At 41.4% G+C, this 120,883-nt stretch overlaps 2 protein-coding genes across 5 annotated transcripts; both read left to right on the top strand.

Moving 5' to 3' along the window:
- Nucleotides 1-10,167: 10,167 nt before the first annotated feature.
- Nucleotides 10,168-45,659, top strand: ak2 (adenylate kinase 2). Of its 3 annotated transcripts, none has more exons than XR_004558061.1 (7): nt 10,168-10,384; nt 13,081-13,206; nt 17,386-17,496; nt 20,687-20,781; nt 30,441-30,513; nt 35,419-35,724; nt 45,382-45,659. XR_004558061.1 is itself a non-coding variant. In XM_034160626.1 (7 exons), the coding sequence occupies exons 1-7, from the start codon at nt 10,286-10,288 to the stop codon at nt 45,387-45,389; spliced, it is 732 nt and encodes a 243-aa protein (XP_034016517.1). In that variant the 5' UTR covers nt 10,168-10,285; the 3' UTR covers nt 45,390-45,659. The 3 variants fall into 3 exon arrangements, 2 of the variants coding, with proteins under 2 accessions (XP_034016517.1, XP_034016516.1); XM_034160626.1 differs by having other exon boundaries at nt 35,419-35,638; XM_034160625.1 differs by lacking the exon at nt 45,382-45,659 and having other exon boundaries at nt 35,419-36,138.
- Nucleotides 45,660-58,787: 13,128 nt separating this feature from the next.
- Nucleotides 58,788-97,191, top strand: rnf19b (ring finger protein 19B). Of its 2 annotated transcripts, none has more exons than XM_034160575.1 (10): nt 58,788-58,974; nt 70,194-71,328; nt 79,805-80,004; nt 83,179-83,323; nt 86,094-86,256; nt 88,423-88,537; nt 89,623-89,763; nt 89,852-90,041; nt 92,080-92,214; nt 94,276-97,191. In XM_034160575.1, exons 2-10 carry the CDS (start codon nt 70,670-70,672, stop codon nt 94,721-94,723), a joined length of 2,196 nt encoding a protein of 731 aa, XP_034016466.1. In that variant the 5' UTR covers nt 58,788-58,974; nt 70,194-70,669; the 3' UTR covers nt 94,724-97,191. The 2 variants fall into 2 exon arrangements, with proteins under 2 accessions (XP_034016466.1, XP_034016465.1); XM_034160574.1 differs by having other exon boundaries at nt 58,788-58,978.
- Nucleotides 97,192-120,883: the final 23,692 nt, after the last annotated feature.

Here is a 120,883-nt window from a genome sequence, read left to right as displayed (position 1 = left end):
GTGCCTGAAGCCCACACTTCAGGCAGGGCGCCCACTGGTGGTGGGCCAGCAGTACCTCCTCTTCTGGCGGCCCACACAACATCAATTTTATTTATATAGCGCCAAATCACAACAGTTGCCCCAAGGCGCTTTATATTGTAAGGCAAAGCCATACAATAATTATGGAAAAACCCCAACGGTCAAAACGACCCCCTGTGAGCAAGCACTTGGCGACAGTGGGAAGGAAAAACTCCCTTTTAACAGGAAGAAACCTCCAGCAGAACCAGGCTCAGGGAGGGGCAGTCTTCTGCTGGGACTGGTTGGGGCTGAGGGAGAGAACCAGGAAAAAGACATGTTGTGGAGGGGAGCAGAGATCGATCACTAATGATTAAATGCAGAGTGGTGCAAAAAGAGAAACTCTCAGTGCATCATGGGAACCCCCCAGCAGTCTAAGTCTATAGCAGCATAACTAAGGGATGGTTCAGGGTCACTTGATCCAGCCCTAACTATAAGCTTTAGCAAAAAGGAAAGTTTTAAGCCTAATCTTAAAAGTAGAGTGGATGTCTGTCTCCCTGATCCGAATTGGGAGCTGGTTCCACAGGAGAGGAGCCTGAAAGCTGAAGGCTCTGCCTCCCATTCTACTCTTACAAACCCTAGGAACTACAAGTAAGCCTGCAGTCTGAAAGCGAAGCGCTCTATTGGGGTGATATGGTACTATGAGGTCCCTAAGATAAGATGGGACCTGATTCTTCAAAACCTTATAAGTAAGAAGAAGAATTTTAAATTCTATTCTAGAATTAACAGGAAGCCAATGAAGAGAGGCCAATATGGGTGAGATATGCTCTCTCCTTCTAGTCCCTGTCAGTACTCTAGCTGCAGCATTTTGAATTAACTGAAGGCTTTTCAGGGAACTTTTAGGACAACCTGATAATAATGAATTACAATAGTCCAGCCTAGAGGAAATAAATGCATGAATTAGTTTTTCAGCATCACTCTGAGACAAGACCTTTCTAATTTTAGAGATATTGCGCAAATGTAAAAAAGCAGTCCTACATATTTGTTTAATATGCACATTGAATGACATATCCTGATCAAAAATGACTCCAAGATTTCTCACAGTATTACTAGAGGTCAGGGTAATGCCATCCAGAGTAAGGATCTGGATAGACACCATGTTTCTAAGATTTGTGGGGCCAAGTACAATAACTTCAGTTTTATCTGAGTTTAAAAGCAGGAAAGTAGAGGTCATCCATGTCTTTATGTCTGTAAGACAATCCTGCAGTTTAGCTAATTGGTGTGTGTCCTCTGGCTTCATGGATCGATAAAGCTGGGTATCATCTGCGTAACAATGAAAATTTAAGCAATGCTGTCTAATAATACTGCCTAAGGGAAGCATGTATAAAGTGAATAAAATTGGTCCTAGCACAGAACCTTGTGGAACTCCATAATTAACCTTAGTCTGTGAAGAAGATTCCCCATTTACATGAACAAATTGTAATCTATTAGATAAATATGATTCAAACCACCACAGCGCAGTGCCTTTAATACCTATGGCATGCTCTAATCTCTGTAATAAAATTTTATGGTCAACAGTATCAAAAGCAGCACTGAGGTCTAACAGAACAAGCACAGATATGAGTCCACTGTCTGAGGCCATAAGAAGATCATTTATAACCTTCACTAATGCTGTTTCTGTACTATGATGAATTCTAAACCCTGACTGAAACTCTTCAAATAGACCATTCCTCTGCAGATGATCAGTTAGCTGTTTTACAACTACCCTTTCAAGAATTTTTGAGAGAAAAGGAAGGTTGGAGATTGGCCTATAATTAGCTAAGATAGCTGGGTCAAGTGATGGCTTTTTAAGTAATGGTTTAATTACTGCCACCTTAAAAGCCTGTGGTACATAGCCAACTAATAAAGATAGATTGATCATATTTAAGATCGAAGCATTAATTAATGGTAGGGCTTCCTTGAGCAGCCTGGTAGGAATGGGGTCTAATAGACATGTTGATGGTTTGGAGGAAGTAACTAATGAAAATAACTCAGACAGAACAATTGGAGAGAAAGAGTCTAACCAAATACCGGCATCACTGAAAGCAGCCAAAGAGAACGATATGTCTTTGGGATAGTTATGAGTAATTTTTTCTCTAATAGTTAAAATTTTATTAGCAAAGAAAGTCATGAAGTCATTACTAGTTAAAGTTAAAGGAATACTCGGCTCAATAGAGCTCTGACTCTTTGTCAGCCTGGCTACAGTGCTGAAAAGAAACCTGGGGTTGTTCTTATTTTCTTCAATTAGTGATGAGTAGTAAGATGTCCTAGCTTTATGGAGGGCTTTTTTATAGAGCAACAGACTCTTTTTCCAGGCTAAGTGAAGATCTTCTAAATTAGTGAGACACCATTTCCTCTCCAACTTACGGGTTATCTGCTTTAAGCTGCGAGTTTGTGAGTTATACCACGGAGTCAGGCACTTCTGATTTAAGGCACTCTTTTTCAGAGGAGCTACAGCATCCAAAATTGTCCTCAATGAGGATATAAAACTATTGACGAGATAATCTATCTCACTCACAGAGTTTAGGTAGCTACTCTGCCCTGTGTTGGTATATGGCATTGGAGAACATAAAGAAGGAATCATATCCTTAAACCTAGTTACAGCGCTTTCTGAAAGACTTCTACTGTAATGAAACTTATTCCCCACTGCTGGGTAGTCCATCAGAGTAAATGTAAATGTTATTAAGAAAGGATCAGACAGAAGGGGGTTTTCAGGGAATACTGTTAAGTCTTTAATTTCCATACCATAAGTCAGAACAAGATCTAAGGTATGATTAAAGTGGTGGGTGGACTCATTTACATTTTGAGCAAAGCCAATCGAGTCTAACAATAGATTAAATGCAGTGTTGAGGCTGTCATTCTCAGCATCTGTGTGGATGTTAAAATCACCCACTATAATTATCTTATCTGAGCTAAGCACTAAGTCAGACAAAAGGTCCGAAAATTCACAGAGAAACTCACAGTAATGACCAGGTGGACGATAGATAACAACAAATAAAACTGGTTTTTGGGACTTCCAATTTGGATGGACAAGACTAAAAGTCAAGCTTTCAAATGAATTAAAGCTCTGTCTGGGTTTTTGATTAATTAATAAGCTAGAGTGGAAGATTGCTGCTAATCCTCTGCCTCAGCCCATGGTACGAGCGTTCTGGCAATTAGTGTGACTGGGGGGTGTTGACTCATTTAAACTAACAAATTCATCCTGCTGTAACCAGGTTTCTGTAAGGCAGAATAAATCAATATGTTGATCAATTATTATATAATTTACTAACAGGGACTTAGAAGAGAGAGAGCTAATGTTTAATAGACCACATTTAACTGTTTTAGTCTGTGGTGCAGTTGAAGGTGCTATATTATTTTTTTCTTTTTGAATTTTTATGCTTAAATAGATTTTTACTGGTTATTGGTGGTCTGGGAGCAGGCACCGTCTCTACGGGGATGGGGTAATGAGGGGATGGCAGGGGGAGAGAAGCTGCAGAGAGGTGTGTAAGACTACAACTCTGCTTCCTGGTCCCAACCCTGGATAGTCACGGTTTGGAGGATTTAAGAAAATTGGTCAGATTTCTAGAAATGAGAGCTGCTCCATCCAAAGTGGGATGGATGCCGTCTCTCCTAACAAGACCAGGTTTTCCCCAGAAGCTTTGCCAATTATCTATGAAGCCCACCTCATTTTTTGGACACTACTCAGACAGCCAGCAATTCAAGGAGAACATGCGGCTAAACATGTCACTCCCGGTCCGACTGGGGAGGGGCCCAGAGAAAACTACAGAGTCGGACATTGTTTTTGCAAAGTTACACACCGATTCAATGTTAATTTTAGTGACCTCCGATTGGCGTAACCGGGTGTCATTACTGCCGACTTGAATTACAATCTTACCAAATTTACGCTTAGCCTTAGCCAGCAGTTTCAAATTTCCTTCAATGTCGCCGGCTCTGGCCCCCCAAAGACAATTGACTATGGTTGCTGGTGTCGCTAACTTCACATTTCTCAAAACAGAGTCGCCAATAACCAGAGTTTGTTCCTCGGCAGGTGTGTCGCCGAGTGGGGAAAAACGGTTAGAGATGTGAACGGGTTGGCGGTGTACACGGGGCTTCTGTTTAGGACTACGCTTCCTCCTCACAGTCACCCAGTCGGCCTGCTTTCCCGGCTGCTCGGGATCTGCCGGAGGGGAACTAACGGCGGCTAAGCTACCTTGGTCTGCACCGACTACAGGGGCCTGGCTAGCTGTAGGATTTTCCAAGGTGCGGAGCCGAGTCTCCAATTCGCCCAGCCTGGCCTCCAAAGCTACGAATAAGCTACACTTATTACAAGTACCATTACTGCTAAAGGAGGCCGAGGAATAACTAAACATTTCACACCCAGAGCAGAAAAGTGCGGGAGAGACAGGAGAAGCCGCCATGCTAAACCGGCTAAGAGCTAGTAGCTGCGCTAAGCTAGCGGATTCCTAAAAACACACAAAGTGAATAATGTGTAAATAATTTAGAGGTGATTCAGCAGAGGGAGTGCTTTAGTTAAGGCACGTGAAGATTACACTGTGAAACAAATCGTTATCTAGTTAACTAGATCAATCTAACTGCACAGATTAAACAGCTAACAGATACAGCAAAACACCGCTGTGCTCCGGAACAGGAAGTGATACAATACCGCAGTGAGAGCCAACCACCAGTAGTGACACTGTGAAGCCACTTCTGCAGTTATTTATACCTGACTGGAAGTTTTGATGCACAGTTAATTATTACTTCCGCATTAGAAACCCGGAAACGTGAAAATCCCCTGAAGAGAGAGACATAAGATCATTTCATAATTTACATATCTACATGATTTACCTGCATTATTCCTTCTACATGATTCATGTGTGATTATTCTTTAACTATTTTGATGATTATATAGATCAGACCTACTGTATTATGCTATTTATTATTAGCAAAAGTAAATGAGTTGTTATTAAATGGAGTTGACGATAATTGCATGGTTCTTGTTTTTTATTTTTGTTGTAATATGATGTGATAAATATCTTATTACATGTCTGTTTTTGTATCATGCCCTATATCATGCCCCGATATATCTGGATCAGCCCGATTATGAAAGACGACATGTTTATCACATATTACAACAAAAAATAAAGAACAAGAACCATCAAATTATTGTCAACCCCATTTGTCAATTTCCACCAGAGAAAGAACAGGGAGCCCTCTCTTCTCTTTCTTGGTTCCACTCAGCCATTCAGTGAACAAGTTCACATCACTCTCCATTGTCCTGGTGGTGTCTTGTTCTTATGTCTCTCTATTAAGTCATCAGTGTCCTCTTCTTGGTGGCTCACAACTTCAATATGAGACTCAAGATGTAGAATTCTCCCTGCTGGGGAGGCTAAAACTCTCTCACCTTGATCAGACATCTTGGTTGAATGAAATGATCTGGATCCTGCACTTGTCACCAGGGTAACACAAAATGGGGGTGTGTCATTGGTGGGGCTGAGAAATGGGGGCTCCTGATTGGATGAAAAGTGGGCCGATACAAAGCCTGGTATTTTCAATGTATTTTTTTGTATCACCCTGTTTTCAGATTTGTATCTCCTTGATTGTACTGCCACAGTTTCCAGGGCAGTAAATTGATATGACAAGTGTATGATTTATCAGCTCTATTTTTTTTGTATCGCATGAGGGCTGGTTTATGAGTATAGGACAGATTTTTTGTTGTAATAAGAGTGAAGCACCGTGCAGCAGTCTAAAGCTTGCTCTTAAGACGAAGCTAGGTAGCTAGCTAGGTAGACGAAGGCACAAACCGGAAATGGCACAAAACAATCCGAAAATGGCACAAAAAAAAAATCACAATCCGAAAATGGCACAAAAAATCTGCCCATAGAGGAAACCCACAAACTAGACAACATTGTCATAAAAAGCAAATAACAGCTCAGCTTTGAAGCTTGAACCAGTGAAGCAGTGCTCTGACCTGCTGCTTTGTTGGTTCTCTTCTTCATTGATTTCTAGAAGTGGCAAGTCCACTTCTTAACCCCTCTCAAAGCCATTTAAAGATTTCAATCATGAGTCACTTTTGTGTGGATTAAAGTTACTAACTAGGACTCTTGTCTTATTGCACACAAGAAAGAGAATCATCCTCTGTTCCATTTGACCAGCTCCAAATGCTGTGCTGCTCTCTGCCGAGTTAAGACAGAGTCCGGTCTGAATTAATAACTTCCAAATGAATCGCTAGTGATGTTAAGCTCGAGTCAGTCTGCTCGACACAACATCGAGCTTTTTGAACCAGAAGTGTCAGTGAGCAGCGTTTCGAGCACGCCCCATGACCACTGCGAGTGAGGCCTCGTTACGTCACACCATGTGTCGAGCTTTGCGGAAAATTTGAATAATCTGGGTGTGTCAATACGACCCGCCAAGTATTTAAATGAGATCAATCAATCAATCAATCAATTTTTTTATATAGCGCCAAATCACAACAAACAGTTGCTCCAAGGCGCTTTATATTGTAAGGCAAGGCCATACAATAATTATGTAAAACCCCAACGGTCAAAACGACCCCCTGTGAGCAAGCACTTGGCTACAGTGGGAAGGAAAAACTCCCTTTTTGTTGTATGGCTGGGGGGCCTGGCTGCCTTTTTGTTTCTGTCTTTTGTTTTTCCTTCCAGGTGGCTTGCATTTGGGACTGAGTGGCTGTGTTGCTGAGGTTATCAGGACCTCACCCTGATCACCTGCTGCTCGTCAGGACTCACAGCTGAGGTGCATCTATATGGATTGGAACATGGTGGCATTTAAGACTGGAGTATACAGTGTGTATTTGCCAGAGACTCGACCTTGTGACCAGACGGGTGAGATCGTTGTCTCGGGAGCCATCTCATCATCAGTGGATGCAGAGAACGTCCAGGGTTTGATGTACGGTCTGTGAAAGAGGAGGGGGTGAGGTCTCACGCTCGTCAGCACACTTCCTGAGGTACGTTAGATTTTGTGACTAACATTTATACAGTCAGTAAATGTGGTGTCCCTCACACCTTTATTATATTGAGCTGTACGTTAGTCATGTATCGGCTTCCACTGCAGTGGAGTTTTGTGAACTGGATGTTCCATGCCTGCAGGTTGGGAAGCTGATTAGTAATCAAGCCAGGAAGTGTTTGCTGTTTGTACACCTTTAAGTGTTCTCTCTGTGTGTAGAGTGTGGACTCACATAATGGTTCCTTCTTTCACAGACTCGGTTTGTTGCGGCCACCTGGGGGGTGTCGGCGGGGTCCTTGGGTCCGAACAGCTTCTGGCTCCGGACCGTTAGCGCTGCTGGGAGCGCACCACGCCAGACCGCACTTTCTTTTGTTATTTTTTGTATCACTGTTATGTATTAAATTCAGTTAGCCTTTGTACCGTGCTCTGCTTATTTCATACTGGGTCCTTCAAACGCTGGTCGGTTCTCCGAGCTGCGTCCGACACATAACACTTTTAACAGGAAGAAACCTCCAGCAGAACCAGGCTCAGGGATATCTGAATCGCAGCTCAAACCGTGGGTTTTTGAGAGGAGGAAATTGCTAGCAACACTGTTATTGCCAATTACCACGTGAATCGGAGCCAAGGAAAGCATTAGTTTATATTTAGGTCTAATTTAGAGTTAATTTAGTATAGTTAGCTACATACACATAGGATCTAACATAGACACACACACACACCACACACAACAGGCATCCATTCATATACAACATTTATTCACACAGTACATCAACACAGGTTATAGGTTAGACTATATATTATAGGTAGATCAGAGACTGAGCTGAGTGACTGAAGAACTGTGATTTTGTTGAAGTGAAAGGTGTGAGAAAGGTGAGTGTGTGTGTGTGTTAGAGAGTGAGTAGTGGTGAGGAAGGGACATGGAGGAGCCAGTTCCAAAAAGAGCATGATCCATTGCTTGGGAGCACTTTGATCTAATAAGCCCCAAAAAGGTCAAGTGCTTCATTTGTGCTCAAGAGTTGAGGTACAGTAACATACGTCTTCAATGCTGCGACACCTGAGGTCCAAACATCCCGAGACATCAGTGGCTGCTGCTCCTGTTGCTCCTGGAGCAGGAATCAGGCCATGTAAGCTATATTTTATTCGTTATCTAAGATTAAAACATACTCATAAACAAAAATAGCTCAGCATGTCATACTGTATTTCCATTAAAGGCAGACAAGCTGATCTGGATGAGGCACTGGTGGACTATGTTGTGGAAGATGCACAACCGTTCAAAATAGTGGAGAGCAAAGCCGGCAGGGCTTTACTACAAAGGTTTGACCCAACATATGCCCACCTCCAGAGGAGAAGACCGGCTCAAATACTGGGCGACACGAGTCGCAGTCTATCCCAATTTACAGAGAATGGCAAAGAAATATTTGTCGATGCCAGCAACATCAGTGCCTTGTGAGCGGGTTTTCTCCAAAGCTGGAGAGATAGTGAGGCAGAAGAGGAGCCGATTAAAGTCCAGCACCGTTGAAATTATTCTTTTTTTGAATAAAAATTGTTGAAAGTTGCACAATCACCGTCTCATATCCCCTCTATTCTAATTTACAAATTACAGCAACATAAGCACCAGTTGCAGAAGCACATGCCTTTTTCACTTTTCCCGTCACATTTTATCCAAATATAGTTTGAGGAATGATAACACAAATCTACATATAGTCTAAAGGCTTTCATAACCATTTTGTGTGCATCTAAGACACAATAATACATATGACATTTTTTATTATTATTATTTTTCAAGAACAAACCACATCAGTCATGAATTAATGCAAACATTTGTCAGGACACTCGCTCAAGGTAATTCTCAAAGCAATCCAGCAGATGTCACCCAGATGTCAAACTGTATCAAACGCGTCGAAGCAGTGTGTCGATTTTCAGCCAGTTGTGTTGCAGCGGCTCATTGGTTCATGAGGCTTCGAAATTGCCATCACTATGAATCGCTGTTTGAAATCAAATGACACCTCTTTCCAAACCTAATACAAACAATAAACTGCAATCGATCAAAACGTTTTTTTCCTCCCAAAATGAGAAGTTCCATTCTTTATGAATGACACTGACGCTGACGTGCAGCACAGCCGGCAGCTCAGAGGTATGGAGTGACATTTATGCCATTAATGTCTGAAAGGAAATGCTTTTGACAAAAACTACAGATTTTATTTGTATTTATGTCCAGAGATCAAGGATCCAATGACCAATTTCATATTTATTTAAGCCTACTTTTAGTACACAGAACATTCACAAGAGGTATTGATAAAGGAATCCATAAGGAATCGGATCAATAAGCGGAATCGATTGATAAAATTTTTATCAATACCCATCCCTATTTGTGAGTATTCCTCACGTTGTGATTAGTTTATTAGTATTTTAAAGCAGAAAATATTTGAAAAACATAAATTTCACAGTACTAAAATCCTAAATTGGTATTTTTTTTTCACAAAGAAAGGCCAGAAAAGCTGTGTGACACTCGCAGCTGTGATTCTCAATTATTTCCAATTATGCCAAAAAATGTATGTGGGACTGATCTCTAATTCAAAAGACAAATATGCCTGCTACAATTTAAGTTTTTTAATTTACATTTCATCGCTACGATAAAAAGAAAAATAAAAAAAAATCCTAAGCACTGTGATAAACTATTGAATTTCTTCAATAATTTGTCTTTTATTTCGAAGTTTCAACTATAATTTAAATCTCAGGAACGTGGAGAGTATAGCATAGAGCGTGAAAGGCTAAAACGTCTTTCTTTGCATTATTGCAATATCGTCGTAAAAAATAGAATCGTAACAGTTGTGAAGTAGCCTATCATTACTTTGAGGTTGTGTATTATTCAATTTTAAATTATTGTTTGATGATATATACAGATAGTGAAGAGCTTCGCTCATTAATGTCAGCGACATCGAACATGTTAATTATATAACTACATGAGACTGTATATAGTTTGAACACAGACTGTATATAGTGAGTGTAAATTAAACTGTACACAAACTGTATATCAGACTGACTGTATGTTTGAAGTGTGTTTCGAAATTCACGGTTCCGGCGAATTTCAGGAACGGACGCATAATGAGTTGCACAGGTTTTATCCAATAAACGCAGAGAAAAGTTGAGTGACCTGTCTTTTGGCCAATCGAATGAGAGCATTTCTTGGCTGGGGAGAAACGTTGTCAAAAAGGAGGCGATGGCGCTTCCTTTCCGTTTGACTGCCTCCCTACAGGACGACGCGTAGAAACTTTCTCAAAGTTTTCCTTCTGCAGTTTCCTTCTTCAACATGGCTCCGAGTGTTCAGCTGAAGGAGACGCTGAAAGACGTCCAGGAGGGAGTCCGAGCCGTTCTGCTTGGACCCCCCGGGGCCGGAAAGGGGACTCAGGTACGAGCTAATGTGGCTAGCTGCTGTCACGTACTGAGGTTACCCTCGTACCAGATTTGTATATTCGATTTCTGCGCGTGCGCGAAAAACGAGGATTTTTTTTTTTTCTGTACCGAGTTTACGCTGTCTGTGTGACGACCTAAATAGGGTTTAATGTGACTAAATTCTGATCTTATCTCCGCGAAAAACGCGGAGTTTGTTCTGTATTGAGTTTACCCTTTCTGTTAGAGGTGGGCGGATCGATCCTGATATCGATAATATCGATACCAACGCTGGTATTGATATTGAATGATCCTCGTGTAAAAAGATCGACACTCGAGCTTTTTTCTCTCCCGCATGCACTGACTGCTGCACATGCAGAATCATCAAAGTCTACTCTGTAAGAGCCGCGCACCTTTGTATTGTGGTTTGTCAGCCCTCTAGCTCAGGAGGTCTTGTTTTAAGTTGTGTTGAATGGTATTTTTTTAAACAAAAATGTTGATTGTAATAAAGTATTTTGTTGTCACGTACAATGTTTGGTGAAATTCTATTCTAGGTCTTTTTGATCCTTTGGATCTATGAAGCTTAAATATGAAAACGTATCGGTATCAGTATTGATATCGGCGAAACTGGGCCTGTATTTACTTGGTATCGGATCAATACCAAAATTACCGATATCGCCCACCTCTACTTTCTGTGTTTTCTGTGTTATTTCTCTAAATTAAAAACAAAGTTGCCATTTTTGCGCATGCACAGTTAGCATATGCAAATCGTGGCTAATAGATGGAATCGTGCTGCGGGGCCCACATGGTAGGCAAAAAACGCTTCTGCAGCCACTGACTGTGCATTCGGTGATCCATCACACAGTGACAGATTAGTGCTGTCCATAAAAATCCCATCACATCCAGATGGATGACAATCTGTTTGAAGGATTTTCACTTATCAACCATTTAGTCTCAAAGATCGGATGTTGTTTAGCTCAGAATTGTTACCAGTACAGATGGGAGAGATGGGATCATATGAGTTCACCCTGTGTTTGAACTCATCACATTAAATTCACTCTCCCTCTGTATTTTTTTTCTTTTGGTTTCCTCTGTGTAGCCCCACATTTAGGTGATAAGCTGTGACTGAAGTTATTATGAGGGCTGCAAACTAACAATGATCTGATTTTCTGTTCATTCTTTTGAAATCAAACACAGTTCAACATGCGCAAAGGAGCGATTTTGTAGACAAATGGACAAACACAAAGTGTAAAGTTGGGCTCACTGGTGTCAAAATGACTGTAAGCCATGGAAGAAATAAAAACAGCGAGAAGAAATGCAGAGGCGACTGCCCAGGAACCCGTGGTTGGGTTCAAGCTGGTCTGGTGGCTTTCAAGTTGTTAAAATGTATGAATACACACACACACACACACATATCGGTATTTACTCTCAGATTTTTATGGATGGGCTGATTTTGTGTTTGTGGATCTTGTGGTTTTTATTTTATTTTTGGGAAGTTATGTGATCCACACAGGTGTATGTAATCTCCGTGTGGATGTATATAATTAAAGCAGCCACCTCCTTGTGGCTTTTTTTTTTTTTTTGTCACAGAGAAACCTTTGGCTCATTGTTTTTCCTCCCATCATTTTTTTCAGCCATGGACGCACACACAGAACTGCTGCATTTAATGACTCTGTAACACAGGTGAACTGCAGCCTGACGCACGATGCGCAAACAGCTGGACTGTGCAAGAGTGTCTTTTTTGGACCATGTTTAAAAAGTTCCTCAACTTGAGAGCATGTCCTCCTGCTGCACTCAGCCCACAGAGACAAGACCAGACAGCAGAAAGAACACAAACAAACAGCAACGTCTGCAGCAACAGGCTGATAACAGCATTCCCTTCACGTGACCACTGATAAAATAATTGTACGCCTCCAAAAACTTGAAATCCTTCAGTATTTTCCTATGCACATGTGACGCTGTGCATATGGTAGTCAATAGGCCTCACTCCGACAGTCAAAGGAATCAGGATTCTCTGGCCACTCAGGCCAGTGCTCGGGTCATTGCTGACTGGTCAGAGTGTCTGCCTCCCATCCTGGAGATCGTGAGTTCACGTCCTGAGGGGAGGGAGTGGGAGAAGTCAAGCACAATGCAGAGCAAGTCACTACATTGATGCTGTGACCCAGTTGGGAGTGAGGTTCAGAGGGGTGGATGTGACAGGCCAGCAGGAGTCACTCTGTATATGGTAGTCAATAGGCCTCACTCCTCCAACAATCAAGGGAGTATCTGGCCACTCAGGCCCTAGCCTAGGTTTTAGCCAACTGGTCAGAGCATCCTCCTCCCATACCAGAGATCGCGAGTTTGTGTTCCAAGGGGAGCGAGTGGGAGTACTCAAACACAACACATGCTTATTTACGGTCTGCTCCTTTCTCTGCAAGGCAGTGTCTCTACATCTGGAGTTGGTCCCTGGGCGCTGGACTGTGGCTGCCCACTGCTCCTAGTGGTTGGATTGTGTCTGACTGTAATTAGGATGGGTTAAATGCAGAGGACAAATTTTGTTGTATGTATATATGTACAATGACAATAAAGGCTCTGTTCTATTCTCTTCTATTCACAAGCTGCTAAACACACTTAAAACAGTTTTTTGTTTTTTTTGCTAAGTGCAAGCTCACAGCAGTTTGTAACATTGACAATAGATAGTAATCAGTGATGTATGTTGTTTCGGCTCCCCTGCAGGCTCCTCGGTTGGCAGAGAAGTACTGCGTTTGCCACCTAGCAACTGGAGACATGCTGAGGGCTATGGTGGCTTCAGGCTCTGATCTCGGCAAGAGGCTTAAGAAGACCATGGATGCTGGAAAGCTGGTGAGATTTACAGCAGTGGTGTCCAAAGTATTCCAGAAAGGTCTGTGGAGACAAAAAAGACTTTTGACTGTCTCAAGCTGTTTGGGGAAATATAGTTAAGAAATTGACAGGTTGTCAAAATTACAGGCTTTTAATTTGAGGCCTCGAAGACAGACGCAAAGTTAAAGTCAATACAGCAGGATTTTGAATAAGTATGTGCCCAGAGCAGTTCTGAAGGTGCTCTTTTGTACACCGGGTGGGGCGGGGGCACAGCAAGCAGACATGGGAAGGTAATGGTCTAGTGGTTAAAGCATTAGGCTTGAAACCAGGGGATCCTCGGTTCAAATCCCAGCCTGAACGGAAAATCACTAAGGCCCCTTGGGCAAGGTCCTTAATCTCCGAGTTTCTCCCGTTGCGTAGTGAGGATCTTGTATGGCAGCACCCTCACGATGTGAGGGTGAGCTTTACAACTAATGTGAGGTATTATTTGTAAAGCACTTTGAGCTTCTGATGCAGATGGAAAAACCCTATATAAATGCAGTACATTTACCATTAATATATCAGAATAGCCTTTATTTGCCAAGTATCAACAAGAACACAAGGAATTTGACAGTGGTTTGAGCTGCACTCTCTCTTTATGGCATGGATTTACATGAATAGATTTCAGCTTTTCTCATGAAAACTCTCGCTGAACAATGAATGTTATCACAGTTTCTGCTAGGGAGGAAAAATGGAAGACACCAGGCAGAGATGGTGTGTTTTCCCAGCTGCAAGGTTACATGGAGGCATTTTTAATAGTTAGTTTAGATTTAGGCAGTCTATCCGTAAGGCAAAAATGAATAATTTTACATGACAGGGCGAAGAGGGTGCAGGTTTTCTTTGCAGCCACTGACTCCAGCAGGTGATTTCACTGAACTCATCCCATCTGCTCAAAGTGATGTTAATCAGTGAAATCACCTGCTGGAGTTAGTGGCTGCAAAGAAAACCTGCGCTTTCTTAGCCCTTTCTAGAATACTTTGGACAACACTGATTTACAGTGATGCGAGTGTTCTTGGAATTCCTGGAAGTGCTTTTCTGTTTATGGCAAAAAATTTTCCCTTTTTGTTTTCCGGAGGGGTCAGTGTCAGATTTCAGGAATGTATTTGCCAGAACAATGTATTGTTTGCAAAATCGATTGGAAACCTCTCTGAGGAGACACTAGATTGGATATCAAGATTTGCATTTTCACATCTTCATCCCAAACATCTGAGACTGAAAAATAAATGTCATGCACAATTCCATTTATCTAGTCCCGAAGTTCACAACATTCTAAAACATATGTGTTGTATTAAAACTGGACTTGAGTCCAATCTGACCTGTTATTGGCGTCTTTTTCCGATACCAATGTAATTGACGGATCAGAATTTTTCGATACAACTTGGGGGTTTTCCGATATAGGAAAACTGTTAAATGTCTGTGAACCATAAGTGCTGCCTTTGCTGCTCTGTTTGCTGCGGGGGGGGGGGGGTGTTTCTGAATGGAGGCGTGTCTCTCACTGAGATGAGTGAGTGCTGTATGTGAGATGCTTCCGTTTGGGGGGGTCCTTTCTTAGCAGCTGACTAACAGGCGCAAGCACTGAGAAGTTATGTTGCTGACATGTCCCCTGAGCACCGCAAACCCAAGACGGCAACGTTAAATATTTGCAAAGCCGTTGAAATGAGAGGCAGACGGTCTGTCGTGACCCGAATCAAACATTTGGGAAAGCGCCACATTAAATAACGCAAGGATTTTTTTAACCAGAGCAGAATGACAAAATCAACCAGGATGAGACTATTTACCCAGACTAACTTGAAATATGAGTAAATTAAGTATGTTTATTTATTTATTTGTTTTTGTTTTCGAGTTTTGTAAATGAGGAAATGCTCTCTCTGACTGTCCCGAAAACACTTCATGTTTTCACAGTGGGTGTCCCATCTAGTGTTCAAGAGATGAAACTTCAGCCACTGACCCAACAATAAATAGGCCTAAATTTATTTAATTCTTTCTCCAAAACATCAAATTTAGGTTTGCATCTTAGATGTCCCTTCTGGCAAATCGTAGCTGAACTTTCAGGTCTTCTTTTTAAGAAAATCCTTCTCTGTATCACTTCATCATGAAGCTGTTTAACTGGTGATAAAAAATATCCTCATATCAAGTCAACAGTAATGAGAATAATAATATTAAAGCAGAGCTCTGGTATTGGAATAATATCGTATTGGCAGATATCCAAAATCATATATCAGGATCGAATTGGAAGTGCAAAAATGAGGATCAGAAGTGCAAAAAAGAATGTATTGTAATATTGCACGTGTGTTCGTGTTGTTGTACATGAATGTACAAGTTATTATTGGACAAGAATATCTAGTGCTATTACACATGGGCGAAAGAAATATTGTTACTATAAGTGATTTGAGTGATCGGACTGGTCGACTGGGAACGTTACTGGTTGTATGTGAGGTTTTAACAACATGCTGAGCAACGGCAGTGAATCAATTATTCCCAAACGCTATTTTAGATCACATCATGTGACCCTCAGTTCTAGGGGTCCTTAAGGTGGATGAGGCAGGCACTGGTCCATGGGTGCAAGTGCAAGCAACTGAAAATTTTTTGACTGAACATTTTCTGTGAGTGGATGGCTGAGTGCCAAGGGCGTGAGGTTGCCTAGGGGGGTCTGGAGACATGCTCCCCAGGAAATTTTAAATAAATGGTGCAATTTGGTGCATTCTGAGAGCACTTTGCTCAGTTTTTCTTGGTTTAAATCACACTGGTGTTTGACTAGAACAAAATATGGTTCAAGTCTTGATTTCATTAAAATGTATTTACTATCTTGTATATATTGTCTGTATTAAGTTTCCACAAATGGACTGTCTGTATTAACTGACTTTAATTCTGATTTTGTTGTTTGCATTCTAAATTTATCAAATTCTAATTGCGTCTTATAAAATCAATAATTACACCCTTTCTGCTTTTAGTAAAGAATACACTTAAAGACATGAACTACTGCCAATGAAAAGTCTTCTAAGTAATTTAAAACTGATGCAATAGTTAAAAATTACATTAAAACAAGATCCCCCAATCTGGATTCGGCTCACCTCCAAAATTTAATGGAGTCTTCGATGCGTGGTGAAAATTTTGTCAAGTTCCCTGCAGTAGTTTTGAAATCACACATACAGAAGTATTCACACCCTTTGCTCAATGCTTTCTTGATGCACCTTTGGCAGCAATTACAGCCTCAAGGCTTCTTGAATATGATGCCACAAGCTTGGTGCACCTATCATTGTGCAGTTTTGTCCATTCCCGTTTGCAGCACCTCTCAAGCTCCATCAGGTTGGATGAGGAGCGTCGGTGCACAACCATTTTCAAATCTCTCCAGAGATGTTCAGTCGTATTCAGGTCTGGGCTCTGGCTGGGCCACTCAAGGACATTCACAGACTTGTCCTGAAGCCACTCCTTTGATATCTTGGCTGTGTGTTTAAGCCCCGGTGTCGCTGACCGAATGGTCCCCCATAAAAATCAGTCCTTCCTACCTTTACTGCACTGCGCATGCGTCATTTCGGAGTGTCAGCGTCGTCGTTTCTAAGCGTCAGCTGCAATCCGCCGATTACCACCTTGTTTCTGCTTAAAACTGCGCTCCAGTCATCATCTATCTCGCGACAGATATTTGAAGCTTTTGTACAACAATTATTTCCACATAAATTCAGCATTATTTCCATAATAAAAGATGGTGGACAAAATCTGAGTGCAGCAGCAGCACGGCTGCGCTGTTGCGCGGTATTGCGCATAACATCGCGGAACATTGTTCTTGACTGTGCGTAATGGTTCCTGATAATTCGCCACGAACACGTGCCATTAATCGTAACACGTGGTAACAGGTTGCAGCAGTTTCTGAGGAGACCTGACACCTCTGCCTCGAATCATCACATTCGTGATCAGTGGCCAAGAATGTATACTTCACGGCATTCATGGCTTGTTGTCATTCATGGCTTGTTGTCGTTATGTGTAAATGCAGCATAAAGCTTTATTGATGTTTAGAAATTGAGTGTGTAAGGACCAAGCTACAGCCTGGAAATATGTAACCTCTAGTTATGGTTGCATGATTAACTGGGACTGTTATCATGTCGGAAATAGCATAGGGCAGTGTGACTGCATACATGAGATAATTTTGTGTTCTTTTGCTTTCAGGTTAGTGATGAGATGGTCGTAGAACTAATAGAAAAAAACTTGGACACACCCTCCTGCAAGAACGGCTTCCTGTTGGATGGATTTCCCCGCACTGTGAAACAGGCAGAGATGGTTTGTTTAAATCATTTGCTTCCTGCTGCTTATGTGAAACATAACTAGTGTGAGGATGCAAAGAGTGCAGTAATGACTTGAATGCACATTGTTATACAACCCCTGGCAAAAATTATGGGATCACCGGCCGCGGAGGATGTTCACTCAGTTGTTTAATTTTGTAGAGAAAAAGCAGCTCACAGACATGACACAAAACTAAAGTCGTTTCAAATGGCAACTTTCTGGCTTTAAGAAACACTATAGGAAATCAGGAAAAAAAATTGTGGCAGTCATTAACGGTTACTTTTTTAGACCAAGCGGAGGGAAAAAATATGGAATCATGCAATTCTGAGGAAAAAATTATAGAATCATGAAAAACAAAACAACGCTCCAACACATCACTAGTATTTTGTTGCACCACCTCTGGCTTTTATAACAGCTTGCAGTTTCTGAGGCATGGACTTAATGAGTGACAAACAGTACTCTTCATCAATCTGGCTCAAACTTTCTCTGATTGCTGTTGCCAGATCAGCTTTGCAGGTTGGAGCCTTGTCATGGACCATTTTCTTCAACTTCCACCAAAGATTTTCAATTGGATTAAGATCCGGACTGTTTGCAGGCCATGACATTTGACCCTATGTGTCTTTTTGCAAGGAATGTTTTCACAGTTTTCGCTCTATGGCAAGATGCATTATCATCTTGAGAAATTATTTCATCATCCCCAAACACCCTTTCAATTGATGGGATAAGAAAAGTGTCCAAAATATCAACGTAAACTTGTGCAGTTATTGATGTATTGACAGCCATCTCACCAGTGCCTTTACCTGACATGCAGCCCCATATCATCAATGACTGTGGAAATTTACATGTTCTCTTCAGGCAGTCATCTTTATAAATCTCATTGGAACGGCACCAAACAAACATTCCAGCATCATCACCTTGCCCAATACCGATTCGAGATTCATCACTGAATATGACTTTCATCCAGTCATCCACAGTCCACGATTGCTTTTCCTTAGCCCATTGTAACCTTGTTTTTCTGTTTAGGTGTTAATGAAGGCTTTTGTTTAGCTTTTCTGTATGTAAATCCCATTTCCTTTAGGCGGTTTCTTACAGTTTGGTCACAGACATTGACTCCAGTTTGCTCCCATTCGTTCCTCATTTGTTTTGTTGTGCATTTTCGATTTTTGAGACATATTGCTTTAAGTTTTCTGTCTTGACGCTTTGATGCCTTCCTTGGTCTATCATTATGTTTGCCTTTAACAACCTTCCCATGTTGTTTGTATTTGGTTGAGAGTTTAGACACAGCTGACTGTGAACAACCAACATCTTTTACAACATTGCGTGATGATTTACCCTCTTTTAAGAGTTTGATCATCCTCTCCTTTGTTTCAATTGACATCTCTCGTGTTGGAGCCATGATTCATGTCAGTCCACTTGGTGCAACAGTTCTCCAAGGTGTGATCACTCCTTTTTAGATGCAGACTAACGAGCAGATCTGATTTGATGCAGGTGTTAGTTTTGGGGATGAAAATTTACAGGGTGATTCTATAATTTCTTTTCCTCAGAATTGAGTGAGTCCATATTTTTTTCCCTCTGCTTGGTCTAAAAAAGTAACCATTACTGACTGCCACAATTTTTTTTCTTGATTTCTTATAGTGTTTCTTAAAGCCAGAAAGTTGCCATTTGAAATGACTTTAGTTTTGTGTCATGTCTGTGATCTGCTTTTTTTCTACAAAATTAAACAACTGAATGAACATCCTCTGAGGCCGGTGATTCCATAATTATTGCTAGGGGTTGTAGCTGAAGTTGAGCATCAATGTAAGTTAAATTTCTAAGTGCAGTATTGCCCCTTTCACACATGGAGGTGGGTACAGAAGTCATCCAGGTTGCCATCTGAACACATCTGACATTCAGACTTGAGTTTTTGTTATGCCGAGTTTCTGTATCTGTTCACACACATTAAGTCTGTGAAATCCCGTCAGTGTTTCTCTACACTATGCATCTTCTGTAGCGTGATGCTGATTAACAAATAGAGGTACAAGAAGGAATTCCTCCACAGGCCCCGAGGACCATTGGGTCTCTGATTTGATGGCAGTATGTCAGCGGGTCTGCATACTGTGTTGTCATGCAACAAGAAGAAAAACTGTATAAATGGCATTACTTTCTGTGATGTTGCTCAGTGTCAAATGCGACAGGAATACATCTTTTTCTCACTTAGTCCATATTATTAAGAAGCAACATATGTGCTTGTGCACGTACAGACCATTCTCTGACTATAGCCTTGAGATATTAAATGCATTATTAGATCTGGAAGCATTTTTCCTGTTGAGGTTTGTAACTTGATGATTGTTTCATATAATGTGGGGTGAAAAAAACACTCAAATTTGATTTGAACCGTAATTTCTGGACTATAGAGTGCAACTGAATATCAGCCGCAGCCACCAATTTTAAAAAGAAAAAAGAAATTGTACATAAATAGGCTGTACTTGTCCAGTTTGTGAGTCTCCACATTATAACACGAGATATTTACACAGAAAGATTTTTTTTTTTTACTTTTAATTAAATATGTACCGTAAATGCTTTGTTTCCCTGAAGTGTTATACATAAATATTGACTCTGCTCCAGATGGAGAACTGAGTAATTTTAACTTTTTCTTGAGATTTCATTGCATGCAGCCAGGATCGGATAGAGTGTGTGGTAAATGAGACGTTAATGAGGCCCTGTGACTTTTTTTGACTTGCGCCAAGACAGAGAACCGTTGGGGAAGGGTGGGGGGGGGAAGGCGCCGCTCCGCTAACTGATCTGACTGTGCAGCTCTGGCGCAAAGTGCTGGAGAGAGACCCTTCTTCACTAAAACGAACGGGTAAGACCTTATATTTACACTGTGTGAGAATTTTTACCACATGAGGAGCGCAGCTTTCAGGAAATCAATTGACAGCATCATTTGACATATTTTGACTTATGGAAAAAGCCTGTAAAAATCCATAAATTAGCTGCTTCATTGTAAAAGCCACAGTGTTCAAAGCATGTGGGGGGAAAAGTAGTGGCTTATAGTCTGGAAATTACAGTAATGAAACAGGAGTGTTTTTTTTATGTTTTCATGATGTTCTGTTGCCCACTGAGAGAGAGAGCAAAAACTAAACAGATATAGTTTTATTCTGGAATGCATAAAATATCTGTTTGAGACGTCTGTGAACTTCTCTTGCAGCTGGACAGCTTGTTGGATAAGAGGCACGAGAAGCTCGACTCTGTAATCGAGTTTGATGTTGACAACTCCCTGTTGGTTCGCAGGATCTGTGGCAGGTACGAGGTGCAGCTGCAGCTTTGGTTACAGAAAATAATTCTTTAGCATGTGAGAAAAGGTTGTCTCTGCTCATAAATGGTGGACAACAGTAGCTTTATGATTTTTCAGGTTTCTTTTCTTGAGAAGCTTCTCATTTGGTCTCTGTTAAATCCTTCTTTTTAAAATAAGAGTCTGGTATTATGCGATTCGTCCATTTGCTTTCTATACCCGCTTACTCCAGTTAAAGGTCACGGGGGGATGGAGCCTATCCCAGCAGTCAGGGCATGAGGCAGGGTACACTCTTGACAGGATGGCAGTCTGTCACAGGCCCACATGTAGACAAACACATTCATACCCGCATGCACGCTATCAGTCAATTTAAAGTTTCTATTTCACCAAACCTGCATGTCTGTTGATGTGGGAGAAAGCTGGAAGGAACTCACATGAACACAGGGAGAACATGCAGTCTCCACGGTTTGGGAATTTTTATTGTGTCTGGAAGGGTAGTTAATCCCTCAGGATGGTTTTATGGTTATTCAAGTTTTCAGATAGAATATCTTTGATCTGAACACTATGGTAAATGGACTGCAATTATATAGTGCTTTTCAGTCTATATCAGAAGCTCAAACCACTTTACAGTAATGCCTCACATTCACACTCACACACTGATGTCAGGATGCTGCCATGTAAGATGCTCACTACACACCGGGAATAACATGGAGATTAAGGGCCCTTAGTGATGTTTCAGCCAGACGGGTTTGAACCAAGGATTCTCTGGTCTTGAGCCCACTGCTTGAGTCTCGTGATCTCAGACTGATTCCAGAAAGGGCTCAGAGGGTGCAAGTTTTGTTTGCATTCACCCACTCCACCAAGTGATTTCACTGAGTAACATCACTTTGAGCAGATGTTTATAGGGGGGGGATTTTGGGAGGAATTTACTAAGTTATGGCGGCCGTGATTTTGCCGCAAGTTGTGGACAAAACTACTATATTGGTGGTTTTGATGGAAGTGGTTTGAGTGGAAAAACTGTTGGTGTGTCTACCATGTACATTTTCTGGCTGCTGTAGACTTGGTGCGTTGATGTTGGTTTGAACTTACTAAAATTTCATTTCCAGTCCTTCCAATATTGTGAATCCACGTATTTCTGAGCGTTGCATTCTTAGGAAAAACATAGTTCACATGTTTATACCTGAGATTGTAGAGAAGCTTGAATCTTCGATTGGACTGGGTTGCTTGATGTGAGGACATTTCGCTTCTAATCGCAGAAGCTTCCTTGGCTAAAATTCTTGCTCTGGTAGTCTGACTTCTGTCTCGACTCTTGACCCCGCAAAAGTCTTTATTAATACCCTAAATGAGATGTTCTGCGGGAGGGGAAAAGACACAAAATCAGTGCATCTCTACAAGAGTCAAGACAGACGTCAGACTACCAGAGCAAGAAATTTAGCTGAGGAAGCTTCTGCGATTAGAACGTCCTCCCGTCAAGCAACCCAGTCCAGTCGAAGATTCAAGCTTCTCTACTATGGAAACCACCTGGACAACTGAGAGCCTTCACAGAAATACCTGAGATTGTTATTGAAGCATCTAAGGACACAACATGTAATCCCTGGCATTCTGAGCCCTTTGTTCAGTTTCTGACCGTGTCTGTGTGTCTGCAGCAGGCATACATTTCCCACAATTCTCTGCGTGACCAATATCCAATATGGCAGGTAATGGTACACATGTCGATAGACACAGCCACAGCGACAGTTACCATAGCAACAGTGCATGTCCATATATGGCAAACATATGAAACCATCTTTAAACTAAATGAAAACAACGAAATAGGAGCCCTTTTCCTGATCAGCGAGTCAAAAGACATACAGGCCAGAGAAACGAAGCAAACGACCCTGCAAAAGTCTTTAATACTCTAAATGACATGTTCTGCAGGAGGGAAGAAGACACAAAATCAGTGCATCTCTATTATTGTGCAGGCATAAATTTGCAGAATTTTGCGGGTGCAGACGGGACTGGACAGACATATCAAGGGAATGGGCGGAGTCTAACACACACATTGCGGTTGCGACCAACCAGGAAGCAAACAAAACTCTCGTGCATTGGAAGCGCTTCTTGGCAACGGCACTTGCGAGGCCGCTATACCCATGAAAATAGTCGACTAACGTAAAATGGGTATTCTGGAAGTTTAGTCATTGATGTGAAATGGTGATTACACGGCTAATGTTGTGCGTCTAAACATAGTTGACTAAGTAAGTTTAGTAGACTAAAAGATTAGACCACTTTACAACCCCAATTCCAATGAAGTTGGGATGTTGTGTCAATTGTAAATAAAAACAGAATACAGTGATTTGAACATCTTCTGCAATCTACGTATATTATAATAATAATAATTTATAATAATAATTTATTAATTTATATAGCGCCAAATCACAAGTAATCGCCTCAAGGCGCTTCACAAGCATTTAAAAGCAGAATAAAATGAAATAAAAATACAATAAAAAATGTAACCATAAAAAATTAAAAGAAGTAAAATAAATAAAATGTATAAAAAAAAAGACACACAATAAAATACTAATGCTAAAACAGGGATAAGAGATGTGTCTTCAACCTGGCTTTAAAAGTCTCCACTGAGTCCGACTGTCGTATTTGTGTAGGCAGATCATTCCACAGAGCTGGAGCACGGTGATAAAAAGCTCTGTAACCCGCTGACCTTTTCTTCACCCTCGGGACACACAATAGTTCTGCACCCTGTGAACGCAGAGCCCTTGCCGGCACATAGGACTCAACCAGGCCAGCCAGATAGGGGGGCGGCAGTCCGTGAACAATTTTATAGGCCAATAGTAATACCTTAAAATCCGATCTCAAGGAGACTGGAAGCCAGTGAAGGGATTCCAGAACCGGCGTAATATGATCAAACAGCAGCAGCATTTTGAACCAGCTGAAGACCCCTGATGCTGGACTGTGGTAAACCAGAAAACAAAGCATTACAATAGTTCAATCTAGAAGAGACAAACACATGAATCAGAGTCTCAGCATCAGCCATAGACAGGATGGGGGGAATCTTTGCTATATTTCTTAAATGAAAGAAAGCAGTCCTCGTAATGTCCCTAATGTGGAGGTCAAAGGACAACTTAGGATCAAAAATTACCCCAAGGTTCCTCACTTCAGTCACTGTCAGTATGATGTATAACACATGAACCTAGGCTAAGCGCCAGCTCATCAAATTGATGCCGATGTCTTGCTGGACCAAGAACCATCATTTCAGTCTTATCAGAGTTCAAAAGTAGAAAGTTGCTAGACATCCAACTTCTCACTGTTGCGAGACAGTCCTGTAAAGATTTTATGTGGACAGGATTTCCAGCAGATATCAGCATATACAACTGAGTATCATCAGCATAGCAATGAAAAGCAACCCCAAAATGCCGCAAAATGTTCCCAAGGGGTGCCATATACAGGGGAAAAAAAGCAGGGGACCCAGAACGGATCCCTGCAGAACCCCGAACTTCATGCCCAGAGGTAGTGTCGTTGCACAAAACACAGTGGGAACGACCAGGCAAATAAGACGTCAGCCACGCAAGAGCAATTCCAGTAATCCCGATACAGTTTTCTAGCCTATCAAGTAGAATATGATCAACTATGTCAAACGCAGCACTGAGATCCAACAACACCAATACTGTAGTAGTGAAACACCGCGTCTGCGAGCCCACAGACGACAGCCCCGGCGTAAAAACTCCACAGCCCGGCGAGAGGCAGCAGCAGGAAGCTGCGGCAAAAACGGGCATAGCTTTAACGGTGCCGATTCGGTCATCGGAGAGGACAGTCCAGGAACAACAGGATGAATCCAGCAGCCTCTCGTGCACCGCGTGCGCTCCCACCACAAAGACAAGATATTTAATGTTCAAACTGATAAACTTTGTGTGCAAATATTTGCTCATTTTGAAATGGATGTCTGCAAAACGTTTCAAAAAAGCTGGGACAGTGGCAACAAAAGACTGGGAAAGTTGATGAATGCTCAAAGAACACCTGTTTGGAACTTTACACAGGTGAACAGGTTAATTGGAAACAGCTGAGTGTCATGATTGGGTATAAAAGGCCATTAACAAGCAAAGATGGGGTGAGGATCACCACTTTGTGAACAACTGCATGAAGAACAATTTTTCTCAACATTCAGTTGCAAGGACTTTAAGGATTCCATCATCTAAAGTCCATACTATAATCAAAAAATTCAGAGAATCTGGAGATCTTTCTACACGTAAGCAGCAAGGCGGAAAACCAACATTGAATGACCGTGACCCTTGATTCCTCAGGTGGCACTGCATTAAAAACTGACATCATTGTGTAAAGGATCTTACCGCGTGGCCTCAGGAACACTTCAGAAAGCCATTCTGTTAACACAGTTCGTCGTTACATCTACAAGTGCAAGATAAAACTCTACCATGCAAAGCGAAAGCCATACATCAACAACATCCAGAAACGCCGCCGCCTTCTCTGGGCCAGAGCTTATTTGAAATGGACATACGCAAAGTGGAAAAGTGTGCTGTGGTCTGATGAGTCTAAAACCTAGAAGACAGCACAATGGAAATACTCTGGCTAAAAATAGAAAACCCAAAACATAAACCAGACTTCATAGGATGCTACTGCGGACCACAAGAGACATGCTATAAGGATGAGGTGGAAAGGCAGTACGCCATAATCAGAACACAAATCCAATGCTACAAACAGGAAGGAAATGTACTACTAGCAGGAGACATCAATGCAAAACTGGAAATTAGAGCAGGACAATACAAACAAAAAGAAAGTACAAATGGGAGAATCCTAAAAAAACCTACTAAAAGAAGCAGACTGCAAGGCAATTAACCTCAAATCTGAAACAGGCCTGTGGACAAGAGAGAACAGACACAATGATGAAAAATCTGTAACAGACTACATAATAGCATGTGACGAAATGGAACAAAGAACAACAAGAGTAGAAGTTGATGAAGCAGGAACCCTCAGACCCAAAAGTAAACATGGGGAGTCAGATCACAACACGATAGCAGCTTGCATCCAAATACCAGAGACCAGCAGAAGAACAAAAAGAATTAAAAGATGGAACCTAGAAAATGAAGAAGGTTGGAAGGAATACAACAAAGTATTGTCCAAAAAATTACAAATAAAAAACCTACTGAATACAAAGAATATGAAACAGTAATAAAGGAAGCCGTAAAAGAGACAATAGGACAGAGAACAATAAGCATAAACCAACAGAAAAGAAGAAAAGACCCAGAAACAAAAGGCCTGCGGGAGAAAGTGAGAGAGAAAAGGAAAATTTTCCAGAAGGCCAGCAAAGAGGAAAAAAAGGAAGCTCTAGAGAGCTACTACGAGGCACAAAGGAAATTAAGAAAGGCAACGGATGAAAAATATAAAAAGTCCAAGAGAACCTGAACAAAATTATTACCAGCAGAGACCCAAGAAATGAGATATGGAAAATGAGGAAAAAGTTAGCCAAGAAGGGACAGGCAGAATACAACTACATCACAGAGGACAATAGAGAAATCACTGATGAGGAAGAAATCAAATCCCACATAGCAAACTACTACGAGGACCTATACCGAGCAAGAGAAGGTAAACCGGACTATGAGGCATGGACCAATAAAATATCGGCAGAGGTTGAGAAAGTTACAAACCAACTAAGACCGCAAAACATACCAAAAATAGACCTCGAAGAGATGCTGCGGGTAAAGAGGAAACTAAAACGGAAAAAGGCAATGGGACCAGACAACATACCAAACGAAATATTCATAAATGCAACAAATGGCACTATGAAAATATATTGTACAATGTTTAATCAAACGGCACATACAAACAAAATCCCTGATGAAATGAGGAACGGCCACATTGTAAGTATATACAAAGGTAAAGGAAAAAAAAGGCAAATGTGCCAATGAAAGGGGAATTACCCTCAGCAGCAACATAGGGAAATTTTATGAAAGAATCCTACATCATAGAATAAAACCCCTGATACAAATTAGTGAACTACAGGGAGGTGGTAAGGAAAACATAGGAACTGCAGACCACAACCAACCAAGATACATAACGTTCCTGGATGTGACCAAAGCATATGATAAAGCCTGGGCAGATGCTCTGATGTACACGCGCTACAAAAATGGACTAAGAGATCAAATATGGCTAAAAATAAAGGAGCTCAACGAAAACCTGAAAGCCTCAATAATGACCAGATATGGACTTACAAGACAAATACAGATCAAAGACAGCAGTAGACAAGGAGGAGTCCTGTCAGTCATAATGTACGCACTACTAATAGACGAAATAGGCAAAGAGATCCTGAATAGCAACCTTGGAATAGAGACAGGTACAGGGAAAATAGGATGCCTACTATGGATGGACGACATAGCCCTCATAGCAGAGACGGCCAAGGAAATGCAAATAATGCTAAATATAACAAATGATCTGGCAAATAGGTACCACATAGAATTTGGGGAAGAAAAAAGTAAAGTTATGACGATAGGGAAACCAAAAGATGATAGATTTCTACATAGGACCCAAAAAACTGGAAAAATGTGTAAATTACAAATACCTAGGGAAAATAATCAACAATAACAACAACCAAGCTGACCAAATAGAAGAAGCAAAAAAGAAAGCAGAAGGAGCCTTACAAACCATCCTACAAATAGCAGGAAGTCCGGACCTAAGAGGAATAGAGATGAGTTATCTGACAACTAGTGGAATCATGCATAATCCCAATAATTGTGTATGCAGGAGAGTCAGTGGAAACAACAAAAAAGGAGGGGAAAATGAGGAACCAAATCTTGGACAATATATTAAAACGGCTCCTAATACTACCAACAACACTGAGAGAAATCATGTATTCGGAAACAGGGCTCTGGGATATAGACCATATAATAAAAAAAAACAAGATCAACTTCCAAAAAAGGATAAATACAGTAGGATCAGACCTAATGAAAAGAATAATCAACAACAGTAGTAAACCATGGAAAAGGGAAGTCAACAGGATTAAGGAAAAACTGCAGATAACGGATCAAACAAGCAAAGGAGATATAAAAAGGAAAATAGGCGAACAGCTAAAGAAGAATATCAAAGAACAAGGAGAGATCAAATCAAAGGTAGAACATTACATTGAAAACATAAAAACGTTGGAAGTAGGAAAAAGGAAACCATACCTGGACAAACTAAACAGGATGGAAGCACATAGCATCATGATGGCAAGAACAAGAATGCTAGCAGTAAAATGCAACTATAGGAATAAATATGCCAATGTATCCTGTAGGTTCTGCAATGCTGAGGAGGAAACTCAAAAACAAATACTAGAGGAATGCCAGCAAGTCAATAGGCAAGAATGCCCGAAAGTAACAACGGAGGATATCTTTGACGAAGATACAACCAAATTAAGAGAAACTGCAAAAGCTCTTACACGGATCGAGGAAAAGCTAAAACACTAATGTGCTGCTCCCCCCTCAGAACGGTAGGGGAGCCCCCAGCAGACCTGGAAACGCACACACGAGAAGAAGAAGAAGAGTCCACACTTCACATTGTTTTTGGAAATCATGGACATCTTGTCCTCCGGACGAAACAGGATGAGGACCATCCAGATTACCAGCGCAAAGTTTAAAAGCCAACATCTGTGATGGTATGGGAGTGTGTTAGCACACCCCCATACCCCCACTGTGATGGCACCATCAATGCTGAAAGGTACATCCAGGTTTTGGAGCAACACATGCTGTCATCCAAGCAACGTCTTTTTCAGGGACGTCCCTGCTTATTTCAGTAAGATAATGCCAAGCCACATTTTGCACGTGCTACAACAGCGTGGCTTTGTAGTAAAAGAGTGCAGGTACTAGACTGGCTTATTGAGTGTTGTTAGAAGGAAAGGTGATGTAACACAGTGGTAAAGATACCACTGTCCCAGCTTTTTTGAAACGTGTTGCAGGCATCCATTTCAAAATGAGAAAATATTTGCACAAAAACAATAAAGTTTATCAGTTTGAACATTAAATATCTTGTCTTTGTGGTGTATTCATTGAATATAGGTTGAAGAGGATTTGCAAATTGTTGTATTCTGTTTTTATTTACATTTTACACAACGTCCTAACTTGATTGGAATTGGGATTGTATGAAACCTAGCCCTGGAGCTGGTCTCCAGAAGCTGGACCGTGGCTGCATTGTATCAAACTTTATTTAGGATGGTTAAATGTAGAGTAGAAATGTTGCTGTTTATATCAATTTATGTACAATGACAGTACAGGCTCCTCTTTTTTTTTTTTTACATACAGGCAGTATGGCAAATCTGTCTGAAGTAAGCAGTTCTCAAAAATGTGGTGACTGGGCAAGGAGACGACTAGTGAGGGAAGCCACCAAGATATCCACGATAACTGGATTTCTCTGGATGCAATTTGGGAAACATGGAATAGTGCAGTTTTTGGATTTTCCATCACCAGATACAAGTAGTGCAGGACATGTACATGGATAGTGTGACAGTGAGATGTGCAGTAGGAATAACAGACTCATTCAAGGTACAGGTGGGATTATACCAAGGATTAGCTGTGAGTCCTTTCTTGTTTGCAGTGGTGATGAACAGGTTGACTGTTGAGATCAGACAGGGGTCTCCATGGACTATGATGTTTGCAGATGACATTGTGATCTGTAGTGAGAGGAGAGAGCAGGTTGGGTTTAGCCTGGAGAGGTGGAGATATGCTCTGGAGAGCAGGGGAATGAAAGTCAGTAGGAGTAAGACTGAGTACATGTGTGTGAATGGGAGGGAGCCCAGTGGAATAGTGCGGTTACAAGGATTACAAGTGGTGAAAGTAGATGATATACTTGGGTCAACTGTCCAAAGTAATGGCAAGTTTGGTAGAGAGGTGAAGAAGAGAGAGCAGGCAGGGTGGAGTGGGTGGAGAAAGGTGGCAGGAGTGATTTATGAGCGGAGAATATCTGCAAGAGTGAAGGGGAAAGTTTACAAGACAGTAGTGAGACCAGGTATGTTGTACGACTTAGAGGCGGTGGCACTAACAAAAAGACAGGAGGCAGAGCTGAAGATGTTCCAGTTCTCTTTGGGAGTGATGGGAATGGACAGGATTCGGAATGAACATATCAGAGGGACAGCTCAGGTGGAACAGTTTGGAGACAAAGTCAGAGAGGCGAGATTGAGATGGTTTGGACATGTGCAGAGGAGGGACCCAGGGTATATAGGGAGAAGTATGCTGAGGATGGAGCCACCAGGCAGGAGGAGAAGAGGGAGGCCAAAGAGGAGGTTTATGGATGTGCTGAGGGAGGACATGCAGGTGGTTAGAGTGAAAAGTGGAAGATACACAGGACAGGGTGAGATGGAAACGAGTGATCTGCTGTGGCGATCCTTAACAGGAGCAGCTGAAAGAAGAAGAAGCAGCAGCGGCAGCACAGTTTCTGTCCTCTTTCTTCACAATAACTGGATGCAGAGAGCTGTCTTTCAGCTAGCAGGGGTCCTTTGTGAGGAGTAGGTGGTGGAAAGTGTCTGCTGTCACATCAAATCAAGCAGGATAAAAGCAGTCTGTGGGATGTAGAAAGGACAGCGAAGTCCTTCGTCATTGTGGCTGTCAGAACTCCCTGTCCTCCTCCTCTCTTGCTTAAATTTTTTTCCTGTCCTTGTGCTGTGCTTCACCTATTCACCATGTTCCCTTCTTTTCTCCAGACTCATTCATCAACCAAGTGGTCGCTCCTACCATGAGGAGTTCAACCCACCTAAAGAGCCCATGAAAGATGACGTAAGTTGACTCTGGTTTGTTTTTGGTCAGAAATGTTATTGTGATTCCTTTGACAACACCTGGTGACACTTTCTACTGCACAGGTGACTGGTTCAAGATTAATAAAAAATAAATCAAATAAAATTCTCTGTATGCCTGTGTTAAAATGGGAAAATTATGTATTTATTGAAAGCAAACAAAACTCAACATTGATGTACAGTCCCCAAACTGATGGTTACAAAAACTTGTGTTGACTTTGGAGTTCAACACAGTTAGTGCCCTGAATGTGGGATCGAGAATGTGACACTTCATGAGGTCAGTGTGAAGAAGATTAAAAAAATGCTGACCTAATTTTAAACTTTAATTGAAACTGATGAAACTGCATATTCAGGATGCACCTGGCTGATCAGTTATAATCTCTATTTTACAGTGTGAAAGTTTAATAAAGGTTCTGGTCACTGTAATTAAATGCAAAGTGCCATTTTGGCTTGAATGAGTTCTCCTCCCCAGAAAATGGTTGTGGAAATTACGGGGGTCACAGACTAGACTTCCATATATGCCAAATTCCATCCACTACAGCAGGTGGTGTAAATAACCCTTGAAAAGACTGTGTACCCCTTCAACTGCTGTTTGGTTACAGCCGATGGGAAAAGTCACAGTTTACACTCACGGTGCCGAATGTTGCATCTCTGCATTTTAACACCCAGAGATAAAGGTTTTCTGGAAACTACCAGAAATCTGGATTTTTACTCATGTGGTGAACGTTTCCGAGTTATTTTTGGTAGCATACGTCAGAATCCAATCAGTCAGTTCCACACCCAGACAGTTGGTGGCGGTAATGCGTCATGCTGTTTTGCAAGCCGCTAATAATCTCCAAAGAAGAAGGTTTATTTTGTTATGGTTTTGGCGACTGCACGGTTGTTCTCCTAATGGTTTACTTTGTTGTGGATATTAAAAGTTATGAGCTGCGTTTTTACTCCAGTAATCATACATTAAGTGGAGCTAACGGGTGAAACTTCCAGCTCCTAAAAATGCTAACAATGTTAGCATTCAGACACGAGTTTACCTCTGTCTGAGAGTCAAAACTACAAGTTTGAGTTTGAGCAACAGACAAAAATTTGTCTGAGGTGAATAATTGAAAATTATACGTGACGTTAGTGCCCTGCTGAATTTTATAAGCTAACGTTAGCCTTTTAGATGCAGGATGTTGAATCAATCAATGTTGAGCTGAGTGAACGTTTTATGTTCGTAAACTGTTCGACCTGTTTTTATTTTTACCAAATAAAGCTACAGTTTTTTTTTTAATTATTACTGCCACAAGAAAACTCAAGTTTAAATAACTTAGAATTTTTTTTAAACTATCAAGTAATCAAAGAAAATAGCATGGTGCTGTTTCATATTCTTTTTATTTTAAGAAATATATTTCTTGTCCTACATCAGAAACATTTACACATTTGCTGAATGAATCTACCAGACTTAAAAATGTACACATTACCTTTCATGCTGTTTTATTTGTCTAAAAATAATTGCCCAAGATTCCTTATAATGTTAATCAAGAAATTATCTCGACAACAACAGATCAGTTCTGGTTTTAATTTACAGGTGAACATCAAAGATTTCTAAAGAATCTTTTTTAAATTAAAACTATTTATGTTTTCTAATGTAAGAAAAGTTTTTTTTTAATTTCAAAATGTACAGTAATCAGAAATTAATCTTGAAGTAAAAACATTTGTAAGAATTTAAGGTGGCCAGGAATTTGAAAACGGAGATTATCAATAGCTCCAAAGATCCTGGCAAAACTAGGAAAACTCCGAAGTGAGTGACGGTGAAGTTGATGCATTAATGTGCCATAAATTCTCCTGTTGTTCCATTTGAATTGATGCTGAAAATTATTATTTTTGAGTTCTTTGAATTTTCATTTACTTTACTTGTGTACTTTTCTGAACCACAGTGCATGTTTTTTGATTAAAGACTGGTAGCACAATGCAAGTTGTGTGAAAAAACTGAGGTGGAACACTTAACCTGACCCAACAAAAAATTTATTTTTGTGGACATTTTTTTTTTGGTGGGTAAATAAACCTGAAAATGCACCAGAATGCATCTGAGATTTCAATTTTTGGGGGGGAGAACCCCCAGGCCCCCCACCAGGGGCTTCAGGCCTTTGGCCCTTGCCAAAAATTTTCAGTTTTTTTTTTCATGACCACTTTCAACACTGAACACCACAGTCACTTAATCTGTACTTTAGAGGTGAACCCAGTTAACTCGTGTATGCTTAACTCAAGTTTTGGCTTTTTTCATGGTTGATTTGTGGACCCTGAATATTTAGACTGAAATTTTGAAATGGATGTCTGCAAAAAGTTTCAAAAAAGCTGGGACAGTGGGTATAAAAGGAGCATCCCCAAAAGGCTCAGCCATTCACAAGCAAAGATGGGGTGAGGATCACCACTTTGTGAACAACTGCATGGAAAAAATAGTCCAACAGTTGAACAATTTTTCTCAACATTCAGTTGAAAGGACTTTAAGGATTCCATCATCTACAGTCCATACTATAATCAAAAAATTCAGAGAATCTGGAGATCTTTCTACACATAAGTGGCAAGGTGGAAAACCAACATTGAATGACCGTGACCCTTGATTCCTCAGGTGGCACTGCATTAAAAACTGACATCATTGTGTAAAGGATCTACCGCGTGGCCTCAGGAACACTTCAGAAAACCATTGTCAGTTAACACAGTTTTTCGCTACATCTACAAGTGCAAGTTAAAACTCTACCATGCAAAGCGAAAGCCATACATCAACAACATCCAGAAATGCTGCCTTCTCTGGGCCCGAGCTTATTTGAAATGGACAGACGCAAAGTGGAAAAGTGTGCTGTGGTCTGATGAGTCCACATTTCACATTGTTTTTGGAAATCCTCTGGATAAAACAGGATAAGGACCATCCAGGTTTTTACCAGCGCAAAGTTCAAAAGCCAGCATCTGTGATGGTATGGGGGTGTGTTAGTGCCCATGGCATGGGCAACTTACACATCTGTGATGGCACCATCAATGCTGAAAGGTACATCCAGGTTTTGGAGCAACACATGCTGTCATCCAAGCAACGTCTTTTTCAGGGACGTCCCTGTTTATTTCAGTAAGATAATGCCAAGCCACATTTTGCACGTGTTACAACAGCGTGGCTTTGTAGTAAAAGAGTGCAGGTACTAGACTGGCCTGTCTGCAGTCCAGACCTGTCGCCCATTGAAAATGTGTGGCGCATTATGAAGCGAAAAATACGACAACGGAGATCCCGGACTGTTGAACAACTGAAGTCGTACATCAAGCAAGAATGGGAAAGAATTCCACCTACAAAGCTTCAACAATTAGTGTCCTCAGTTCCCAAATACTTATTGAGTGTTAGAAGGAAAGGTGATGTACCACTGTCCCAGCTTTTTTGAAACGTGTTGCAGGCATCCATTTCAAAATGAGCAAATATTTGCACAAAAACAATAGGTTATCAGTTTGAACATTAAATATCTTGTCTTTGTGGTGTATTCATTGAATATAGGTTGAAGAGGATTTGCAAATCATTGTATTGTGTTTTTATTTACATTTTACACAATGTCCTATCTTGATTGGAATTGGGATTGTATGAAACCTAGCCCTGGAGCTGGTCTCCAGAAGCTGGATTGTATGTATTGTATCAAACTTTATTTAGGATGGTTAAATGCAGAGGAGAAATGTTGCTGTTTATATCCATTTATGTACAATGACAGTACAGGCTCCTCTTTGTTACATACAGGCAATATGGCAAATCTGTCTGAAGTAAACAGTTCTCAAAAATGTGGTGACAGGGCAAGGAGGCGACTAGTGTGGGAAGCCACCAAGATATCCACGATAACTGATGGAATTATAATTTTCTCTGGCTGCAATTTGGGAAACTGGGAATAGCGCAGTTTTTGGATTTTCCATCACCAGTAGTGCAGGACATGTACATGGATAGTGTGACAGTGAGATGTGCAGTAGGAATGACACTCATTCAAGGTACAGGTGGGATTACACCAAGGATCAGCTGTGAGTCCTTTCTTGTTTGAATATTTAGACTATTGTCTAAATAATAAATGGACTGCATTTATATAGTGTTTTTCCATCTGCATCAGAATCTCAAAGCACTTTACAATTATGCCTTGCATTCATCCATACACACTGTGTTGCCATGCAAGGTGCTCACTGCACACCTGGAGCAACTAGACGATTAAGGACCTTAGTGATTTTCCGGTCTGGCTGAGTTTTGCACTGAGGATTCTCTGGTCTGAAGCCCAATTCTTAACCACTAGACTACTGTATATATTTGGTCAACTTCATTGACTCACGGTTTCAGATAACTCAGTTTGATTTTGTGGACCCCAACTTGCGCGAGTTAACAAGGTTTGCCTGTATTAACAAGAACCATTAGAAGACCCAGCGTAAAACGGTCCCAAATAACATAACAATCAAAAGTATTTACATTTGTCTCAGGAGTACCTGCCTTGCTTTTTCTACGTGAACTGTACCAACTGCTGTTACATGTACAGAGCAGCTGCTGTTAACCCCCCGTTATTATATTTTAACCATGGACCAATGTTACATTTGCTCAGTGTGCTTTTACCATAATTTTCAAATAAAAGCAAAATAAAAAAAGAAAAGAAAAAAAAAACCCTGAAAGTCTTCCGAAAATATTTTTCCAAATAAGTCTTGACAAAGCGAGTCCTCTTGTAATCAGGACTGTCTTATATTCAGGACACTGTGGTCTTATGCCTAATGTAAAACTACACAGACACTCATTAATGTGCATACCTCAAGGCTCAGCATGTGCAGAATGTTTGCAGTTCTTTTAAAATTCATAATTTTGTGTGAAAACTTGATGGCATCTCATCCAGACCTTTTTCTCTCCCCCCTCTGCATGCAGCTGACGGGCGAGCCTCTCATCCGGCGCAGCGATGACAATGAGAAAACGCTGCTCTCCCGTCTGGCGACCTACCACCGGCAGACAGCTTTACTGGTGCAATACTACAGAGCCCAGGGAATTCACACGGCTGTTGATGCCTCCCAGAGCCCAAATGTTGTCTTTGCCTCCATTGTAGCCGCCTTCTCTGCTGCCACTGAAACCACCGCCCGTACCGCCGCCTGTAAAGACCAAGTGTTCTTCATTTGAACAAGATGTTTCTTCCTTCACGTGTCTCCTCCTGCTACATTCTCCTGTTTCTTCCTTAAGGTGTGGGATTATACAAGAGCTTATCAAGTGTCATCAGTCACCGGCAAAAAAACGCAACAGTCACTTTACAATAAATCAGTAACCATAAAGTAACCGCTGATCAGCTGCTTCTGCTGTACACCAGAATACAATCTGATGTAACGACAGAGCAAAATGTTAAAGTTTTTATAGAAAATTGGTTTCACAAATATCCACTTCTGTTGCCAGTTTGCCTTCACTTGATGGATTTGTTTTGCTCTTGTTTAATCAATAACTTTGCCCTATCGGCTTTCTCAGTCTCTCATTCTCATACTACTGTGGAAACGTTTGCCCCCCTTTCTGATTGTCCGTTTTTGCACATTTGTCCAAAGTGTGTCAGATGTTCATAAAGATTCTGGAGCAAAGAGTAGAATTCACAGTAAATAGGTTGTTAAATGATGGTTTTATTTATTGAAAATATGTTCTGTGTAGGGCAGCACGGTGGCTTAGTGGTTAGCACTGTTGCCTCACAGCGAGAAGGTCATGAGTTCAATTCCCGTGGCCTTTCTGTGTGGAGTTTGCATGTTCTCTCTGTGTTTGCGTGGGTTTCCTCCGGGTGCTCCGGTTTCCTCCCACATCCAAAGACATGCGGGTTAGGTGGATTGGGATCTTTAAATTGTCTGTAGGTGTGTGTGGGTATGTCTGTTTGTCTGTTTGTGGCCTTGCGACAGACTGGCGTCCTGTCCTGGGTGTATCCCGCCTCGCGCTCTATGGCTGCTGGGATAGGCTCCAGCCCCCCGCGACCCTTAAATGGACTAAGCGGTAGAAGATGAATGAATGTTCTGTGTAAAATAAGTAACATAAAGTAGATGAGACTCCACACCTACCCCTAAATGAGGAAACAAGTCCAGGGCAGGTTAAATCCTGGCCAAAACTAGTACCCATTTACAAATGCCACTTGTTGACTTGCTTCTGACGTCTGCCAAAGTTCAACTTTAATTTATCCAGAGAACGTTGTCCAAAGCATCGAGATGTTTTTAGAGTAATGAGACTCGAGCTTTTATGTTTTTCAACTTGCAGCTTATTGATAGTAACATAATTTTAGGGATATTTTTAAGCTTACATTTAAAAAAAAAATAACCCCTTTGTTTTGCACAGGCTGTCTTTGTTTGGTAGATTAAGTTTTGTTTGAACATCTCTGACCACTAAGACAAATATTGTAAAATGGGAAATGATAAAGGGGGTAAAACCGACAGGTGGTGTTGGTGGTTCTTCTCTCCAGCTGTGTTTAGTTCTGTCTTTAGTTCCCCTGAATGTGCAGGGAAAAAACCCCAGAAGAATCTGCTGTGCATTGTTGAAGTTACAAGCACTGTTTTGTAACTTGTAAAAAGGAAGCTGTTGGAGGTATCACAGAAATGAGGGAAAATGACATTTCAATTCCTGTTTCTGCTGTTATAACTTAATATTTTATAAAAGAAACAAGGACAGTGATGAGAAAGCTCTTTATATGAAGTCCAAAATGGATCATTTGTATCTAATTGCTATTAAAGGTAGAGTATATGGAAATATGTGATATGTGGGCTCTTCTCCAACAATATGAAGCAAACTGCAGAGCAGAAGGTGGAAACGCATGAGATCCTCTCTCCGGTGCTGAGGTGCTTTTTTGGAGTCAACTCTTCACCCACAAAGTTCATGTATTTTGGTCCTCCTGCTTCTTCCTTGTCCTGTTCTTTGGCTCGAGAATGGTTTCAGACTCTACTGCTTGGTGTTCAGTGTCATTATGACAGATTGTACAATATCTTAATGATGATTTCAGCAGTTAAATTTTTGTCACTTTAATCCTTCTCATATACAGTAGTGTTCAGAATAGTAGTAGTGCTATGTGACTAAAAAGATTAATCCAGGTTTTGAGTATATTTCTTATTGTTACATGAAGGAAACAACGTACCAGTAGATTCTCACAAATCCAACAAGACCAAGCATTCATGATATGCACACTCTTAAGGCTATGAAATTGGGCTATTAGTAAAAAAAAGTAGAAAAGGGGGTGTTCACAATAATAGTAGTGTGGCATTCAGTCAGTGAGTTCGTCAATTTTGTGGAACAAACAGGTGTGAATCAGGTGTCCCCTATGTAAGGATGAAGCCAGCACCTGTTGAACATGCTTTTCTCTTTGAAAGCCTGAGGAAAATGGAACGTTCAAGAGATTGTTCAGAAGAACAGCATAGTTTGATTAAAAAGTTGATTGGAGAGGGGAAAACTTATATGCAGGTGCAAAAAATTATAGGCTGTTCAACTACAATGATCTCCAATGCTTTAAAATGGACAAAAAAACCGGAGACAGAAAACAACCATCAAAATGGATAGAAGAATAACCAGAATGGCAAAGGCTCAGCCATTGATCAGCTCCAGGATGATCAAAGACAGTCTGGAGTTACCTGTAAGTGCTGTGACAGAAGACGCCTCTATGAAGCTAATTTATTTGCAAGAATCCCCCGCAAAGTCCCTCTGTTAAATAAAAGACGTGCAGAAGAGGTTACAGTTTGCCAAAGAACACATCAACTGGCCTAAAGAGAAATGGAGGAATATTTTGTGAACTAATGAGAGTAAAATTGTTCTTTTTGGGTCCAAGGGCCGCAGACAGTTTGTGAGACGACCCCCAAACTCTGAATTCAAGCCACAGTTCACAGTGAAGACAGTGAAGCATGGTGGTGCAAGCATCATGATATGGGCATGTTTCTCCTACTGTGTTGGGCCTATATATCACATACCAGGTATCATGGATCAGTTTGGATATGTCAAAATACTTGAAGAGGTCATGTTGGCTTATGCTGAAGAGGACATGCCCTTGAAATGGGTGTTTCAACAAGACAATGACCCCAAGCACACTAGTAAACCAGCAAAATCTTGGTTCCAAACCAACAAAATTAATGCCTCGCAGATGTGAAGAAATCATGAAAAACTGTGGTTTAGTGATTCACAGGATTGCTAAAAAAAAGCAGTTTGAACATAATAGTTTTGAGTTTGTAGCATCAACAGCAGATGCTACTATTATTGTGAACACCCCCTTTTCCACTTTTTTTTTTTACTAATAGCCCAATTTCCTAGCCTTAAGAGTGTGAATATCATGAATGCTTGGTCTTGTTGGATTTGTGAGAATCTACTGGTACCTTGTTTCCCATGTAACAATAAGAAATATACTCAAAACCTGGATTAATCTTTTTAGTCACATAGCACTACTATAGCACTACAGGGGAGGTGATGGTCTAGTTGTTAAGGTGTTGGGCTTGAGTCCAGAAGATCATGGGTTCAAATCCCCGCCTGACTGGAAAATCACTCAGGGCCCTTGGGCAAGGCCTTTAATCCCCTATTGCTCCCGGTGTGTAGTGAGCGCCTTGTATGGCAGCACCCTGACGTCGGGGTGAATGAGGCATAATTGTAAAGCGCTTTGAGCGTCTGATGCAGATGGAAAAGCGTTATATAAATGCAGTCCATTTACCATTTACTATTATTCTGAACACTACTGTATCTTATATAATTTTGAATGAACAGTAGTTGAGTTTTCAGGTCTTCCTCAGGTTATAAGTGGGCTTGCAAAGATGACTATAAATAATTGGGAGCTGGTAAATGCAAAGCCCAAATATGCATCATGACAAAATGCTTTGACTGGAGCACGTCCCAGAACATTTACTTTCAGTTCTGTGGTCATCTTCAGCTTTCATACGGTATCCTTCAAGTTCAGTATTTGGTCTGTCACGGTGTTGATGCAGATTTGAAAATGCCACCTTTTCATACTGCTGCAATTAACCGCTGTTGTCAATCGCAAGTTCTTCTGTTCTTTTATACAAATGCAAAAATTCCATTCACAGTTTCTCTGATCCCAGTCACATTTTCAGATTGTTATTCAGCCAACTGGATGGGCAGTAGTCCAGCACCTGTGTCACCTCCTTGAATTTTACACGTCTCTCCTTCAGCTTCCACCTTCTGATCCTTTGTTGAGCCCTCACTGTCTTCCTCTTCTTCACTGCTAAAGTCATCCTATAAACCATCATTCCATGCTGTCCAGCTACATTCTCCTCTGCCACAACCGTAGTCTCCATGTTTAGGTTGTATCTCCTACAAAGAATATAGTCCACCTGTGTGCACCTTCCTTCACTCTTAAAGGTCACCCTGTGTGCCTTCTCTTTCTAAAAATAAGTATTCACCACAAACGGTTCCATCATTTTTGCAAAAATCCATCATCTGCCCTTCCACTTTCTTGTCCCCGATATCATATTTACTCAATTACTTCTGCATCACCTTTTCCTTCACCAACAAGCCCATTGAATTCTGTTCCAATTACCACTCTTTCTCCACCACCTCATCTAACTCCCTCAAAGAAGTCTTCTTACTCCTTAATCTCACAGCCTACCTGTGGGGCATATGCACTGATTATATTCGTCATCACCCCTTAAGTTTCCAACTTAACACTCATCACCTTGTCAAACAATCGCTTAACCGTCGACACACTTTTCTTTTAAAAAGACCACATCACCATTTCGCCTCTTATCCAAACCACGATACAACTTGAACTCAGCGCCTACAGTACATCCAGAAAGTATTCACAACGCTTCACTTTTGCCACATTTTGTGTTACAGCCTTATTCCAAAATGGAGTAAATTAATTTTTCCCCTTAAAATTCTACTCATAACACCCCATAATGACAATATGAAAATGTTATTTTGAAGTTTGTGCAAATTTATTAAAAATAAAATAACTAAGAAATCACATGTACATAAGTATTCACACCATTTGCTCAATACTTTGTTTATGCACCTTTGGCAGCAGTTACAGCCTCAAGTCGTCTTAAATATGATTCCACAACCTTGGTCCACCTATCTTTGGGCAGTTTGGCCCATTCCTGTTTGCAGCACCTCTCAAGCTCCATCAGGTTGGATGGGGAGCGTCAGTGTACAGCCATTTTCAGATCTTTCCAGAGATGTTCAATCACATTCAGGTCTGGGCTCTGGCTGGGCCACTCAAGGACATTCACAGAGTTGTCCTGAAACCACTCCTTTGATATCTTGGCTTGTGTGTTTAAGGTCATTGTCCTGCTGAAAGATGAACCATCGCCCCAGTCTGAGGTCAAGCGTACTCTGGAGCAGGTTTTCATCCAGAATGTCTCTGTGCACTACTGCATTCATCTTTCCTTCAATCTGCACTAGTCTCCCAGTTCCTGCCACAGAAAAACATCCCCACAGCATGATGCTGCCACCACCATGCTTCACTGTAGGGATGGTGCCTGGTTTCCTCCACATGACACTTATGACATTTATGCCAAAGAGTTCAGTCTTTGTCTCATCAGACCAGAGAATTTTGCTTCTCATGGTTGGAGAGTCCTTCAGGTGCCTTTTGGCTACTCAGTATATTCAGAATGACCAGTACATGTTTAGAGTGTTAATAGAAGAGTGTAATTTTGGTATTTTAAGAGAAAACTCCATTTCGGTCATAGAACCTACATACAGTCTGGAATTGCCACATATTTAGAAACTTAAACTCTCTGGGCTCTTGGCTGTTGGGAAATTTCCCTGATAATCTTTAGAACATTTAAGATATCTAGATATTCTGTCTGCTAAAGAAACAAGTTTTGTATTTTTCACTTTAAATCAGTATTCCAGTATTGATAACCAAGAGCGATTGTGATGCATTTGTGTTTACGGGCTTAGAGTTCCATCCAACCAGTTTCCCTCATGGTTTTATTTATAAACGTAAAACAAATTCCAGATAGTTCATTGACATTAACTGCAATGCTGTCAATTTTCAAAGCGTAAATATCGCACATATCTTTTTAAGTAAAGCGCTATTGCTGAAGGCTTGTGTGTTAACTGACACACGCGCCAAAAGGCATTATGGTAAATGATATTGCTTTTTGTTGTTTGAGTCTCAGTCTGATCAGTTCCGTCTCGGCCCGTGCATCACTCCGAACAATAGCTGAGAAAAGCTTCTGCCACCAGGGTCATATCCGTCACTTGTTCTGCTGCTTTTTTCCTTTTAATATTGCGGTTATAACTCCCAGACTGAGGGTTTTGCTTTTTCCTGGGGCAAAGCCAAAAAGTTAGATAGTGGCGTAGAAATCTCCGCCCCACCCCCGTTGCCGCGTTCAAAGCAAGCGAAGGTGGCAAAATGCATAGAACAACTGCCACCCTGTAGATGCTAGTGTTTTGAATCACGAGCTAGTTTTGTGCTCAGAATATCTCAGAATTCTGTAACTGATCAGAGTGATGAATGCGTGTGATCAGTGGTGATCAACAAATGCTGAATCACACTTCAACAACAAAATTTTCAGTTTTGCAAATGCCCTTTTTTAACCAATGAAAAAATGACTGAGGTAAATACAGTTGTATGTAAAAGTTTGGGCACCCCTGATTTCCATGATTTTTGAGAAATGAAATGAAGTTTATAGGAATTACAGAAAGTGTGCAATAATTCTTTAAACAAAATTAGGCAGGTGCATAAATTTGGGCACCCCAAAAGAAAAAATACATCAATATTTAGTAGATCCTCCTTTTGCAGAAATAACAACCTCTAAATGCTTCCTATAGCTTCCAATGAGAGTCTGGATTCTGGTTGAAGATATTTTGGACCATTCTTCACACAGATGAAACAGTTTTGTAGCTAGCTACCAGCCTGTGATGTCACCATGCTAATGTCCGTGAAATATTAAGTTCAAAGGTGTTATTAGGTTCCAAAAACATAGTTTTCAGTTTTCAAAGTTTATTTCTTGCTAGCTTTTACATAATATATGAGAAACATGTATATAAACACACAAAACGAAGCAGTTTTGGAGAGAGCAACCACTGACATCATGGTGTTGCTCTGCTCTGGTTGGCTGTCACCCCCGCCACTCAAAAACAACGGAACGGATTGAAACAGAATGTGACTTTTTAACCTCTTAAAATAGGTTAAGGTTAGCCATCTTTGAACTTGTCCAAGGTCTGTGTCCCAAGAATGTTCCCTGTGAATTTGAAACCTTTCGCAGTAATAGGATTGGACCTATGCTGGCCAGACGGACGGACGGATGCAAAGCCTTCGCATTACCCAGTGGCCATAATCGATTACCTCGGGTAAAAATTTATTTTTAAAGACATATATTTGTAAAAACCAACACAAAAGTTACAAATCAGAAATTATTGTTTGTGGATCGCAAAATGTGTGCAAATCAGAATATTTATAGATCACCCTCTGTGTGTTTGTAGGTATTAATGAGACAAATTTAACTCCATGCATACATGTCTAGGTCCTCTACTATATTGCGAGTAGAAATTTGAGGGAAAAATGAATTTCATCCATTTTGGAATAAGACTAACAAAATATGGAAAAAGTGAAGCACTGTGAAGATTTTCTGAGTGCACCGCATGCTCCTGGCCTTACTTTCGTTCCACTTGGTCTCTTGTACCCACAGTATATCTACCATTCTCCTCTCATCATATCAGCCAGCTCGCTCCCTTTACCATTAAAACTGCCACCGTTCAATTTCCCGACTATCACTTCCTCCCTGAGGACTTTCATCCTCTGTCGCTGCCTTCAGAGCCGCATTCTCTTCTTATCCAACAGCACAGACGTCACTTTACAGTAACATAAAACAGATAAAAGTGCTCATTTGAAACACTGAAGCTTTTCCATTTCGCTTGATTGGAAACTTGGTGATGAATTGATTAGAAAAATGATGATTTAATGTTGCTTGACTAATAAGTATCATTAGAGGCTTCTGGGAAAGTGGGTAGTTCATTTAAAAATACATTAAAACACCAAAATTCTACATTACAAGAGAGTGCAAGCTCCTTAGACTATTTAAATATTGTTAAATGTGTTTTGTTGAAATGTGTGAAAGAGCTTAAAGCTTCGCTCCGGGAGGTTTGTACTGGAACACGAGCTGTGTTTGGTCAGTTTTTGTGACTTGGATTAAAAACATGCTGCCTGTACGCATCTTATTATTAACATTGGGGGAGGTGATGGTCTAGTGGTTAAGGTGTTGGGCTTGAGTCCAGAAAATCATGGGTTCACATCCCAGCCTGACTGCAAAATCACTAAGGGCCCTTGGGCAAGGCCTTTAATCCGCTGTTGCTCCCAGTATGTAGTGAGCGCCTTGTATGGCAGCACCCTGACATCGGGGTGAATGTGAGGCATAATTGTAAAGCGCTTTGAGCATCTGATGCAGATGGAAAAGCGCTATATAAATGCAGTCCATTTACCATTTTACCATTTACTTTCACTAAACTGCACAGTGTCATCTTCAACAACAGACTTATAAATGATGTCTATTAAATAGGGAACCACTGGTTAGTGCTGTTACCTCAAAGTGAGATGGTTCCACGTTTGATTCCAAACGTCTCCTTTCTGTGTGGAGTTTGCATGTTTGTGTGGATTTTCTCCCACTATCAAAAATGTACTTATGTATGGTCTGCTCCTTTCGTTGCCCCTAAGCAAGGCAGCATCTCTATATCTGGAGTTGGTCCATGGTTGTTGGATTCTGGCTGTGCCTCATGGTTGGATTGTGGCTAAGAGTAATTAGAATGGTGAAATGAAGGACAAATTTCATTGTATGTATTCATCTTAGGGCAGCACGGTGGCTTAGTGGTTTGCACTGTTGCCTCAGAGCAAGAAGGTTATGAGACTGATTCCCACCTGTGGCCTTTCTGAGTGGGGTTTGCGTGTTCTGCCTGTGTTTGTGTGGGTTCTCTCTGGGTGCTCCGGCTTCCTCCTGCATCCAAAGACATGCAGGTTACATGGATTAGAAACTTTAAATTGTAGGTGTGTGTGCGGGTGTTTGTCTATATGTGGTCCTGTGACAGACCGGCGTCCTGTCCAGTGTGTACCCTGCCTCACGCACTATGACTGTTGGGATAGACTCTAACCCCATGTGACCCTTAATTGTTGTAAGTGGTTGAGGATGAGTAAGTATTCATCTTATGTACAATGTGTGCATGTCTTCTTCTGACCCTCTTGGACTGAGCAGATTTACAAACTGGATGGATGTTTGTTTAAATGGCATATTGGAAAAGTGAACTTTAGCCTCTGAGCTTTCAGGGTTTGTCATTCATTCCTCTTTTCCTGGTGAAGCTTTTGGTTCGTTCCTCACTTTGTGGTTACCTAGTTTCTCCTCTGAGCTTTCAGGGTTTGTCATTCATTCCTCTTTTCCTGGTGAAGCTTTTGGTTCGTTCCTCACTTTGTGGTTACCTAGTTTCTCCTTGGTTGTGTTCTGCACCCGGGTTCTCTTGGAAAATTATGCTTCTTTTGTCCTGGGGGTTGTTTTAAACATCAGCAGAGTCATTTTTGGATATTTTACCGTTTCAGACAGTGTCACATGCTGTGGTGGATTAATGATGCCTGAGTTTATTTTGATTTATTCACATTTGAATATTGTGACTGTCAACATACAGGATGGAATCAAAAGCTGTTTTATTTGATGGAAATCTTAAAAAAAGTGCCTTTTCTGTGATGACATTTGAAGATACCTGCTGTTAACTGGATGAGTTCTGGCCCTTTAGTTATACATTATATATATTTAGTTGGGCAGAAGCAGTGCTCCTAAAGACCACGATGATGTTGTCATGCCAAGTACTCCTGAAATTTAGTGCTTGTCAGTCACCAAACTGTATTGTTAGCCATAACTTGTCATTTCTCTTAATTTTCTTCCCCATTTCTCCTTTTTCTTCCAGCTGGTTGAATCCTGTGCTTCTCCTTTCCCTCCATGGCACAAGGATCAGCAAACGAGCCGGAGTGGGTTCTTGTGGAGGGATGGCTCAGTGGTTGAACAGAGAATCAGAATAGTCTGGGAAGTGTTTACAGCATAATATGAATTTTGCAGCACTAAATATGCTTTGGTGGAATTATGGTGGATTTTTAGCTTAAAGGGCTCATCTAATAAATCTTGCTTTTCTGCAATCGTCAAATTTTGTATTTGTTCACAATTTCAGTTCAGAAAGTTTGGTTTTAAGGTTTTATGTTAATGTTCCACTAGTGAAATGCTCTGGCCTCTCGGAGTCGTGCCTGCCTTACTACATGTGCTTTTGGCACGTTTTATTCCCAATATGAGGCTGCTGTTTAATGATTTTATTATAATAACATCACTGGGATTTGAACATCCCTGTGACCAGCTCAGATCCCGTCTCACTGGATTTGAGCTATCATTACGTGGACCTTGCTTTAATCGTGATCGTCCTTGGACACATTGTCTCAGTCCACTCAGCTGTAAATGGACACCAGCCTTACTGGGGAAGTAACCTGCAATGGACTGGCACCCCGTCCAGGGTGCATCACAGACTTTGATATGTTTCACACTACAGACTAGGGGAATAAATCCCGGTGCGTGGTTCTAGAGCTTAGAGGACAGTGTCACAGGCCGGCTCATAGCCCATGACAAGAAAGGAGATGCAAGGTTTAGACCAATCAAAAGGATTTTAGAGAAACGTATAAAAACAAACACCACTAGTTTCTAACCTCAGGAAGGTAGACAACAAGCTACAGCCTTATTTTTATCCATGTGAGCCGTCCTCTGAGCTGGAAAAATAATACTGATCTGAAAGAGCAGACGGCTGAGACACGGAAGTGTAGGGACTGTCTACAAAGTGCAAAAACGAGACACCAGAAAAATATTCAGTAAATTTAGGCGTGGGGTCACCAAATTCACTGCACACATCAGTGGTCTCCTGCTGGTTATACTGCAGCACTCAGTTTGGAAAAAATGTAATTGTGAAAAACTTTGGAGAACTTTTTTTTGTTTAAATAGTGTCAATGTTACATGGTGTAGTGACACTAAATTTTATGCACACATCAGTGGGGTCCTACTGGTTATACTACAGCACTTAGCTTGGAAAAATGTACAAAAATTGAATTTTAGTGATTTTGTTATTAAAATAAGTCATAAAATGAGCAATAAAATTCACCAATTCAATAAAATGCCATTTTTGCCCATTTTCCACAATTTTTGCACATTTTTCCAAACTGAGTGCTGTAGTATAACCAGCAGCAGACCATTGATGTGTTCAATGAATGTATTGAATATTTTTCTGGTGTCTTGTTTTTGCACTTTGTAGACGGTCCCTATGCTTCAGTTTTTCCGCAGTCTGCTCGTTCAGGTCAGTGTTATTTTTCCAGCTCAGAGGACGGCTGATATGGATAAAAATAAGGTTGTAGCTCGTTGTCTACCTTTGTGAGGTTAGAAACTAGTGCTGTTTATTTCGACAACATTTCTCTTAAGATTACTGAGCCGGTTACCGGAGGGGGAGGTTTCTGTCCTCTGTGAGTTTGACAGGTGGACTCTCCCAGTCAAACTCCTCACTTGACACAGTCCCTGGAGCGGGACACACCCAGCGGGTGTGTCCATGACAGTTGAATGCTATTTACACTTACACTGCCATCCAATAGATGGTGGTGTTCTATGCATTTTGGGTCAAAATGCCATACGATCCCCATTCGGTGCGCTGTATCAGACTTTCAGTTTTGCAGATGCCTTTCTTTTTTACAAATGCAAAAAGATTACATATTTACAAATACAGATTTATTTGGAAAAGTCAACACACGTTACAGTAACGTGTGTTTTTGTTTTGTTTTTTTACAACCAACCAGTGATGAGGAAGCTCAATTTCACATAATGCCTTTGGGCATCTGTGAGTTTTAATGCTCAAACATTCACAATTAGTGCATTACTTTAAAGCTAAAAGATATTTGTGATATTTTCACTTTGTAAAAATGACAGTTAACGTTAATATCAATAAACCATCCAGAATTAGTGGTTTTTAAATCAAACAATAAGTCAAACCCGCTTTTCTGTTTTTGCCTTTGGCCTTTTGCCCATGTCAGGGGCTCTGTACGCTGTGAATGAAAATTACTTTTTTTTTTTTGTAGCAGCTGGGCAGCCAGGTCCCTTCTGCTGGGGTTAGGGTTGAGCTCAGCTCCTCAAAGCTGCCTGACTGCTGCAAAACACAACAGAGAGGAATTAATACCTGCAAATGCCCGAGTGTGTTGATTGTTCATCAGTGTGTCTCTGATGTGCACATCACTCTGATGACTTCTTGTTGTCACACTGTTAACGGTTCCCAGCATCACCATCACATGTCCACAGTGAAAAAATAGCTGTAGAAATGTGTGTACGCCAGCCAGGATTTTTGTGTGACGCACTGCACTGTCATTTCACTTTTGATACATCGGAACCTTGGTGTGGAGACGGACGTACACCACTTTTCTGTGCGTAAGCACGCATTGTACATGAGGCCCCTGGTACTTGAGAGTATTTTCTGCTTAAATCAGAGTCCTTAAAATACCTCAGTGTGTTTCTGTCTCTTGTAGAGGTTGTGATGAATGACAGACACACAATTTCTCCATTTTGGCAACACTACTAGTAAGTCCCTTCGGCTGCTCCCTTGTTTTTGCCCTCGGGGTCACCACAGCAAATCCAAGGTGGATCTGTATGTTGAATTGGCACAGGTTTTACGCCGGATGCCTTTCCTGACGCAGCTCCACATTACATGGAGAAATGTGGCAGGGGTGGGATTTGAACCCGGAGCCTTCTGAACTGAAACTGAGTGCATTAACCATTAACCACTTGGCCACCTGCACATTTTGGCAACACAAGTGCGAGCCATTTATTTCTCACTTTCTTTCTACATCTTAATCACTTCGTCGTGGTAGTTTGTATATCTTTATTCACAGAAGTCAGACATTTATGCAGCTCGGCCCCGTCTGTTACCTCACAGAAGAAAGCACCACAGGGGGGCCCAGAGAACTTTGTTGTATGTACAGCAAGAATACACAAGCGAGACAGGAAACATTAGTATGCGAGACAGACCAGGGGCCTCATGTACAAAGCGTGCTTACACAAAAAAACCTGGCGTACGCCCGTCTCCACATCCACGTTCAGATGTATCAAAAGTGGCTTGAGTGTGGGAATGTGCGGTACGTCACACAAAAATCCTGGCTGGCATACACACGTTTCTCCAGCTATTGTGCTCTCCAACATGTACAGGTGCCACAGGGAAGCGTTAATAGTGTGAAAACAAGAAATCATCAGAGTGATGTGCACATCAGAGACACACTGATGAACATTTAACACTCACATGTTTGCAATTATATGGATGGATATAAAAGCACGTACAAAGTTACGCGTAAAATGGCACTAACAGTGGCTGCGTTGGAAGACCTTGCAAATGGTGCAATCTGACGTGAACGTGTATTCTGGGAATGTGAGGATTTACTTCCAAATGAGGATAACTGGCTCATAAACCGATTTCGATTACCAAAGCCACTGTTACTGGAGTTGCGCACAGAACTGCAACCAGTCCAGAGCGCAGTATGGCGAGGATCCAAGTGTTGTCTGTGCCCACTGCCCACACAGGTGCTGACCATGCTGGGTGTCCTGGCATCCTGGGCATTCCAGTGTGAGCTGGCTGATTGGTCAGGAGTGTGCCAGCTTGCCCCAAGCTACCGACGGTGTGGAACGCAATCATCCGAATGTCATCAGGTACATTCTAACATTACAGTGCATTCTGCAGCGAGAACTGATTTCCCAAATGTAATCGGAGCTATTAACTGCACAGATTTTGGTATAAAGGTGCCACCACATGATGAGTTTGTTGAATGGTGCGCAATGGGGGTTGCTTGTGTTCAAATAGTTTATTCTTGTAATTGTTCTGAAGGAAAACCAGCGTGGGCACATTTGGGGATGTGTGCATTCAAATATGTTTTTATTATTATTATAAATGCATTTTTTTGTTTTGTTTGTTTGTTTGATGGTGAGCTGCCAAGCTTCTTAACAGGCTTCCTGTGTTCCGTATTTGTCAATAAATGCGTGTGTAAGGGTTGTAAATTGTGAATGTCACACTGTCAGCGGAGGCGCGCCTCTCCTTTTTAACGTGTGTGTGTGTGTGTGTGTGTGTGTGTGTGGCCTTGCTCCGTAGCTCCCACAAACATTTTTCCAGTTTCATCATTAATCCGTTTAACAGTGTAACGAATCATTTCCACATAATTTACAGTCATCTGTAGTATAATTTCTTTCCTGTGTTCATGTTGTCTGACATTGTGGGGAATCCCTGCTCCAAGGGCCTATGAAACTGCATATTTAAATAGGGCGTGGCCAGGGAGGAGTTTTGGTTCCACGCTCAATTCCACGTTCAGTGGGATGTACAAATGGAATGTGTGTGAATTCATGCCTACGCACACTTTCATACATCTGAATATATTTGTGCTTATGCCTGATTCAGCGTTTCGGCGTACGCCAACTTTTAGGTCAACGCATGTCTTTGTACATGAGGCCCCAGGTGATTTCACTGATTAACTGATTCCATTTGCTCAAAGTGATGTTAAAGAGCAGAGGGAAACACCAAGCACCAAGTGACAGACAAGAGAAGCAGTGACAGAAAACCCCAAGCAGGAAACGATAGACAAGGAAGACACCACACAGAATATGATGAGAACAAAAATACTGCATAATAAAAGACCAAGAGACATCCCAGAACCCTAAACCCTGACACACACACACACACACACATAATCTATCACCTTGTTTGAATCACTCGCTTTAAAATGCTTCGCCGGATGCTTCGCCACTGAGTGAACAGCTTCTGTATGGGGAGCCTGTGCTGTCTCCATTATTTGCATCCTAATGTCAGTCTGCTCTGCTGCAAGGCACATCTCAGTGGCCATCACCAACGTGAGTTCTTTTTCTCTCAGCAGCCTGTGCCTTGTGCTCTCGTTTGCAATGCCCAAAACTATTTAATCACAAAGCATTTAATCCTTGATCTCACCTAGATCTCAGTGCTGCTTTTGATACTGTTGACCATAAAATTTTATTACAGAGATTAGAGCATGCCATAGGTATTAAAGGCACTGCGCTGCGGTGGTTTGAATCATATTTGTCTAATAGATTACAATTTGTTCATGTAAATGGGGAATCTTCTTCACAGACTAAAGTTAATTATGGAGTTCCACAAGGTTCTGTGCTAGGACCAATTTTATTCACTTTATACATGCTTCCCTTAGGCAGTATTATTAGACGGTATTGCTTAAATTTTCATTGTTACGCAGATGATACCCAGCTTTATCTATCCATGAAGCCAGAGGACACACACCAATTAGCTAAACTGCAGGATTGTCTTACAGACATAAAGACATGGATGACCTCTAATTTCCTGCTTTTAAACTCAGATAAAACTGAAGTTATTGTACTTGGCCCCACAAATCTTAGAAACATGGTGTCTAACCAGATCCTTACTCTGGATGGCATTACCCTGACCTCTAGTAATACTGTGAGAAATCTTGGAGTCATTTTTGATCAGGATATGTCATTCAAAGTGCATATTAAACAAATATGTAGGACTGCTTTTTTGCATTTACGCAATATCTCTAAAATCAGAAAGGTCTTGTCTCAGAGTGATGCTGAAAAACTAATTCATGCATTTATTTCCTCTAGGCTGGACTATTGTAATTCATTATTATCAGGTTGTCCTAAAAGTTCCCTAAAAAGCCTTCAGTTAATTCAAAATGCTGCAGCTAGAGTACTGACGGGGACTAGAAGGAGAGAGCATATCTCACCCATATTGGCCTCTCTTCATTGGCTTCCTGTTAATTCTAGAATAGAATTTAAAATTCTTCTTCTTACTTATAAGGTTTTGAATAATCAGGTCCCATCTTATCTTAGGGACCTCGTAGTACCATATTACCCCAATAGAGCGCTTCGCTCTCAGACTGCAGGCTTACTTGTAGTTCCTAGGGTTTGTAAGAGTAGAATGGGAGGCAGAGCCTTCAGCTTTCAGGCTCCTCTCCTGTGGAACCAGCTCCCAATTCAGATCAGGGAGACAGACACCCTCTCTACTTTTAAGATTAGGCTTAAAACTTTCCTTTTTGCTAAAGCTTATAGTTAGGGCTGGATCAGGTGACCCTGAACCATCCCTTAGTTATGCTGCTATAGACGTAGACTGCTGGGGGGTTCCCATGATGCACTGTTTCTTTTTCTTTTTGCTCTGTATGCACCACTCTGCATTTAATCATTAGTGATCGATCTCTGCTCCCCTCCACAGCATGTCTTTTTCCTGGTTCTCTCCCTCAGCCCCAACCAGTCCCAGCAGAAGACTGCCCCTCCCTGAGCCTGGTTCTGCTGGAGGTTTCTTCCTGTTAAAAGGGAGTTTTTCCTTCCCACTGTAGCCAAGTGCTTGCTCACAGGGGGTCGTTTGACCGTTGGGGTTTTACATAATTATTGTATGGCCTTGCCTTACAATATAAAGCGCCTTGGGGCAACTGTTTGTTGTGATTTGGCGCTATATAAAAAAAATTGATTGATTGATTGATTGATTTAATCCTTGATGGATTCACCTTCCTCCTGTTTACAGCATCTAAACAGGTACCTTTTCATATATGGTTTTTTTGGCTGGTTTGAAATATTTCTCCAAAGTGGTCAATATCGCCGTGGGATCCCCTCGCTTGTCCGCCATGAGTGTCAGGTTATGATGATAAATGAGTCTGCATTCGCTCCCCATAATGCTCCACAGGGTGGCACTTGAATCTTCTTGTCTTTATCAGAAATTTCGGTAATGAGAACATAATCCTCATATTCGGCCCAGAAAATATCCCAGTTCGAGCTCCACTCACCTGTGAAGCACATAGGCGAAAATGGGAGAATGTTAGCCACCAAGTTAACTCTTGGGCTAACTCTCGTTGACTTGCGTTAAGAACGCCGGTGGCAAAATTCTTCCAAGCATCCACTCGATCGAGTACTTCTGGTAAACATGCGTCACCACTTCTGACATCGTGTTTTGGCTGCATATATTAAATAAGCCACGAACAATGACAGACACAAGAGTCCAGCTCTGGCTTCTTTATCTAGCAAAAGCAATATTAATACATGTACACTGGCACGCTTGCATGTGTACACCCAATTGGCCAACAGACAATGTGAGATTAACTAGACCCCACAACAAGGGCCTCATGACTGGCTCTTTGTGACACACTCCTCCCGGTCTGCAATTCTGCCACAGCTCAAAAATCACCAGTCATCATCTCTGGACACTGTCTCCCACCACTTCTAATGGCCCACCATCCTGGCAGATGTGAAGGACTTCATCCAGGCCTGCACCATCTGCACCAGGTGCAATTCATCACATCAACCTCCTGCTGGACTCCTTCAACCTTTGCCCACACCAAGTTGCCCCTGTTCTGGAATCCTGGACTCCATTCTTCCAGTGGACACAACACACCCTCGTTGTAGTAGGTTGTTTCTCCAATGCAGCGTACTTCGTGGCCTGGCGCAAACTGCCATCAGCCCAGGAAACAGGAGACCTCCTCGTCCACCCTGTCTTCCGGCTACATGGCATTCCATTGGACATCATGTCGGACCGAGGATTCCAGTTCACCTCCCAAATCTGGAAGTCGTTCTGTGCTGTGCTTGGGGCCTTAGTTAGCCTCTTGTCTTGTTTCCATCCTCAGACCAATGGCCAGGTGGAGTGGGCTAACCAAGAACTCAAAGCCACCCTACGGTGTGCAGTGCCATCCACCCAGCCACTTCGAGTTGGTGGAGTATGCCCATAACACCCAGGTGAGTTCAGCCACCGGACTATCACCATTTGAATACTCCCTGAGTTATCAACCCCCACTGTTCCTGGCTCAAAAGGAGGACATGGCCGTGCCATCTGTGCATGCGCACCTGTGGTGCTGCTGACAGGGTGTGGAGGACGGCCCATTCCACACTGCTCTGGATGAGGGACGCCATGCAGCCCAACACTGAACCCCGGCCCCCAGTATTGCCCGGGTGAGGAACTGTGGTTTTCGGCCAAGAAATCTCTTTAAAGGCGGAAGCACAGAAGCTGGCTTTTGTGGTGGGCTGAGTGCTCAACCCTGTGATGATACGGCTTTGTCTGCCCTGTTCTCTGTGGATACATTAATCCTTTTAGGGGCACTGTTGTGTTGTCTTGTTGTTGTCCTACTCTGCTTTTTCTCTCCCTGTTCCCCAGGTGCCACGAAACAGAACTGATTAATCACAACTCTCATCAGTCATCCTCAGTCATCAGTCAAACCTGGTTCAGTCACTTCACCTACACTAGAAACTCAGTGTTTATCCTGTGGTAACCTGGTCCCCTATCTCTTGAGATCGTTAATTCCAGTTTCTCTTGTCCCACCTGTATCTTGATTCAGCTTTGCTCGTTTGTTTCAGCATTCTAACCTGCAGTCAGTTCTGTTTGCGGCCACCTGGTTCCGGTTCCCTGCAACTCCACCGCGCTGATTCAGCCTGTGTCTCCATACTCCTGTGTCTCTACCAACATTCCTGTATTATTATTTTTCTGAATCTGCTTTGGCTCCTTTACTCTCAGTGATTTGTCTGAGAAACTCAATGGAGGTTTTTGCAAACTCACATTTTTCACTTTTTAATGTCACACCTGCTTTTGTAAGCCGCTCGAGAACTGCTAGTAGTTGCTGGTCATGCTGGGCCTGTGTGTTAGGATATACCAGAATGTTGTCCATTTGGCAGACAACTCCGTCCAGCCCCTCCAAGAGCTGAGACATTCGTTTTTGAAAATGCTCATGGGCTGATGAGATGCCAAAAAAGAAGTCTATTGGTACAATACTTTCCGACTGGTGTGATGAAGGTTGTTAGGAGGGCTGACTCCTTGGACAAAGTTATTTGCCAAAATCCTGAGTTTGCATCAAGTTTTGAGAATAACTGTGCACCCTCTAGTTGTCCCAGGGTGTGCGCCACTGATGGCAGCATGTTCTGAACTCTTTTGACAGAAATGTTCAGTTTGGTCAAGTCTACGCACATATGTACCTCGTCTCTGCTTGGTTTGGGTATTGGGACCATTCCACCGCACCAGTCAGTAGGTTGCTTTACTCTAGAAACCAGCCCTTGCTTTTCCATATGAACTAGCTCCCTTTTGACTCTTGGTAAAAGGGGAAGTGGGACCCGTCTTGGGGTTGACTGGGCAAATGGTTTACCATCTGCTTTAAGCTCAGTTTTGTATTCCTCCTCCATTCGGCCCAAACTACTGAAAAGTTTTGGGAATTGCTGTTTTACTATCTCTACTGAGGTGAGTGACACTACTTCAACTCTGGCCACCAACCCAAGAGCTAAACTTGCTGGCTGGCTAAGTAACCGTTGTATCACATCTGCTACCACATACAAAGGCTGTGCTGTAGTTAGCTGTAAATTTCCATTTTACTGCTAGTGGAGACATACCTGCTCCATGCAGTTTCAGTTTTGTGGGTTGCAGCTGTGATCCGTGTGCTAGGGTGTTGTACACCTTCTCTGGCAACATGGTTACATCTGATCCCGTGTCTGTTTTGAGCAGTCAGTCCAGATTGTTCACTTTTACAGTCGTGATCCAGTCGAATGGGATCCATCTGTCCCATTCGAGGCCACTGAACCCAGAAATGCAACTTCTTCTTCACTGTCATTACCTGCATTTCTCTTACTGCAAGAGATCTGCATACTCTTGCATAGTGTCCTTTCTCTTAACACTAATTGCAAAGTATGTCTCTGGCTGGGGACAAGTTTTTGCTGTGAGAGGGTCTCTTTTAGGGTGAAGCGATTAGTCGAGTAACTCGAATAATTCGATTACAAAAAATGTTTGAGGCAAATTCTGTGTGTGACCATAGGACCGTAGGCTGGGACGGAGGTGGGATCGAACCCCGGACGGCTCGCACTAAAGACCATTCCTCTACCAGGTCAGCCAAAGGGGAATTCCCCATTAGCCAAGCTAGCTGGAACGTCTTTTCAATCAAGACCCAGGACCTTCATCCTGCTACATATCTCCGCACCATTTTTGACTTCATCCTGAAGTCACAGGTGCATTTAAGCATGTTCTGTGACTACCCACATCCTGCCAACAACGCCAATTGTGACTGGAGCACCAAACCCCGGACTGCTCGAACTAAAGACCAGAACTCTACCAGGTCAGCCAAAGGGGAATTCCCCATTAGCCAAGCTAGCGGGAATGTCTTTTCAATCACCTTGCTACATATCTATCAGAGTGTTAACTTGGTTCTCATCCGACTGCAACTCGAGTCTGGAGGTTATCCTGAATCGCTTGAAGTAGCGGTGAAACTTGAAATGCTGTCAGAGCAGCTGCCATGCTGTTCATCAGGAGATGCTAGCGAGTGCTTGCTAATTTGTTAGCTCTTACTGTAGCATCTGATTCTGGCATGCAGTGTGAGTTCTCTCCAGTGAGTAAGCATTTCTCTTCCCTGTCGTTCTTCCTCCTTCCAGAGAACTTCTGACATCATGTTTTGGTAGTTTAAGCTTTGATTGGCAGCCTCAGTTGTAAGGCACAACCACTAGAGGGTGCTGTATGGCACTGTAGCGAATTGTTCACTATTAAAACAATACTGAAGACCTCAGAGATGCAACTGCCATATTTTTTTCCAAACTTTTTTTTTTGCTTGAACAGTAATAATTCTCTTTGGGCTGCCTCCAGCTGGTTATCTTCAAAGTTTAAGCATGGATAAAAACAGTATGACTGAGTTCTACAGAGGAACCTTGTGCAATATTTGGCAGCTGATGATGTTACAGTGGAATAATCCACTATGCGCAATAAAGAAATGAACAAACACTTCCTGTGTAACGTCATCACATTCACTTTACAGGAAATAATAAATGGACAGTAACACTGTATTTCCTGCACAGAACAAATACCAGAATACTCACTAAAAATCTGTCTGCTGCAAAATCTGACCATGTTCATATGTACACATATTATAGTTGCTTAATGGAATTCTGTATAGAGAACACGGTAAACTTCAAGGCAGTCTGTTGTATTAAAGGTGCAGCTACTACGGTTTTAAAATAAAGTGAAGCTAAAAAAGTGTAATAAAGCAAAAATATAAGGCAATGCTATAATGCCCTCGCTCGTATGAGCATGTAATCAGTGAAAGAGTGTGTAGAAAGAATATGACCTTTTGACCCCTTAGAATAGGTCAAGGTTAGCCATCTTTGAACTTGTCCAAGGTCTTTGTCCCAAGAATGCTCTGTTTGAATATGAAGACCCTGGCAGTAAACTGGACAAACTGTTGGGCATTATGGACGATGCCAGTCACCCTCTGCACACCATCATCAGCAACCAGAGGAGCCTCTTCAGTCAAAGACTGCTCCTTTTCAAGTGCAGGACCAACAGACCGAAAAACTCCTTTTAGTGCAGCAGATAGAATATTTAGAAGGGAATCCTGCAAATGGTGATAAAAGCCTCAGACAATCCTCTTTTGAAAAACCGATTGGCCACTTGAATTTTCAATCGTTGGTCAGGTAGAGGTCAATTGAAGAATTACACAGAGATCAAAATTAAAAGATGCTCCAATCATATTGAAAAATATTCCACATTATTTGCCTGATTATTTGCCTGTATAGTTTGGACTATCTGTGACTGAATTCTATGGAGTTATGGGATAAAAACAGCAAGAATGGTGACAAAGGTCTGTTTAATTTTGTACAGGGGTCAAAAGTTAAAGTTGCTCCAATTTTGGTCAAAAGGGATGAAAATTACTAGTTGCGTTAACATGGTTTTAAAAAGGAATAGTTTGGACCATGTATCATCCTTACTTATCACGTTACGGGGTAACATGTCATGTCATAGAATCCAATAGACGTAGACCTTGTTTGACCTTTACTTTGGAGACCAAGCATTCAACACTGTCAACACTATTCCATTTATTAATCCTATTAGCTCAACCAATAATTTGCATCACTTTTTAACAAAATTGGAGCAACTTTAACTTTTGACCCCTGTACAAAATTAAACCGACCTTTGTCACCATTCTTGCTGTTTTAATCCTGTAACTCCATAGAATTCAGTCACAGATAGTCCAAACTACACCTTTTTCAAATGTTTATGATCAGGCAAATAATGTGGAATATTTTTCAATATGATTGGAGCATCTTTTAATTTTGACCTCTGTGTAATTCTTCAATTGACCCCTACCTGACCACCGATTGAAAAGTCAAGTGGCCAATCAGTTTTTTCAAAACAGGAGTGTCTAAGGAGTATTTCTGCCAAATCTGATGCTTTTTATCACCATTTGCATGATTGTTTCAGTTATCTGCTGCACTATTTGTCCGTCAGGCCATCAGACTGTACACCTCCTCACTCAGGGGCGGTAGGGGAGAATCAAGGTGCCCTGACACTTGCACGCATTCTGCCGTGCAGGAGAGTAAACTCATGTAAACTGCGCGCGGCTTTGTACACGTGCGCAAAGAAAATTTTGAAATGTTCAAAATCTCCATCTCGCATTAATTACGTGAACTTCAAGTGAACATTGCGCAAACAGTTCAAAAACACTGCATTTGAGTGTGAGTGATTGCGTCAGTGCACCGCATCAGAGTGCAGCTCGTCTGAACGATTATAACGAGATGTTAAATCTATCTTAAACATACTTTTACAGCTGCTCACAAGAAGGAATGAACATGCAACTGTTTTACCAAGCTATTGCAATATAAACATTACAAATAATTACCTTTTTAACCAGTTCCAAATGCGTTCTCCATCTCATTAAGCGCACAAGAGTGAGAGAGAGAAAAGCGGCAGCTGGAACAGTCCTCTGTGATTCTGGAAGCGATTAGAGGCGTTTTCAACAGCCACTGCAGAGAGAAAATGGTTAATCCGCTACGAAATAATTATTTTATAGACGCAGCGTCAAGCGCACGTGTGGCATCCAGCACGGTGTCCAGCTTTGAACTTGTCCAAAGTCTGTGGCCCAAGAATGCTCCCTGTGAATTTGAAGACCCTGGCAGTAATAGGATTGGACTTATGCTGAGGACAGACAGACAGACGGATGGACGGACGCAAAGCCTTTGCAATACCTAATGGCCATATTTTGTCCTCAGGTAATAATAATGTAATTTCTAACCTTTGGAGCAGCCTGTGTATGGCCCCAGTTGCAGAATTACATAAAAAAAACAATGTGTATCTATCTATCTATCTACAAAATATTTTGTCAGTGATTCAGGAAAACGTTTCAAACTTGTTTTATGTTAAATTTCCTGATATGCTGGAATGTGAATCGAACCTTTTTATGGGCGGGGCTGTACGCAGCGGGGAGTGGTTACGTGGTGACGTCAACGGCCGGGGCTTTCCTGCATGACGTCACAGCAGCGGCAGGGCTGCGGAGATTTAGACAGACTTTACTGTGGTTTTACTCTCGGGCTGAGAACGTTTCGGGCCCCTATCAGCTACCAGAAGCCCGCAGTCCCGAGCGGAGAGACCGGCGGCCCTCAGCGGAGCTCACACCGGAACTGGTCCTTCACGGCGAGGCAGCCGCTCTCAAATAAATCCGGTCCAGAGGTCGGTGAGTGTTCGGTGCCGAGTCCACACATGTCCACGGAACCGTTTAGCTTTTTGGGACGTGTCGCGGATTTAATCTTTTTATTTATTTTAGCATTTAACGTAGAAAATAACGATTGTCTTCTGAGTGTGGGGAGCGGTTTTCCAAAATAAAAGCCGTAAATGTCTATTTTAGTGACGTGTGTCGTTTTAAAGGCTTTAGTTTACTTTAACAACATACGTCATAGAAGCAGTGAAAAAATGTGGGCGTCACATGAGAGAACACTGTTTGTCGTCCAACATGCGTGTAAAGACAGACACTGTAAAAACAAAACCTGTCATCCAGGATGTTATATCTTATTTGTGAGCCAACCGGTGCCACTCCCTGAACACAGACTGTGTGTGTGTGTGTGTGTGTGTACACTGAACAAAAATATAAACGCTACACTTTTGTTTTTGGTCCCTTTTTTTTATGAGCTGAACTCAAAGATCTAAAACATTTTCTATATACACAAAAGACCCATTTCTCTTAAATATTGTTCACAGTTCTGTCTAAATCTGTGTTAGTGAGCACTTCTCCTTTGCTGAGATAATCCATCCCACCTCACTGGTGTCACATGTCAAGATGCTCATTAGACAGCATGATTATTGCACAGGTGTGCATACGCAGCAAAGTTTAGCGGCAAATGGCGTCCAGTGGCTGACAGCGGCGTGTGCACCCTACGCGCCCGCGTAGCGGCTCATTCAGCCATTATGAACACACACACACACTGAGCGATCATCTCAGCACCTGTTCTACGCACGCACGTGCATGTGTAGGTCAGTGAGCGCTGGGATGGAGAGGACGAGTGCAGATGTGAGTGAGTGACCACACCAATGCCGGCTTCGACACATATGGCGTGAGTCCGGTCCATATGTTGGTTGTACTCCGATCTCCAGTACTGGCAGGTCCTGTGCAAAGGGTGGAGACACAGCGCTCCCTCCAACTCCGGTCCCGTGTTTGCCATCTAGACGTTTGGACATCGGGCAATCTTCAGCGCCTTTTATGGCCGTCTGACAGCAATCTGTGTCATCTAACAGTTATCTGAAGACGCTGTGGATGCGATCGTACAGGTGTGGACGAGGTAATCTGGACAGGTTCCGCTCACAGTTTACATGCCTCTTTCCCTCCCGACTGCGTCTGGATTATGGCCGTTTTTGCCACGTCGGCCTGCTATGTATGATGGGCACTTAAAATTGATTTTCAGAAATTCATAACTCTGTCTAAAAAGATCAAATGTCTTTCATATTTGGGAGTGTTATGAAGGTTAGTATCCTTTATTAACTCAAATATGATCCGGATCTGATCCGGATTGTGGATTTTTGTGGACATTTGAATTTAATATTCAAAAGCACATTTGATGTACATCTTACATTAAATCACAATCAAAAGTGCCGCAATCACTCTCATTTATGACAGTGAGGTTCAAACTGGCACCCTCAGTGAATAGACTAAGTTTGATCCGCATCTGATCCGTATTGCGGATATTTGATTTTAACATTGATCCCTTTTGATCTATAGTTTGTATTTTAGCTTCTGAAAAGCCACTTCTAACAGGACTTTGACTTTGAAAAGTTTTTCCAATGTGAAAATTTGTTGAATTGGAAACTAGTGTTGGCGAAGGTTTGCGCTCTACGAGCTTTGTTTTATTGGCGAAGAAACATGCTGGCAGGCTACAGAGGAAGCTCGCCAGTATACAATATTATTTTATTGAAATGTGTACTCTGAACTTAAGAGAATTAAAAAAAAACATTTTGTGGCCACTTAAAGTTCAAATAAACCAGACAAATGTCAGGCAATAAACGTGTGACTAATAGTTAATTAACTGGGAGTTTGTTTTAAAAAGCACCCCTACTACCTGAATAATTTATCAGGAAAACAGACAAACTTTGGTTTTAATGTTGGAAGTCCCTATTTGCAGCATATGACTAAATTGAACATTTTTGGTTTAATATCTTGGAAATGAACTCTTATGTGTTGAAAATTTATATTTCACTTTAAGAAAAGCTAATTTTCTGGCATAACTGACTAAGAGACTAACTGTTAAAAGGACAGAGAAGTTAACAATGATTTTAAAATCATTTGTTGCAACCATGTCCAGTTATATTTGGAAAACAAATCAGGTCAAGGCTTAATTATTTGATTTGAATTAATTATTTTCAGTTGTTTTATGATTGTTTATAAAATGTTACAAAACTGAAAAAAATTTAACCTCTTTAATATTCATACAGACTGAGATTTGACAAATTACTTTTTTTAAATCCATCCATCATGGAAAATCCAAATATATTCAGTGTAAAATATTCACAAAAAGATGACATGTTCATCTTTTAGAAGCTGTAATGACTTAATGTTTGCTGCTTTTCTTTGATGAATGATCTAAATTAATATTTGTCATTTTGAAATAGTTGGTAATTATTTATTTGTTGGTTAATCAATTGATGAACCCTTTCATTTTGTAGCTGTAATTAAAGTATTACATGAGAATGATACTTGTGCATATTCCACAAATCCAAACCGTGTATCACTTTAAATTATTATTATTATATTTTTTTTTAATCATAACCCAGATTTACCCCTAATTTGTAATGACATGTCCATGCCTTATAAGGGCTCGTTTGTGCAATCACACTCATCCTCATTCTTTAATGTTTTGTCAACTGTATTTGACACGAGAAGGTGCTAAAGCAGTAATTTCTACCTGTGATTCCAGGTGGCAGCAATGAATCACATCAGCTTCATTGATTTTATTTTCAGATTTGATCTGAATTTTATTGTTGATCTGCACTTCAGTGATTGATCAGGACCTAACCTTCATTTCTCTGCAATATGTTCTCCCTACACACCAACTTTCAAGTAACTGACATTTGTGTTTCTTGAGTTATTGAAGACAAACAATTCTCGACTCACTGACATATGACAATATGTACTCCAGTACATATTGGCCCTCTAAGCCCTGCCAGCACAGGGAACATCTTGCCCAGAAATTCTCAACTTTACAACAAAATTTTGTGGCAGTCTATCTGTTGTTATTTATTTAGGGCCTAATACTTTCCTTCTTCCAAACCTGAATTCACTGAACCAGCGTGCTGCAGTGAGGCGCGCCTCAGCGTGCACAGTGTGTGGTTGTGTGTGTCTGTCAGGTCTCAGAGCTCTGCTCTTTGTGACCATCCTGCCTGCAGGCTTTGTATTAAACATTCAACATGTCAGCGCTAAGGCTCCTGAACGCACCTCTAATTATAGAAGTTCCCAGGATGCTTTCCTCTGTGTCCACCTCCCATTGCTGTGGACTTTGAACACACCATGTAGGAATAGGACGTTAATGAGAAACAGAAAAATGTTCCATCTCTGCATTTATCAGTAAATTCGATTCATAGTCCAGTCAGTGAACAGAAAATAACCAAGGAGGCGTTCACTTTTTAGAAACCTCTTCTTAATAAAATATTTGCAATCCAGGCTCTGGGTGCTTTCCTCACCTTTGACCTTTTGAGTCATGTGTGAGAAATCTAGTCTTTCTTTAAAAAAGGAGGAAACAGGCTAGCTGTCTTGTCATCAGGTCCATAAGTATTTGGACAGTAAAGATTTTATAATTTTGTCTCAATAACCAAGTGTTCAAGAAGGAGACAAGTGAGGGAAGCCACCAAGACACCTATGAGATCTCTGAAACTGCATAGTGCAGTAATATATTGCATCACCAGTTAATACAGCTTCATGGTGGAGTGGCACAGAGGATTTTATTAAGAAATGTGAAATTTCAGCTTCACTTTGGCAAAAGACATGTGATACTTGAGCCTAGTTTTGAGCTATTTGTTAAAAGCAGTGTGGCAGGTTACCGAATGGGCAGTTTGGTTTTTTTTTTTTTTCTGCCTGTCATGGTGTCCTTTAAGGGACTGTGGTTGGACTGTGTCTGTGTGCCACAGAGATGCTGTCAAAAAATGGCACCTTTCTAAATAATTAATGCAAAAACTGAAATACGGCGGCGGTCCTGTGAAAGCAGCTGTGTGGGTAGAAGCTTCGGTGAAATCACTCAGAACCGTGTAGCTTAGCGGCGAGGTTGGTGCATCATGCTTTCTCCTGTAATGTGCCGTTCTGTCTGAATGACTCGACTTGGCTCTTCTGTTTACCACAACCCACCTGGACTTTAAGTTCAAATATTTATATAACAAGCACATCTGTGATAATTTTATTCAAAAAATTCTTTACAAGTGCACGTTTAAACAAAAACTTGAAAGATAAAGAGGTATTCGACATTACAACCAACAACCATCCAGCCGTTTTCCATATTCGCTTATTCCAGTTTGGGGGGGGGGCTGGAGCCTTAGATCAAACATAAGAACAGATTACACCAAATAAAAGACAAGACAACACATATGAGGTCTGTGGGAAAAGTATCCGACCTTATTATTTTTTTCAAAAACCATATGGATTTGAATCACGTGTGATTGCATCAGCCAAGCTTGAACCTTCGTGCGCATGCGTGAGTTTTTTCACGCCTGTCGGTTGCGTCATTCGCCTGTGAGCAGGCTTTGTGTGAGCACTGGTCCACCCCTCTCGTCGTTTTTTTATTGCGAATAAATGTCTGAATGATTTGGAGCTTTGCTGCATCAATTTTTTTCCAGAAACTGTGAGAGACCTCCAGGTGGACACCGTTCGAAACATTAATATGCCTTTCAGGGACGATTTTATGGGGATTAAACAGATTACGGAGTATTACTGCCGCTTTAAGGACGGCCACAACTGCTGAGAGCGCGGCGCGCTCCCAGCGTCGATCGACATGCTCAGACCCCGCTGAATCAACCAGATCATTTCCAATGTGAAGGCTTTGTTGATCCGGGAGGTCATCTGACTTTCATAAAAAGGCAGGAGACGTGGACATCTGCACTTTTTTGGCACATTCCACTGTTACAGGAGTTTTTTTCATGGAAAAAGAAGCGGATGAATGCGCCACCATGCTGCTCATGGCGCGGGACAAAACTACCTCGGTGTTGGTCTCACAGGACGGCTTTGAGATGGCTTTCAGACGGATTCCGGTTGCTTTCCAGTCGTGTGATTATCCGATTGTGATTGTGCATGAGCTGGACATGCCCCAACATGTCCCGTGAGGCTTCATCACGGCGTTGCTTTGCGCCGCGTCGCGGTGGAGCCGCTCCTCTTTCCATGACAAAAACTCCTGTAACAGTGGAATGTGCCGTTCATTTCTAAACTGGACGCTGTCTTGATGCAGTATGTCGTCTGAGTAGCACAGGAATTGTGAAAAGAAAGAAAAAAGAAATGAACGGCACATTCCACTGTTACAGGAGTTTTTGTCATGGAAAGAGGAGCATGGGTCCAGCATGGGCTGGATCAGGTGACCCTGAACCATCCCTTAGTTATGCTGCTATAGACTTAGACTGCTGGGGGGTTCCCATGATGCACTGAGTGTTTCTCTTTTTGCTCTGTATGCACCACTCTGCATTTAATCATAGTGATTGATCTCTGCTCCCTTCCACAGCATGTCTTTTTCCTGGTTCTCTCCCTCAGCCCCAACCAGTCCCAGCAGAAGACTGCCCCTCACTGAGCCTGGTTCTGCTGGATTGTTCTTCCTGTTAAAAGGGAGTTTTTCCTTCCCACTGTCGCCAAGTGCTTGCTCACAGGGGGTCGTTTTGACCGTTGGGGTTTTTCGTAATTATTGTATGGCCTTGCCTTACAATATAAAGCGCCTTGGGGCAACTGTTTGTTGTGATTTGGCGCTATATAAATAAAATTGATTTGAATTGATTTGATTATATATTTTCTGTTGTGTTTCTATTCAGGTTCTTTTTGTCTCTTTCTCTAAAATTGTATATAATAATCATTAGATTATTAATATATAAGCAAAAATAAATTTAAGGAATATTACAATTTGAAAACAAATGCACCCGAACGTGATGACGGCTGCAATTGCTAAATGCTAACTTTTAACATTGAAAATGCCATAGACATGCTAACGCGTTAGCATCGCTCCCGTTTTTAAGTTATAAAATACATTTATCAACTGTTTCAGAAGACCATAACAGGTCGGTTTAACATAGAAAAGGTAAATAATACTCACAGATGTATGCTCTTTAGGGTTTTAGCGGGGGAAAATTAAGCGAAAGAAAGAAATAAACGAAGCAATCGGCCGAAGCATTGCTTCAATCTGCGAACCACGCTTCGATTGGTTCAAGATTCAAAGCAAAGCCGCGCTGCAGAAAAGTTAAGGACCCGCTGCAGGGTCTGTAATCAATGTAGAGAAATGATCATTTTCCTGACAAACACCCGCCAAAACAACGGCCACTATGAAGGACCGATAACAGAATCGTTAAGCACAAAGTTTATTGATGTCGGTGGATCGAATCATTAACGATACCCGAAAGGAACCGGTTCTCGATACCCATCCCTAAAAACGACAAATTTAAAACGGGGAATGGACAGGTCAAAAACGACACATTTAAAACGGGGAATGGACAGGTCAAAAACGACACATTTAAAACGGGGAATGGACAGGTAAAAAACGACACATTTAAAATGGGGAATGAACAAGTCAAAATGGCACATTTAAACCGGGGAATGTACAGGTCAAAACAAATTTTCAGCAGCTACTTGCTTGCAGATTTAGTTCCTGAACTCAAATGGATCTCCAAAGGGTTTTGTCTTGCATTGCTGTCCATAGGTCTGCTGCCTCCAGTGCCGTGTCTTTCATTAAGATGTCCAAGTAGCTCAGCTTTGGTTTGCCAGGTGGCCTGTTTCCAAGTCTTGGTTTCCTGTGGATGATTTTTGAGTTCACACTCCTACTACAGCGCTCAACAAATATCTCAGGCCTCTGTCCCTGATTTTATCACTCAGTCTTTCAGGAAATCTGGTTGAAATGTTTGTACTATCATGAAGTCTATATAGTTTTGCAATGAATGCAGCTAAATTGGCAAAGCTGGTACTTTTATTTTGTTACTTTCTTTATGGGTTTTTTATATATAACTATGTATCGGTGCATGCAGTGTGCTGCTGGTTGCAGTTGGCTGGTTTTGACTTGCAAGGAGGGAACCAAAAACTGCTGTGGCACAGATTCAGCAGGCAGACTTGCTGGGAGCAGATCACCTGGAAAACCAGCCATCTGTCTTTGTGTCTCATGTCTGATAATTCTTACTAGTTTTGCAACTAACAGTTGTCTTCTTTATCAATTAATCATGTTTTGTAATTCATTGAATAATTGCTTCATAAAATGCCTGAGGACTGGAGAACTAAACTCCACTGTTGCATCTGCTATTTATCTGGACTATTATCAGTACTAACTATGAAGGAGGAAAAAATAATGATGAGATCAGCAGTGCACAGCGACACCATACCCATATTCCAAAGTACTGGGCACTGAGAGAGAATGTTACATGGGTTTTAAATGGTCAGGATCAATAAAAAGAATAAAGAAAGCTCTTATTTCCAAAAATTTGCCATTTTCACATGTATTAGCATGAGACTGGAAACTTGACCTTGACCTCTGACCTTGCTCATTAACTTATCCTAACCTAAGTCAAATAACATTTTCCCAATCACAGACCCATTGAACCTGCCAAGTTTGATCAAAATCAGATTTGTAATTCTAAAGATATTTTGTGAAAATACAAACAGTTGCATTCACCTCTGACAGCATGACTAAGCTGTACTTCTGCCAAACTACCACATGGTGTCATCACAAACAGGAGCCATAGGAGTTGGAACAATGTTCCTGTGTTCAAAAATACCCAATGATTGGATGAGTTTTTCTGCATGTTTATGGAACAGCTGAACCTGACTTTGATTTTATTTTAAGGCTTGATGTAGAAAACAGTGTGGAGAAAGAAAATGATTGAGAGATTTAAAAGGTCTGAAGGGCACGCCGTGATGGCAGCTTGCAGTCAGCTCTGAAACAAGAGAGAATGCAAAAGCAGGGTGGCAGTGCAGCCAGAGTGAGAGAAGAAGCAGGTTTTGTGTGTACTGAGCAGCAGTGGAGTAGGAGGACAAAGTGTTGAACCAAGTGTGTGCGTGTGGATAACAAATCCAGTCCAGATTGTGGAGTCCTTTCAGCCTGTTCAGGCCCATCTGCCAATTTACTCCTGCAGATTTATTTATCTGTCTGCCTGATGAGACCCTCAGCATCATTAATCAGCTGTCGGTGCACGTTTGGTACCACATAATGACTGTCGGAGAACCAAACCCACAGGTAAAGAAACACATGCTGATCCAGATCTGTTGTTTCAGCAGTACTTTAATATGAACAGTCAGTGGCTTAGAAAATACAAGTTGTCAAAAAAAATGCATGATAATTATAAATCATGGCATGATTTGAGCATGTGTGTCATCTCAGAAGTGTACAAGTTCACCAGAAAAATTTCACCAGAAATGGTGTGATTCTGCACTTGCTTTTAAGAATGTCCTGACCTGATGCCAACAGTCAGAATTGAGTTCCATCAAGTGTTTTTTTTTTTTTTGATGGACTAATCAGTGTCAGATATATTAAATATAATTCTCACAGAGCTCAATCTGCATTCCATTGCACTACATTTTGTAGTGGAATGAACTGTTACCATGCGATGCCTTCTGCTTGTTCATCAGCAGAGCCACAGTGCATGGATTAAAAGCATATTTGTGCTCTGCTTCACTTCAAATACACACACTCTGATTCTGATGGGCCCTGTGATAGATTGGTGTCCTGACCATGATATTTCTAAATCATTCATTCATATTCTATACCCGCTTACTCCAGTCAAGGGTCACGGGGTGCTGGAGTCTATCCCAAGAGTCACAGGGTGAGAGCTAGGGTTCGTCCTGTTCAGGGTAAACAGGATACCACATACATACAGACACATTCACACCTATGGTATGTTGAGAGTAACCAATCTGCATGTCTTTGGAAGTGGAAGGAAGCTGGAGGGAACCCATGCAATCACTGGGAGAACATACAAACTCCACAGAGAAATGACCAGACAGGAAGTGATCCCATGACCTTTGTGCTGTGAAGTAGCGGTGCTAACCACTATTCCACCATGCTGCCTGCATTTCTGACTGCTATTTATTTATTGTTTGGTGAATAAATTAGTTTTGGCAAAAAAATCAACACCATGTTCATTTGCTGCCAACATTCATGTTAAATGCCACAATTGTTTTTCAGTTCATTGAATAATTCCGATTATTATATGGCTGCGATGCTATGCGCACTCTGATTGGCTGATTACTGGTCCGATATTTTCCCATATCGGACAGGTTTCCATGGCAATCGGTCCGAAATGCGTATTTTCTTTACAAACCAAAAGCTAAAAACCCAATTAGAAAAAGTGTTGGAGCGGACCTTTAACTACAGTATCACACAACTGTAAACCCAAAACATCAACATGAAATTGTTTAACAATTTACCTCGGTCACACCCCGCACGTCCATTGATGAGAGAGGGAAAGATGACCAGGACTCAGTCCAGTTCTCAGATTGACCTCACCTTTAATACAGAGAATGAGCCAAAGCAACAATAACAGTCTCTGGGTTCCCGCTTGTTTGCCTTAGCAATCAGGCTCTGAGCAGAAACCCCGTCTATCTCTCCCTGAACCCATATATACTATCTGAGTTTCTGTCTAAACATTGCGTCACTACGCTAAGATGTTGTATTTATCTTGATTGGTCCACTTCTCGTCCTGCACGCAGTGCAGTCTTGTTTCTTCTTGTATCCCAGCGCTGATCATGACCTAAAAAGGAAATATCATACAACCCCCCCATCCTGATTGAGCTGCATGTGTCACCCCTGCCTCAATGAGAAAAACAACTTGACCTCGTCTCCTGATTGCCCAATAAGACAAACAAACTTGGCCTTGTCTCAGTTACATGAATCATCAGAAAAATAGAAAAACATGTTTTCATATCCCATCTCAGTACTGGTTTATCAGCACTTTTTAGCACGCAAAGGCACAGTGGTTTTATTCAGGTCACAATAGAAAGGCAAGCTAGCATAAGAAAAAGAAAATGTAACTAATAAAGAATAAAATCACCATAATATGTTTACAAAAGGAAGTCGGACATGAACGTAATCCATAAATATCTAAACAGCATCTGAAAAAACACACTGATTGAAACCATCTGTTAGCAAGTTCTTCATGGAGGTGAAGCGAACAAGTCGGACTACGAGCCATCAGCAGCTTTCATATTCCTGCGATGTTGTAAGTTTGCGTGTTATATAATAGCCATATGATAAACGAATAATTAACCTTACTTGCTTGGTCTGTATGGGGATATCAGACCTCCGTGTTTTTTGCACGTACTGACAACACGTCGGTCTGATATTTCCCCGTACAGACCTCACAGTCGTTTAATAATCCTTTAATCTTCATGCAGTTAAGTTTTGTATATTTGACAAAAAAGTGAATTCTTTCAGTTTCTGTCTTATTCACTCAGGTTCGTCATATCTAATATGTGCATGTTGATTTGGGACATTGGATGACCTTCCTGAAGCAACTTCATGTTACACTAGAATGGGCAGGGGTAGCCTTGAACCAGCAACCTTCTGTTCTGGAAACAAGCACACTAACTGCTTGGCGACCACATTGTGGATATGTAGCAACATCACAAAATTTATTCTAAAAACATGGCTTGTTCTGTTGAATGAATGAATGAACATCACCCGATTGCATAAATATGTGTCAAACTCAATCATGTCATAAACTTCAAGCCAACAAAATATTTTTTTTTTTCCTTAGTTGGTAAAAGTAAATGAGGTAATATGACTTTGATTTTATCATTTAGATTCAAATTGGTGATTTTTCTCATGACGCACATTTCCTGTTTCTGTTGACAGAGAACTTTAACAAATAAAAAGGTGTGTAATGATTGTGACCTAACACACTGTGATCAATGCACCTCTGCACTGTGTGTATTAATTTAGCTGTGTGCTTACATACGTGTCAGCGTCACAGAATGGGTTACCGTTTGCTTCACGCAGGCAGGGTCACCATGACAACAGCACGAGCAGCACACTTAAGAAGAGCTCCTGGTGCTCAGTGACGGAAACACTGATGGAGAGATGATGGACAGGTGGTTTGCTGCTCGTCTCCTGGTCTTCTGTATTTGTCAGAGCTTTTAAAGTTACTCTGACTTAATGGTCAACCTGAAGGAAGAAACGTGAGCGGCGGCGGCGGGGATGACTGAGCATGCTCTTTGTCTTAACTTCCTGCTCTCTTCTTCCTAACAGAAAACAGACTCGGAGACAGCGGAGCCGATCGAGAAGACGACAAACTCTGGAGAGGAACCTCACGTCCCACCCTGACCGTGGACCAGCTCTGTGGTGGACATCTATGTTTTTTTCTTCAGGACTGTCTTCAGTAGAAATCGACCTTATCTCTAAGTTTGTCTGACAGTCAAAGCCACCGTCATGTTTGACCGTGAAACCTTCCCAGGAGTTAAAAGATTTGATACTTTTGTTTCTTTGAACCTTTTTTCTGCCACGTTTCAGCCAAGCTCTGATCATTAAAGGGACTTTTTTTTTTCTAAGAGGAACTTGCGTCATCTTTTTGAATTTCTGTTTTGTCTTCTGTTATCACTCGCTGTCCATTCCTGATAAGGCTTTAGTTCTCACAAGAAGGGAAGAGAAGGGGAGTTCCAGTTTGACGACACTTACAGAACAGTGTCAGAGGAGAGAAACCACCACACTGCACCGCTGTTTTTAAAATGGGTTCAGAAAAGGACTCTGAGTCGCCACATTCCTCCGTGAGCGCTGTTCCAAACCCCAAGTGCCGTACGGCCAACAAGCGCCAGGGCCGCATCTCTTTTCACAGCCTTTTCCACAGCAAAAGAGGGTCCCAAGGGACCCGGGGCCCCAAAGGAGGAGCTGCGACGCCTTTATCTCAGCAGCTTCATCTTCAGCACAGTCAGACTCCACAGCAGCTTCTCTCTTCTGCCTTGACCGCAGCACCTGTTCCAGTCACTGCTGTACCTGCTGCTGCCACTGCACAGGATGTTTCCTCCAGCAGCCCCTCCAAACCCCTCTCTTCCAGCCAGCCGTCACTGGATGGAGCCCCCTCATCTGCAGAGGCCAACCTCCTGGAGTGCCCACTGTGCTTGGTACGCCAGCCCGCTGACCAGCTCCCTGAGCTGTTGGGATGCAGCCACCGCTCCTGCCTCTGCTGCCTGCGGCAGTACCTTCGCATCGAAATCACCGAGAGCCGGGTCCAGCTTAGCTGCCCCGAGTGCGCCGAGCGACTGGTTCCGCGGCAGGTGGCAGACATCTTGGATGATGCGGCTCTGCTGGAGAAGTATGAGGAGTTTTTGCTGAGGAGGTGCCTCGCCTCTGATCCAGACTGCCGATGGTGCCCTGCACCTGATTGTGGGTAAGATCTCCACCATGACCTTTGCACAACTGTCATCTTTGCTGCTAATCTTTGGTCTGATCCACAGCTGGATGTCTACCATGCAAGTTCACGTGATCAGAGCTTTATCGGTGAAATGTCAATAGGTTTAACTCCCTTAAATCCTATATAGGCCCTGGGGCCCTTTGGTCCTGGTGCTTGTCCTCAGATTCTGTACTGTGACGTGGATGAGCATAACGGTGAAAGTCAGTTTCATGGCTACATATAATCTGACCAAAGAGAACAGTAGTTGACCCTTAACAGAACTCTGAGGTATCCCATATGTCATAGTCAACAGTTCAGGCATCATTATGATGTACACATTTTTTGACAGAGGGCTGGACTCATCAGTAAAATTAGGACATATTAAGCCTAAAATGGAAAAAGTGATGGCAGTAACTTGTCATTTTTAAATGGAATTCCTGCTGTGATGACCAACTGAAGTGCTGACAGCTGGTTATCAGGTCAAACCCTTAAAAAAACATTATAGTGTTGTAAAAGGGCTCTTGGGTAACCATTTTTTGTCATTATCAGGCTTAACATCCTCTTTTTCTGTCTCTCTCTGACATTTAATCTGTTCCGATCTTATTTCCTCACTGGTTCTTTCCTCTTTATTTGCCTACATTTCAGAGGAACCTTATCTCCACAGATCTCTTTTTAGTTTATTGAGAAGGTCGAGGCAGGGCATCATGCTCTGTCAGAGCCCAGCTGAATGTCACAGTGGGAGGTAAGTGGGTTAGAGGTCTGTGAGTGCATCCTGTGGTCGGGTTAAAGGTAGATCGGCTCCAGATCAGTATGTGGAACAAATGAGGCGTTCGAGTGATTCACTGTGTTTGTGTTTATCTGTGTGTGGGACACAGAAATTCAGTGAAATGTTTCTGTGGTTTCATACAGGAATACTGGTCTCACTAAAGGGGAAGGCCGCAGTGTTTAATTTTTTTGGAGGGCGGAGGCAGGGGGTATTAAAGTGCCTTGATAGAGAGAGTGGCATCAACTCAGAACATGGTGCCATTTTGGGCCCAACTGTGCTGAACTATCGAATAATTCTTTAATGTTTTCAACATTTTTAAAAACCATTTAACCACATACAGCAACACATCCAGGTACAGGTACTATCAAAATACATATAAAAATAGTTAAGCTATCAAATTTACATAAATTTACAATTTATGATGATTTACTTAATTACAACCCCTGGCAATAATTATGGAATCACTGGCCTCGGAGGATGTTCATTCAGTTGTTTAATTTTGTAGAAAAAAAGCAGATCACAGACATGACACAAAACTAAAGTCATTTCAAATGGCAACTTTCTGGCTTTAAAAAACACTATAAGAAATCAGGAAAAATAATTGTGGCAGTCAGTAACAGTTACTTTTTTAGACCAAGCAGAGGGGAAAAAATATGGAATCACTCAATTCTGAAGAATAAATTATGGAATCACCCTGTAAATTTTCATCCCCAAAACTAACGCCTGCATCATATCAGATCTGCTTGTTAGTCTGCATCTAAAAAGGAGTGATCACACCTTGGAGAGCTGTTGCACCAAGTGGACTGACATGAATCATGGCTCCAACACGAGAGATGTCAATTGAAACAAAGGAGAGGATGATCAAACTCTTAAAAGAGGGTAAATCATCACGCAGTGTTGCAAAAGATGTTGGTTGTTCAGTCAGTTGTGTCTAAACTCTGGACCAAATACAAACAACATGGGAAGGTTGTTAAAGGCAAACATACTGGTAGACCAAGGAAGACATCAAAGTGTCAAGACAGAAAACTTAAAGCAGTATGTCTCAAAAATCGAAAATGCACAACAAAACAAATGAGGAACGAATGGGAGGAAACTGGAGTCAACGTCTGTGACCGAACTGTAAGAAACCGCCTAAAGGAAATGGGATTTACATACAGAAAAGCTAAACAAAAGCCATCATTAACACCTAAACAGAAAAAAACAAGGTTATAATGGGCTAAGGAAAAGTAATTGTGGACTGTGGATGACTGGATGAAAGTCATATTCAGTGATGAATCTCGAATCTGCATTGGGCAAGGTGATGATGCTGGAACGTTTGTTTGGTGCCGTTCCAATGAGATTTATAAAGATGACTGCCTGAAGAGAACATGTAAATTTCCACAGTCATTGATATGGGGCTGCATGTCAGGTAAAGGCACTGGGGAGATGGCTGTCATTACATCATCAATAAATGCACAAGTTTACGTTGATATTTTGGACACTTTTCTTATCCCATCAATTGAAAGGATGTTTGGGGATGATGAAATCATTTTTCAAGATGATAATGCGTCTTGCCATAGAGCAAAAACTGTGAAAACATTCCTTGCAAAAAGACACATAGGGTCAATGTCATGGCCTGTAAATAATCCGGATCTTAATCCAATTGAAAATCTTTGGTGGAAGTTGAAGAAAATGGTCCATGACAAGGCTCCAACCTGCAAAGCTGATCTGGCAACAGCAATCAGAGAAAATTGGAGCCAGATTGATGAAGAGTACTGTTTGTCACTCATTAAGTCCATGCCTCAGAGACTGCAAGCTGTTATAAAAGCCAGAGGTGGTGCAACAAAATACTAGTGATGTGTTGGAGCATTCTTTTGTTTTTCATGATTCCATAATTTTTTCCTCAGAATTGAGTGATTCCATATTTTTTTTTCCCTCTGCTTGGTCTAAAAAAGTAACCGTTACTGACTGCCACAATTTTTTTTCCTGATTTCTTATAGTGTTTCTTAAAGCCAGAAAGATGCCATTTGAAATGACTTTAGTTTTGTGTCATGTCTGTGATCTGCTTTTTTTCTACAAAATTAAACAACTGAATGAACATCCTCCGAGGCCGGTGATTCCATATTTTTTGCCAGGGGTTGTAATTTAAAGCCTGATTTATGCAGCTGCAGCTCTGTCACTCTGTGTCATGCAAAGATGTGCGTGACAGTTTTAAAGATCTCTTTCTCTGGATTATACTTTATTCTTGACTAATCTTGACAAGCTTTTCTTTCTACAATTATCACCTCCGCATCAAAGGTAAGCTGTACTTTTTCCTCTTTTATCGACTTTGTGCTGTAAATGTGCAGACTTTTCTGATCCATTTTTAATCAGCGTGCGCAGTGCAAATACAATTATAATATGATGGCAGATGGAGTAAAAGCAGAAAAGTGTCAAATCACAGCCTTCTGTGTATGATTTAACAGGTGCACGTCAGGCTTCAGGTCCCAGTTTGAGCACGGTTTGAAAAAAAAATTAAACTGACTTTTAATCACAGAAATGACTCCGGTCCCACTTTACTCAAATCGGCGAGTGTCAGCACTGAACTTTAATTTGTACCTCCTGTTACTGTGCATGTCCAGACTGCTCTGGGTTTTTAATGGAACTACATTGCGATGGATGCTACATTTTATCCGATGTGAGCGAAAATCCGAAAATCCATTATATGCTGTGTTTATTACATGGAAAACAATACAAAAACTTTGTTTTGTTTGTTTTTTTTTTATGGTCTGGTGACCGAATATCTGGTTTATACGTTGACGGTTTAGGTGAGTTTTACTGTACATGGAACTGAACAATAAATTTACTTCTCAAAGCTTTGATGATGAATTCGCTTCCATTCCACACGGCTGACTTTATTTTCCCAAATTTTTCTTCTGTTTAGATCGGAAGGGAATCTGTACATCTTGAAGCCCTTGCTGTGTCTACTTTTTTATTTATTGACGGGTTGCTGTGCATTTGGATGAACAGCAACCCATCAATAAATAAATAAAATAGTGGGATTTCCATGCAGACAGATTAACAGTGAATGTTATTTTGAACCCAAGATAGCACCATGAGTCACATGACCGTTCTTTCCGTCTCGTCACGCCGCCGCTCTCTCAATTAAGGCACACTAGGGGGTATTTTATAACCGTTCAATGTGGGGTTGACCAAATTACTGACAATGACTATATGACACCAAATTTTGCACACTGTACCTTTTAGATTTGACCTGAGTTAAAACCAATTTAGAGTTCCTTCAGTGGATTTTAAAAGGAAGGAAAAAAGTTCCAGTCGCAAAAACATTCAAAAGTTCAAATGATTATAAACAGTCGGACTGAACAGGAGCCAATTGGTGTGCTTTATTCACACATAAAAGGAAAATGTGTTTGTTTTAGTCAGTAGAGGAGGACTGGTGACCTCCTCAACAGGACCATGTTCTCTCTGAGTCAAACTGTTTTTTGTGTGTGTGTGTGTGTGTGTGTGTGTGTACACACTCACTAGTCACTTTATTAGGTACACCTTGCTAGCACCTTGTTGGACCCCTTAAGCAACCTTGACACTTGTGTGAATTTGGTCCCCGCACTGACATCTTGGGACCTTGACACTTGCGTGAATTTGGTCCCCGCACTGACATCTTGGGTGCCAGTGAGTTAACATGTTGTAAACTGTGTGAGGCTGCGTGCCAGTGTGCAAAGAATATTTTGAAATGTTCAAAATTTCTGGCATGCATACATTTCGTGCCACTTTCGTGAATATTGCATAACCTGTTCGCAAACACTGCATGTCATTGCGAGCAGGGCCTCGCACAGTTTGCACGCGGTTTACAACAAGTTTCCTCAGTGGCACTTAAGATTGCATGCCAGTGGATCAAATTCATGCAAGTGTCAAGGTGTCTTTGCTTCTTCATGGCATAGATTAAAGGAGGTGTTGGAAACATTCCTCAGAGATGTTGGTCCATATTGACGGCATCACGTGGTCACCCATTCAGCCAGTCTGTCCATTCTCCTCTGACCTCTGATATCAACAAGGCATTTTTGCCCACACAACTGCCGCTCACTGAATATCTTCTTTTCGTACCATTTGCCATAAACCCTAGCGATGGTTCTGTGTGAGAATCCCAGTAAATCAGCAATTTCTGAAATACTCAGACCAGTCTGTCAGGCACCAACAAGCACGCCACGTTCAGTCACATAAACAAACCCCTTTCTTCTCCATTCTGCTTATTCTGAACTTTAGCAAGTCGTCTTCATGCTGTCATGTGATTGTCTGATTAGCAGTTGGTGTTAAGAAGTAGTTGAACAGGTGTACCTAATAAAGTGGCCTGCATGTTTATCTATGTGTATGTATATGTAATGTGTGTGTGTCATTCAGGCAAATCTATCGATTGTGAAATCTACCTGATTTTAGCTCTAATCGGCTGTCGTCCAATGAGGTCTTGACCTGTGTGACTGACAGGCTTGTTGTTCAATAAGACTGGAGTGTGTGTTGCCTGTCTGTCAGTTGCTGTGGAGACTAGTGATGAGGGAGTGTTGCCGGGGTAACAGGAGTTAATTAAAGGGATCGAGGCGTGCTGAGTGGACGTGCACTTGGTGCGTCCGTCCTGCGCGCTGGCTGATGGGTTTGGACGGCTGTGAGAGTTAATGTGCGTTCAGTGTTAAATCATTGTGCCATGAAGCTTGGTCCGCGGTGTGTACGTGCTGTTAGATTGTGTTTGCAGTCTCAGCAGGATTCCCAGGTGGTTAAAGACACCCACAGGACTGCTTCCTGTAAACACACAGTCAGCCCTCATAAACTCCTCCTCTGACTCACTCCAGCTCACATTTACAGCCCGTCTGATGATGTCACGTACCGCCTGTGCGTTCTTTGTCTGCTTTCACTTTCTCCATTTGCCTTCTTGGAAATGTCAGGTTTCGCATCGGTCTCAGTGTACCGTGGATTGGACTCCCTCAGTCATGTGACATCTCTGAGGGGAACAAAATGACCGTTTTGCTGGAGCTGACTGAATCAGTGTTGGCAAGTGAAGCTAACGTGATGTAGAGAATTTGGGAATTTCACAGAATTGGAGACAAATCTAAATTTGCGTAGATGTCTGTCAAACTGTCTCTGTCTCTCTCGCTCCCCAAAAACTTTGTTTAAAATCCTCAGACTACTTTTTCCACCCGTCTTGTTCAGAAGCAGAGGGGCTCTGGAGGTAACAGTGTGTATTCAGCTATTTAAACCCAGTGGAAAACCCAGTCATAACTGTTTTAATATGACTTTAAAGCACCTTAACTTACATGTAAATGTGGTTGTGATTCAACAAGCTACATTTTGCACGCGTGCGCTTTGAGACCGACGCCGTGCTTGAAGCTTGATGGCAAACTGCTGCAGAAATGCCAGAACGTGTCTTTTCTTGTCCTGATGACAGCAAACCTTACACTCCCCTGATATTTGTTAATTCTGTGTTTCCTGAAAACAAGGCGTGCTTCACCAGGCGGTAATGAGGAGCGCGTCGTGGCCAAATGGCATGTTCTGTTCACTTTGATACGTTGTCCTCTGAAAAAACCCGATAAGTTAATCCAACTTGAACATTGATGGTTAAGAAACATTTCAGTTAACTTAAATGGTTTAACCATTAAAACATTTAAAGTTGAATACACCTGGTTAATTTGTGTTAAGTCAACTTAAAGTAGGATTTAGTGTCACCTAGTGGTGAGTTTGCTGGTTATGTCATCACCAGGCACAAGTTTGTTTCTCTTAATGTTCTTCCGTCTTTGGTGAGGGGTGTGCGTGCTTGTTTGCCTTTGGTTATGATAAACAATATGTATGATCCTTCACAAAAAATTACAGCAGTCACATTTGTGAGCTTGCACTAACAACCAGTTGGTGTTTTGGGGAGAGAAAGGAAGGTGAGCAAAAAAATAATAATTTATTTTCACAGCCATACAGACTTGCAGACTTATCACAGGAGTCATGCACAGCAAGACAGTTTTGAAACAAACTAATTCTGGACAAGTTATTGAAATTAACTTCACCTCTGTCATTTTACAAAGTAAAAATATCAGCTATATGTTTTAGTTTTAAAGTAATGCACTAATTTTGAAGGTTTTAGCATTTTACAGAACACATGCTGAAAAGCATTATGGGAAAATTAGTTTCCTGTCATCTGTGGTTGGTATATGTTAAAAAAAACACACACAAAAGTTACTCTAATGTGTGTGTTGGTTTTTACAAATAAATCTGTATTTGTAAATAGGTCATTTTTTTTCATTTGCAAAAAAAAAAAAAAAAGAATTTGAAAACTGAACATTCTGTTTAAGTGATTTAGCACTTTTACTGAATGTGTGGCACTGCGATGATCACTGCCATCCAGTAGATGGCAGTGTGAATACCAGTTGTCACAAAGTTAGCTGAAAAGCTAATCAGCTAACAAAAAAGTTAGCTTCACTAATTAGCATTTAACAGATTAGTGAAAGTGTGCCCACCACTGTCCATTGCTAATTTGACTTTTTACTGTCTCTCTGTTGATCATGACCTGCATGTCGGATATGTGTTGCGATCTGAATGACATCACGCCTATGAACTGCTCGTCTCTGTGTTTTCTGCATTGATTGACTTTGTTCTGGCTCTTTTCTCTCATTAGTACCATCACAAAACGCTGACACCACTGTCAGTCTACAAAGTGCTTTAAGGTCGAACTGAACCATTAGTCTATTTATTTCAGGTCCTCACTTCATTCAGCAGTTCCATTTACAAATTTATTCCTCAGTTTGTTCCCTGCAGGGAAAAAATGTTTGATCTCAGCATTTTGCTCAGTTTGTGTGCTCATAAACATCACGTCAGCGTTATTTTCTGCAAATAACGAGCTGTCCTATGTCTTTAAAAAATGACACATTGATGCTAAACCTAATCCATAAACTTACCAGGCAAAAGATATCACTACTCCACGCTTTTCACAGAAAACCTTATACCATAAACCCTTGCATGTGCAAAAAGTAGTGCCGAGGGGTCAGGACATATTTTAACTTTGTGTTTTTGGTTTAATTTCTTTTTTTTTTTTTAATACTTGTGTCTAATTGTTTGTACCTGCTTTACCTCTGCTCTTCCTAACTGGCATACAGTCTACTCATGTGGACTGAAGCTTGAAGAAGTGGATCTTGGGGTTTTTATTTTTTATTCATTTTTTAAATTCTGTACATAGAGAAAACTTAGCAATGGCTGTATCTTAACAGTTATTGTATCTTTGTCAGCACTGGTGTGTTTTTTTTCTCTATTCTCATGAGAATGTCAGTCAGTATAGCTCACAATGTGTCTTGTGGTGCACCACAAGGTTCTTATCTGGTTCCCCTTTGCTTTGTATAATTACAGAGATGAGAGCCATTTTTTGTAAATTATTTTTTTGTACAATTCCCCAGCCAGCTGTGTCATGAAACATCTGAGATCATTTAAGCTCTTTTCTTATTTGTTTTACAAAATATTTCATTGTGAATTTTGACCGAGATTGTGTTCCCACTTCATACAGTCATTGGTGTTATTTAATAAAGACTTGTGCATAATGTACATGACCTTATAATTTGTTGAGGAGATTTTAAGTTTTTTGACTTCGTCTTGTGGTGTGCAACATGGTTTTTTCCTGGGCTCTGTTATCTTTGCTTTGTAAACAGTTGAGCATGTTATGTCCACTTTATTGCATCGCCATTTAACTGTCTCCTGTCTTATTCTCAGGTTTGCCGTCATTGCCTCAGGATGTGCCAGTTGTCCCAGGTTGGTGTGCTGCAGAGAGGGCTGCGGTGCAGAGTTCTGCTACCACTGCAAGCAGGCATGGCATCCAAACCAGACTTGTGACTCAGCCCGCCAGCAGAGAGCGCAGTCGTTGCATACCCACAGCAACCACTCCCCCAGCTACACACAGGAGCAAGGACCCGGTGAGGATTCAGAAACATGACTCTGACTAGCTGGAGAGTATTTGGATCAGATGTAACCAGTCAGGCAGACGTCTGCTTTGAGAGAGAAAGAGAGAGTGTATGTGTGTGTGTGTTTGTGCGGGTTACAGGTAAAAAACCTTTCCCGTCTCAGAATAGTTTCCTTTCTTCGGGAAAGTCTTTGCATCTTCTTCCTCGTCACCTCGTGTGTCTCTGTTGGAGTGCTGACTCAACGTTCTCTTGTATGTTATGTCTTGGCTCCCAGCGTTCTCACACTCTGGGAAACGTTCACTCAGAAATAGGACAGAATTTATATCAGACTTTCCGCACAGCAGCCTGAGTGCTGTCATCCGGCAGCTTCAACTACATCGTTTCAGTTCTATTTTTTACTCAAAACTTTTACTGTTAAATAGTTTAATATTCGAACAGTGATCAGTGGCAAATTTATGACAGCAGTGCAACACAGTAATTTTAACAACAACTGGTCTATTAGTGTTGTTTACATTTGCAATATAACTGCAGATTATCAGTTAAACTTCCATCTGACTGTCACCATTTAACATGAACAAACTTCAGTTTTTAAGCATCAACAGTGTCCAGCAGATACAGAATAAAATGTGGAGAGGTTTGCTCTCAGAAAATATTTTATATAAAGAAATATTTTTTATTAATTCCACCAAGGACATAAAATCACCTGCATTTATTTGTCTGTCTTTTAGCAGGATTACGTCAAAACTACTGCACGGATTTTGACGGATTTTTCAACACAGATAGATATTAGGCCAAGGAACATATTTACAGTTATGTACTTAACACTGAACTTACTAAATAAAATCACACACACGCTTTTAATATGTAGGGGATTTACCGCTCCCTGCTGGATTGGATTATAATGTAAATATCACTGTTCACTGTTGTTAACTGATATATTTAGCTTCTCTAAAAATATTATTCCTGTCAATGTTCAGTTTTGGCGGCATTCATCCTTGACCCAAAATACATAAGCATACCAAATGGCAAATGCTAGCTCTCCCCTGTTTGTGCATGATCAAAATTGCGCATGCACGCACAGCTGTTTCTCTTTTCTGCATTCTGCTGTAAGCAGGTGCTTTAAATTTGACAGACAGTGACGAAAGACATTGAAAGCAGTTCACTCACGGTGGCAACATGACTCTTAAATAAACTGACTAAACCAATTGAACTACAAAAACAAAAACTACAATAAATCAGTAACACTAACAACACTGCTAAACTAACATGAACCGCAATACCAACATTTAAAACCCTGAGCTCCCATGGTGCATTGCAGCACAGTGTCAGTTGTTTATTGGTTAGCTAAAATCACTAATTTCTCAAAAAATATTTGGCCTATCAACTTTCCATTTGCGCAGCATTTGTCCTTGACCCAAAATACATAAGAACACCAAACAGCAGATGGCAACTCTCCCTGGTTTTGTTGTGATCAAAGCCAAACACGTGCACACAGAGGCCACTTGGCTATTATAATGTAGATGTTTTTAGAACCTTAAACCTCAACAGTTTTTTTTTTTTTTAAGAACTCAACCTTTTTATTTCCTTTTAATTCTGTAATTTTTGTAATATTGATTTAGTGTCTCAGTATTTATGAATTGTTTATATTCTTCTCATATACACACTATCATCATCGTCATTATTACTATCAATAATATTATTACTATTATTAGTATTTCATGTTTACTTCTATTTTATCATTTGATTTGTAAATGGACCACAAAGGAAATAAGTGTTTTCACTTTCTTGTGTCATCCATGTATTTTTAACATATTTACAACTTTATGTTGTGTACTTACATTGAGCTCACTAAATAAAATCATGCACTCATGCTTTTAATATTTAGATGATTTACCACTCCCTGCTGGATTGGCGTGTGGGTCCAGAATGTAAATTTTAGTGTCATTGTTCAGTGTTGTTAGCTAATATCCGCAGTTTCTCCAAAAATATTAGGCCTATCAATGTTCCATTTTGGTGGCCTTCATCCTTGACCCAAAATACATAAGCATACCAAACGGCAAATGTCAGCTCTCCCCAGTTTGTCTGTAATCGAAGTTGAACACATGCATGCATACGCAGCGTTTTTTTGTTTGTTTTTTTTGTTTGTTTTTGTTTTTTGTCTTTTCTGCATTCCGCTGCAAGTAGGTGCTTTTAATACACCCACAAACAGAGACGGTGGCGGAAGACATTAAAAGCACTACACATTTCACTTATGGTGCCAACATGACATTTAACTCACTCATGGTAACAACAACATAACATTTAACTAAACTGACTAAACCAGTTGAACTACAAAAACACAATGAATCAATAACACTAACAACATTGTTAAACTAATATGAACCACAATAACATAACAAAACCCCAAAACTCCCATGGTGCACTGTAGCACAACATCCATTGTTTATTGCTTAGCTAAAATGGCTCATTTCTCCAAAAATATTTGTCCTATCAACTTTCCGTTTATGCAGCGTTCATCCTTGACCCAAAATACATGTTTGTCTTTTTTTTTTTTCTTTTCTTTTTTTGCACACATGAAGAACTTCTGAATTTCCAGAACCCAGCTGGTGTCCTGAGGAACAAATGAGCAAAGATGTGTTCATAAATGTTAAAGTATTTTGTGAATTAATAGCAGAGGTTATTAGAGGTCTGGTAAGATTGTCAAAATTGAGATACTTGGTCATCAAAATGTCTGTTGGGTCAACAACAACCCTCGGAGTATGTTCACTGTCCCTAAAAATGAACTTGTAATCCTGCTGACAAACAGCTGCTAAAACAAAATCTCTGTGTCAGAGTGAATAAATAGTGAGCCATCACTTCCAGATGGGCAACAATAGACTGATACTGAGTCATAAAGAGCAGAGAGATGGAGAGATACAAGGGGCCAGACAGAAGACAAGTGGCATAAAAATGAGAAAGTAGAACACAAACACACATTCTTCATTCAATCAGTCAGAAACCGGAACCATAAATGTTGTCTCCTGTTGGTTTTTCCTTTTCGTTTTCCTCATAAAAGCTTCAGTTCCTGTAGGACAGTCCTTTATTCCATTCAGCTTTTACATCGATGCAGACAGGAAAAAGTAGCAACACAACAATAAGAATTTTTAATTGCGTACACGCTTTGACAAAATCCTTTGCTGTCCCAAGCTGATGACATCAAGCCCTGTCCCCGCTGTGGCGCCTACATCATCAAGATGAATGATGGGAGCTGCAATCACATGACCTGCGCCGTCTGCGGCTGTGAGTTCTGCTGGCTCTGCATGAAGGAGATCTCTGACCTGCACTACCTCAGGTATGACACCTACTCTGTTCTGCTCCGCCATCATCCAGCGTATTGGTGTATCACTCACAACCTAGTGCCATTTGTTTCAACCGGTGCAAAACAGTATCATTCCATGTGCACATTGTCACACTCAGCACTCCAGTCGTGTGCTGTCAGTAGAGAGGAAAGTCCGCCCATGGACATGTTGGTCTGTAAAGGAGGTGTGGTCTGATGCCGGTGTCGCAGACCGAACGGTCCCCCCTAAAAAATCGGCCCGCCTGCCTTCACTGCGCATGTGTCATTTTGGACCACAGCGGCTCGTCTGAATCTGACTCTTCACCCAAAGCGATCAAAGGAAATAAAGTGATTATTAACCATCAGATGACAAAGTAAAACCTCTTAACTCATTCTAAAGTCAGTTTTAAGCAGAAACAAGGCAAAACCTGGTGACGCTTTGAAATGATGGATGCGCAGTGAATGCATCAGCTAGCAGCTGGTGTAGCCGCGGCGCTCTGATCACTTCATCCATCTCTTATCATCTTTTATCAATAATGCTGAATTTACGTGGAAATGATTTGTTGTACAAATGCTTCAGATATCTGTCGCTGAGATAGATGATGACTGGAGTGCATTTTGACGCAGAAACGAGGTAATAATACGTGAACTGCAGCTGATGACGCATGCGCAGTGAAGGCAGGGTGGACCAATTTTTAGGGGGGACTGTTCGGTCGGCGACACTGGGCTGTGCATTGCTATGAGAGGGCATGGAGTGATTCCACCTCAGAGCAACTGAACCCTGGTCGAAAGTCCAGCACAGAATAAAGTGTAATATTCAGATGCGCCTTACATAACCAAGTTCATGGCACACATCCACCTTGATTGCGTACACAAGGAAATGAAATTGAAAGCATTAACTGAAACAAAATGAACACTAATGAATAAATACAAAATGCCACCTCAGGGAGCTTTGGTGGCCAGTCTCAGTGCAGTTTGACCCTTTGCCACAGACCTGTGACTCATGAGAAAACCTCTCACTCCTTCTGCCTGGGTGCTCATGTATCCCACTTTTTAGTGACGATAGATGAAATTCTGAAAACAACCCGTGAACTGATAAAGAAAATAAATACAATCCTTTTGCATCACATTCCTTTTTTTATATATATTTGGACTGTCTGCCATGTAAATAGCAATGTGTAAGTGGACTCGCCCAAATGCCCCTTGGACCGTTAAGATCAGGCCCATAATCTATTCAGAGCATAACGAGTCTTTTCAGTCCGATTAGTTTGGCTGTGTTCTGACTGCTGTACTAAATAAGGGAGCAAATCCACTCCATGTTTATTCAGTGCTGATCTGAGCCACCTGTAAGAATGAGACATAAAATTAACCATGTGACGTCCTGCTCATCCCCTGATGTTCCATGCCCCTTATTGGAAGTAGGAGAGAACAATCAATGGAACCAAGTACAGGAAGTTGTAATGAGAGTGAACTAAATTATCAGCAATGAGGAACAAGGAAATCACAGTACAGGAAAGGAATGAACAGAATGTGTTGAATGAGCTGAAACACGCTGTTCCTTCAGAAAGTGGTGAACACGTGACGTGAGCCTGCAGCTGATTATATCAAAAATCTACAAATATGAAAAACAGACTCAGGTGAACAAACTTCTTACCCTGATCATAAAATAGGGCAGCACGGCACGGTGGCTTAGTGGTTAGCACTGTTGCCTCACAGCAAGAATGTCGTGGAATCGCTTCCCGGCCTTTCTGTGTGGAGTTCGCATGTTCTCCACGTGTCTGCATGGGTTCCCTCCGGGTGCTCCGACTTCCTCCTGCATCCAAAGACATGCAGGTTAGGTGGACTGGAAACTTTAAATTGACCCCAGCTGTGCATGTGGGTGTGAATGTGTTTTTCAGTGTATATGTGGACCTGTGACAGACTGGCGTCCTGTCCTGGGTGCACCCCGCCTCACGCCTATGACCTTTAATTGTAATAAGCGGGTATAGAAAATGGATGGATGGATCATAAAATGACCAACTTATGCCATCATGAGTTGAGAGAGTGTGAGGAGTGTATATATTTTTCTGGGTGTTCCGTGATGTGTTTGGTGTTGGCGCGGACCTCCTCCAGTTGGTGACTTTATGTGAGGGCCTGTACAGAAGGCCAGTGAACATTTCCAGTTTATAGTTTTAATCAATCAATCTACATTTATTTCACCTTTTACAGCAGCCAAAAAGTCACCAAAGTGCTTTACGATAAAATGAACAGGAGTAAGAACATATCATTGAATAAAATCAGAAAAGACACGTCAAAAAAGTAGATTTTCAGAGCGCAACAAGGCATTAAAAGCCATTTTACATCGAGTCTTGAGGTTAGATTTACTAAGTACAGGGTTGGGGAAACGTATTCCATAGTTTGGTGGCAGCAACTGCAAAAGCTTGATTACCCCAAAGCTTATATCTTGACTTGGGGAGGCCTCATAAAAATTGATCAGATAGTAAAAAACACAACTCGAGAGGAGTTCAGTTAATCTACATTAAAATCATCACCATTTGACAGGTTCAGACTGTCAAACTGTCCCACTGGTCAAATGTTTAACCAGCTGCTTCATCTGAATCGTTGCTTAATACCACCAACTGTTGTTTCAGAGAATGTCCTACCACAGAATACTCCAAACCACCACCAAGACAAAACCATGAACATTTTAGATTTTAGATGTTGAGTTATTTAAGGTTAAATATGCTCACCCTTTTCCCTCTTTTCTTGTGTTCTATCGCTCTCCTTCATTCCTTCCTTCTATCAGTCCATCCGGTTGTACATTCTGGGGAAAGAAGCCATGGAGCAGGAAGAAGAAGATTTTGTGGCAGTTGGGCACCCTGATCGGAGCTCCGGTCGGAATCACCCTCATCGCTGGCATCGCTGTACCAGCCATGGTCATTGGCATTCCGGTGTACGTCGGCCGAAAGGTGATAAATATCATTTGTAACGAAGACAAAACCAATGTTCATTGAGTGAAAAAGCAGCAGGACGACCGTTAGCAGTCTGATACATTTGTGAGCCACATGCGAGAAAAAATCAATACAGAAATCTGCTTCTCATGATCTTATCTCTGTCCGGAGATATAGTGATTCCTAATGTATTTTAAACAATGACCTGTGATTTGACCTTGACATCATGCCTGTGTTGTGAGAGGACGGTCCATTAAGGTCGTCCACGATCTTAGGTTGAAATCGCTTTTTGTATTTTGAAGAAATTGCAGACAGACAGCAGACAAGCACCTCTGTGATGATGACCTTGGACCTGTGACCTTATCATGCCCTTTGTTTCTGAGATGATGGTCCACTGAGTTTATCCACAAAGTGTGGCTTAATTTGCTTCTTTGTATTGAAGATGACGCCATGGACAGAAGAGTAGATTTGGCCGTTAGGAGGAGGAAAAACAAAACCAAAATAAAAACCCTGGTAAATAAAAAACAAAGCTAATGTAAAACCTTATCATTGTTTTTAGAATTGTTTGTTTGCTGGTTTCTTCAAATATTCCCAGGCTGATTAAGAAATAATCTTGACTTGAACAGAAATGTGCTCACAAGTTCTACTTGTAAAAGTTGGAGCTTATAAGATGATAAATTCTTCCTGATAAGTTTCTTTCCTCTTTGTAACCAACTATGACATCACTTCCTTCCTTATTTCTGGCCAGTTCACAAGACGTTTTTCATCCTGACCTTGAAAGACACAGGAAGAAAAAAAAAGAATGTGAAGAAAAATGCCATCATTACTTCACAGTCCTGGAATTTACATCATTTCAGAACAAAGTGTGTTTCTGTTTGTTTCAGTGTGTCATTTTCAGTTTGAAGATTTAAATCTTTCCAGAAAAAGGTGCTTCCACTTCCTCTGTGTCCTCAAAGCAGATTCCAGGCGCAGCAGTCACACCGACACGTTTGAGTCTGAATTTACAGACACGGGACCTTTAAAAGGGGATTATATTCTGCTAATTCAAATTTAGCGACTGCTTACAGCTACATTTTTGGCCTTTCATGTGGTTTTTGTGTGTGCTTGTAGAAACTGTGCTGTAACCTCAACTTGGGTCTGAAGTGACTCATTTTAGGTTTGTGTGATTTATGTCACAGAAGTCCACATATGGGCTCCTTGATTGATCTGTGGGACGGAGATGGACTGACAGCTGCTCCACCTCCCTCACAGAGGGGGTGGGGCTTATTTTTTTAAAGTAACAGGTGGAAAATGTCTGTTATTATGGTACATATTTTAAGTGATTGGCACACTGTGCACAGTCACCACACCTTACTGGCCTGCCACACCTTGCCGACTTTGCCTGCGTATGCCGACGTATGAAAAATACGCAGAATACGCAGGCTTACGTCTAATAAATTCTGGGTAAGTTTTATATAAGTTAAGATAACATACATTTGCCTGCTCCTTTAAAGAGCCTAAATTCTGTGCGAAGGAATTGAACATACGTGCGAGATGCAGATTAATGATGATTCATAATAAATCACTGCAGAAGATGTTGCACTATGATTAGAGAACAGGATTTATTTTTGTCTTATTCTGGCAAAAACAAAAATGCACCAGGTTACATCAGCTTGTGTTGTTTTTGGAGCTACTCTGTGTTTCGCAGTTGTGAATCTTGCGCCGTTTGGCGGTCCGTAACTCACGCGAGACGTTCTGGTGTCAGGAGCTCAGCACTCAGTGTAAACACATCTCATGAAGTATGGACAATAAGACAACATCGGGACACAGGAGAAGTCCATCAAAGGTGCTACACCTCCTCCTCTAGATAACCATCTCAACTTGGGAGAACGTATAATCATCATAATCACCTGTGAACTCGCTAAATTAACACCATCCACATCCTCAATTTGCCCTATTTTACATGCACTGTGAGACAGCGGAGCACTGCTGGCACCGTGGTGCATTCTGGGAAGCGCAGTCAGCTGCCAGGGGCATTATGGGAAATGCTGAATTAGTTTTATCATCAGTCAGTTTTCTTTGGTGGATGAACTTATTTAGCTGCTGTTAATCAGCATTACAACATGTTAACTAGTCGTGCACATCTTCTTGACACTTTCTCTGATGTCCACTCCCATCTGTCTCTGCCCCTTTCCTCTGCCGCAGATTCATGCCCACTACGTGCTGAAGAAGACATCTCGGCACAGAAGGAACCTGGCTGTCGCAGGGGGCGTGGCCCTGTCCATCATCACGGCCCCCGTCATCGCAGCTGTCAGCGTCGGTAAGAAACCAAGGCAGTCGTCGTTTCTTGAATATGTGAAGAAATAAGTTTGAGAAAGACTCTGCTGCAGAATGCTCGGTGCTTCTGAGTAGGGATGGGTATTGATAAGATTTTATCTATTGATTCTCTTTATTGATACCTCTTGTGAATTTTCTGTGTATTAAAAGTAGGCTTTACAGGTTTTCTATGTCAACAACATTTTATTGAGTGTTAAAGTAAATAAATATGAAATTGGACACTGGATCCTTAAACTCTGGACATAAACTCTACATGGTGGATCCTGGATCTCTGGACATAAATAGAAATAAAATCTGTAGTTATTGTCAAAAGCATTTCCTTTCAGACATTATTGGCATGAATGTCTTTCCATACATCTGAGCTGAGCTCTTGCAGCTGACTGTGCTGCACATCAGGATGTAATTCATAAAGAATACAGGATGTCTCATTTTGGAAGGAAAAAAACGCTTTAGTGGAGTGTGTTTTATTGTCTGTATTACAGCGTTTGGAAAGAGGTGTCATTTTATTTTAATTCCAAGCCGCGCAGCGTTTGGAGCTGTGCCAACGGAACGGAGGACGATTCTCGTTTCTTGACTGCAACAAGACAAGAGTCCCAGTTAGTGACTTTAATCCACACAAAAGTGACTCACAATTGACGTATTTTAACGGCTTTGAGAGGGGTTAAGAAGCAGACTTTCAACTTTTGAAGATCACCAATTCAAAGTACCAGTGAGCCAGCAGATCAAAGCACTGCTTCATTGGTTCACGCTTCAGAGTGGAGTTGCGCTGCAGAAACGGTTGATTACAGAGCCACTGCGGGATTTGCAATCAACGTAGAGAAACAGTCATTTTCCCGACAAACACCCTCAAAAACAACAGCCGCTCTGAAGGACCAATAAGGGAATCGTTAAACAACAAGACTATTGATATCGGCAGATCGAATCATTTCTTAACGATACATGAAAAGAACCGATTCTCAATACCCAACCCTACACTCAGTGTGTTCCTCTGCTGACGTGTGTGCCTTAAAAACGATGACCAGATTCTGAAACTTTGTAGTGACAAACGTCAATTTTTCTGTCTTTCAGGTATTGGTGTTCCCATCATGTTGGCCTATGTGTACGGAGTGGTGCCGATCTCTCTGTGCCGAGGAGGAGGCTGTGGTGTGAGCAGGGGGAAGGGTCGCGGAGTTCGAATAGACTTCGATGAAGATGACGGACCAATCACAGGTGAAATTGGATATGTGAAAATTGATGCTTTTACTGTGTTTGCACTTTCTGTGTTGGCTATAACAATGTGTTACGTTGGATTTGGCAGTGGCAGATGCATGGCGAGCTCTCAAATCGCCGAGCCTTGGTGAGAGCAGCTTGGACGGGGCGGTCAGCGGGCTGAGCACCACGTCACCTAGCGAGGGGCTCTCTGTGGCCCCCGGAACTCTGGGTGACACACCCCACTTCAACACGCTGGCAGGTGGCGCCCTGGGAACCCGTACCAGCAAATACAGCAGGTGAGAACAAGAAACACGCCGATTGCACTCGCTGTTCATGTGAGGCAACTGACTCTTCACGAGAGAACAATGGTTTGAATAAGTGCAAACTGATTTCAAATGTGAATTCACAATCAGAACACTCACAAGCTGGTGTTAATTATGTATTTAAAGCTACATTGTGCAGGCTTTATGGGTGTTTGTTAGCAGAAAATGGAATATAGCATTCATAGACATTTGTTCATTGGTGTGTAATAATCTGGAAAATCAAAGATGTTTTCATGAGCTGTTAATATCAACAGTGAGGCAAATAAGTATTTGGTCCACTGTCGATTTTGCGAGTTTTCCCACCTACAAAAAATGTTGGTCTGTAATTATTATCTTAGGTACACTTCAACTGTGAGAGACAGAATACAATAAATAAATAAATCAGAAAATCACATTGTATGATTTTTAAATAATTAATTAGCATTTTATTGCATGAAATACTAAGTATTTGATCACCAACCAACCAGCAAGAATTCTGGTTCTCACAGACCTGTTAATTGTTTTTTAAGAAACCCTCTTATTCTGCACTCTTTACCTGTATTAATTGCACCTGTTTGATCTTGTTACCTGTTTAAAACACACCTGTCCACACACTCAGTCAATCACACTCCAACCTATCCACCATCATTTTTGGGGGGTGTTTTCCTGCAAAGGGGACAGGACGACTGCACCATATTGAAGGGAGGATGGATGGGGTCATGTATCACGAAGTTTTGGCAAACAACCTCCTTCCCTCAGTAAGAGAAGATGGGTCATGGCTGGGTCTTCCAGCATGACAATGATCCGAAAAACACAGACAGGGCAACTAAGGATTGGCTCCGTAAGAAGCATTTCTAGGTCCTGGAGTGGCCTAGCCAAGTCTCCAGAGCTAAACTCAATAGAAAATCTTTAGAGGGAGCTGAAAGATCTGGAGAAAATCTGTATGAAGGAGTGGACCAAAATCCCAGTGTGCAAACTTGGTCAAGAACTACAGGAAACGCCTGACCTCTCTAATTGCAGACAAAGGTTTCTGTACCAAATATTAAGGTCTGTTTTTCTATTGTATCAAATACTTATTTCATGCAATAAAATGTACATTAATTATTTAAAAATCAAACTGTGATTTTATGATTTTTTTTTTTTTTAGATTCTGTCTCTCACAGTTGAAGTTCACCTACAATAGAGAAGCTTGAATCTTCTACTGGACTGGGTTGCTTGACGTGAGGACGTTTCGCTTCAAATCACAGAAGCTGAAGCGAAACGTCCTCACGTCAAGCAACCCAGTCCAGTAGAAGATTCAAGCTTCTCTACTATGGAAACCACCTGGACAACTGAGAGCCTACACAGAAACATTCACCTACGATAAAAATTACAGACCTCTCCATACTTTGTAAGTGGGAAAACTTGCAAAATCGATAGTGGATCAAATACTTATTTGCCTCACTGTACATGAGAGTACGCCCCCCGTCACGGAGGTGCCAAGATATAACGGGAGCCCTCAAGGGACATACTTACGCTGCCATTTGCATTTTTCAGTGCAGCCAAAAGACTAAAGAAAAAAGAAGAGGATTCAGTCTTTGTCCCCCTACAGCTGGTCTGCTGGTTACTAGCGCAAGTTAACAAGTTGGAGAACCCTTATGGTTGTAAAATAGGGGATCAAACAACACAAGAGAAGCGGAGGGAGCATGAATCCCCATCACCAAAGAAGCAAAAACAAAGGGAAATAATATTGTGACCAGAGAAGCCATTGTGTAGTCTCCAAAGCCACCACTAGGTGACTTTAAATGCTGCACAATGTGGCTTTAAAACAGTATTTGTGCTAAGCATTAATGTATTTGTCCATTCCTGCCAGTGTACATGCTGTGGAATTTCCATGCATTAAAGATTTCCCAACATTTCAACGTGTGTTCGGTGAAGCTTCAGCATGAATTTAAACACTTTGTCTTCAGTGTTTTGCCGCTCTCTTTAGAAATGAGCGTAATGACATATGTAATATTTATTTGTTTGTTATAATCTGAATGTCTGACATCAGGCTGGAGGTCCAAGCGGGTGCGTTGGCTAACGATTCCGCTCAGAGGGAGACTGGCAGCCTGGGAGCAGGAAGTGACTGTGCCAGCACCCGAGGAATGGCCGGATCCATCATCTCCTCCTACACGCTGCCTGACAGGTGACTCCACACAGACCTCTGTTTCATTTTTATCCTACAGTGCAGCCAGTGGGCGAGATGTCAGTAAGTCAGTCAGTCAGTCAGTCAGTCGATGTTTCCCGTGTGGACGAGATAATTTCAGTTGTACTGGCCCGATCGTGACCAGACTTTGTGCATTCATTATGAATAGTGACCTCAAGAAGCCTGTTGATTTTCGGGTCAAAAGGTCACTGGCGTGTACTGTATAAAAACCTTGTGAGCTCAGTAACGTCTTTCCTAATTGTCACCAAACCTGACATGTGTGATAGCTTTTATTATCCCCTTTGAGGACCGTTTTTAACTCCTTTATTGCATTAATTATTTCTCCGGGTTTGGAGGGGCTCCTCACGCCGCTGCTAACTTGTTCCAGCTCAGAATTATTAGCTTTTGCTACCGAAGCACTGTTTTAAAACAGTGTTTAAGACAGTGTCTGTAAAAGCAGCAAACGAGGAGTTTAAGCACAAGTAGAAGCACAGTTGTAAAACAGCTAACTGATCATCTGCAGAGGAATGGTCTATTTGAAGAGTTTCAGTCAGGGTTTAGAATTCATCATCGTACAGAAACAGCATTAGTGAAGGTTACAAATGATCTTCTTATGGCCTCAGACAGTGGACTCATCTCTGTGCTTGTTCTGTTAGACCTCAGTGCTGCTTTTGATACTGTTGACCATAAAATTTTATTACAGAGATTAGAGCATGCCGTAGGTATTAAAGGCACTGCACTGCGGTGGTTTGAATCATATTTATCTAATAGATTACAATTTGTTCATGTAAATGGGGAATCTTCTTCACAGACTAAGGTTAATTATGGACATTTTATTGAGTCTTAAAGTAAATAAATATGAAATTGGTCACCGGATCCTGGATCCTTGATGTACATGATGGATCCTTGATCTCTGGACATAAATATAAACAAAATCTGTAGTTTTTGTCAAAAGCATTTCCTTTCAGACATTATTGGCATGAAATATCATCCATACCTCTGAGCTGAACTTTTGCAGTTGGCTGTGCTGCACATCAGGATGTAATTCATAAAGAATGCAGGATGTCTCATTTTGGGAGGAAAAAAAAACGTTTTAGTTGATTGTAGTTTACTGTTTGTATTAGCGTTTGGAAAGAGGTGTCATTTTATTTAAAGCAGCACTTCCCATTGAAGTTATTAATTCTGAGCCGCGCAGCATTTGGAGCTGTGCCAACGGAACGGAGGACGATTCTTGTTTCTTGTCTGTAACAAGACAAGAATCCCAGTTAGTGACTTTAATCCACACAAAAGTGACTCACGATTGACATATTTTAATGGCTTTGAGAGGGGTTAAGAAGCGGTCTTTCTGCTTATGAAGAGCACCGAATCAAAGAACCAACGAGCCGGCGGATCGAAGCGCTGCTTCATTGGTTCACGCTTCACAGTGGAGTTGCGATGCAGAAACAGTTGATTACAGACCCACTGCAGGGTCTGTAATCAATGTAGAGAAATGATCATTTTCCCAACAAACACCCTCAAAAACAACAGCCGCTCTGAAGGACTGATAAGGGAATCGTTAAGCAAAAAGACTATTGATATCAGTGGATTGAATCATTTCATAACGATACCCGAAAAGAACCGATTCTCATTATCCAACCCTAGCGCAGAGACATAATTTGCACGCACGTAGTGATAATTTGGGTGTGTGACATGATAATTTGCGATCGCACATGAACGCATTTTTTACGCGAGTATGGTTTTGGCGCTGATCTGACGCCATAGTTTTTCTCCCACCCATTTACCCCCTTCACTCAAAAAGTCAACAGCGAGTTATTCGGTGGGATAACTATGGTTGTTTTGGGAGAACACGTTCACTGTGCGTCTAACTTCTCCATCAGCCAAACTGGTTTTTGAGTTATTGTGTTAACAAATGGGAGGTGATAAAGTCATTAGCTAACTATCTGTTGATTCACTCGTGCCATTTTACATCAGACATGCTGAGGTTTTCCCAAAGTCTAGGACTTAGTGAGGAGTGTTTATAGAAATTTCACACTGATTTCTTCTTTTTCCTTGGTTGTGCAGGGAGTGCACCAACATGGAGATCCAGGTGGACATTGAGACCAAACCCAGCCATCTCTGCCTGACAAGCGAAGAGGACCTGACCCCGCCTCCGGGCTCTGCTGCCATGGCAGCATCCTCGGCAGTCGAGGAGCCTCAAGACTGCAGCTCCAGAAGGGGCGGGGCATTGTCGGGTTTGGCATTGGGCCTGTCACCGGGGGAATCGGTCAGGGACGGCCTGAGAGACGTCACCCTGGCTCAGCCGGAGAGCATCCGTAGCGACCTGGAGATGTCCGACACGCAGTCGGACGACATCGCAGAGCTCACGTCAGATGACTGTGACTCACCTCACCCAAAAAGCTGTCACTTGGTGGCCGGCCATCAGCCCCAGCCTCCTTCGTGCCGAGCCCTGAATCCCTCCACCGAAGGCCTTCGCTGTCCTGCAGACAGCAACGTCGCCCTGTACGTCTGAGAGAACAACAACTCTCAGGATTGCGCACACAAAAAATACCCAGTGCTCTAACTGTTATTTTAGCTTCTTTTTCAAACTCCTCGTTTGCTGCTTTTACAAACACTGTCTTAAACACAGACGCCGTCAGTTTGCTTCTGTCTGCCTGTCTCATCTACCTGTCAATCTCCTCACTGGCTAAATTGTCAGGGTTCTACCTCTGATATTTGTAACATAATTTATGTTTACTTCTTGGTATAAAATGCCTTGGCTACTTCAGCAAAAACAAAAAGATGTTACACAAAATTTCCATTTGGGGGAAAGAAAAAGAGACTAAAATTGTGATGAGGTGTCACGTCACTGTGTGCAACAACAGTTTGTGCTTCGAATGTTTATAACAGTGTATGAATGAATGGGGACTTTATACTCAACTGTTGTGGCTTTATTTTCAATTTTCACCTCTTTTTATATGCAGCCAACCTTGAAATTGAAGTATTCGCTGCGTGCACGAGTCTGCATGAGTCTGGAATGCTGAAAGAGGCAGCGGGTTGTCTGTTAAACTGGCGAAAGGTTTGTTGATGAACTCAGTCGCTGCAAATAAATTTATTAGATTTTACTCCTCCTGCTCACAGCACGATGAGGAAAAAAAGGCAAAGTGTGCTTGTCCAATGACAGAGTTCAGATTTTTATTGACAGAAGGCGCTGCAGTGAACTGCACTGAGAAAAGATTCACACTGCATGAATGTTTTGCACACAGTTTGAATCAAATATATTATTGAAAGCTTTTAATTTGAAGAATCCAGACACCAAGAGTTTGCCTTATTTTTCTGTCCTTTCCAGTTAATTTAGTGATTTCACATATATTGAAGAAACATTTTTTTTTTTTTTTTTTTTTATAGACTTTAATAGTAAAAGACTCATTCACTCCCTGTGGGTCCATTCTTTTTTCCTCAAATTTCCCTAATAAAGTTGAAACAGTGATGTAGCTTCAGTTTAATTGGAGTCAGACTTGATTGCCTCAGAAAAAAGGCTTTCAAAGTAATGATTTTGTACCAGTACAACCATCAGATGAGGAAATGTTCAGTCCATACTTTTGTTCTGAAGGATTCAAATGGGTCACATTTACCTGCATCACTCTGTACAAATGATAATTACTGACTAAATATGATTTTAAATTGTAAGCATATGTACACACAACTGTGCAAAAATCTTTGACACATTATTATTATTGTATTATTATTTAGATAATATTATTGATAAGATCCAAATGTATCCCAATATAACACTTTATTTCAACCAGTATTTTAATTTCTGATTCCATTTTGTTCCTTGTTCAGACTAATTTGAATGGCATCAATTGTCTCCTTTATAAAGACAATCTGCAAAAATCTTTACCTTAAAATGAAAAAGTAACGATGTGGCAACAATAAGAAAAACATTCAAGATAACAAGTAACTTGTGATTTCAAAAATAACAACCATTAAAGTTTACAAAGTTACCAGGCTTTTATTAACCATTAAACCCGTCAGAACCTCCTTCACACACAAATTCTCAGGTGCTTAAGACTTTTGCACAGTGCTGTGTATGACTTTTAAATAATTTGGAGAATCTGTTGGTGCATGTGGTAATAAATGGTCTAAATGATGAATCTGGACATTAAAAGTGATCTAAAATGAAGTCACATTTAAAGGACAGGAAGCACATGCTGCTTGACTTTTTTTGTATTAAACTTAAAGATGGTGTCATGTGACTGTACTTGTGTTTGACAGCCTGTGACCACACTGACCTGTGACAGCGTTTGTTACCATGGTGAATGTTTGTCCGCTTTGTTCTTCAGAATGAACACATGCACTTTATTAATTTTTTTTATTTTGCTATTTCATCACATTCTGCTGTAAATGTGTTTACTTTAACTCGCTAATGTCTGTTGCCCCCCCGCCCAACAAAAAAAGCTTTTGTGTTGGATGTAACAAAGGTTTGGCTTCAAACCGTTGTATTAAAAAAAGTGCTTTATTTTTTCTCTAACTTCAAAGGAGTGTGAATTTTTTTTAAGAATTTGATTAATTTTGGGTCTGTAGTTATTTTTGTTAAACTGTTGGTTATGTATGAAGTTGCCACTAAACACTTCAGATGTCGAAAAGCTTTTTTGAAATCATCTTCAGTTTTCCTTTTGTTTTTATGGAACTGACCTGGAACATGTTCCTGTCTGTTTCCTGTTTGTTTTTGACGACATACTTTTATTCTGTGGTCATCACTTGTTTCTAACAACCAGTTAGAAACACACAAACGCATCATGGTCAGGAACCAGACGTAGGAAACGTCTAAACAGTCGGTGTATTTATTTGAACAGTCAACAACACAGCAATATTTAAGTGTTTTTTATATGTGGCGTCTGTTATTGTTCCTGTTGGACATGCAGGACTGTGAAAGACATCTAGTGGACCTTTTGGTGGAGGGGGAGGGTAAATAAATACAGTCTTCTGCTGCACCAATCATTGTCCTTTATTTGATCACTTTATGCTGAGAGAGAAAAGAAGCTCCACAAAACCAAGCTGAGGTTCCAACGCATCTTATCAACATATACAAACTTGAAGGTTATCTGAACTTTTTCCAAGTAGAACAGCACCCAGAGTGCATCAATACACTCTCAAAAGCTTGAGATGTTAAAGAAGTGAAGTTTCCTGCTGTGGGCGTTTTTGGCATTCCCACTCAAAAATACAATGACAGTCACGGCGTGTTGGGGCTGGTTCCAGAGGCAGTGAGCTAAAGCCTGGCTTGTCCTGCTCACAGACAGACGTTGCACAGGGTGCGCTCAGGTCAGGCTTGGGAGCGAGAGCATCACCGCCTTCACCCTGATGAGCCATCTGAAGACCTCCACAGCAACCACCACCTGTTGACAATCACCATCTACCACATTTTACTTGGCTGTGAAACGTGGATGTCCTCTTGGTCTTCTCCACACATTGGGGTCGTCCACTGCACAGTGGAGCACAGGTCCAAACCTGAGGAGGCTCCTGTGGGTGGACATGTACAACATTTCTCTTAACAAGGTGACAGTACATAATCGGCACCAAAATGTGGCCCTCTTGGCCAGTGATGTTTGCCACAGTTGTCCCCATACTTACCAAGCATGTCCATGTGGACTCAAAATCAGCCCTATCAATACAGTAACAGTCCAACATTTATTGTCCTCCTGGTGTCTCTGGCGATGCTCCAAAGTGTTCACAGATCAATTCAGACATTCAAATGTCTTGGGTCTCCCAGCCACGGTTCATAAGAGTGGCCTGGATCCAATAACCACCCACAGGGACAAGTGTCAGTCCAGCAAATGAACAATCAGAGAAACTGGAATTTAGATACACATGAGAACTCAAATATATTTACTGCTCAGATAACTGGGTTTTTGTTGGCTCAAATGTAATATTTTTGTGTGATAATTTGTATCTTTTTGCCTTTATCTAAAACCACCTGCTCCTATCTGCCAAGATACCAGCAAGCTACTGATTTATTTCACTAGGTGGCACTGTCTTCTTTCAGCTGCTCCCATTAGAGGTCGCCACAGCAGATCAGTCGTTTCCATGTCACCCTGTCCTTGTTCTGTCATACCAACCACCTGTATGTCCTCCCTCAGCAGATCCATAAACCTCCTCTTTGGCCTTCATCTTCTCCTCCTGCCTGATGGCTCCATCCTCAGCATCTTTCTACATATACAGTGCATCCAGAAAGTATTCACAGTGCTTCACTTTTTCCACATTTAATTTTTTTCCCTCAAAATTCTCCTTTCAGAACCCCATAATGACAACATGAAAAAAGTTTTTTTTTTTTTTTGGCCAATCTATTAAAAATAAAAACTAAGGAATCACGCATATAAATATTCACACTCTTTGCGCGATACTTCGTTGATGCACCTTTGGCAGCAATTACAGCCTCAAGTCTTCTTGAATATGATGCCACAAGCTTGGTGCACCTATCTTTGGGCAGTTTTGTCCATTCCTCTTTGCAGCACCTCTCAAGCTCCATCAGGTTGGATGGGGAGCGTCGGTGCACAACCATTATCAGATCTCTCCAGAAATGTCATCCAGGATGTCTCTGTACATTGCTGCATTCATCTTTCCCTCAATCCTGAGTAGTCCCTCAGTTCCTGCTGCTGAAAAACATCCCCACAGCATGATGCTGCCACCACCATGCTGTAGGGATGATGCCTGGTTTCCTCCAAACATGATATCTGGCATTCCCACCAAAGAGTTCAATGTTTGTCTCATCAGATGACATAATTTTGTTTCCATGGTCTGAGAGTCCTTCGGGTGCCTTTTGGCAAACTCCAGTTGGGCTGCATGTGCCTTTTACTAAGGAGTGGCTTCCGCCTGGTCACTCTACCATACAGAACTGATTGATGTAACCATTGGGTTCTTGGTCACCTCCCTGACTAAGGCCCTTCGCTACCATTCTAGGGTCCTGGTGGATCTGAACTTCTTTTATTTATGGATGATGGAGGCCACTGTGCTCATTGTGACCTTCAAAGCAGCAGAAATGTACCCTTCTGTACCTTTCCCCAGATTTGTGCCTTGAAACAATCCTGTCTCAGAGGTCTAGAGACCATTTCTTTGACTTCATGCTTGGTTTGTGCTCTGGCATGCATTGTAAACTGTGGGACCTTGTCAGGATTTGGACTTTTGTATCATGTTTGTTCTGTTTGTTCTGTTTAGTTAGATGTGGTTGTTTTTCTGTAAATGATTTCTCTTGCTAGGTTTTTCCTGCTTGGGCTTTGTCTTTCCCTATTGGTGCGTTTACACATAGACAAGATGCGTTACAAATGTCATATTTGCCTAATTCTTGGCACATTCCTGACATTCTTAACGTGACTTAACGCATGTGAATAGGTTTCTTAATAGTGCGTGTTGGTGCGTGATATTCATGAATTTCGTGGCGCATGTTTTTGGCTGTCAAAAAATCTTCCACGAATGTCACGCACCACCCTCATTTCGCCTCATGTCGTGAGGTCGCAACTGAGCATGTTGATCCATCTTGATCAGTGATGATCCTTAATAGAGCGTGACAGCGTTCTTCTCTGACGTGCGCACAATTAAACCTTGCTGCACCGCATTCAGTTTCATTGCTGCAGTATGCTGAAGGAGGACAGTAACGCCAAAGTCTCGTTCCAATGCTCCTCAGTGCACTCCTGCAGGTGTTCCACCTGCTGCATGTGCCTGATGTTTTGGAAAACGAGTGAGACGAGAGCCGCGTGAAGCCACAGGTCTCCTCCTCCTCTCTGCACCACTTCCTGGCACAGAGCCCAACGAAGCATGCAGTCAAAAACTTCTTCTGCTGTGGCTGTTGAGGAAAAACTGGACGATCTGAATTGTTCAACAGCTGACAGTTGGATGAATATAGGTGTGTATGGAGACAATTCGTCTCATTCAGAACGTGACAGAACTTAACGATGCGCTATTACGTGTGATAGCGCGCAACAATGCGGAACATTGTTCTTGACCGTGCGTAATGGTTCTTGATAATTCTCCAGCAACATGTGCCATTAATCATAACACATGGTAACAGGTTGCAGCAGTGCCTGAGGAGACCTGACGCCTCTACCCCGAATAATCACATTCGTGATCAGCGGCCAAGAATGTATATTACGTGGCATTCGTGACGTGCCGTCGCCTCTCTTTGAACTTGGTGGTGGGTGGTGCACACTGTCTGGGCCACACCCTATTCTGTCTGGGCCACACCCTATTCTGGAGTTTTCCACACACCTGTTTCTAATCTGTATATAAGATTCACTGGTTGCACTAATTCCCCGCCAGATCATTGCACCTTGTGCCTTCACTTGCAGCTCTGTACCTGTGTTTTTCTAGTTCTGCTTTCCACATTGTGTTTTTGACCACCTGCCTGTTTTTTCAACCATGCCTTTTTGCCTGATGTTTCTGATGTTTGCTGTTTTGGACTGCTTTTTCCCCCTGCTGAGTCACCCAGTAAATGATCTTAAAAACCAGAGCTGTGTACTTGAGTCCTGCATTTGTGTCCAGACGTCTCTGACCACCAAGTCTGTTAGACCTTATATGTAGACAGTAGTCTGTCTTTCCAAATGATGTCCAATCAACTGAATTTACCCAAGTGGACTCCAATTAAGCTATAGAAACATCTCAAGGATGATCAGCAGAAACAGGATGTACATGAGCTCAAAGGCTGTGAATACTTATGTACATATGATTCCTTTGTTTTTTTTAATTTATAATAAATTTGAAAAAATCTAAAAAAAAAAAAAAAAAAAAAAAAAAAAAACTTTTGTCACATTGTCATTATGGGGTATTCTGTGTAGAATTTTGAGGAAATAAAGAAACAAAATGAGGAAAAGTGAAGTGTGGTGAATACTTTCTGGATGCACTGTATATGAATGAGTACATTTCCACTAAAATTCACAGAAACTGGACCATTCTTCCTTTAAGATTATTAAGTTACCTTTATTCTCCCATCTATTCTTTATGTGTTCTGTGGAGTGGTTTTTTAAAGTTATAAAACCTTTGTATAATCTAGATATAGAGCCCCTGCTCAATAAGGAGTGTATTCCTAAAAAGACATCTTTAATCACTGGGTCATCATTGTCTATATGATTTTTAACAGCTTGGTTGAAGTAATGAGGTAGCTGCAGGTATGTATAGGAGTCTTGCATTTCTAAGCCATGATTTTGCCATAACCACTTAGGTGATGGTCTAATGGTTAAGCATTGGGCTTCAGACCAGGGGATCCTCGGTTCAAAATCCAGCCAGACCTAAAAATCACTATGGGCCCTTATTCCCCTAGTTGCTCCCAGTGTGTAGTGAGCATCTTGCATAGCAGCCTGACATTGGTGTGAATGGGTGAATGCAAGGTGTAATTGTAAAGTGCTTTGAATTTCTGATGCAAATGAAAAAGCAGTGTAGCGGGATGAAGGTCCCGGGTCCTGATTGAAAAGACGTTCCCGCTAGCTTGGCTAACGGGGAATTCCCCTTTGGCTGACCTGGTAGAGGAATGGTCTTTAGTGCAAGCCATCTGGGGTTCTATCCCACCGCTGTCCCAGCCACAAAGGTTCTGCGGTCACAATCTGGGGTCACGAACAGGATGTGGGTAGTCACAGAACATGCTTAAATGCACCTGTGACTTCGGGATGAAGTAAAAAATGGTGGGGAAATATGTAGCGGGATGAAGGTCCTGGGTCCTGATTGAAAAGACGTTCCCGCTAGCTTGGCTAACGGGGAATTCCCCTTTGGCTGACCTGGTAGAGGAATGGTCTGTAGTGCGAGCCATCTGGGGTTCGATCCCACCGTGCGAGCCATCTGGGGTTCGATCCCACCGCTGTCCCGGCCACAAAGGTCCTGCGGTCACAATCGATTGTGACCTTTGTGGCCGGGACGGCGGTGGGATTGAACCCCAGATGGCTTGCACTATTGACCATTCCTCTACCAGGTCAGCCAAAGGGGAATTCCCTGTTAGCCAAGCTAGCGGGAACGTCTTTTCAATCAGGACCCGGGACCTTCATCCCGCTACAGCAGTATTTAAATGCAGTGCATTTACCATTTTCCTGGGGTGTTTGGAAATCTTTCAGTTTCCCTTATTCTGTTATGGAGTATAATGTTGTAATATCTTTAGCGATCCAGGTTTTAAATTTGCCATCCATTGTATCCAGCCCTAGGGTTTTTTTTTTTTTTTAACTTGTCAAATAAGTCAAAGTCATTTTGTCCCATTCTGAGAATTGTTTGTGTTAAGGTTCGGACGAGCGTGGAGGACAAACCCAAAAGCAAGGAGCAGAAAATGATATTAGACAATGGATTTATTTACAGAGGAATAATGATCTGCAGGGGCGTAGTCTAGCCGGGTGGAGACGGGCCCACACGGCGGTGGAACTAAAAAGGAGTGATCACACCTTGGAGAGCTGTTGCACCAAGTGGACTGACATGAATCATGGCTCCAACGCGAGAGACGTCAATTGAAACAAAGGAGAGGATTATCAAACTCTTAAAAGAGGGTAAATCATCACGCAATGTTGCAAAAGATGTTGGTTGTTCACAGTCAGCTGTGTCTAAACTCTGGACCAAATACAAACAACATGGGAAGGTTGTTAAAGGCAAACATACTGGTAGACCAAGGAAGACATCAAAGCGTCAATCCAGAAAACTTAAAGCAATATGTCTCAAAAATCAAAAATGCACAACAAAACAAATGAGGAACGAATGGGAGGAAACTGGAGTCAACGTCTGTGACCGAACTGTAAGAAACCGCCTAAAGGAAATGGGATTTACATACAGAAAAGCTAAACGAAAGGCATCATTAACACCTAAACAGAAAAAAACAAGGTTACAATGGGCTAAGGAAAAGCAATCGTGGACTGTGGATGACTGGATGAAAGTCATATTCAGTGATGAATCTCGAATCTGCACTGGGCAAGGTGATGATGCTGGAACTTTTGTTTGGTGCCGTTCCAATGAGATTTATATAGATGACTGCCTGAAGAGAACATGTAAATTTCCACAGTCATTGATGATATGGGGCTGCATGTCAGGTAAAGGCACTGGGGAGATGGCTGTCATTACATCATCAATAAATGCACAAGTTTATGTTGATATTTTGGACACTTTTCTTATCCCATCAATTGAAAGGATGTTTGGGGATGATGAAATCATTTTTCAAGATGATAATGCATCTTGCCATAGAGCAAAAACTGTGAAAACTGTGAAAACATTCCTTGCAAAAAGACACATAGGGTCAATGTCCATGACAAGGCTCCAACCTGCAAAGCTGATCTGGCAACAACAATCAGAGAAAGTTGGAGCCAGATTGATGAAGAGTACTGTTTGTCACTCATTATGTCCATGCCTCAGAGACTGCAAGCTGTTATAAAAGCCACAGGTGGTGCAACAAAATACTAGTGATGTGTTGGAGCGTTCTTTTGTTTTTCATGATTCCATAATTTATTCCTCAGAATTGAGTGATTCCATATTTTTTTTCCCTCTGCTTGGTCTAAAAAAGTAACAGTTACTGACTGCCACAATTTTTTTTCCTGATTTCTTATAGTGTTTCTTAAAGCCAGAAAGTTGCCATTTGAAATTATTTTAGTTTTGTGTCATGTCTGTGATCTGCTTTTTTTCTACAAAATTAAACAACTGAATGAACATCCTCCGAGGCCGGTGATTCCATAATTTTTGCCAGGGGTTGTACAGGAAGGGCCTGGAATAAAAACAACAGATTTGGGATGATGTTCATTGTCTCAGATTCAACCCTTTGGACAAAGCTCATGAATGGAATGGTATTCCACCTCTGTATATCTAATTTTACTTGTGACAAAAGAGGATCATAGTTAATCTTTGCAAGTGATGAGGTCTCCTTGGGATCACTACCCCTAAATATTTCATTGTAGCCTGGTCCCATTTCAGACAAAATATATTTTGAAGTTGTCTTGGTAGTATATAATTCAGTGTGAGGATCTATGTTTTCTGAAAATTAAGTAGGAATTCAGCATATTTTCCAAAAATGTCCAGGAGCATGAATAGTTCAGGGAGTGAATTGGTAGGTTCCCCTAGATCAGTGGTGTTCAAAGACATTCCAGAAAGGGCCAAGAGGGTGCAGGTTTTCTTTGCAGCCTGCACCCTCTTGGCCCTTTCTGGAATACTTTGGACACTACTGCCATAGATATAGCAAACATCATCTGCATACAATGTAGACTTGTGTTGTTCTCCGTATATAGATACGCCCCTATTGCTATCATTCTGTCTTATCCATTGAGCAAGGGGTTCTATAGAGAACGCAAATAGAAGTGAGGATAGCCCAGCGTCTTGCCTTGTTCCTCTCTCTATGTTTATAGGATCTGTTAGGTATCCATTTATTTTAATTTGTGTGCAAGCGTTCTTGTATAGCTTGCCAATTGCTCTAATAAACTTTTTATGAAACCAAAATCTCTCAAGAACCTTATAGAGGTATGTCCAGCTACTGAATCAAAGTCTTTTTCGGCATCTAGGCTAACAAATAGAGCGTCTAATTTATTTTCCAAGATATGATTTAATAAATCTAGTTAGCATCTAATATTATCATGAGTTTATCGCTGCAGGATAAATAGTTTAATCTGAAACATGTAGATTATATGTTAAAAATGTTAAATTATTACTCTAGTAAGAGCTCCATTAGCTTGAACTAGATTTTAAACAAAACTAGAATTCAGAGTATTGACGCTTTCAGGCAATATTTTAAATTTTGCACATTTGAAACAAGATTTTATATTGGTGTGTACAGAAACGTGTTCAAAATGCATATTCCATAAAATTTCAAACATACTTTAACAACAAAAAGTGCACTGTAAAAAAATGAAATAGTTTAGAAAACACAAAAACTCAAGGAAACTGGCTCAGCAAGTCTTAACATTAACAATCCCTGATTGGATGAAAAGGTGCTGTTGCAACTGTTGCTGGTCTCCCCTACTCTAAAAAAATGTAAATATGAATGATTGGATACACATGGACTGCTTTACTTCAGTTAATGGGAAAAAGTGTGATAACGGATTAGACTAATAGGAGGTGGGAGGAGAAGATGACAAGGATATAACCCAACTGAGAGAACTGAACATTCAGTCCACAGCTCTGCGTTTGATTTCAGTAGAATAATGGCCACAACTTGTGGAACTCAATCTTTTTCACGTGCATGATAGTTCAACATGCACATACCACATTCCATGTAAAAGTATATAATAGGATTTACCGTATTTTCCGGACTATAAGTCGCACCGCAGTATAAGTCGCACCAGCCACTTTATCCATTATAAAGAAAAATAAACCATAGATAAGTCGCACTGGAGTATAAGTCGCATGGACATACAGGTATGTTAACTTAACATGAAAGTTCAGATGATAATATTATGATATTATGATGATAATATCTGCACATTGTTCGAGCACCCATGTGCGGACTCGTTCCTCTAGCTGTGGCCGTCTAGCTTTTAGCCCGCGATTAGCTTTTTTTGTTTTTTTTCATGCTGGTTAGAGTAACCTCTGCTTTCCTCCAGTCCCTCACAAGTTTCTCACTCACTCCAAACTCTCTCTCTGCTGATCAATTACCGTTTTCGGATGCATATTTCACCAGTCGCAACTTGTAATCTGCAGAGTATCCTTTTCTTTTTGGTGGCATTTTTTTCTGGCCTTCTCCATTGTCTTGTTAAGTTATCAGTAATGTTGAAATTTCTATTTTTCTATGGTAGTCAGAAGTCGCAGGAACAGTCACACAAGCCTTGAGCGCCCTCTCGTGAGCTGCATTTTACCTACAGATATGTTTGCATTTTGCGGACCACATTGCGAGCCAAACCATGCAGCACCTACCTGCGCAGCTCATGACCTCCCTGTGGTGTCGAAGCCAGCTCCTTCCAAGTGCAGATGCTAATCCTCCGCCGTCGCTCACCCAGTGCTCCCACACAGCTCTGAGCATCAACTCTGCTCACACGGATATCCAAGGGTTGAAGCTGTTTTGTTTGCCCTCCCGGAATAAGCACCGTGTTCGTCTGCTTCACACGCTGTTTCACAATCATTGTCTGGGTGAAGTGAGGAATACGCGTCCAATGTTCTGTTCTCTGATTGGTTATCGCGACCAGCGTGACCTATAGGATGGTTGCCATACTACAGTGCCCATGATGCATTGCATTTCCGGCCATTTTAAATCTTAGAGCGACTCTGTCACGTAAAATTGTTTTATTACGGTAAATTCATTGAGAATCTACCGGTATATTTTTCATTTATAAGTCGCACTGGAGTATAGGTCGCACCCCAGGCCAAAACATGTAAAAAAGTGCGACTTATAGTCCGGAAAATACGGTACTTCAAATGGGGACAGAAACAAGGTGCAGCAGTGTTTGAGTTTGTTTGAGGGATTATCAGATCATCTGTGTGGTTTTACTTTGTTCATAAAATCATTTGTAGACAGCAGATTATGACTCCAGCAGGCCCCAAGTGTCTTAAAGAGTCCCGATAGCAGATTTTACCAGACTTTAAGCTTTCTTTTTCTTTTTTTTTTTATGCATGACTTCAAAATACTACTAAGTGTTTTAAAAGTTAGAAATAATGCATTGGATTTTGTTTTACTGTGTTGCAGGACAGATGTATCATAGATGCAGCAGTAAAATACCGGAAAAAAAAAAATCCCACAAATATTTTTAAGCTCAATCTGTGTTTCCCTTTGAAATGGTCACACAACTCAAAAGATCCCATGCACAGGAATCCCACGGGAAAATGAAATCCTGTCATGAAATTCCTATCAGATTCAAAATGATATGGGATTCTTGTAGGAAAGAGATCATTACATCTCACCCTGTCCTCTGCGTCTTCCTCTATCTCACTAACTGCTTGCAGGTCCTCTCTCACCACATGCATAATCCTTCTCTTTGGCCTCCCTGTTCTTGTGCCTGGTGGCTCCATCTTCAGCACCCTTCTAACTATACGCCCAAGGTCCCTCCTCTGCACATATCCAGTCTCATCTCTTGGTCTCCAAACTGTCTTACCTGTGCTGCCCCTCTGAAATATTGATTCCTAATTCTGTCCATCCTTGTCACTCCAAAGAGACTCGTAGCATCTTCAGCTCTGCCTCCTGTCTTTTACTATAGCGCCACAGTCTCTAAGTCGTACAACATACAGTGAGGAAAATAAATATTTGAACACCCTGCAATTTTGCAAGTTCTTCCACTTAGAAATCATGGAGGGGTCTGAAATTTTCATCTTAGGTGCATGTCCACTGTGAGAGATATAATCTAAAAAAAAAAAAAAAAAAAAATCCAGAAATCACATTGTATGATTTTTTAATAATTTATTTGTATGTTACTGCTGAACACCTACCAACCAGCAAGAATTCTGGCTCACACAGATCTGTTAATTTTTCTTTAAGAAGCCCTCTTATTCTGCACTCTTTACCTGTATTAATTGCACCTGTTTGAACTTGTTACCTGTATAAAAGACACCTGTTCACACACTCAATCAATCACACTCCAACCTGTCCACCATAGCCAAGACCAAAGAGCTGTCTAAGGACACCAGGTACAACACTGTAGACCTGCACAAGGCTGGGATGGACTACAGGACAACAGGCAAGCAGCTTGGTAGAAGACAACAACTGTTATGATTATTTATTAGAAAGTGGAAAAAACACAAGATGACTGTCAGTCTCCCTCGGCCTGGGAATCAATCAATCAATTAATCAATTTTTTTTATATAGCGCCAAATCACAACAAACAGTTGCCCCAAGGCGCTTTATATTGTAAGGCAAAGCCATACAATAATTATGTAAAACCCCAACGGTCAAAACGACCCCCTGTGAGCAAGCACTTGGCTACAGTGGGAAGGAAAAACTCCCTTTTAACAGGAAGAAACCTCCAGCAGAACCAGGCTCAGGGAGGGGCAGTCTTCTGCTGGGACTGGTTGGGGCTGAGGGAGAGAACCAGGAAAAAGACATGCTGTGGAGGGGAGCAGAGATCGATCACTAATGATTAAATGCAGAGTGGTGCATACAGAGCAAAAAGAGAAAGAAACAGTGCATCATGGGAACCCCCCAGCAGTCTACGTCTATAGCAGCAAAACTAAGGGATGGTTCAGGGTCACCTGATCCAGCCCTAACTATAAGCTTTAGCAAAAAGGAAAGTTTTAAGCCTAATCTTAAAAGTAGAGAGGGTGTCTGTCTCCCTGATCTGAATTGGGAGCTGGTTCCACAGGAGAGGAGCCTGAAAGCTGAAGGCTCTGCCTCCCATTCTACTCTTACAAACCCTAGGAACTACAAGTAAGCCTGCAGTCTGAGAGCGAAGCGCTCTATTGGGGTGATATGGTACTACGAGGTCCCTAAGATAAGATGGGACCTGATTATTCAAAACCTTATGAGTAAGAAGAACAATTTTAAATTCTATTCTAGAATTAACAGGAAGCCAATGAAGAGAGACCCATCCATGCAAGATCTCACTTTGTGGGGTAAGGATGATTCTGAGAAAGCTCAGAGCTACACAGGAGGACCTGGTCAATGACCTGAAGAGAGCTGGGACCACAGTCACAAAGATTACATTAGTAACACATGATGCTGTCATGGTTTAAAATCCTGCAGGGCAGCAAGGTTCCCTCTACTTAAGCCAGCACATGTCCAGGCCTGTTTGAAGTTCACCAGTGACCATCTGGATGATCCAGAGGAGGCATGGGAGAAGGTCATGTGGTCAGATGAGACAAAAATAGAGCTTTTTGGAATCAACTCCACTTACCATGTTTAGAGGATGAGAACAACCCCAAGAAAACCATCCCAACCATGAAGCATGGGGGTGGAAACATCATACTCTGAGGGTGCTCTTCTGCAAAGGGGACAGGACGACTGCACCGTATTGAAGGGAGGATGGATGGTGTCATGTATTGCGAGATTTTGGCAAACAACCTCCTTCCCCCAGTAACAGCATTGAAGATGGGTCATGGCTGGGTCTTCCAGCATGACAATGACCCCAAACACACAGCCAGGGCAACTAAGGAGGGGCACCGTAAGAAGCATTTCAAGGTCCTGGAGTGGCCTGGCCAGTCTCCAGACCTGAACTCAATAGAAAATCTTTGGAGGGAGGTGAAACTCCAAACCTGAAAGATCTAGAGAAGATCTTTATGGAGGAGTGGACCAAAATCCCTGCTGCAGTGTATGAAAACCTGGTGAAAAACTACAGGAAACGTTTGACCTCTGTAATTGCAAACAAAGGCTACTGTACCAAATATTAACATTGATTTTCACAGGTGTTCAAATACTTATTTGCAGCAGTAACATACAAATAAATTATTTTAAAAAATCATACATTGTGATTTCCAATTTTTTTTTTTTTTTAGATTATGTCTCTCACAGTGGACATGCACCTAAGATGAAAATTTCAGACCTCTCCATGATTTCTAAGTGGAGAACTTGCAAAATCGCAGGGTGTTCCAATACTTATTTTCCTCACTGTAGCTGGTCTCACTACTATCTTGTAAACTTTCTCCTTCACTCCTGCCACCTTTCTCCACCCTGCCTGCACTCTCTTCTTCACCTCACTATCACACTCTCTATTACTTTGGATAGTTGGCCTCAAGTATTTAAACTCATCTATGTTAACCACTTCTATTCCTTGTAACCACACTATTCCACCCGACTTCCTCTCATTCATACACATACTCAGTCTTGCTCCCACTGAGTTTCATTCCCCTTCTCTCCAGGGCATATCTCTGCCTCTCTGGGCTCATCTCAACCTGCTCTGTACAGATTGCAATATCAATTGCTAACATCATAGTCCATGGAGACTCCATTCTTGTCATGGGTAGGAGGATGGTTGAGTACCCCAGTGCAGAGATAAGATGGGTTGGCATCAAAAACAAAACAAAAACAAACAGGCATTATTACCAGAATCAGAGTCATTTGCAGAGGTTGGTACACATGAGTCAGAGAAATCACACGACAGTGTCCATTAGGAGATGGGCTGGGTGGAAGGTCCAAAAACAGATAAGATGGGTTGGCATCAAAAACAAAACAAAAACACACAGGCTTTATTACCAGAATCAGGGTCATTTGAAGAGGTTGGTACACATGAGTCAGCGAAGTCATACTACAGTGTCCATTAGGGGATGGGCTGGGTGGAAGGTCCAAAAACAGAGCTAGAGGTCAAGGCACAAAGGCAATCAGAGTGATGTACAACACTGTTCAGGGGCAGGCAGTCTCAAAAATATCCTAGGAAAAATCAGGTTCAACAACAAGAAATCAGTCACAAGGAAACTAGACACTAAGGCAAGAAGAGGACAAAAGCCACAACATTCAGGCAAGGCCTGAGAGAAACACAAGGGGTTTGTCTTGTCCCTTCTGTTTGCCATGCCCCCTTCCAGATTGTTCTCCCACACCTTTGTCTCATTTCCTAATCACCACCTGCTCTATTTAAGCCCTTTGTGTTTGCCTCCTCGCTGCCAGTTTGTCATACTTCCTAGTCTTCATTTCAGCCTTTTGTCACAGTCCTGTTTTTGCGTAGCCATGTTTCAACCCTGCTTTGTTTTTTCGGCTGTTGCCTTTTGTCTCAGCCCTGGTAACATTGTCTATATGTGCCACTGAACCCTGCTTGTTTTTTGAGAACACCTTTGCCTTGCACCTGCCTGATACCTCTGCCTCGCCAACTGCTCACCTGTATACCAAACTTCAGCTTGTATTAAAGATTAAGTCCTTTTTACGCCAACGCCTTGTCAGAGAGTTTGCATGTTGTGTCCACCCACTTTCTGTGCCACACATCCACGAAGCTTAACATTATACTCCTGTCTACTTTCTTCATCTCTCTGACTATTCAAATTCTTTTTTGCCAACCTCTTTCTCCTCATGCTTTCCTGAACATCTTCGTTCTACCACAAGTCTCCGTGTCTTCCTTCCACCCAGCACTTTCCTAGCTGTCTCCCTCACCCCATCTGCAGTATTTTTCCAATTGTCCAAAATTGCTTCACCTCCATCCAGTGCCTGTCTCACCTCCCATCCCTGAATTTCAGTCTTCCTCCTTCAGCTTCCACAACCTCATCCTTTGTTGAGCTCTGACTCTCTTCCTGTTCTTCACCTGTAAAGTCATCCTACAAACCACCATCTGAAGGTACACTCTTCCCTGGCACCACCTTACAGTCTCCAATTTCTTTTAGGATGCATCTCCAAGAGAATGTTCTAAAGAATGTAGTCCACTTGTGTGCACCTTCCTCACTTCTTATATGTCACCCTGTGCTCCTCCTTTAAAGTATGTATTCACAACAACCATTTCCATTCTTTTTGCAAAATCAACCATCATCTGTCCTTCCACATTCCGGTCCTTTATACCATAACTACCCATTACTTCCTCATCACCTCTCGTCCCAACATTCCTATATGATTCCTAATGATGAAAATACGCAAGGATCACAATGTGATTTCTACTGGCATTTTGGAGTAGAATCAGAGTCAGAATGGCGTCTGGTCGTAAGCGACATTACTGCCTCCTGGAGGCCACGCCAATGTTTTAATGACTTGACGCTCATTAGGTCCCTTTCACAGCTAAACCCTCATCAGGAGGATTTTGACTAAGTTGTCCTGATTCAGTCTACCTTTAAAGTTCACTGGGCCTGTCTGGGTCATCGCAGGTCAGCGCACCACTCACCGAGCAGTGGACTCCCACAGAGGCTCTTGTGACATAATTTACTGTTACTACTGTATGAGACGTGAAGTTTGTCCTTCTGACTTTTTGGGTTTTAAGCAGGAGGTGTCAGAAAAGTTACCAAAACATCTGTTTCAACCCTGATCTTGATAGTTTCTGGAACTCAGGAAGCTTTAAGTTATTTTACTATTTTCACTGTTTCGGTGACTCCGGTCTGTGGGCAGTGTTGTATAAAGTACTGGAAAATCACACTTAAGTAAAAGTACAGATACCCATTAAAAAAATTACTTTGGTAGAAGTTCATGTCACTGATTGAAATGCTACTCAAGTAAAAATCTTAAAGTATCTTGTATTTATTGTACTTAAGTATGACAAGTAATGTACAACTAAATGTACTCAAGTATTGAAAGTAATTGTACAAGTAAATGATAATAATCAAAAATGGACTGATTTTTTTTATATAAAAGTTTATCTAGGCTTGTAAATGACTGGTAGTATTAGTCAAAATACTGAAAATTGTGCACGTCACACTAAAACACTTCAGAAACAAGGTTTTAAAACCTAAACGAGAGGAGGCTACTCACTAGGTGTTCACAGGAAACAGTTATTTATTTCTATATGTATTTATTTATTTTCATTGTTACATGGTTTTATCTTTTCTGTTGTGTTTTGTTTCATTGGGTTCTTTTTGTCTCTTTCTCTAAAATTGTATTGTAACATTATTAGTCTATTGACTATTATTGTCTATTATGTAAACTATTGTTGTTGCTATAATATATGAATAAAAATAAATAAAAAAATTACAATTTGACTCTTTTACAACAACGAACGCTGAGCCATTAATTATACAGAAAACAAATCAACACAAACATTCTGATGTGAACAGCTTAATGCTAACTTTAACATTGAAAACGCCATAGACATGCTAACACGTTAGCATCGGTCCCGTTTTCAAGTTATAAAATACATCTATCAACTGTTTCAGAAGACCATAACAGGTCGGTTTAACATAAAATATTAAATATTACTCACAGACATATGCTCTTCAGGGTTTTAGCGGGAAAAGTTAGGATAAAGCGAAATAAAGCAATCAATCCAACCAATCACTGCTTCGATTGGTTCAAGGTTCAAAGCAAAACCGCGCTGCAGAAAAGTTGATTACAGACCCGCTGCAGGTCTGTAATCAATGTAGAGAAATGATCATTTTCCTGACAAACAAGTGCGCAAGTGCAAAAAAGCCTACCTATCATGCCTCATGACAAATCCGCCTGACTTCGTTACAGTCACTAGTAATCAGTGGTGTCTCTGGGTGAAAACACGACTTTTTTCATGTGTGTGTGTTTTGTAATGAGTAACGGCATGGCGCATAGAAAATGTATTGGAGTAGAAGTATGCAATTAAGGTCGGAAATGTAGTGAAGTAAAAGTGAAAGTAAGCTGAATTAAAAAAACTCAAGTAAAGTACAAAGTCTCCCAAAACGTACTTAAGTACAGTAGTGAAGTATTTTTACTTTGTTACTATACAACACTGTCTGTGGGTCAGAACCCAACAGGTGACCCTCAGGACTGAAGCAACCAAATGAACCCCAGTTTAAATGTCGACCCTGCAGATCAGCATTTAACTCATTAAACTTTTCTCTTTTTTCTCTTTGAGCTGCTTGATGAAATTAACTGGTTTGTTTCTCCATGGAGACACTCAAACTGTGAACCGTGCGCCGAAGTCATAAGAATCCTTGTTTAAGTGTCACTGGGTAAACCTACGTTCATGGGAGAGACCATGTTTCATCATCTGGTCTAAATGACACTTTGACTCCAGTGTCAGTGGTGGACACAGCTAACCAAAAAGTTAGCTTCGAAAACAGCTAATCAGCAAACTGAAAAGTTATCTTTTAGAAAGCTAAACCGATAAACCACCCAAAAATTTATTGGAAGCTACAGCTAACCGATAACTTTGAATATTGTCTCTGGTACACTTGCAACTACTAACAGACTAATTTTGAGTTTTAACACGACGATCATTTCTGGTAGCATCAAAGACAACCACAAACCCAAACAATGAGTCAGCACTTCTGTCTTTGTGCGTCCTGCCCACTGCTGGAAGCTCCTGTTTGCTATATATTTTGCAGCAGTGAAGCAATTGAGAGGAGCTAAAATCAACTCTGCGCACACACACAAAAAAACAAGCCATTACTCCTTAACAGAACGTAGCAGTGCTGCCGTGCACTAATTCTGAAGTTTTGTAACAAACACAGACAGATGCCAAAGGCATTATAGGTACAATGAGCCTCCGCTAACACTGATTGGTTGACTCATTCATTCTATGTAAAAACCAACACGTTAATGTGACATGATGTGTGTGTTGGTATTTACATATAAATGTGCTTTTGTAAAATATGCCATTTTGTTCATATGTTAAAAAAGGCATTTGCAAAAGCCAAAGGTCAAGTTGTTTTAGACAACGGTCTGATGTAACCTGGATCAAAATGCATAGAACACTGCCATCTACTGGTGCCCAGAAGCTCAGACCCTAACCCATAATCCTTTGTGTACCAGAGATTTTTTTACGCTCGAGAGAGTTGCTGTAGTTTACACAGCACAGAGAGAATTCACAACAACAATTGTGAATGAACATTATACAACCAAAATGTACATTTTATTTCTTTAGCTGCAGCAAGAGGCTGCGACAACTCTCTGGCACGCAAAGGATTTTGGGATATCTCAACACTTAGCGCAAATACTGCCATGAACACTACTGGCCAGTAGATGGCAGTAGAGACCGTGAAAATGTGCCAAAACAAATATTCCAAATAATCTGTGTCTGCTACATTTAAGCTGCGTGGAATTTACTGAACGCAAACCGAATTTCTTATAGATATATATTACTCTGGAACAAAGATGACAAACAGTGTTGTAAAAGACAATAAGCACGATGTCTGAAATTAGTTTGGTTAAAATTTTAACCATAAATTATGCCTCTGGATGACTTGGGTGACATTACTGCTGAGTTAGAATGGTGTCAAGAGCAATTGTCTTTTGACCAGGTCTTCTGTGACTGCAGAGGATAGAGCGGTTTCTCCTGAAATCAGCTCTCCTCTGTTTACAGAGAATAGAGCTGTTTATCTGCTACAAAACATTTAACAGATAAACACTAACATCTCTGATAACAGGCTTAATAAATGTTTTTAACTGTTAAAGCTTTATTCACAACGCCTGCAAAAACATGACCAAAATTTACCGAAAAGTAATTGGTCCGATGATGGTTTTCAAAGTTATCTGAAAAGCTAATGTGATAATGAAAACATTAGCTTTGATAATTAGCGATTAACGGAACTGTGCCCACCACTGTCCAGTGGACACTTTGAGTCTGCTCTAGAGGACACTTTGACTTTGGTAAAACTTTGAACTGTTGGGTTTACAAGACCGTGGAGCTCTTCCACCGCTAGGCCTGCAGGACGAGGTTCTGAGGGATTTGGTACGACAGTACCGACCGGACCGTCAGCAGGGCAGGAGACTCAGGAAGCGAGGAAAGAGAGACCCATCCTGCTCTGCAATCTACACTCACTTAAAAACAAACTGGACGAGTGGCGTTTACAAGCTGGAGCCTGTTACGAGTTCCGTGAGTCTGGATTAATGGCTTTTACAGAAACATAGTTTAGTGACGATGCACCGGACAGCTTTATACAAGTGAATCGATTTACACACATAAGCCTGGACAGGAACGAAAACACTGGTCAAATACATCTCCTTCTATGTTGACTCAATGATTCCCCCAAAAACCACTAAGAAATACCCGAACAATAAATCGTACATCACACGTTAAATAAGGGAATGTATTAATAAAAAGAAACCATCCTTTAAACCAAGGGACACACTGCAGGGGTCAGAGGGTCATACAAAAAGACCTCAATCAGAGGATGAGAGAGGCTTGACTGCCACATAAGGAGTGTGCAGAACCGGACCTCTCCAGGGCCTACAACAAGAGACTGTGGGATTCTATTTGTGGCAAATATGGACACAAAAAGGAAACCTGTAATTGCCAACAATGAAACTGCAAAACCACTGAGCCAATGATTTATATCTGCATTTTGAAAGTCATAACCAGGAAGAGTGCAAGGAAATTTTAGAAGAGATTAGTTGTAATTTGTAAATTTATTTGTAAATTTATGTCATGATGATGCAACTCAGAAAAATTAAATGAATTGTTACACAGTTTGAAAATGTTTGAAGGTATCTCATTCACATGCTGATTAATATGTACATGTCACATGTTGTGAAAGTGTCGTGACACAGACCCACAACAGGGGGCGTTAATGAACGGACAATGGATAAGCCAAAAAGTAACAATTTAATGTTGTGAATCACACAACGATGTACAGACAATAACAATACAGTGACTGTCAATCATACACCAGGTGACGTGTGGGCAGGCTCGACGATAGAAGACGCCTGGCGAGAGAAAAGCCGGATCCACACAGCTTCCACCGCCAACGGAGCTGAAGAACACCGGAGCCGCCAAGCCCTGCGCCCCAGGTGGCCGCTGTCTTCAGCAGTCAGACCCGGTACTGCTGGCAGAGAACAGAGACAGTCCAGATGAGTGTGAGGTCGCACACTCAGTAATCCCACAGTCTGTATTCAGTAAAGGAGGGAGAACCTCCACCTCCAATCACACACTCGTGCAGCTCCTGTGTTAACCACTTATCTGGGTGGGGTGTGAGGCGAAGCCGTCGCAGTCCACACCAAACGCCAACTCCGCAGACAGGGTATCCGTCCCAGGAAAATGGCTGCAAAAAGAGATCAGACTAATACTCGAATTTAAGTCAGCAGAGACAATTACCTGATTGGTAGTTGATTTCTCAGCGAGGAGGTGGAGTTGCAGTCCGGCCTTTATGGTGATGGTGATGAGATGAATGAGTGACAGCTGGTGCTGAGGATGAGTGACAGCTGTCACTCCCAGTGGCTCCGGCGCCCTCTCGTGCTTGAAGCCCGCACTCCAAGCAGGGCGCCATCTGGTGGTGGTGGGCCAGCAGTACCTCCTCTTCAGCGGCCCACACAACGGTCACAGACATGAATGAGCGAAGCTCTTCTGCATCTCACCATGTCATTTAGGTCTTTCAGACTTTTTTTTGAGCAAATGTGTCAGGGGACCATAAACATGACTAAAACCTTTCAGCTCCCCTGCCTTTCTTAGCATTTTTTTTTTATTTGCCTCTCACATGCCTGGAAGCTCCTCATCATCTAACCATGTCATTAGGTCCTTCAGACTTTTGTTAGTAAAATGGTTCTGGGAAGCAGGACAGGAGCACAGCTAAAACCTTTCAGCCTCCCCACCTTTTTAAGCATTTTTCTTTTTTTGCCTTTCAGCTTCTGGGGGGCTCCGCTCTCCAGACCCCCCAATTACAGCCCTCTTAACCCCCTGCCATTTTAAGCATTTTTTTAAATGTAGATGTAAATTAATATCGAACCTTTTCAGCTAGTTGACAGTAGGGCTGTACAATATGGCCAAATTATCGTATCTCAATATTGTCAAATCAATATGATATACAATCTGACTATGATTTGACACAAAATGCAGCAACGACAGTTAAATGTTCTTAAACAAAACAGTAATAATACCACACTCATATTGCACTCATCATAAGGTTAGGATACAGTGCCCTCCAAAAGTATTGCAACGCAAGGAATTTCACACATTTAATTTGTTTATGCCACTTCAAATACAAGAAATACAAACAATATAGAGAATAAAAATTTCTAAAATTATCTTCCTCAAACTCAAACTGAAAGCAAATCTCTAAATAATAATCGGTTTTATTGCCAGTTTTCTTCAGACAAGTCAGGGGATGGACACATGAACATTGCCAAGTCACTGAATATTGGACTTTATTTACATCAATTATGAAGAAATACAAAAGTTTATTTCACCAAAACATCAAATCTAGGCTTTCATCTCAGATGTACAGTAGTGTTCAGAATAATAGTAGTGCTATGTGACTAAAAAGATTAATCCAGGTTTTGAGTATATTTCTTATTGTTACATGGGAAACAAGGTACCAGTAGATTCAGTAGATTCTCACAAATCCAACAAGACCAAGCATTCATGATATGCACACTCCTAAGGCTATGAAATTGGGCTATTAGTAAAAGAAAGTAGAATCACTGGAGAAACACGTATATATAAGACAACCCGAATTTAAGGAGAAATGCGCTTTTAACAACCTGGACCTCACTTCTGGCATAAAATACTTGTTAATCGTTTACTCACCAATATAACTTTGGTGTCATTTGGAGTCTGCGGTTCAGACGATGTATTCAGTTCAAATCTGAGTCAAACATTTATCTTCTTCTACTAAGGTGGATTAGAACTTTTTGTGGTACACAGCACCAGCTACTGTACAGGAGGGACCTAGCAGTCAATATGTGTCACTGATTTCAAAATGCAGCTCTTTTCAGTCAGACATGACATGTCTATCATCTGTGTCCAATCAGATTTAAGGGGAGTTCAGTGCAACCTTGTCCTCTGCTCTAGCTCTGCCTGTGCCAGGAACTGTTCAACATTTGACATTTCCTGTTCCACTATGGACTCAAAATTTGGTCTCAAATTGCCACAGAATTCCCGTGAGATCCCACAAGATCTCAGCTCATTTGATCCATGCAGTGTTTGACATTTGACATTTCTGTTTCACTTTGGACTCAATATTTGGCACTTCCTGTTTGGGACTCCCTGTACCATGAATGAGCTTCGCGCCGCTGTGCGTTGCTTCATGCTGTTTGACACCGCTGTGCATTGCTTCGCTCAAATTATATTGATTAGCTTGTTGTTATGTTTACTCTCCATGCTGGTTATTTTACTATTTAAAATATTTGATATTAATGGTGGACACAATCAGAAATTCTTGTGATTGCTGGTGTCCTTATAAAAAGCGGTTTGATTTGGCAGAATGACCAAAACAAATAACAACATGGATAAAAAATAAAAAAAAGAACTAGAAAAGCCAATTGAACAAAAGAACAGTGCCTGCTGTTGGCACAACTCGTGGAGGAGTTTTAAGAGGGAATTTGGATAATGGCACAAGGGAAGAGGCAGACTTGGAAGCGCATTACCCTACAAATCAATGCATTGTTCCATCTCCTTGTGCACTCAAGAAGTGAGTGTGAGAAACGATGGTAAGTGCTGCAGTCCAAAGAGAGAGCAGAGACTGCAGGACACAAGCCAAGTTCTTCTCAAACAGGTGAGTGTTGTTCCCATAGCCAGATATCGCAATGCTGTGATGACCTTCATCTCAGGCGTTATTACGTTACTACGCGGGGTGGAACAATAAGCTCATTCTTGATGAGGTTAACCACAAACATTATCACTGCACCATCAAGGTGGTAGTGTGCTACTGAATCACTGCCTTGGGATGCATCATGGATATGAGCCCTGGACTTCAAACTGGATGCACGTCATTCTTTTAATCTTCTTCATTGTCTAACATCAAAATTTCTCAAGCAACAAAGACTTCATAGACGCATTTTGTTTAAAATCAGCACTGAATTGTCTGCTGTTGGCACGGAGAGCCGGATGAAGGCACACTGTGGGTACGAGTCACCTGTGTTGTCATGGTTACACAGAAGCATCACTTGTTTCATGAAGGGAAAGAATACTTCACTGGTGAGGAGATGGTTGATTCTTCATCACGCAGTGAAGGATATGTGTTTGCACCCTTTCTGTCACTGACAAAATGTTTCTTTCACATCTAAACCTATCTGCCCAAGTCAGTGGTAAAACCACATCTGCACTCATTAGAGGTCAAAGTTTCCCATATTAACATTTAAAAACTTTTCTTTACTCTGCATTGTTTCTGGGATTTGCCCTCATGGGTTCACGGCATCTCGTACAAACTATTTGTAGCTCTTTTGCTGAGCTGTGAGAATCAGTTGAATTATGTCGTTTTTGCAGCTCTGCTTAAAGTGATCACATTATTTGTTTGATCTTGTGTGCAGGTTTGTTCGTGTTGATCAAAAGAAGACACAATCATCTTTTGAAGAACTAGAGCAGAGGGCCTGCCCTCCAAGTGCTCCTGTGCTCAAATGATGTCACTGTTCAGTCGCCAACGCGACTCTGTGAGCGGTGAGCAGGTCGACTTCAGTTCTTCTTCCTGTGTGTTCGTGGCGCCAGCTTAACCTCAGCATGCTCCACATTCCAGCCCAACCTCAAGCACAACAGCAGACCCTTTAGAATGACTGGCATTACTCACTACGACCTTTGACCTTTCAAAAGTGACCTGTTGGACCTGGATTGTTCGACATCCACGGAAAAAAAAACCTTCCATCTAGACTTGGGGTTGTAAAAGTAATCAACACCTAAAGGTGAAGAGAGGAAGTGGGGTCACTGCCACAGGACGCTCTGATCCACTCAGTGACAATAATTACGGTTGTATGCAAAAGTTTGGGCACCCCTGATAATTTTCATGATTTTCCTTTATAAATCATTGGTTGTCTGCATCAGCAATTTCAGTTAAATATATCATATAGCAGACAAACACAGTGATATTTGAGAAATTAAATGAAGTTGATAGGATTTACAGAAAGTGTACAATAATTATTTAAACAAAATTAGGCAGGTGCATAAATTTGGGCACCCCAACAGAAAAAATACATCAATATTTAGTAGATCCTCCTTTTGCTGGATTCTGGTTGAAGGTATTTTGGACCATTCTTCTTTACAAAACATCTCAGGTTTGTTGGTTTCTGAGCATGGACAGCCCGCTTAAAATCACACCACAGATTTTCAATAATATTCAGTTCTGGGGACTGAGATGGCCATTCCAAAACATTGTACTTGTTCCTCTGCATGAATGCCTTAGTAGATTTTCAGCAGTGTTTGGGGGTCATTGTCTTGAAGAGCCAGCCCCGGCGCAACTTTAACTTTGTCACTGATTCTTGAACATTGTTCTCAAGAATCTGCTGATATTGACTGGAATCCATGTGACCCTCAACTTTAACAAGATTCCCAGTACCTGCACTGGCCACATAGCCACACAGCATGATGGAACCACCTCCAAATTTTACTGC

Source organism: Thalassophryne amazonica, chromosome 20 (assembly GCF_902500255.1).
Source record: "Thalassophryne amazonica chromosome 20, fThaAma1.1, whole genome shotgun sequence".
Taxonomy (NCBI): Eukaryota; Metazoa; Chordata; class Actinopteri; order Batrachoidiformes; family Batrachoididae; genus Thalassophryne; species Thalassophryne amazonica.
This window is presented reverse-complemented; position numbering and strand designations above follow the sequence as displayed.

Excerpts from the sequence above, each read along its gene's own strand:
- ak2 (XM_034160625.1), top strand. The coding sequence starts at position 10,286 with ATGGCTCCGAGTGTTCAGCTGAAGGAGACGCTGAAAGACGTCCAGGAG. Across the intron at positions 17,497-20,686 it reads CTGTGAAACAGGCAGAGATG|CTGGACAGCTTGTTGGATAA; the intron begins GTTTGTTTAAAT and ends CTTCTCTTGCAG. Across the intron at positions 20,782-30,440 it reads GTTCGCAGGATCTGTGGCAG|ACTCATTCATCAACCAAGTG; the intron begins GTACGAGGTGCA and ends TCTTTTCTCCAG.
- rnf19b (XM_034160575.1), top strand. The coding sequence starts at position 70,670 with ATGGGTTCAGAAAAGGACTCTGAGTCGCCACATTCCTCCGTGAGCGCT. Across the intron at positions 71,329-79,804 it reads TGCCCTGCACCTGATTGTGG|GTTTGCCGTCATTGCCTCAG; the intron begins GTAAGATCTCCA and ends TCTTATTCTCAG. Across the intron at positions 80,005-83,178 it reads CACACAGGAGCAAGGACCCG|CTGATGACATCAAGCCCTGT; the intron begins GTGAGGATTCAG and ends TGCTGTCCCAAG.